The 122,600-nt window shown below is 46.2% G+C and overlaps 4 protein-coding genes across 20 annotated transcripts; 3 read left to right on the top strand and 1 right to left on the bottom strand.

Annotated features, from left to right (window-relative positions):
- The first annotated feature begins 964 nt into the window (after positions 1 to 964).
- On the top strand, positions 965 to 79,688 carry PPFIBP1 (PPFIA binding protein 1). 17 transcript variants are annotated; one of them, XM_072145023.1, is made up of 31 exons: positions 1,012 to 1,105; positions 8,634 to 8,684; positions 16,855 to 16,938; positions 19,008 to 19,216; positions 45,644 to 45,730; positions 45,836 to 45,949; positions 47,245 to 47,376; positions 47,528 to 47,629; positions 48,059 to 48,151; positions 48,754 to 48,846; positions 51,266 to 51,380; positions 57,418 to 57,450; positions 57,637 to 57,698; positions 58,096 to 58,180; positions 60,347 to 60,495; positions 60,616 to 60,746; positions 60,993 to 61,046; positions 66,173 to 66,227; positions 66,554 to 66,731; positions 67,054 to 67,086; positions 69,245 to 69,383; positions 69,465 to 69,596; positions 70,395 to 70,545; positions 70,626 to 70,737; positions 71,175 to 71,263; positions 71,488 to 71,610; positions 71,698 to 71,823; positions 72,004 to 72,192; positions 72,270 to 72,449; positions 78,082 to 78,147; positions 78,323 to 79,688. In XM_072145023.1, the coding sequence occupies exons 3-31, from the start codon at positions 16,875 to 16,877 to the stop codon at positions 78,407 to 78,409; spliced, it is 3,183 nt and encodes a 1,060-aa protein (XP_072001124.1). In that variant the 5' UTR covers positions 1,012 to 1,105; positions 8,634 to 8,684; positions 16,855 to 16,874; the 3' UTR covers positions 78,410 to 79,688. The 17 variants fall into 17 exon arrangements, with proteins under 17 accessions (XP_072001123.1, XP_072001124.1, XP_072001122.1 ...); XM_072145022.1 differs by lacking the exon at positions 8,634 to 8,684 and having other exon boundaries at positions 965 to 1,105; XM_072145021.1 differs by lacking the exons at positions 1,012 to 1,105; positions 8,634 to 8,684 and adding an exon at positions 4,960 to 5,119.
- Positions 79,689 to 85,968: 6,280 nt separating this feature from the next.
- REP15 (RAB15 effector protein) lies at positions 85,969 to 89,577 on the top strand. Its single transcript, XM_072145017.1, has one exon. It carries the CDS (start codon positions 86,084 to 86,086, stop codon positions 86,807 to 86,809), a length of 726 nt encoding a protein of 241 aa, XP_072001118.1. The 5' UTR covers positions 85,969 to 86,083; the 3' UTR covers positions 86,810 to 89,577.
- LOC140125989 (NADH-cytochrome b5 reductase 3-like) lies at positions 89,090 to 95,777 on the bottom strand. The gene is made up of 9 exons (XM_072145015.1): positions 95,619 to 95,777; positions 92,494 to 92,625; positions 92,295 to 92,367; positions 92,109 to 92,215; positions 91,904 to 92,033; positions 91,733 to 91,816; positions 91,452 to 91,537; positions 91,170 to 91,269; positions 89,090 to 89,738 (listed from the first exon to the last, which is right to left on the bottom strand). The coding sequence occupies exons 1-9, from the start codon at positions 95,637 to 95,639 to the stop codon at positions 89,566 to 89,568; spliced, it is 906 nt and encodes a 301-aa protein (XP_072001116.1). The 5' UTR covers positions 95,640 to 95,777; the 3' UTR covers positions 89,090 to 89,565.
- On the top strand, positions 95,715 to 107,827 carry LOC140125990 (poly(U)-specific endoribonuclease-A-like). Its single transcript, XM_072145016.1, has 7 exons — positions 95,715 to 95,994; positions 103,952 to 104,051; positions 105,569 to 105,680; positions 106,004 to 106,125; positions 106,246 to 106,358; positions 106,534 to 106,687; positions 106,871 to 107,827. The coding sequence occupies exons 1-7, from the start codon at positions 95,978 to 95,980 to the stop codon at positions 107,132 to 107,134; spliced, it is 882 nt and encodes a 293-aa protein (XP_072001117.1). The 5' UTR covers positions 95,715 to 95,977; the 3' UTR covers positions 107,135 to 107,827.
- Positions 107,828 to 122,600: the final 14,773 nt, after the last annotated feature.

The raw sequence follows: 122,600 nt of genomic DNA, 5'->3' as shown, positions 1-122,600 counted from the left end.
CCTGTCCCCCCTCCCTCTATATCCCGGGATCCTGTCCCCCCTCCCTCTATATCCCGGGATCCTGTCCCCCCTCCCTCTATATCCCGGGATCCTGTCCCCCCTCCCTCTATATCCCGGGATCCTGTCCCCCCTCCCTCTATATCCCGGGATCCTGTCCCCCCTCCCTCTATATCCCGGGATCCTGTCCCCCCTCCCTCTATATCCCCGGATCCTGTCCCCCCTCCCTCTATATCCCGGGATCCAGTCCCCCCTCCCTCTATATCCCTGGATCCAGTCCCCCCTCCCTCTATATCCCTGGATCCTGTCCCCCCTCCCTCTATATCCCTGGATCCAGTCCCCCCTCCCTCTATATCCCCGGATCCTGTCCCCCCTCCCTCTATATCCCGGGATCCAGTCCCCCCTCCCTCTATATCCCTGGATCCAGTCCCCCCTCCCTCTATATCCCTGGATCCTGTCCCCCCTCCCTCTATATCCCGGATCCTGTCCCCCCTCCCTCTATATCCCTGGATCCTGTCCCCCCTCCCTCTATATCCCGGGATCCAGTCCCCCCTCCGTCTATATCCCCGGATCCAGTCCCCCCTCCCTCTATCTCCCTTTTCCCCTCTCCAGCCTCCTCTCCCCTCAGGCCACGTTCACACACGTGTTGTAGCGTTTCCTCAGTGTTTGGTCAGTGACTTTTCTGTCACTTTGTTCTGTGAGCTGCCGTTGTTAATCAGGTTTTGGAGCCACTGAAAAACGCACTGTCCTCGCCCGTACATCGGGGCGCGTGCGGTTCTGACTGGGAATTGACCCATTGAACATAACACGTCCTGTACACGGGGCCTCCTGCGTCTCCTGTGTCTTTCCCGGATCCCGCTCCTCTTCCTGTTTCCCGGCTCATCCTGTCCTAGAAATTTTGGAATGTTCACTCCGTGTGAGTGACAGGTCTGTCAGCCAATCCCCGCTCCTGCGGTGTGCAGCCCCGCCCCCTCTCCCGTGCTGGGCGGTGAGCGGGCCGGAGGGGCGTGTCCTGGTGACGTCACGGGGAGTCCGGGCTGAGGGGAGACACGGAGGGAGCGGCGGAGACACCGGGAGGAGGAGGAGGAGGGAGCGGCCCGGGAGGAAGGTGAGCGCCGCCATGTGCACGGGACACCGGGGGGAACGGCCTCGCTGAGGTGTCGCTACTTTGTATCACTTTTTCCAGATCTTGTGCAACTTCTGCGTCTCCCAACTCCCGGGGCATGCTGGGACGTGTAGTGTGCAGCTCCAGGGACTGCCCACTGCTGAGGTGCCGGAACAATCGCCTCCTTGTCTGCAGCCAAGTCATGGAAACTCTTCTGCTGCAGGATACAGGGGACAAGTCTGTAGTATATGGGGGTCCTGCCCGGGACAGGGGACAAGTCTGTAGTATATGGAGGTCCTGCCCGGGACAGGGGACAAGTCTGTAGTATATGGGGGTCCTGCCCGGGACAGGGGACAAGTCTGTAGTATATGGGGGTCCTGCCCGGGACAGGGGGCAAGTCTGTAGTATATGGCGGTCCTGCCCGGGACAGGGGACAAGTCTGTAGTATATGGAGGTCCTGCCCGGGACAGGGGACAAGTCTGTAGTATATGGGGGTCCTGCCCGGGACAGGGGGCAAGTCTGTAGTATATGGGGGTCCTGCCCGGGACAGGGGACAAGTCTGTAGTATATGGGGGTCCTGCCCGGGACAGGGGGCAAGTCTGTAGTATACGGTGGTCCTGCCCGGGACAGGGGCAAGTCTGTAGTATATGGGGGGTCCTGCCCGGGACAGGGGACAAGTCTGTAGTATATGGGGGGTCCTGCCCGGGACAGGGGACAAGTCTGTAGTATATGGGGGTCCTGCCCGGGACAGGGGGCAAGTCTGTAGTATATGGAGGTCCTGCCCGGGACAGGGGACAAGTCTGTAGTATATGGGGGTCCTGCCCGGGACAGGGGACAAGTCTGTAGTATATGGGGGTCCTGCCTGGGACAGGGGACAAGTCTCTAGTATATGGAGGTCCTGCCCGGGACAGGGGACAAGTCTGTAGTATATGGGGGTCCTGCCCGGGACAGGGGACAAGTCTGTAGTATATGGGGGTCCTGCCTGGGACAGGGGACAAGTCTCTAGTATATGGGGGTCCTGCCCGGGACAGGGGACAAGTCTCTAGTATATGGGGGTCCCTGTCCTTCTCCCTCCCTGTCAGGTTGATAGTTGGGGTGCCGACTACTTCCTAGCAGATTCCTGTGCCCCTTCCCCTCATGATGTCAGGTTTCGGTCGGTGTTTGTGTTGGAGGAGGGGGACAAGTCGTATTTCGGATGTTTGGTGTGATTTGTGTCATTGTCCCTGGAGCTGGGGGTGACATCTGGTTGTCGCTGGCACTTTGCTGCTGTGGTAGAGGGAGAGAGCGCTGCCTCTTCCAGTGTCTGGACACAGAACAGCACTAGTACATATGAGTGGTGGTCCTGCTTTGAGTTGTAGTCCTGCATAGGATTGTGCTGTAAATTACAGGATGGTCCCTTTAAGGGGACAATGTTGTAGTCTGTTGCGTTACAGTGTATCAGTGGGAATTGCAGGAGGCGGCTTCCCATCCCCTTTTATTGCGGCACTCTCTTTACAATGTTGGGGGTTTTATTGGGGGGCTCATGTCTCGTCTCCTCTCGTCTTGCAGCTGCTCGGATGCGTCTCTGAAGGGTCTTCCTGAAAAACATTCCGACTTCTAAAATTAACGTGAATTCCATGTGTGAAAATACATTTATATGAATGGAAAGTCTTGTCCGGGGGGGATGACTCCTCCGACTCTTAAAGGGCCGGGACGCCTGTTTGAAAAACATGACTTCTTTTTTCCAGCTGACCCCGTGACAATTAATTTCTTTACAGCTGAGTTGCAATACCGCTTCTAACCACAGTCAAGTGTGGCGCTGTTTGAGGAAGAAAGCGGCCATGTTACAATCCCTTTAAGGTGCTATTATTATACAAATGAATGTCTTATTTGTAGACTTTATGATCTGCGGGAGATTGAGCTGCAGTTCCTGGCACGACCTGTGAACAGGTGGGGCGCTGTTTCTTAAAGGAATCTTCCATGTCGACCTCCCCGATTCAACACTGTTAACTTAAATAGCCAATGACAATGTCTCCTTTAACAATTCATGATCTAAGTGCCCAAATTATTAAATTATTATTTTAAAATGATTTTTTCAGGCATAAAAAAAACTAAAGTATTTAACCATAAAAGTCTAAATTGGAGAAAATTTAATTTCTTAAAAAAAAATGTTAAGTCTGCTTTTTATATATACCTTATATACTCGAGTATAAGCCTAGTTTTTCAGCACAAAAAAATGTGCTGAAAACCCAAACTCGGCTTATACTCGAGTAAAAAAAATATAGGTTTTTACCAGGTTTATACTTGGGTCGGCTTATACTCGAGTATATACGGTATATTTTTTTAGTTTTTCTCTCCTCTTCTTTTTCATTCGCCTGTCAGATTAAAATCTTCGCACACGTAGCGCCTCGTCTTCGCGGCTCTGGTTACCGCGGTGTTAATTTGACGTTAAGTCGTTAAATCAATGGGGGGGGGGGATTGTCTGACGATTTTTTTTTCGTTAAACAGTTAACTGCGCTCTCCGCATTCCTGAAAAATACTCGTCATTCCTGCAGAAGTCTCATTAACCCGGGCAGGAGGGGGATAAAAATCAGGAATTCGGTGGAGGGTTTTTTTTTTTTTGGCTGAGGGCACAGATTATTTTCTTAAAGGGGCGCCCGACCCGCATTGCTGGTGGATCTGTTTTCCTCTTATCAGCCTTTTTCAAGGGATTGGACTCTTCATCGATGGGATTAGTGACAGAAAACCTAGTTTTGGGCCAACATCGGGAGCTTTTTTGGCTAGAGTTCCCCTTTAACGCCCCTTCCTGTGTAGTGTTGTGTTTCTCCGCAGCGCCGTGTATGATGTGTGATGACAGGATATTATGAGTCGCCTCTTTATAATGGACATTTTCGCTTCCGGCTATAAACATTTGCGCCAAACACGCGCTATTGTCTGATGAGATAATGGAGGGACCACGTGCCTTTAAGAGATGTAAATTAAAGGGATGTTTACTGCCATAAAACATCTTGTAGAGTCGAACCTGTCCCCTGAAACCCGTCTTCCCTCAGAAACCACTTGTCGCATAAACGTGGTGGATTAATAATGAGGTTTTTGGCCAAAATATGATAAAATGTGAATTTTAACTAATATTTATATGTTATACAATTCTCAGCTGAGGGTTTGTTGCAGTTGCTGCTGTGTTTATCTCTCTGAGGATTGTGTCTCACTATAACAAACTCTCATCTGTGATAAGTGTTAGGCTGTCCGTAAAATAATTCACTGACAGCAAGCGGAGATCTTAGAAAGTAAAATCGGACGTGTTGCCCACAGCAGCCAATCGGAGCCCAGCTCATATTTCCTAAACTGCTGTGGTAAAATGTAAGCTGAGCTCTGATTGGTTGCTCTTGGGGGATAAGTTGTCTAAAAACATATGAATATAACCTAATCCGTATCGCAGCTGAGGGTTTGTTGCAGTAGAAAGGTTAACCCAGCAGCAAACATAACAAACCATCAGCTGTGACAAGTATCAGGCCTGTACAATTGAGGTATACCAAAAACAGAACCAATCAGGTCTCAGCTTTCATTTTAGCACAGCACTGTAAGAAATTAGAGCTGTTCTTTCATTGGTTGCTAAAGCTCTGTGGTAAAATGAAAGCTGATTGGTTGCTAAAGCTCTGTGGTCAAAGCTGATCTCTGATTGGATACTAAAGTGTGGGAAAATGAAAGCTGATCTCTGATAGGTCAATGAAGCTCTGTGGTAAAATAAAGCAGCACTGTGATTGGTTGCACAGCTAGGGCTCTGTGCTGCGCCATAGGGTTCTTCCTGGTACCAGACAGTGACAACCCCAGACTAGACGCCTCTATAAATACATAATAACCTGACTATTCACAGACAGCGAGTCACACGTGTATTTATACCATGTCTGCGGATATTTCTAGAACATTCTCCAATATGGCTTGATATATCCGCGCCTGGGAAAGCTGGGTGCTACCATTACAATATGTCATGGCCTTTCAGGAATGTGGGAAAGTAGTGTGCCTGCCCTGTAATGAGAGGTGGGGACGAGGCTGGCGCCCGCTACTAATCTTCAAAGTCTTATTAATCCGCTTTTTGAGTCTTTCTAGAAAAATGTTCTGCTTTCTTTGAAATCTCATCCCAGGTGTATAAATAGAGCCGTGGTGTGGAGCAGAGGAGGAGCGCCGGCCCTGTAAATGTTAAGGAGTTATAAATATAGGGTGGGAAAGTTGGGTTGGGTGTATCATCCAGCTTTCCCTTACTGGTGCCCTGCTCGGTAATGAAGCAGCCTGTTAAAGCAGAACGTTCCTTTACAGACGATACCATTACTTGGTGTATAGTGTACTCTGGTTGCGGCGCAAGCTGCGCGGAGCCCGCTCTGGTTGCGGCGCAAGCTGCGCGGAGCCCGCTCTGGTTGCGGCGCAAGCTGCGCGGAGCCCGCTCTGGTTGCGGCGCAAGCTGCGCGGAGCCCGCTCTGGTTGCGGCGCAAGCTGCGCGGAGCCCGCTCTGGTTGCGGCGCAAGCTGCGCGGAGGCCGCTCTGGTTGCGGCGCAAGCTTTATTATGAAGTAAAAAGAAATGTGTGATAGTGGAGAGGCTGATACCAGCGGGCAGTAGCTGACGTGACCCCTCGCAGGAGACGGTCTTGTTATGGGGGGGGGGGGGTGACGTGTAGCGGCAGCGAGGATCCTGACAGCTATATGGGGGCTGTACACACAAGGGCACCCGGGAAGGGGGGTGATCCCAGGGCTTGTAAGGACCTGCCTAACCCTCCGCACACGTGGCGCTTACACCCCTAGGGGGCACTTTAAGAATTAGATTCACCCTTCTGTCCCCAGCGACATTCCTCCTGTGTTACTACTGTGTGCACTGTAATTCTGCTATTCTATTCATACACCCGGGACTGCAACAGCTGGAATCTGTGTGACCTGTAATCAGCTGCATCCTGTGTCCTGCACCACTGACTGTGTGACCGACATATCACATGATCAGCAGCGACCGCAGGACACAGGATGAGAGAAGAAAGGAAGGATTGTACCGAGACACTGAGGAGGGGGGGGGGATAAACACAGGGGCAGTATTATAGTAGTTATATTCTTGTACATAGGGGGCAGTATTATAGTAGTTATATTCTTGTACATAGGGAGCAGTATTATAGTAGTTATATTCTTGTACATAGGGGGCAGTATTATAGTAGTTATATTCTTGTACATAGGGGGCAGTATTATAGTAGATATATTCCTGTACATAGGGGGCAGTATTATAGTAGTTATATTCCTGTACATAGGGGGCAGTATTATAGTAGATATATTCCTGTACATAGGGGGCAGTATTATAGTAGTTATATTCTTGTACATAGGGGGCAGTATTATAGTAGATATATTCCTGTACATAGGGGGCAGTATTATAGTAGTTATATTCTTGTACATAGGGGGCAGTATTATAGTAGTTATATCCCTGTACTTAGGGGGCAGTATTAGAGTAGTTATATTCTTGTACTTAGGGGGCAGTATTAGAGTAGTTATATTCTTGTACATAGGGGCAGTATTATAGTAGTTATATTCCTGTACATAGGGGGCAGTATTATAGTAGTTATATTCCTGTACATAGGGGGCAGTATTATAGTAGTTATATTCCTGTACATAGGGGGCAGTATTATAGTAGTTATATTATTGTACATAGGGGGCAGTATTATAGTAGTTATATTCCTGTACATAGGGGGCAGTATTATAGTAGTTATATTCTTGTACATAGGGGGCAGTATTATAGTAGTTATATTCTTGTACATAGGGGGCAGTATTATAGTAGTTATATTCCTGTACATAGGGGGCAGTATTATAGTAGTTATATTCTTGTACATAGGGGGCGGTATTATAGTAGTTATATTCCTGTACATAGGGGGCGGTATTATAGTAGTTATATTCCTGTACATAGGAGGCAGTATTATAGTAGTTATATTCTTGTACATAGGGGGCAGTATTATAGTAGTTATATTCTTGTACATAGGGGGCAGTATTATAGTAGTTATATTCTTGTACATAGGGGGCAGTATTATAGTAGTTATATTCCTGTACATAGGGGGCAGTATTATAGTAGTTATATTCCTGTACATAGGGAGCAGTATTATAGTAGTTATATTCCTGTACATAGGGGGCAGTATTATAGTAGTTATATTCCTGTACATAGGGGGCAGTATTATAGTAGTTATATTCTTGTACATAGGGGGCAGTATTATAGTAGTTATATTCTTGTACATAGGGGGCAGTATTATAGTAGTTATATTCTTGTACATAGGGGCAGTATTATAGTAGTTATATTCCTGTACATAGGGGGCAATATTATAGTAGTTATAGTCCTGTACATAGGGGGCAGTATTATAGTAGTTATATTCCTGTACATAGGGGGCAGTATTATAGTAGTTATATTCCTGTACATAGGGGGCAGTATTATAGTAGTTATATTCTTGTACATAGGGGGCAGTATTATAGTAGTTATATTCTTGTACATAGGGGGCAGTATTATAGTAGTTATATTCTTGTACATAGGGGCAGTATTATAGTAGTTATATTCCTGTACATAGGGGGCAATATTATAGTAGTTATATTCTTGTACATAGGGGACAGTATTATAGTAGTTATAGTCCTGTACATAGGGGGCAGTATTATAGTAGTTATATTCCTGTACATAGGGGGCAGTATTATAGTAGTTATATTCCTGTACATAGGGGGCAGTATTATAGTAGTTATATTCTTGTACATAGGGGGCAGTATTATAGTAGTTATATTCTTGTACATAGGGGGCAGTATTATAGTAGTTATATTCTTGTACATAGGGGCAGTATTATAGTAGTTATATTCCTGTACATAGGGGGCAATATTATAGTAGTTATATTCTTGTACATAGGGGGCAGTATTATAGTAGTTATATTCCTGTACATAGGGGGCAGTATTATAGTAGTTATATTCTTGTACATAGGGGGTAGTATTATAGTAGTTATATTCTTGTACATAGGGGGCAGTATTATAGTAGTTATATTCTTGTACATAGGGGCAGTATTATAGTAGTTATATTCTTGTACATAGGGGGCAGTATTATAGTAGTTATATTCTTGTACATAGGGGCAGTATTATAGTAGTTATATTCTTGTACCTATTCCATGGTATGTGATTGGTTGGTAGGTGATGCGGGGATTATCATTGCGGTGTCCCCCTGTATCACATGCCTGTGTTTGGGATGAGTGAGGTATCTGCGCTCCGGAGGGATGAGGCCACTTGTACAGTTATAGTGATGGATTTGTCTCTTGTCTATGTGTAATGTCAGTAAATCCTCCTCCTCTCTCTCTGTGACTATTACTCATCCCCTGCTGATAGATGGGAGTCTTGGTGCAGCTTTGGTAGTGATGCAGGAGCTCGGGGATGGACTGATGTATTTCCAGGGTATTGGATGAATCGGCAGGTTCTCTCTGATCTTCTCCAGTCACTTCCAGAGCTGCTCTTATACATTGTGTCTGGTTGTTATAATCTGAGTAAATGTTGCGCCTCCTCCTTATATTGCAGGCTGCAAGGAGACGGTCGGCTTTGGATGTGACTAGAGTCGGATATAACAAGGTACCTTGTCGTGGGGCAGTAACCTCATTGTAATGTTCTGTAATATTTACCCCCCCCCCCCCCCTTGGTTATATACACATAGCGCAGTTTGGATGGGGTCCTGGTTGCCATCGCTCGCGGGGTTTGGCTTTTCCTGACCTCTGTGACCACCATCCGCAGCCACTTCCCAGTTATTTTACTTCTCCCAAGGAAACGCCTTCTCCTGTTTTCTTTGCTTTTTAAAAATTTTTTGCAGCTACTTTTTTTTACTTTTTGATGTCTCGTCCCATAGAAGAAACTTTTCTCTCAAGGGAGGAGGAGGTAGTTCTGTTGGACCCCGAAATGGCTCTGGGTCCCCGGGCCGGACCCCCTGAAAGGGGCTCTGGGTCCCCCCGGGCCGGACCCCCTGAAAGGGGCTCTGGGTCCCCCCGGGCCGGACCCCCTGAAAGGGGCTCTGGGTCCCCGGGCCGGACCCCCTGAAAGGGGCTCTGGGTCCCCGGGCCGGACCCCCTGAAAGGGGCTCTGGATCCCCCCGGGCAGGACGCCTCAGACCCCAGCTCACATTCTTGCACATGTACAATACCAGTCACCACCTGTAGAGGAGAGGGGGCGCTGTTGCTCGTCACATGTAATTCTGCTCTGTCCCTTTAAGAACAGCCTGTGATTGTCTGGCGCCTTATCATTGTAAGATAAATAGAGGCTCAGTGCAGATATATCCTGTGCTTCCTCTGCGCTGCTCTGAGCCCCGCTGTATAATCGCTGCCTTGTATAGCGGGGGCTTTGTTTTCAGGACCCTCGTTTCTGTGCATAGTCACATCAGTATTCAGAGGAGTATGAAGAGACCCTAATGCTCCGAGCCCCCCCACATACACTCCGGCAAATTCACCACCGCGACTACAGAGGGGCACGACACGGGTAAGTGATACTTATACTCTATATCGTGCACAGGGAAAGCTGGGTGACTACCGATAGAGCATAAGGTTTATTATTCCTTAGTGGCCGCCTCTCCAGAGACTCCTATCCTACAGCCGTGACATGATGTTACCCAGAGACGTGTTTACTCAGGAATCCGCTAAACAAGCAGCGCAACCGTATCATCTGTAATTGTATGTTCAGCTGCGGGCGGCTTCTCATGTACCCACACAGATTCATCCTGCCCCTCTGGCATCAACAGATTACTGCCATATGGTGCACAGAGTGGCACTATGTATACCGCAGTATAATGTATAGATATGGCTGCATAGTGTCATGTATCTACCGTACTATAATACTGCCCCCTATGTACAAGTATATAACTACTATAATACTGCCCCCTATGTACAAGAATATAACTACTATAATACTGCCCCCTATGTACAAGAATATAACTACTATAATACTGCCCCCTATGTACAGGAATATAACTACTATAATACTGCCCCCTGTGTACAAGAATATAACTACTATAATACTGCCCCCTATGTACAAGAATATAACTACTATAATACTGCCCCCTATGTACAAGAATATAACTACTATAATACTGCCCCCTATGTACAAGAATATAACTACTATAATACTGCCCCCTATGTACAGGAATATAACTACTATAATACTGCCCCCTATGTACAGGAATATAACTACTATAATACTGCCCCCTATGTACAAGTATATAACTACTATAATACTGCCCCCTATGTACAAGAATATAACTACTATAATACTGCCCCCTATGTACAAGAATATAACTACTATAATACTGCCCCCTATGTACAGGAATATAACTACTATAATACTGCCCCCTATGTACAGGAATATAACTACTATAATACTGCCCCCTATGTACAGGAATATAACTACTATAATACTGCCCCCTATGTACAGGAATATAACTACTATAATACTGCCCCCTATGTACAGGAATATAACTACTATAATACTGCCTCCTATGTACAAGAATATAACTACTATAATACTGCCCCCTATGTACAGGAATATAACTACTATAATACTGCCCCTATGTACAAGAATATAACTACTATAATACTGCCCCCTATGTACAGGAATATAACTACTATAATACTGCCCCCTATGTACAAGAATATAACTACTATAATACTGCCCCCTATGTACAGGATATAACTACTATAATACTGCCCCCTATGTACAAGAATATAACTACTATAATACTGCCCCCTATGTACAAGAATATAACTACTATAATACTGCCCCCTATGTACAGGAATATAACTACTATAATACTGCCCCCTATGTACAGGAATATAACTACTATAATACTGCCCCCTATGTACAGGAATATAACTACTATAATACTGCCCCCTATGTACAGGAATATAACTACTATAATACTGCCCCCTATGTACAAGAATATAACTACTATAATACTGCCCCCTATGTACAGGAATATAACTACTATAATACTGCCCCCTATGTACAGGAATATAACTACTATAATACTGCCCCCTATGTACAGGAATATAACTACTATAATACTGCCCCCTATGTACAGGAATATAACTACTATAATACTGCCCCCTATGTACAGGAATATAACTACTATAATACTGCCCCCTATGTACAAGAATATAACTACTATAATACTGCCCCCTATGTACAAGAATATAACTACTATAATACTGCCCCCTATGTACAGGAATATAACTACTATAATACTGCCCCCTATGTACAGGAATATAACTACTATAATACTGCCCCCTATGTACAAGAATATAACTACTATAATACTGCCCCCTATGTACAAGAATATAACTACTATAATACTGCCCCCTATGTACAAGAATATAACTACTATAATACTGCCCCCTATGTACAAGAATATAACTACTATAATACTGCCCCCTATGTACAAGAATATAACTACTATAATACTGCCCCCTATGTACAGGAATATAACTACTATAATTCTGTGTATTTGGGTTTGGTCCAGTTGTGGTTCCTGTAGAATTCCCCAGTTTTCCTCTTGTTGTGGGTGAGATGAGATTTCCAGTGATTTCTGGGTAGTTTTGTGCTCTGTATTTTGGTCTCGCCTTCTGCTCCTTGTGTTCTCGTTACCGTTATGTCTGGGCGTGTCTGATCGCTTGGGCGGGATTTATTTACATCATGTGACATGTAATGATTGATCTCAGCTGACGATGGTTACCGGGTTTCTGGGGCTTATTATATGATTTCCGTCCTAATAACCCGTGGAGGACACTTTCATAGGAAAACATGGGGACAGCGTCGCTAAAAAGGACCCCCTATTGTGGTCCATTGACTGGCTGTCACAGCTCCGCCTCTTTTTGGATCGCCAGTATACACCTCCCCTTTTATTACACCCTCATTGTAGGTTGGGGGCTGTGATGTGGGAAGGTTTCTCATAATTGTAATAGTTGAAGGGGTTAATTAGTCATCTTTAAAGGGATGGTTCACCACTGGTTACATAACCTCCCGATCCCTGCTACACTTTGACACCCTCGTTGTCACCCGACTCCCAGAAACTTGAGGGGAGGCGTCGGCCAATCCCTGGAAGAGGTGGGTCACCTGTCTAACCAGAGAGAGAACGGTCAGCCAATCACAGGCAGAGGGGAGTCATGACCACAACCAGGGATCGGTCAGCCAATCACAGGCAGAGGGGAGTCATGATCACAACCAGGGAACGGTCAGCCAATCACAGGCAGAGGGGAGTCATGATCACAACCAGGGAACGGTCAGCCAATCACAGGCAGAGGGGAGTCATGACCACAACCAGGGAACGGTCAGCCAATCACAGGTAGAGGGGAGTCATGCCCACAACCAGGGAACGGTCAGCCAATCACAGGCAGAGGGGAGTCATGCCCACAACCAGGGAACGGTCAGCCAATCACAGGCACAGGGGAGTCATGACTACAACCAGGGAACGGTCAGCCAATCACAGGCAGAGGGGAGTCATGACCACAACCAGGTAACGGTCAGCCAATCACCGGGAGAGGGGAGTCATGATCACAACCAGGGAACGGTCAGCCAATCACAGGCAGAGGGGAGTCATGACCACAACCAGGGAACGGTCAGCCAATCACAGGCAGAGGGGAGTCATGATCACAACCAGGGAACGGTCAGCCAATCACAGGCAGAGGGGAGTCATGACCACAACCAGGGAACGGTCAGCCAATCACAGGCAGAGGGGAGTCATGACCACAACCAGGTAACGGTCAGCCAATCACAGGCAGAGGGGAGTCATGACCACAACCAGGTAACGGTCAGCCAATCACCGGGAGAGGGGAGTCATGATCACAACCAGGGAACGGTCAGCCAATCACAGGCAGAGGGGAGTCATGACCACAACCAGGGAACGGTCAGCCAATCACCGGGAGAGGTGGGAAAGAAAGGACAGCCAATCACAGGCTGAGGTGGATTACGACGGCAACCAGGGGTCAAAGGGTCAGCCAATGACAGGCAGGGGTGAGTTAAAATTACGTAGAGGGAGAGAACGGTCAGCCAATCAGGTCTAAGGTGGGTCAATACACGAATGAAGCATAGCCCAATCGGCCAATCACAGGCTCGCTCTGAGGTCACAACCCCCTCCAGTCAGTGGGGAGCACCTCAAGCAGCCACCAAAATATCGGCTCATTTTAAGCCTCATTAAATTCTACTTAAAGGGGCGGTGTTGTGTCCCCACCGGGTTTCTTTAACCCTTTAGGTGACAGTGAGTGCACTTCACTCCCCTGCCTCTACCCCGCAGTCCTGTAATCGCTCCGCTCCGCTCATGTGACCTATGACCTTTTATTGATGTAAAGTTGATTGGGCGGCGTATGGCGGTAATATAATAACCAGCAGGCGGGTGATTACTGTGTGACCGAGGGCGGTTCATGAACGCTCGACTATAGATGTGGCGAATAAAAGGATTCATTGTGTTTTTCCAGTTCTTAAAGGAAAAGTCCTCCAAAAAACAGATTGGAGGGAGGAGGGGGGGTTACTCTAACGACCAATCACAGCACAGTATGGACAGATTTTGATCAGCCATTGCTCCCTCTGGACCCTTTATATCCCTCTTAATATACCGCCCCCGCAGGACTATATTCAAGTGACCGAGTGGTTACCGCCCCTTTAAGCTTCTTAACCCTTTACAGTACAGCCATCGAAACGCTCGCTCTCTTTGATGCTGAAAAGACAAATATTTTTGCCTCCTCCCTGCCGCTTTCATGCTGGGTCTGGGTCACACCCAATAATAATCCCTCTGGGCGCGGCGTCCATGCAGTATGGCACGTGCCGGCATTTAAAGGGGCGGTGACGTCATTTATACCGCAACCGTCACCCGGCAGAGCTTCTCGGGCCGCGTTACGTGAGGCCTCCGCCAGCTCTGGCGCATCTTTCATTAAGAAGTTATCAGGTGATGAACGTGAGCGGCTGCTGGAGAGGATCTCTATCATCCTGCAGGACAATGGCTGGTAATTACTTACTGCCACCGGTGGCCAAAAGTGGAACTGCAACTAATGAATTGTTTTATGCTTATTCTACTGTTATACATAGGAGTAATCAATGTGTTACTAGAACTACAGAACTAGGAGTGGAAAACACCTGGACATATTAGATTTACTGATATTATCACCAAAACACCTCCCAACACTTTCATCATCTCTGTCTGATGGAATTCATCACAAACCGTTATGACTGAACACGGAGAATCAGGCGACCGTTATCCTGCCAGATGTGATTAGCACATCGGGTATCTGGAGAGTGAACGCTGGACCCAATAGTGAGCGCAGCTCTGGAGTATAATACAGGATGTAACTCAGGATCAGTACAGGATAAGTAATGTCATGTATGTACACAGTGACTGCACCAGCAGCAGAATAGTGAGTGCAGCTCTGGAGTATAATACAGGATGTAACTCAGGATCAGTACAGGATAAGTAATGTCATGTATGTACACAGTGACTGCACCAGCAGCAGAATGGTGAGTGCAGCTCTGGGGTATAATACAGGATGTAACTCAGGATCAGTACAGGATAAGTAATGTCATGTATGTACACAGTGACTGCACCAGCAGCAGAATAGTGAGTGCAGCTCTGGAGTATAATACAGGATGTAACTCAGGATCAGTACAGGATAAGTAATGTCATGTATGTACACAGTGACTGCACCAGCAGCAGAATAGTGAGTGCAGCTCTGGAGTATAATACAGGATGTAACTCAGGATCAGTACAGGATAAGTAATGTCATGTATGTACACAGTGACTGCACCAGCAGCAGAATAGTGAGTGCAGCTCTGGGGTATAATACAGGATGTAACTCAGGATCAGTACAGGATAAGTAATGTCATGTATGTACACAGTGACTGCACCAGCAGCAGAATAGTGAGTGCAGCTCTGGGGTATAATACAGGATGTAACTCAGGATCAGTACAGGATAAGTAATGTCATGTATGTACACAGTGACTGCACCAGCAGCAGAATAGTGAGTGCAGCTCTGGGGTATAATACAGGATGTAACTCAGGATCAGTACAGGATAAGTAATGTCATGTATGTACACAGTGACTGCACCAGCAGCAGAATAGTGAGTGCAGCTCTGGAGTATAATACAGGATGTAACTCAGGATCAGTACAGGATAAGTAATGTCATGTATGTACACAGTGACTGCACCAGCAGCAGAATAGTGAGTGCAGCTCTGGGGTATAATACAGGATGTAACTCAGGATCAGTACAGGATAAGTAATGTCATGTATGTACACAGTGACTGCACCAGCAGCAGAATAGTGAGTGCAGCTCTGGAGTATAATACAGGATGTAACTCAGGATCAGTACAGGATAAGTAATGTCATGTATGTACACAGTGACTGCACCAGTAGCAGAATAGTGAGTGCAGCTCTAGGGTATAATACAGGATGTAACTCAGGATCAGTACAGGATAAGTAATGTCATGTATGTACACAGTGACTGCACCAGCAGCAGAATAGTGAGTGCAGCTCTGGAGTATAATACAGGATGTAACTCAGGATCAGTACAGGATAAGTAATGACATGTATGTACACAGTGACTGCACCACCAGTAGAATAGTGAGTGCAGCTCTGGAGTATAATACAGGATGTAACTCAGGATCAGTACAGGATAAGTAATGTCATGTATGTACACAGTGACTGCACCAGCAGCAGAATAGTGAGTGCAGCTCTGGAGTATAATACAGGATGTAACTCAGGATCAGTACAGGATAAGTAATGTCATGTATGTACACAGTGACTGCACCAGCAGCAGAATAGTGAGTGCAGCTCTGGGGTATAATACAGGATGTAACTCAGGATCAGTACAGGATAAGTAACGTCATGTATGTACACAGTGACTGCACCAGCAGCAGAATAGTGAGTGCAGCTCTGGTGTATAATACAGGATGTAACTCAGGATCAGTACAGGATAAGTAATGTCATGTATATACACAGTGACTGCACCAGCAGCAGAATAGTGAGTACAGCTCTGGGGTATAATACAGGATGTAACTCAGGATCAGTACAGGATAAGTAATGTCATGTATGTACACAGTGACTGCACCACCAGTAGAATAGTGAGTGCAGCTCTGGGGTATAATACAGGATGTAACTCAGGATCAGTACAGGATAAGTAATGTCATGTATGTACACAGTGACTGCACCAGCAGCAGAATAGTGAGTGCAGCTCTGGGGTATAATACAGGATGTAACTCAGGATCAGTACAGGATAAGTAATGTCATGTATGTACACAGTGACTGCACCAGCAGCAGAATAGTGAGTGCAGCTCTGGGGTGTAATACAGGATATACATCTTCATACATGGACATACCCTTTAAGTATAGCTGTTATCAGTGTAGTTACCCCAGTCGCTGCAGTAGGTGTGTGTAACCCTTTCCTTGCTGTGCTGGTTTCCCTCCTCAGTGTCCTCTCTGCGTCTCGCTCCTTACAAGGTTGTATTTGGGTTTCGGCGCAATCTTAATCCAAACACAGTGTTCTGGGCCCCGGAGACGCTCGGCCGCTGCGCCTCTTATCTCCGGACGGATCACAGGCCGCTCCGTAGTTTACATGATGTAGAAGATCCGATCACAACTGAGGGAATTTGTGTGATGAATGAATGGAATGAGCTGCACATAAGAGGGGGATCCGGGGTAATAGCTTACTTTGTATACTCAGGTGTGAATGCCGCTCAGGGTCTCTGGAAAGCTTTATCTCATGTCTGATCCCTGTTTTTCAGGACTGAACGTCGGCAGCAAAATGATGACAGACGCAAGTGAAATGTTAGCCGCGGCCTTGGAGCAGATGGACGGCATCATTGCGGGTGAGCACACAAGTCCTTATCTGATACCTGGGAAAGCTGGGTGACTGCAATGATATCTGACAGCAAAGCTTTCGCATATAGCTATAAGGTGGTAACCAAATCATTCAGTTACTGGGAAAGCTGGGTGAGATGTTCATTTTTACGTCTTTTATGGGAGCCCACACCCAGCTTTCCCAGATAACACATCTCTATAGAAGGAAAAGACAGATAAGCCTTTCAGTTACTTGGAAAGCTGGGTAATATGTTAATTTTTACATCTTTGATGAGAGTAGTCACCCAGCTTTCCCAGATATTACATCCCTGTTGAAGGAAAGGACATAAATCATACTAGCTAGTTAAGATCATCCTCACCCAGCTTTCCCAGATATCAAATCTCTACAGGAGGAATAGACACAAACATCATACATGCAGATCCTCACTTTAGTGTGTATCTATGTGGTGAAGGTGTCTGGGAAAGCTGGGTGACAATATGTTTATTGTGTTTTTTTTAAGGGAGTCCTCACCCAACTTTCTCACCCTATCTGTGATAGGTGATGTGAGGAATTGCATAGCTAGTTACGTTAGTGTCTGGGAAAGCTGGATGGCAATAGGTTAACTTTTATATGTTTATTGGGAGTCCTCACCCAGCTTTCCTCGATATCACATCTGTGTGACACACAGGTTCAGGTGTCTAAGCAACTTTGAGGTGTCTCGGAAAGCTGGGTGAAATTATACACAAGAGTTAGCCCACTCTGTCTTGGGACAGAATTTGTAATTTAAGGAAAGCTGGGTGAATAACATAATGGCTCTTCTCTATAATTAGGCAGTCATGTGGCAATTAGGTTGTTTCCCTGATTAATATGTAACCATTCAGCTACTGGCAAAGCTGGGTGATAATCTGCATGTTCACTTTAATGTATTTTGAGCATGTTTTCACTCAGCTTTTCCAGATATTGCATCTTTTTGAAGAATAGCTTAGCTAGTTACACAGGTGTCTGGGAAAGCTGGGTGACGATACATTCACTTTTATGGGATTTCTCATCCAGCTTTCCTAGATATTACATCTTCTAGAAGGAAAGGACACACAAACCATTCTGGTATCTGAGAAGATCCTCACCCAGCTTTTCTTGGTATCACTTCTGTGTAACAGACAGCAATCATGACTACCAGGTGTTTGGGAAAGCTGAGTGTGTGTTCATTGTTCTGTTATTGTTAGAGGAGTCCTTTCCTTCTTTAGTCATGTGATATCTGGAAAAGCTGGGTGAGGACTCCCGTGAAACTAAACAAAGATAACCTATTTGTCACCCAGCTTTCCCAGACACCCGTGTCACTACCCATAACAGAGATGCAATATCTAGGAAAGCTGGGTGAGGACACATTCTGGCATCTGGGTAAATTGACATGTTCATTTTGATGTCTTTTGAGTGAGTCCACACCCAGCTTTCCTAGATATTGCGTCTCTGCGATAAGTTGTTATACAGGTGTCTGGGAAAACTGGGTGACAATAGGCTCAGTATGGCATGTTTTATGGGGGACCTCACCCAGCTTTCCTATGTATAAACAGGTATGACCTTTCAGGTGTCTAGGAAAGTTGTGTGACAGGTTCATATTTATGTCTTTAAGGGAGTATTCCCAGAGCTTTGCTAGATACCACATCTCTGTGGAAGGAAGGGTATGATTGAGGAGCTAGATACACTAACCATTCAGTTACTGGGAAAGCTGAGTGAGAGGATCCTCACCCAGCTTTTTCCTGGTATAATGTGTGGAAAACAGGAATTAGAGTATAACCTTTCAGGCGTCTTGGAAAGCTGGGTGACACAGCAATGACTGAATAGGATTTATTAGAAGGGGTTGTATAGAGATCATTCAACCTGTTGAGTGTCAGCTCCTGGGCCCAGAGGAGTGGGGGAGGGGGTGTAACATGGACCGGGAGGAATGACAGCTGCTCCGGATATTTCCGTCACTTTAAAAATACCGCGATCCCGCCCGGAGCTAATTCTGCTCTTCACTAGGAGCCGGGCAGAATACAGGAGCGCTGCTCCGGGGGCGCACTACAACTCCCAGCACTAACCCTTTCCTCTCCCCTGCAGGCTCCAAGGCGCTGGAGTACTCCAATGGCCTGTTTGACTGTCAGTCGCCCACATCGCCCTTCATGGGCGGCATCCGGGTGCTGCACCTGATCGAGGACCTGCGGGGGATGCTGGAGATGATGGACACCGACGAGAGGGACGGCCTGAGGTGCCAAGTGCCCGACTCCACCGCAGAGGCCCTGGCAGAGTGGCTGCACAGTCAGATGGTGGTAAGTGACCCATGTTACCCTGTCCTGTCTGATCCTGGGAAAGCTGGGTGACCAGCCGTCTGCCCGCCATCTGTCTCGCCACTACATAGTGCTTTCCACAGCAGCACAGAGTATTTCAGGAGCCGGGTTATACTGATGTAATGGGGGGCAGTGACCTGTCCTCTCATGATGTGACTAGTACAGCAGCACAGAGTATTTCAGGAGCCGGGTTATACTGATGTAATGGGGGGCAGTGGTCTGTCCTCTCATGATGTGACTAGTACAGCAGCACAGAGTATTTCAGGAGCCGGGTTATACTGATGTAATGGGGGGCAGTGGTCTCTCCTCTCATGATGTGACTAGTACAGCAGCACAGAGTATTTCAGGAGCCGGGTTATACTGATGTAATGGGGGCAGTGACCTGTCCTCTCATGATGTGACTAGTACAGCAGCACAGAGTATTTCAGGAGCCGGGTTATACTGATGTAATGGGGGGCAGTGGTCTGTCCTCTCATGATGTGACTAGTACAGCAGCACAGAGTATTTCAGGAGCCGGGTTATACTGATGTAATGGGGGGCAGTGACCTGTCCTCTCATGATGTGACTAGTACAGCAGCACAGAGTATTTCAGGAGCCGGGTTATACTGATGTAATGGGGGCAGTGGTCTGTCCTCTCATGATGTGACTAGTACAGCAGCACAGAGTATTTCAGGAGCCGGGTTATACTGATGTAATGGGGGGCAGTGGTCTGTCCTCTCATGGTGTGACTAGTACAGCAGCACAGAGTATTTCAGGAGCCGGGTTATACTGATGTAATGGGGGGCAGTGGTCTGTCCTCTCATGATGTGACTAGTACAGCAGCACAGAGTATTTCAGGAGCCGGGTTATACTGATGTAATGGGGGGCAGTGGTCTGTCCTCTCATGGTGTGACTAGTACAGCAGCACAGAGTATTTCAGGAGCCGGGTTATACTGATGTAATGGGGGGCAGTGACCTGTCCTTTCATGATGTGACTAGTACAGCAGCACAGAGTATTTCAGGAGCCGGGTTATACTGATGTAATGGGGGGCAGTGGTCTGTCCTCTCATGGTGTGACTAGTACAGCAGCACAGAGTATTTCAGGAGCCGGGTTATACTGATGTAATGGGGGGCAGTGGTCTGTCCTCTCATGATGTGACTAGTACAGCAGCACAGAGTATTTCAGGAGCCGGGTTATACTGATGTAATGGGGGCAGTGGTCTGTCCTCTCATGATGTGACTAGTACAGCAGCACAGAGTATTTCAGGAGCCGGGTTATACTGATGTAATGGGGGGCAGTGACCTGTCCTCTCATGATGTGACTAGTACAGCAGCACAGAGTATTTCAGGAGCCGGGTTATACTGATGTAATGGGGAGCAGTGACCTGTCCTCTCATGATGTGACTAGTACAGCAGCACAGAGTATTTCAGGAGCCGGGTTATACTGATGTAATGGGGGGCAGTGGCCTGTCCTCTCATGATGTGACTAGTACAGCAGCACAGAGTATTTCAGGAGCCGGGTTATACTGATGTAATGGGGGGCAGTGGTCTGTCCTCTCATGATGTGACTAGTACAGCAGCACAGAGTATTTCAGGAGCCGGGTTATACTGATGTAATGGGGGGCAGTGGTCTGTCCTCTCATGATGTGACTAGTACAGCAGCACAGAGTATTTCAGGAGCCGGGTTATGCTGATGTAATGGGGGGCAGTGACCTGTCCTCTCATGATGTGACTAGTACAGCAGCACAGAGTATTTCAGGAGCCGGGTTATACTGATGTAATGGGGGGCAGTGGTCTGTCCTCTCATGATGTGACTAGTACAGCAGCACAGAGTATTTCAGGAGCCGGGTTATACTGATGTAATGGGGGGCAGTGGTCTGTCCTCTCATGATGTGACTAGTACAGCAGCACAGAGTATTTCAGGAGCCGGGTTATACTGATGTAATGGGGGGCAGTGACCTGTCCTCTCATGGTGTGACTAGTACAGCAGCACAGAGTATTTCAGGAGCCGGGTTATACTGATGTAATGCGGGCAGTGACCTGTCCTCTCATGATGTGACTAGTACAGCAGCACAGAGTATTTCAGGAGCCGGGTTATACTGATGTAATGGGGGGCAGTGACCTGTCCTCTCATGATGTGACTAGTACAGCAGCACAGAGTATTTCAGGAGCCGGGTTATACTGATGTAATGGGGGGCAGTGGTCTGTCCTCTCATGATGTGACTAGTACAGCAGCACAGAGTATTTCAGGAGCCGGGTTATACTGATGTAATGGGGGGCAGTGACCTGTCCTCTCATGATGTGACTAGTACAGCAGCACAGAGTATTTCAGGAGCCGGGTTATACTGATGTAATGGGGGGCAGTGACCTGTCCTCTCATGATGTGACTAGTACAGCAGCACAGAGTATTTCAGGAGCCGGGTTATACTGATGTAATGGGGGGCAGTGGTCTGTCCTCTCATGATGTGACTAGTACAGCAGCACAGAGTATTTCAGGAGCCGGGTTATACTGATGTAATGGGGGGCAGTGACCTGTCCTCTCATGATGTGACTAGTACAGCAGCACAGAGTATTTCAGGAGCCGGGTTATACTGATGTAATGGGGGGCAGTGACCTGTCCTCTCATGGTGTGACTAGTACAGCAGCACAGAGTATTTCAGGAGCCGGGTTATACTGATGTAATGGGGGGCAGTGACCTGTCCTCTCATGATGTGACTAGTACAGCAGCACAGAGTATTTCAGGAGCCGGGTTATACTGATGTAATGGGGGGCAGTGACCTGTCCTCTCATGATGTGACTAGTACAGCAGCACAGAGTATTTCAGGAGCCGGGTTATACTGATGTAATGGGGGGCAGTGGTCTGTCCTCTCATGATGTGACTAGTACAGCAGCACAGAGTATTTCAGGAGCCGGGTTATACTGATGTAATGGGGGGCAGTGGTCTGTCCTCTCATGATGTGACTAGTACAGCAGCACAGAGTATTTCAGGAGCCGGGTTATACTGATGTAATGGGGGGCAGTGACCTGTCCTCTCATGGTGTGACTAGTACAGCAGCACAGAGTATTTCAGGAGCCGGGTTATACTGATGTAATGGGGGGCAGTGCCTGTCCTCTCATGATGTGACTAGTACAGCAGCACAGAGTATTTCAGGAGCCGGGTTATACTGATGTAATGGGGGGCAGTGACCTGTCCTCTCATGATGTGACTAGTACAGCAGCACAGAGTATTTCAGGAGCCGGGTTATACTGATGTAATGGGGGGCAGTGGTCTGTCCTCTCATGATGTGACTAGTACAGCAGCACAGAGTATTTCAGGAGCCGGGTTATACTGATGTAATGGGGGGCAGTGGTCTGTCCTCTCATGATGTGACTAGTACAGCAGCACAGAGTATTTCAGGAGCCGGGTTATACTGATGTAATGGGGGGCAGTGGTCTCTCCTCTCATGATGTGACTAGTACAGCAGCACAGAGTATTTCAGGAGCCGGGTTATACTGATGTAATGGGGGGCAGTGGTCTGTCCTCTCATGGTGTGACTAGTACAGCAGCACAGAGTATTTCAGGAGCCGGGTTATACTGATGTAATGGGGGGCAGTGACCTGTCCTCTCATGATGTGACTAGTACAGCAGCACAGAGTATTTCAGGAGCCGGGTTATACTGATGTAATGGGGGGCAGTGGTCTGTCCTCTCATGATGTGACTAGTACAGCAGCACAGAGTATTTCAGGAGCCGGGTTATACTGATGTAATGGGGGGCAGTGGTCTGTCCTCTCATGGTGTGACTAGTACAGCAGCACAGAGTATTTCAGGAGCCGGGTTATACTGATGTAATGGGGGGCAGTGGTCTGTCCTCTCATGATGTGACTAGTACAGCAGCACAGAGTATTTCAGGAGCCGGGTTATACTGATGTAATGGGGGCAGTGACCTGTCCTCTCATGATGTGACTAGTACAGCAGCACAGAGTATTTCAGGAGCCGGGTTATACTGATGTAATGGGGGGCAGTGGTCTGTCCTCTCATGATGTGACTAGTACAGCAGCACAGAGTATTTCAGGAGCCGGGTTATACTGATGTAATGGGGGGCAGTGACCTGTCCTCTCATGATGTGACTAGTACAGCAGCACAGAGTATTTCAGGAGCCGGGTTATACTGATGTAATGGGGGGCAGTGGTCTGTCCTCTCATGATGTGACTAGTACAGCAGCACAGAGTATTTCAGGAGCCGGGTTATACTGATGTAATGGGGGGCAGTGGTCTGTCCTCTCATGGTGTGACTAGTACAGCAGCACAGAGTATTTCAGGAGCCGGGTTATACTGATGTAATGGGGGGCAGTGACCTGTCCTCTCATGATGTGACTAGTACAGCAGCACAGAGTATTTCAGGAGCCGGGTTATACTGATGTAATGGGGGGCAGTGACCTGTCCTCTCATGATGTGACTAGTACAGCAGCACAGAGTATTTCAGGAGCCGGGTTATACTGATGTAATGGGGGGCAGTGGTCTGTCCTCTCATGATGTGACTAGTACAGCAGCACAGAGTATTTCAGGAGCCGGGTTATACTGATGTAATGGGGGGCAGTGGTCTTCCTCTCATGATGTGACTAGTACAGCAGCACAGAGTATTTCAGGAGCCGGGTTATACTGATGTAATGGGGGGCAGTGGTCTCTCCTCTCATGATGTGACTAGTACAGCAGCACAGAGTATTTCAGGAGCCGGGTTATACTGATGTAATGGGGGGCAGTGGTCTGTCCTCTCATGATGTGACTAGTACAGCAGCACAGAGTATTTCAGGAGCCGGGTTATACTGATGTAATGGGGGGCAGTGGTCTGTCCTCTCATGATGTGACTAGTACAGCAGCACAGAGTATTTCAGGAGCCGGGTTATACTGATGTAATGGGGGGCAGTGACCTGTCCTCTCATGATGTGACTAGTACAGCAGCACAGAGTATTTCAGGAGCCGGGTTATACTGATGTAATGGGGGGCAGTGGTCTGTCCTCTCATGATGTGACTAGTACAGCAGCACAGAGTATTTCAGGAGCCGGGTTATACTGATGTAATGGGGGGCAGTGGTCTGTCCTCTCATGATGTGACTAGTACAGCAGCACAGAGTATTTCAGGAGCCGGGTTATACTGATGTAATGGGGGCAGTGACCTGTCCTCCATGATGTGACTAGTACAGCAGCACAGAGTATTTCAGGAGCCGGGTTATACTGATGTAATGGGGGGCAGTGACCTGTCCTCTCATGATGTGACTAGTACAGCAGCACAGAGTATTTCAGGAGCCGGGTTATACTGATGTAATGGGGGGCAGTGGTCTGTCCTCTCATGATGTGACTAGTACAGCAGCACAGAGTATTTCAGGAGCCGGGTTATACTGATGTAATGGGGGGCAGTGGTCTGTCCTCTCATGATGTGACTAGTACAGCAGCACAGAGTATTTCAGGAGCCGGGTTATACTGATGTAATGGGGGGCAGTGGTCTCTCCTCTCATGGTGTGACTAGTACAGCAGCACAGAGTATTTCAGGAGCCGGGTTATACTGATGTAATGGGGGGCAGTGGTCTGTCCTCTCATGGTGTGACTAGTACAGCAGCACAGAGTATTTCAGGAGCCGGGTTATACTGATGTAATGGGGGGCAGTGGTCTGTCCTCTCATGGTGTGACTAGTACAGCAGCACAGAGTATTTCAGGAGCCGGGTTATACTGATGTAATGGGGGCAGTGACCTGTCCTCTCATGATGTGACTAGTACAGCAGCACAGAGTATTTCAGGAGCCGGGTTATACTGATGTAATGGGGGGGCAGTGACCTGTCCTCTCATGATGTGACTAGTACAGCAGCACAGAGTATTTCAGGAGCCGGGTTATACTGATGTAATGGGGGGCAGTGGTCTGTCCTCTCATGATGTGACTAGTACAGCAGCACAGAGTATTTCAGGAGCCGGGTTATACTGATGTAATGGGGGGCAGTGACCTGTCCTCTCATGATGTGACTAGTACAGCAGCACAGAGTATTTCAGGAGCCGGGTTATACTGATGTAATGGGGGGCAGTGACCTGTCCTCTCATGATGTGACTAGTACAGCAGCACAGAGTATTTCAGGAGCCGGGTTATACTGATGTAATGGGGGGCAGTGGTCTGTCCTCTCATGATGTGACTAGTACAGCAGCACAGAGTATTTCAGGAGCCGGGTTATACTGATGTAATGGGGGGCAGTGGTCTGTCCTCTCATGATGTGACTAGTACAGCAGCACAGAGTATTTCAGGAGCCGGGTTATACTGATGTAATGGGGGGCAGTGGTCTGTCCTCTCATGATGTGACTAGTACAGCAGCACAGAGTATTTCAGGAGCCGGGTTATACTGATGTAATGGGGGGCAGTGGTCTGTCCTCTCATGGTGTGACTAGTACAGCAGCACAGAGTATTTCAGGAGCCGGGTTATACTGATGTAATGGGGGGCAGTGGTCTGTCCTCTCATGATGTGACTAGTACAGCAGCACAGAGTATTTCAGGAGCCGGGTTATACTGATGTAATGGGGGGAGCAGTGACCTGTCCTCTCATGATGTGACTAGTACAGCAGCACAGAGTATTTCAGGAGCCGGGTTATACTGATGTAATGGGGGGCAGTGGTCTGTCCTCTCATGATGTGACTAGTACAGCAGCACAGAGTATTTCAGGAGCCGGGTTATACTGATGTAATGGGGGGCAGTGGTCTGTCCTCTCATGATGTGACTAGTACAGCAGCACAGAGTATTTCAGGAGCCGGGTTATACTGATGTAATGGGGGGCAGTGACCTGTCCTCTCATGATGTGACTAGTACAGCAGCACAGAGTATTTCAGGAGCCGGGTTATACTGATGAATGGGGGGCAGTGACCTGTCCTCTCATGATGTGACTAGTACAGCAGCACAGAGTATTTCAGGAGCCGGGTTATACTGATGTAATGGGGGGCAGTGGTCTGTCCTCTCATGATGTGACTAGTACAGCAGCACAGAGTATTTCAGGAGCCGGGTTATACTGATGTAATGGGGAGCAGTGACCTGTCCTCTCATGATGTGACTAGTACAGCAGCACAGAGTATTTCAGGAGCCGGGTTATACTGATGTAATGGGGGGCAGTGACCTGTCCTCTCATGATGTGACTAGTACAGCAGCACAGAGTATTTCAGGAGCCGGGTTATACTGATGTAATGGGGGGCAGTGGTCTGTCCTCTCATGATGTGACTAGTACAGCAGCACAGAGTATTTCAGGAGCCGGGTTATACTGATGTAATGGGAGGCAGTGACCTGTCCTCTCATGATGTGACTAGTACAGCAGCACAGAGTATTTCAGGAGCCGGGTTATACTGATGTAATGGGGGGCAGTGACCTGTCCTCTCATGATGTGACTAGTACAGCAGCACAGAGTATTTCAGGAGCCGGGTTATACTGATGTAATGGGGGGCAGTGACCTGTCCTCTCATGATGTGACTAGTACAGCAGCACAGAGTATTTCAGGAGCCGGGTTATACTGATGTAATGGGGGGCAGTGGTCTCTCCTCTCATGATGTGACTAGTACAGCAGCACAGAGTATTTCAGGAGCCGGGTTATACTGATGTAATGGGGGGCAGTGACCTGTCCTCTCATGATGTGACTAGTACAGCAGCACAGAGTATTTCAGGAGCCGGGTTATACTGATGTAATGGGGGGCAGTGGTCTGTCCTCTCATGATGTGACTAGTACAGCAGCACAGAGTATTTCAGGAGCCGGGTTATACTGATGTAATGGGGGGCAGTGACCTGTCCTCTCATGATGTGACTAGTACAGCAGCACAGAGTATTTCAGGAGCCGGGTTATACTGATGTAATGGGGGGCAGTGGTCTGTCCTCTCATGATGTGACTAGTACAGCAGCACAGAGTATTTCAGGAGCCGGGTTATACTGATGTAATGGGGGGCAGTGGTCTGTCCTCTCATGATGTGACTAGTACAGCAGCACAGAGTATTTCAGGAGCCGGGTTATACTGATGTAATGGGGGGCAGTGGTCTGTCCTCTCATGATGTGACTAGTACAGCAGCACAGAGTATTTCAGGAGCCGGGTTATACTGATGTAATGGGGGGCAGTGACCTGTCCTCTCATGATGTGACTAGTACAGCAGCACAGAGTATTTCAGGAGCCGGGTTATACTGATGTAATGGGGGGCAGTGGCCTGTCCTCTCATGATGTGACTAGTACAGCAGCACAGAGTATTTCAGGAGCCGGGTTATACTGATGTAATGGGGGGCAGTGGTCTGTCCTCTCATGATGTGACTAGTACAGCAGCACAGAGTATTTCAGGAGCCGGGTTATACTGATGTAATGGGGGGCAGTGGTCTCTCCTCTCATGATGTGACTAGTACAGCAGCACAGAGTATTTCAGGAGCCGGGTTATACTGATGTAATGGGGGGCAGTGGTCTCTCCTCTCATGATGTGACTAGTACAGCAGCACAGAGTATTTCAGGAGCCGGGTTATACTGATGTAATGGGGGGCAGTGACCTGTCCTCTCATGATGTGACTAGTACAGCAGCACAGAGTATTTCAGGAGCCGGGTTATACTGATGTAATGGGGGGCAGTGGTCTGTCCTCTCATGATGTGACTAGTACAGCAGCACAGAGTATTTCAGGAGCCGGGTTATACTGATGTAATGGGGGGCAGTGGTCTGTCCTCTCATGATGTGACTAGTACAGCAGCACAGAGTATTTCAGGAGCCGGGTTATACTGATGTAATGGGGGGCAGTGACCTGTCCTCTCATGATGTGACTAGTACAGCAGCACAGAGTATTTCAGGAGCCGGGTTATACTGATGTAATGGGGGGCAGTGGTCTGTCCTCTCATGATGTGACTAGTACAGCAGCACAGAGTATTTCAGGAGCCGGGTTATACTGATGTAATGGGGGGCAGTGACCTGTCCTCTCATGATGTGACTAGTACAGCAGCACAGAGTATTTCAGGAGCCGGGTTATACTGATGTAATGGGGGGCAGTGGTCTGTCCTCTCATGATGTGACTAGTACAGCAGCACAGAGTATTTCAGGAGCCGGGTTATACTGATGTAATGGGGGGCAGTGACCTGTCCTCTCATGATGTGACTAGTACAGCAGCACAGAGTATTTCAGGAGCCGGGTTATACTGATGTAATGGGGGGCAGTGGTCTCTCCTCTCATGATGTGACTAGTACAGCAGCACAGAGTATTTCAGGAGCCGGGTTATACTGATGTAATGGGGGGCAGTGACCTGTCCTCTCATGATGTGACTAGTACAGCAGCACAGAGTATTTCAGGAGCCGGGTTATACTGATGTAATGGGGGGCAGTGGTCTGTCCTCTCATGATGTGACTAGTACAGCAGCACAGAGTATTTCAGGAGCCGGGTTATACTGATGTAATGGGGGGCAGTGGTCTGTCCTCTCATGATGTGACTAGTACAGCAGCACAGAGTATTTCAGGAGCCGGGTTATACTGATGTAATGGGGGGCAGTGGTCTGTCCTCTCATGATGTGACTAGTACAGCAGCACAGAGTATTTCAGGAGCCGGGTTATACTGATGTAATGGGGGGCAGTGGCCTGTCCTCTCATGATGTGACTAGTACAGCAGCACAGAGTATTTCAGGAGCCGGGTTATACTGATGTAATGGGGGGCAGTGACCTGTCCTCTCATGATGTGACTAGTACAGCAGCACAGAGTATTTCAGGAGCCGGGTTATACTGATGTAATGGGGGGCAGTGACCTGTCCTCTCATGATGTGACTAGTACAGCAGCACAGAGTATTTCAGGAGCCGGGTTATACTGATGTAATGGGGGGCAGTGGTCTGTCCTCTCATGATGTGACTAGTACAGCAGCACAGAGTATTTCAGGAGCCGGGTTATACTGATGTAATGGGGGGCAGTGACCTGTCCTCTCATGATGTGACTAGTACAGCAGCACAGAGTATTTCAGGAGCCGGGTTATACTGATGTAATGGGGGGCAGTGGTCTGTCCTCTCATGATGTGACTAGTACAGCAGCACAGAGTATTTCAGGAGCCGGGTTATACTGATGTAATGGGGGGCAGTGACCTGTCCTCTCATGATGTGACTAGTACAGCAGCACAGAGTATTTCAGGAGCCGGGTTATACTGATGTAATGGGGGGCAGTGGTCTGTCCTCTCATGATGTGACTAGTACAGCAGCACAGAGTATTTCAGGAGCCGGGTTATACTGATGTAATGGGGGGCAGTGACCTGTCCTCTCATGATGTGACTAGTACAGCAGCACAGAGTATTTCAGGAGCCGGGTTATACTGATGTAATGGGGGGCAGTGGTCTGTCCTCTCATGATGTGACTAGTACAGCAGCACAGAGTATTTCAGGAGCCGGGTTATACTGATGTAATGGGGGGCAGTGACCTGTCCTCTCATGATGTGACTAGTACAGCAGCACAGAGTATTTCAGGAGCCGGGTTATACTGATGTAATGGGGGGCAGTGGTCTGTCCTCTCATGATGTGACTAGTACAGCAGCACAGAGTATTTCAGGAGCCGGGTTATACTGATGTAATGGGGGGCAGTGACCTGTCCTCTCATGATGTGACTAGTACAGCAGCACAGAGTATTTCAGGAGCCGGGTTATACTGATGTAATGGGGGGCAGTGGTCTGTCCTCTCATGATGTGACTAGTACAGCAGCACAGAGTATTTCAGGAGCCGGGTTATACTGATGTAATGGGGGGCAGTGACCTGTCCTCTCATGATGTGACTAGTACAGCAGCACAGAGTATTTCAGGAGCCGGGTTATACTGATGTAATGGGGGGCAGTGGTCTGTCCTCTCATGATGTGACTAGTACAGCAGCACAGAGTATTTCAGGAGCCGGGTTATACTGATGTAATGGGGGGCAGTGGTCCTGTCCTCTCATGATGTGACTAGTACAGCAGCACAGAGTATTTCAGGAGCCGGGTTATACTGATGTAATGGGGGGCAGTGGTCTGTCCTCTCATGATGTGACTAGTACAGCAGCACAGAGTATTTCAGGAGCCGGGTTATACTGATGTAATGGGGGGCAGTGACCTGTCCTCTCATGATGTGACTAGTACAGCAGCACAGAGTATTTCAGGAGCCGGGTTATACTGATGTAATGGGGGGCAGTGGTCTGTCCTCTCATGATGTGACTAGTACAGCAGCACAGAGTATTTCAGGAGCCGGGTTATACTGATGTAATGGGGGGCAGTGACCTGTCCTCTCATGATGTGACTAGTACAGCAGCACAGAGTATTTCAGGAGCCGGGTTATACACTGATGTAATGGGGGGCAGTGGTCTGTCCTCTCATGATGTGACTAGTACAGCAGCACAGAGTATTTCAGGAGCCGGGTTATACTGATGTAATGGGGGGCAGTGACCTGTCCTCTCATGATGTGACTAGTACAGCAGCACAGAGTATTTCAGGAGCCGGGTTATACTGATGTAATGGGGGGCAGTGGTCTGTCCTCTCATGATGTGACTAGTACAGCAGCACAGAGTATTTCAGGAGCCGGGTTATACTGATGTAATGGGGGCAGTGACTGTCCTCTCATGATGTGACTAGTACAGCAGCACAGAGTATTTCAGGAGCCGGGTTATACTGATGTAATGGGGGGCAGTGGTCTGTCCTCTCATGATGTGACTAGTACAGCAGCACAGAGTATTTCAGGAGCCGGGTTATACTGATGTAATGGGGGGCAGTGGTCTGTCCTCTCATGATGTGACTAGTACAGCAGCACAGAGTATTTCAGGAGCCGGGTTATACTGATGTAATGGGGGGCAGTGGTCTGTCCTCTCATGATGTGACTAGTACAGCAGCACAGAGTATTTCAGGAGCCGGGTTATACTGATGTAATGGGGGGCAGTGGTCTGTCCTCTCATGATGTGACTAGTACAGCAGCACAGAGTATTTCAGGAGCCGGGTTATACTGATGTAATGGGGGGCAGTGGTCTGTCCTCTCATGATGTGACTAGTACAGCAGCACAGAGTATTTCAGGAGCCGGGTTATACTGATGTAATGGGGGGCAGTGACCTGTCCTCTCATGATGTGACTAGTACAGCAGCACAGAGTATTTCAGGAGCCGGGTTATACTGATGTAATGGGGGGCAGTGGTCTGTCCTCTCATGATGTGACTAGTACAGCAGCACAGAGTATTTCAGGAGCCGGGTTATACTGATGTAATGGGGGGCAGTGGTCTGTCCTCTCATGATGTGACTAGTACAGCAGCACAGAGTATTTCAGGAGCCGGGTTATACTGATGTAATGGGGGGCAGTGGTCTGTCCTCTCATGATGTGACTAGTACAGCAGCACAGAGTATTTCAGGAGCCGGGTTATACTGATGTAATGGGGGGCAGTGGTCTGTCCTCTCATGATGTGACTAGTACAGCAGCACAGAGTATTTCAGGAGCCGGGTTATACTGATGTAATGGGGGGCAGTGGTCTGTCCTCTCATGGATGTGACTAGTACAGCAGCACAGAGTATTTCAGGAGCCGGGTTATACTGATGTAATGGGGGGCAGTGGTCTGTCCTCTCATGATGTGACTAGTACAGCAGCACAGAGTATTTCAGGAGCCGGGTTATACTGATGTAATGGGGGGCAGTGACCTGTCCTCTCATGATGTGACTAGTACAGCAGCACAGAGTATTTCAGGAGCCGGGTTATACTGATGTAATGGGGGGCAGTGGTCTGTCCTCTCATGATGTGACTAGTACAGCAGCACAGAGTATTTCAGGAGCCGGGTTATACTGATGTAATGGGGGGCAGTGACCTGTCCTCTCATGATGTGACTAGTACAGCAGCACAGAGTATTTCAGGAGCCGGGTTATACTGATGTAATGGGGGGCAGTGGTCTCTCCTCTCATGATGTGACTAGTACAGCAGCACAGAGTATTTCAGGAGCCGGGTTATACTGATGTACTGGGGGGCAGTGGTCTGTCCTCTCATGATGTGACTAGTACAGCAGCACAGAGTATTTCAGGAGCCGGGTTATACTGATGTAATGGGGGCAGTGACCTGTCCTCTCATGATGTGACTAGTACAGCAGCACAGAGTATTTCAGGAGCCGGGTTATACTGATGTAATGGGGGGCAGTGGCCTGTCCTCTCATTATGTGACTAGTACAGCAGCACAGAGTATTTCAGGAGCCGGGTTATACTGATGTAATGGGGGGGGCAGTGGGTTCTGTCCCTCTCATGATGTGACTAGTACAGCAGCACAGAGTTATTTCAGAGCCGGTATACTGATGTAATGGGGGCAGTGTCTGTCCTCTCATGATGTGACTAGTACAGCAGCACAGAGTATTTCAGGAGCCGGGTTATACTGATGTAATGGGGGGCAGTGACCTGTCCTCTCATGATGTGACTAGTACAGCAGCACAGAGTATTTCAGGAGCCCGGGTTATACTGATGTAATGGGGGGCAGTGACCTGTCCTCTCATGATGTGACTAGTACAGCAGCACAGAGTATTTCAGGAGCCGGGTTATACTGATGTAATGGGGGGCAGTGGTCTCTCCTCTCATGATGTGACTAGTACAGCAGCACAGAGTATTTCAGGAGCCGGGTTATACTGATGTAATGGGGGGCAGTGGTCTGTCCTCTCATGATGTGACTAGTACAGCAGCACAGAGTATTTCAGGAGCCGGGTTATACTGATGTAATGGGGGGCAGTGGTCTCTCCTCTCATGGTGTGACTAGTACAGCAGCACAGAGTATTTCAGGAGCCGGGTTATACTGATGTAATGGGGGGCAGTGGTCTGTCCTCTCATGATGTGACTAGTACAGCAGCACAGAGTATTTCAGGAGCCGGGTTATACTGATGTAATGGGGGGCAGTGACTGTCCTCTCATTATGTGACTAGTACAGCAGCACAGAGTATTTCAGGAGCCGGGTTATACTGATGTAATGGGGGGCAGTGACCTGTCCTCTCATTATGTGACTAGTACAGCAGCACAGAGTATTTCAGGAGCCGGGTTATACTGATGTAATGGGGGGCAGTGGTCTGTCCTCTCATGATGTGACTAGTACAGCAGCACAGAGTATTTCAGGAGCCGGGTTATACTGATGTAATGGGGGGCAGTGACCTGTCCTCTCATGATGTGACTAGTACAGCAGCACAGAGTATTTCAGGAGCCGGGTTATACTGATGTAATGGGGGGCAGTGTCTGTCCTCTCATGATGTGACTAGTACAGCAGCACAGAGTATTTCAGGAGCCGGGTTATACTGATGTAATGGGGGGCAGTGGTCTGTCCTCTCATGATGTGACTAGTACAGCAGCACAGAGTATTTCAGGAGCCGGGTTATACTGATGTAATGGGGGGCAGTGGTCTGTCCTCTCATGATGTGACTAGTACAGCAGCACAGAGTATTTCAGGAGCCGGGTTATACTGATGTAATGGGGGGCAGTGGTCTCTCCTCTCATGATGTGACTAGTACAGCAGCACAGAGTATTTCAGGAGCCGGGTTATACTGATGTAATGGGGGGCAGTGGTCTCTCCTCTCATGATGTGACTAGTACAGCAGCACAGAGTATTTCAGGAGCCGGGTTATACTGATGTAATGGGGGGCAGTGGTCTCTCCTCTCATGGTGTGACTAGTACAGCAGCACAGAGTATTTCAGGAGCCGGGTTATACTGATGTAATGGGGGGCAGTGGTCTGTCCTCTCATGATGTGACTAGTACAGCAGCACAGAGTATTTCAGGAGCCGGGTTATACTGATGTAATGGGGGGCAGTGGTCTGTCCTCTCATGATGTGACTAGTACAGCAGCACAGAGTATTTCAGGAGCCGGGTTATACTGATGTAATGGGGGGCAGTGACCTGTCCTCTCATGATGTGACTAGTACAGCAGCACAGAGTATTTCAGGAGCCGGGTTATACTGATGTAATGGGGGGCAGTGGTCTGTCCTCTCATGATGTGACTAGTACAGCAGCACAGAGTATTTCAGGAGCCGGGTTATACTGATGTAATGGGGGGCAGTGGTCTCTCCTCTCATGATGTGACTAGTACAGCAGCACAGAGTATTTCAGGAGCCGGGTTATACTGATGTAATGGGGGGCAGTGGTCTGTCCTCTCATGATGTGACTAGTACAGCAGCACAGAGTATTTCAGGAGCCGGGTTATACTGATGTAATGGGGGCAGTGACCTGTCCTCTCATGATGTGACTAGTACAGCAGCACAGAGTATTTCAGGAGCCGGGTTATACTGATGTAATGGGGGGAGTGGTCTGTCCTCTCATGATGTGACTAGTACAGCAGCACAGAGTATTTCAGGAGCCGGGTTATACTGATGTAATGGGGGGCAGTGACCTGTCCTCTCATGATGTGACTAGTACAGCAGCGCAGAGTATTTCAGGAGCCGGGTTATACTGATGTAATGGGGGGCAGTGACCTGTCCTCTCATGATGTGACTAGTACAGCAGCACAGAGTATTTCAGGAGCCGGGTTATACTGATGTAATGGGGGGCAGTGGTCTGTCCTCTCATGATGTGACTAGTACAGCAGCACAGAGTATTTCAGGAGCCGGGTTATACTGATGTAATGGGGGGCAGTGGTCTGTCCTCTCATGATGTGACTAGTACAGCAGCACAGAGTATTTCAGGAGCCGGGTTATACTGATGTAATGGGGGGCAGTGACCTGTCCTCTCATGATGTGACTAGTACAGCAGCACAGAGTATTTCAGGAGCCGGGTTATACTGATGTAATGGGGGGCAGTGGTCTGTCCTCTCATGATGTGACTAGTACAGCAGCACAGAGTATTTCAGGAGCCGGGTTATACTGATGTAATGGGGGGGCAGTGGTCTGTCCTCTCATGATGTGACTAGTACAGCAGCACAGAGTATTTCAGGAGCCGGGTTATACTGATGTAATGGGGGGCAGTGGTCTGTCCTCTCATGATGTGACTAGTACAGCAGCACAGAGTATTTCAGGAGCCGGGTTATACTGATGTAATGGGGGGCAGTGACCTGTCCTCTCATGATGTGACTAGTACAGCAGCACAGAGTATTTCAGGAGCCGGGTTACACTGATGTAATGGGGGGCAGTGGTCTCTCCTCTCATGATGTGACTAGTACAGCAGCACAGAGTATTTCAGGAGCCGGGTTATACTGATGTAATGGGGGGCAGTGGTCTGTCCTCTCATGATGTGACTAGTACAGCAGCACAGAGTATTTCAGGAGCCGGGTTATACTGATGTAATGGGGGGCAGTGGTCTGTCCTCTCATGATGTGACTAGTACAGCAGCACAGAGTATTTCAGGAGCCGGGTTATACTGATGTAATGGGGGGCAGTGGTCTGTCCTCTCATGATGTGACTAGTACAGCAGCACAGAGTATTTCAGGAGCCGGGTTATACTGATGTAATGGGGGGCAGTGGTCTGTCCTCTCATGATGTGACTAGTACAGCAGCACAGAGTATTTCAGGAGCCGGGTTATACTGATGTAATGGGGGGCAGTGGCCTGTCCTCTCATGATGTGACTAGTACAGCGGCACAGAGTATTTCAGGAGCCGGGTTATACTGATGTAATGGGGGGCAGTGGTCTCTCCTCTCATGGTGTGACTAGTACAGCGGCACAGAGTATTTCAGGAGCCGGGTTATACTGATGTAATGGGGAGCAGTGACCTGTCCTCTCATGATGTGACTAGTACAGCAGCACAGAGTATTTCAGGAGCCGGGTTATACTGATGTAATGGGGGGCAGTGACCTGTCCTCTCATGATGTGACTAGTACAGCAGCACAGAGTATTTCAGGAGCCGGGTTATACTGATGTAATGGGGGGCAGTGACCTGTCCTCTCATGATGTGACTAGTACAGCAGCACAGAGTATTTCAGGAGCCGGGTTATACTGATGTAATGGGGGGCAGTGGTCTGTCCTCTCATGATGTGACTAGTACAGCAGCACAGAGTATTTCAGGAGCCGGGTTATACTGATGTAATGGGGGGCAGTGGTCTGTCCTCTCATGATGTGACTAGTACAGCAGCACAGAGTATTTCAGGAGCCGGGTTATACTGATGTAATGGGGGGCAGTGACCTGTCCTCTCATGATGTGACTAGTACAGCAGCACAGAGTATTTCAGGAGCCGGGTTATACTGATGTAATGGGGGGCAGTGGCCTGTCCTCTCATGATGTGACTAGTACAGCAGCACAGAGTATTTCAGGAGCCGGGTTATACTGATGTAATGGGGGGCAGTGGTCTGTCCTCTCATGATGTGACTAGTACAGCAGCACAGAGTATTTCAGGAGCCGGGTTATACTGATGTAATGGGGGGCAGTGACCTGTCCTCTCATGATGTGACTAGTACAGCAGCACAGAGTATTTCAGGAGCCGGGTTATACTGATGTAATGGGGAGCAGTGACCTGTCCTCTCATGATGTGACTAGTACAGCAGCACAGAGTATTTCAGGAGCCGGGTTATACTGATGTAATGGAGGGCAGTGACCTGTCCTCTCATGATGTGACTAGTACAGCAGCACAGAGTATTTCAGGAGCCGGGTTATACTGATGTAATGGGGGGCAGTGGTCTCTCCTCTCATGATGTGACTAGTACAGCAGCACAGAGTATTTCAGGAGCCGGGTTATACTGATGTAATGGGGGGCGGTGGTCTGTCCTCTCATGATGTGACTAGTACAGCAGCACAGAGTATTTCAGGAGCCGGGTTATACTGATGTAATGGGGGGCAGTGGTCTGTCCTCTCATGATGTGACTAGTACAGCAGCACAGAGTATTTCAGGAGCCGGGTTATACTGATGTAATGGGGGGCAGTGACCTGTCCTCTCATGATGTGACTAGTACAGCAGCACAGAGTATTTCAGGAGCCGGGTTATACTGATGTAATGGGGGGCAGTGGTCTGTCCTCTCATGATGTGACTAGTACAGCAGCACAGAGTATTTCAGGAGCCGGGTTATACTGATGTAATGGGGGGCAGTGGTCTGTCCTCTCATGATGTGACTAGTACAGCAGCACAGAGTATTTCAGGAGCCGGGTTATACTGATGTAATGGGGGGCAGTGGTCTGTCCTCTCATGATGTGACTAGTACAGCAGCACAGAGTATTTCAGGAGCCGGGTTATACTGATGTAATGGGGGGCAGTGGTCTGTCCTCTCATGGTGTGACTAGTACAGCAGCACAGAGTATTTCAGGAGCCGGGTTATACTGATGTAATGGGGGGCAGTGGTCTGTCCTCTCATGATGTGACTAGTACAGCAGCACAGAGTATTTCAGGAGCCGGGTTATACTGATGTAATGGGGGGCAGTGACCTGTCCTCTCATGATGTGACTAGTACAGCAGCACAGAGTATTTCAGGAGCCGGGTTATACTGATGTAATGGGGGGCAGTGACCTGTCCTCTCATGATGTGACTAGTACAGCAGCACAGAGTATTTCAGGAGCCGGGTTATACTGATGTAATGGGGGGCAGTGGTCTGTCCTCTCATGATGTGACTAGTACAGCAGCACAGAGTATTTCAGGAGCCGGGTTATACTGATGTAATGGGGGGCAGTGGTCTGTCCTCTCATGATGTGACTAGTACAGCAGCACAGAGTATTTCAGGAGCCGGGTTATACTGATGTAATGGGGGGCAGTGACCTGTCCTCTCATGATGTGACTAGTACAGCAGCACAGAGTATTTCAGGAGCCGGGTTATACTGATGTAATGGGGGGCAGTGGTCTGTCCTCTCATGATGTGACTAGTACAGCAGCACAGAGTATTTCAGGAGCCGGGTTATACTGATGTAATGGGGGGCAGTGGTCTGTCCTCTCATGATGTGACTAGTACAGCAGCACAGAGTATTTCAGGAGCCGGGTTATACTGATGTAATGGGGGGCAGTGACCTGTCCTCTCATGATGTGACTAGTACAGCAGCACAGAGTATTTCAGGAGCCGGGTTATACTGATGTAATGGGGGGCAGTGACCTGTCCTCTCATGATGTGACTAGTACAGCAGCACAGAGTATTTCAGGAGCCGGGTTATACTGATGTAATGGGGGGCAGTGGTCTCTCCTCTCATGATGTGACTAGTACAGCAGCACAGAGTATTTCAGGTCCTCGCTGTGCAGACAAGCGGCGGCAGGTCCTTCCTCCCCTTGTGTGGTGTGAATTATTCTCTGATGAATATTCATGATGCCGCCGCGCTCTCGTTTGTCTTCACTTCTTGCCAGTTCTGGGTCGGATGAGCGAGTCCTAATTATCACGTACAGGGGGGGGGGAGGAGGGAGCTGCACTCTCTTCCTGCTGGGAATGAGAACTTGCGCTTTTTAGGGGAAAAAAACCCACTGAAGCTTAACCTCTGACCCCTGCAGATCGTCGCACTCTATAAATAACGAACAAAGATACTTTATTGTTTCCTGTTTATTTACAAACTATCCACAGAGCACTGACAATCCTGGAATATAAATCCACAGTCCTGCTGCTACTAACCACACACACACAAAGGTCTGATGACACATCTCTCCAGGGACAATAACACATCTCCAGCGCTCCGGGTGCACTGTGTAGCTTGGGTGCAGCACATCTCATGTTAAAGGGGCCGTCACCTGTAAAGCCCCATCCCCACAATAGACGCTGCAGCCTCTTCAGAAGTTTAGGTGTCGGGTGTTTTATGATCTCCCGGCTTTGTGTTTGATGGAGATGAGTCACAAAGGCTGCGACTAATAGGTAGGGACTGTGGAGGGACTCGCTCATCTTACACCTGGAGCGTCTCCCGAGGACACCAGAGCAGAACCTCCCGGATCCAGGAGCTGACATCTTACCTGGAACCCCATATCCTTAGGATGTAATATTTGGTGACTGGTCTGCGCCCCTTTAAGGGTTCCTTTAACATTGGCCTTGGTTGGACCCCAGTTTATTACATCATTTGTGGCTGGAAGACTCCTGGATACAGAGACAACATTGTATCATCTCCACTGGATTCTTTCTTGTGTTGGGATCCGTAAGATTGTAAGGATTGTTTTTCCTTTATTATTCCAGGTTGGTATCAGATTGGAGGGCGACCCACGCCAGGGGTCTATAACAGGATGGATGTAGCAGCAGAAGACCCCTGTAGTGCAGCTCTGCTCCTATCCCCCTACAGGGGTCTCTGCTACCATCAGGCCTGAGGACCCCTTAAACATCTGCCTGTGCAGGGTCCTGGTGTCAGGTCCAAAACAAATCACTGAGCTGTCAAATTTACAAAAGACCTGGGTACTAGACTAAGTATTATTAGTAGTCTGCTCTGAGGTCTCCAGTATTATTAGTAGTCTGCTCTGGGGGCTCCAGTATTATTATTATCTGCTCTGGGGTCTCCAGTATTATTATTATTAGTAGTCTGCTCTGGGGGCTCCAGTATTATTAGTAGTCTGCTCTGAGGTCTCCAGTATTATTAGTAGTCTGCTCTGAGGTCTCCAGTATTATTAGTAGTCTGCTCTGGGGGCTCCAGTATTATTATTATCTGCTCTGGGGTCTCCAGTATTATTATTATTAGTAGTCTGCTCTGGGGGCTCCAGTATTATTAGTAGTCTGCTCTGGGGGCTCCAGTATTATTATTATCTGCTCTGGGGGTCTCCAGTATTATTAGTAGTCTGCTCTGGGGTCTCCTGTATTATTATTATCTGCTCTGGAGGCTCCTGTATTATTATTAGTCTGCTCTGGGGTCTCCAGTATTATTATTAGTCTGCTCTGGGGTCTCCAGTATTATTATTAGTGTGCTCTGGGGTCTCCAGTATTATTATTATCTGCTCTGGGGTCTCTAGTATTATTATTAGTCTGCTCTGGGGTCTCCAGTATTATTAGTAGTCTGCCTCGGGTCTCCAGTATTATTAGTAGTCTGCTCTGTGGTCTCCAGTATTATTAGTAGTCTGCCCTGTGGTCTCCAGTATTATTAGTAGTCTGCTCTGGGGTCTCCTGTATTATTATTAGTCTGCTCTGGGGGTCTCCAGTATTATTATTAGTCTGCTCTGGGGTCTCTAGTATTATTATTAGTGTGCTCTGGGGTCTCTAGTATTATTATTAGTCTGCTCTGGGGTCTCTAGTATTATTATTATCTGCTCTGGGGTCTCCAGCACTATTATTATTATCTGCTCTGGGGTCTCCAGCACTATTATTATTATCTGCTCTGGGGTCTCCAGCACTATTATTATTATCTGCTCTGGGGGGTCTCCAGCACTATTATTATTATTATCTGCTCTGGGGGGTCTCCAGCACTATTATTATTATTATCTGCTCTGGGGGGTCTCCAGCACTATTATTATTATTATCTGCTCTGGGGTCTCCAGCACTATTATTATTATCTGCTCTGGGGGGGGTCTCCAGCACTATTATTATTATCTGCTCTGGGGGGTCTCCAACACTATTATTATTATCTGCTCTGGGGGGTCTCCAGCACTATTATTATTATCTGCTCTGGGGGGTCTCCAGCACTATTATTATTATCTGCTCTGGGGGTCTCCAGCACTATTCTTATCTACTCTGGGGGTCTCCAGCACTATTATTATTATCTGCTCTAGGGGGTCTCCAGCACTATTATTATTATTATCTGCTCTGGGGGGTCTCCAGCACTATTATTATTATTATCTGCTCTGGGGGGTCTCCAGCACTATTATTATTATTATCTGCTCTGGGGGGGTCTCCAGCACTATTATTATTATCTGCTCTGGGGGGGGTCTCCAGCACTATTATTATTATCTGCTCTGGGGGGTCTCCAGCACTATTATTATTATCCGCTCTGGGGGTCTCCAGCACTATTATTATTATTATCTGCTCTGGGGGGTCTCCAGTATTATTATTATTATTATCTGCTCTGGGGGTCTCCAGCACTATTATTATTATTATCTGCTCTGGGGGGTCTCCAGCACTATTATTATTATCTGCTCTGGGGGGTCTCCAGCACTATTATTATTATTATCTGCTCTGGGGGGTCTCCAGCACTATTATTATTATTATCTGCTCTGGGGGGTCTCCAGCACTATTATTATTATTATCTGCTCTGGGGGGTCTCCAGTATTATTATTATCTACTCTGGGGGTCTCCAGTACTATTATTATTATCTGCTCTGGGGGGTCTCCAGTATTATTATTATCTGCTCTGGGGGGTCTCCAGTATTATTATTATCTGCTCTGGGGGGTCTCCAGCACTATTATTGTCGGCTGTGAATGCAGTATTTTGTTGCTGGGGTGGTAGTTATTGCTGTACTGTGGTATTTATGATTTTTGGGGTGACATTTTGTGCTGTGTCACAGTTGTCGGTGCATCTAGGGTGCTGGTTACGGATGTGGCCCCTTACAGTGCAGTAGTCTGACAATGTGGCCCTTGGATCAATAAGAAAATTGTAAAATTTTTCTACCTTTTCTAAATCTGAAAAAATATTTGTCTCGTTTACTACTAGTCACTTATCTATAGATTTGGTTATTAGTCAGTGGAGGCCGGGCCCAGGACCCGCTGAGTGTGTTGGTAGCACCACAAGTGCGCGGCAGGGATGGAACATCCCTTTAAGTAAGGGAAGCTAACAGGTTATGTAGGACCCCTTTGCCTTTAATGGGTTATGCTGATGATTTGTTGATCCTCTCAGTAGATTGGGCACATTTCACGCCCCTTTAAGGCGGCTGCCCCCTGTGATAACATCTGTACAGTCTCCAGAGCTGAGGCTTGTGCTGAGCTCAGCACATCTGTAATGGAGTCCAGAGCCGCCGCCTCGGCTTCTGTTCACACTCCTGACACACAATGGAAATGTTTAGCTCACGTTCCGGTGGGTTTTTTTTAACGTTGCAGCCAAATCAATCTCCCAGTTAATTAGGATTTATGAGAAACATCTTGTTGTAATACACGGCTGCTGACACTCGTCACCCCACTTTCCCCAGGCTCCTGAAAGGCAGATGTGCCCTTTTTTACACGTTAACGAAACCCCAGCTGTGTTGTCAATGGTTAACCAGTCAAAGTCACGTTCAGTCCTGTCAGAAAGCTGAGTTACGCCACATTATCGCCGCAAAATTTTGCCTTTTTGAGGTGTTTTTTTACACAGAACTTCAAAATGGTAGATCTTTACTAGTTTCTGAGGTGATTTTTTTACACAATACTCCTAAATTGTAGATTTTTAGCGTTTTTGTGAGGGATTTTACACAGTACTTCAAAATGGGTAGATTTTACTAGTTTCTGAGGTGATTTTTTTACACAATACTCCTAAATTGTAGATTTTAAGCGTTTTTGTGAAGGGTTTTACACAGTACTTCAAAATGGGTAGATTTTACTAGTTTCTGAGGTGTTTTTATACAGTACTCCTAAGGCTGCGGTCACACGTGGCGTTTTGAACACGTTTTTGGCCCGTTTTTAAGCGGTCTGTCAAAAAATGTTTGCATTTTTATGAAAACCCATCCGTTTTTGCCAGATTTTACCAATTAGCTTAATCAAAACTGGTGTGACCAAAGCCTAAGGGTGAAGACACACATGGCGTTTTTGGGCCGTTTTTACGAAGTGCGTTTTCACATTGTTAAAAACGCATGCGTTAAAAAACGCATCCGTTTTTAAAAACGCATGCGGTTTTTGAAAACGCATGTGTTTTTGTCCGGTTTTTCGAATTTGCGCAGTTAAAAACGGTCAAAAACGGATGTGTTTTCAAAAAACGCATGCGTTTTTAAAAAACGGATACGTTTTTTAACGATCTGAAAACGCACTAACTAAAAACGGCCTAAAAACGCCATGTGTGCCTTCACCCTAAGGCCGGTGCCACACACACCGCTTTGTCTGCGTTTGAAAACGCAAACGCAGACAAAGCCACGCCTACCGGGGCGGGCCGCGACCCGATCGCATCGGCGTTTCTATGGAACAAGCCGCGGGTGTTTTGCGTTAATTTTATGCAAAACACCGATGGCTCGTTCCCGATCGCAGGCGTTTCCATAGAAACACTGATGCGATCGGGCCGTGGCCCGCCCCGGTGGGCGCGGCTGAGGCTGGTGCCACACGTGGTTAAACTAACGCAAAACACTGGCGGCTTGTTCCCGATCGCAGGCGTTTCCATAGAAACGCTGATCCGATCGCGGCCCGCCCCGGTGGGCGCGGCTTTGTTTGCGTTTGCAAGCGCCACGTCTGACATCACCCTAAGTGGTAGATTTTATTAATTTTTTATGTGTTTTTTTTTTACACAGTACTCCTAAATTGTAGATTTTTATCGTTTTGGTTAGGGGGCTCCACACACTTCTCCTAGATTGTAGCTTTTTACTACTTTATGAGGTGTTTTTTTTAGGTAGTACTTGTAAATTGTAGCTTTTTACTAGTTTCTGAGGTGTTTTTTTTTTTTCACAATACTCCTAAATGGTAGATTTTAAATTTTTTTTTTTTACACTGTACACCTAAATTATAGATTTTTACCAGTTTTTATGAGTTTTTTTTACAAATAGATTTTACTAGTTTGTGCAGTGTTTTATATAAAATACTTCTAATATGGCAGATTTTTCTAGTTCTGGAATAGTTGACCATAGCAACCAATTGCGCTTGAGTTCAACTTTTTGAAATTTAGCTTAATTAAAACCAGTGCTAAAGGACATTGGAGAAGATCCTCGTATCAACCAATCAGATCTCTGCTCTCGTTTCTCAAAGGCTCACTGTGAAGTGAAAGCAGTGACCTGATTGGATGCTGTGAGCAACCATTTTTACTTGTTGTTTACATCAACCAATCAGATCTGATTTCTTATATCACAAAGTAACTCTGTGAAATGAGAGCAGCTGAAGGATTGGATGAGCTTGAGTTTAAGGGGGGGAAACGGAGCCACCAATCATATCTCAGCACTTTTCTTTCAGCGGCACTCTGGAAAATGAAAGCTACAACCTGATTGGCTACTGGTGGCTTACACCACTTTTTGAATCTTCTACCTCAAATCTGCATTGTTCCGCCCCCTTAAAGGAGCCTATGTTTATGTTATTTTAGAGAATTTTATAGACGAGTGACAAGCAGGAGATGAGAAGCGGCGGGGGCTGTGCCGTCACTTTCATCTTCCTCCCATAAAGGCGACCGCTTTATGTGACGGTCACACCCGCGGGATTACAGGCTTCACCGGGCGTTATATACTGTCAGCTACGATATGATAACTATGGGACGATAGATTGTTTAATAATAGTGTACTGCCCCTTTAAGTCCACCCTGTACCTGAGTATATATCACAGGTGACCCTTTTTTGGGTTAATCAATATACCGTCGGGCGGGGGGGACTCACAAATGGGCCCCCAATAACACAACTATATGTTATTATGTAACATTGAGCCCATCTTAAAGGGATCCTGTCACCAGATTTTACCCCATTTAACTACTAATCACCCTCAGTCAGGTATGAAACGTCACCTGGAAAAGTCATAAGCAAATGAGCGGAGAAGAGTCACTTTTTACCCAAGATGAGTCCATTTTAGAGTCTTTTATAGTGACACTAGAAATACCCATTTCCTGTTCCGTGGCACCTAGAAACATGCTACTGGTGTCATATTAAAGATAACAATCTCATCTTTCAAGTCGCAACAGTCTTGTGGTTCTGGAATCTACAGAACCAGAGATACTGGCCCCATTTCTTGTGTTCCGTGGCACCTAGAAACATGCTACTGGTGTCATATTAAAGATAACAATCTCCTCTTTCAAGTCGCAACAGTCTTGTGGTTCTGGGATCTACAGAACCAGAGATACTGGCCCCATTTCTTGTTCCGTGGCACCTAGAAACATGCTACTGGTGTCATATTAAAGATAACAATCTCATCTTTCAAGTCGCAACAGTCTTGTGGTTCTGGAATCTACAGAACCAGAGATACTGGCCCCATTTCCTGTTCCGTGGCACCTAGAAACATGCTACTGGTGTCATATTAAAGATAACAATCTCATCTTTCAAGTCGCAACAGTCTTGTGGTTCTGGGATCTACAGAACCGGAGATACTGGCCCCATTTCCTGTTCCGTGGCACCTAGAAACATGCTACTGGTGTCATATTAAAGATAACAATCTCATCTTTCAAGTCGCAACAGTCTTGTGGTTCTGGGATCTACAGAACCGGAGATACTGGCAGCTCAAAGACTGTTGGAAATGTGACCTGCAGATAAAGATGCAATTTTTTTTTTTAATTTTTTCTTGCCTGCCTATAATCTCTGGCTCTTTAAATCACAAGCCTGAATTCTTATCTTTAATATGGCACCAGCAACATGTTTCTAGGTGCTATGAAACAGAAGTTTGGAGGCAACCACCAAAAATCTGACTCTTTTCTGTTCTTTGTCACATGACTTCGGAGGAGATTTTATTCTAGGTTAATGGGTGCGATGTCACATAAAGGAGGGAATTCTGGAAAGGACATTTCATACCCGACCTGAGGGAACTTGGAATTCAATGGGGTATAATCTGGTGACAGGTTCCCTTAAAGGGGCGGCCTTACTATCCGGTTTACACCACACTGTGTATAACTCATTATATACTATGTTACAGGTGAATGGGCACATCACCGGCACGGGAGACATCTACCAGGAGCGGCTGTCCCGTCTGGAGAATGACAAGGAGTCTCTAGTGCTGCAGGTGCGGATCAGTGTGCAAGGAAGCTCTTAAAGGGCTGAGACAGAAGTGATTGTAATGGGTGGGAATATTTGGGACTTTTAAGTGATTTTTCTAAAACAATTTTAGGTGAGTGTCCTGACCGACCAGGTGGAGGCGCAAGGGGAGAAAATCCGGGACCTCGAATTCTGCCTGGAAGAGCACAGAGAAAAGCTGAATGCTACCGAGGAGATGTTACAGCAGGTGAGAGGGCGCCCCCCGATGGTTGTGTAGTTATCACTGTACTGGCTGTATTTGTGTCTATAGTTACATTACATACAAACGTATATATGTTCCCTGCCTGGATCTAAGAGGCCGCTGCTAAGAGCCACACAGCGACCTAGAAAACTTCTACTGAACTATTAGTATTGGCTCCAGATCTATTCACACAACAACGATGAGAGAAAGAGGAGGCCACTGCACACATACATGACATGTTACATCCTGTATTATACCCCAGAGCTGCACTCACTATTCTGCTGCTGGTGCAGTCACTGTGTCCATACATGACATTACTTATCCTGTACTGATCCTGAGTTACATCCTGTATTATACTCCAGAGCTGCACTCACTATTCTGCTACTGGTGCAGTCACTGTGTACATACATGACATTACTTATCCTGTACTGATCCTGAGTTACATCCTGTATTATACCCCAGAGCTGCACTCACTATTCTGCTGCTGGTGCAGTCACTGTGTACATACATGACATTACTTATCCTGTACTGATGCTGAGTTACATCCAGTATTATACCCCAGAGCTGCACTCACTATTCTGCTGTGTACATACATGACATTACTTATCCTGTACTGATCCTGAGTTACATCCTGCATTATACCCCAGAGCTGCACTCACTATTCTGCTGCTGGTGCAGTCACTGTGTACATACATGACATTACTTATCCTGTACTGATCCTGAGTTACATCCTGTATTATACCCCAGAGCTGCACTCACTATTCTGCCGCTGGTGCAGTCACTGTGTACATACATGACATTACTTATCCTGTACTGATCCTGAGTTACATCCTGTATTATACTCCAGAGCTGCACTCACTATTCTGCTGCTGGTGCAGTCACTGTGTACATACATGACATTACTTATCCTGTACTGATGCTGAGTTACATCCAGTATTATACCCCAGAGCTGCACTCACTATTCTGCTGCTGGAGCAGTCACTGTGTACATACATGACATTACTTATCCTGTACTGATCCTGAGTTACATCCTGTATTATACTCCAGAGCTGCACTCACTATTCTGCTGCTGGTGCAGTCACTGTGTACATACAATACATTACTTATCCTGTACTGATCCTGAGTTACATCCTGTATTATACCCCAGAGCTGCACTCACTATTCTGCTGCTGGTGCAGTCACTGTGTACATACATGACATTACTTATCCTGTACTGATCCTGAGTTACATCCTGTATTATACTCCAGAGCTGCACTCACTATTCTGCTGGTGGAGTCAATTTTTTTTCCTCTCTCTTTCAGGAACTATTAAGCAGGACGACATTGGAGACACAGAAGTTGGATTTGATGGCGGAGATCTCCACTCTGAAGTTGAAGCTGACGGCGGTGGAGAAAGACCGGGGTGACTTTGAGGAGAGATACAAGGACACGGAGGTGAGGGCGGCCATACTTGTCACCCAGCTTTCCCAGTACCAGCCTTGTACTTTAGGACATTGTGTTCTCTCTGTGTCTTCTCTGTTCTTCTCTTCCTCCGTCCTGTCCTGACTCTTCCCGTCTTCTCCTCTCCTTCTCTCCCGTCGTCCAGTCTCTCCATAAGATTATAGTGGAGTTGAGGCAGCAGATGGAGAAGCTGGAGGTGGAGTTGGCGTTATTTCAGGAAAAGAGGTTACAATATGGCGACCAGGAGGTGACTGCGCCGGGGTGTGGAGAGAGGGCACTCACAGCATGGCGGGATCTTTAGTTTGCTGCTGGTGTGTGGAAAGCATTGTAACAAACCCTCAGCTGTGACAAGTCCAGATGTTCCCATAAATCGAGTGCATTAATGATGTCCCATTAACTCTTCACGTCCGCCCCTCTGGGCTCCAAATAACACGATATAAATAGCATGAGTGAGAGAGAGGGGGCGCCGACACACTGCAACGGAATCTCTACAGTTCCTGTTTTATACCAATATGTAATCTGCCTATCAATAGGTATAGTCACCCAGCTTTCCCAGAATCTGGCAAAGCTGGGTGAGGAATACAATGGAGGCTGTGCATGATGTGATGGTGATGAGTGTGCTGACCCCGCGTGAGGGACAGGACTGACCTGGAGACTTCTACCTCTCTCTCTGCAGGGTCTGGTGCAGGAGATGAACGAACTGCGACTGCGGGTGGTGGAGATGGAGAACGAGCGAACACAGTACGAGAAGAAGCTGAAGTCAACCAAGGTAAGAATACAGCCTATCCCTCACTAGAGAGCAGCGGTGTCATCACTGAGAATACAGCCTATCCATCACTAGAGAGCAGCGGTGCCATCACTGAGAATACAGCCTATCCATCACTAGAGAGCAGCTATCACTGAGAATACAGCCTATCCCTCACTAGAGAGCAGCGGTGCTATCACTGAGAATACAGCCTATCCATCACTAGAGAGCAGCTATCACTGAGAATACAGCCTATCCCTCACTAGAGAGCAGCGGCGCCAGCACTGATAATACAGCCTATCCATCACTAGAGAGCAGCGGTGTCATCACTGAGAATACAGCCTATCCATCACTAGAGAGCAGTGGTGCCAGCACTGATAATACAGCCTATCCCTCACTAGAGAGCAGCGGTGCCATCACTGAGAATACAGCCTATCCCTCACTAGAGAGCAGCGGTGCCATCACTGAGAATACAGCCTATCCATCACTAGAGAGCAGCGGTGACATCACTGAGAATACAGCCTATCCATCACTAGAGAGCAGCGGTGCCATCACTGAGAATACAGCCTATCCCTCACTAGAGAGCAGCGGTGCCATCACTCCTCTCTCCTCTCTCTCTCTGTCAGTCTCTTATGGCTAAGCTCTCTAGTATGAAAATCCGGGTGGGGCAGCTGCAGTATGAGAAGCAGCGGGTGGAGCACAAGCTGCAGACGTTACAGGTGCCGCTCTCCCCGTCCTGCGCTGTTGTGGTCCTGCCGTGTTCTCCCCTCTGGCATGTTTGCTTGTTGTGAACCCTGACCTCCACCGGATGGCGCCCTAGCGCTCTGTACAGGCCGCAGTAGTGTGGAGTGTGCCATACTTTACCCTTGTGATTGCTGTGACCCCCTTGTACGTGGCATGCTGGTGTGACGCCTCATCATGACATCATCAGAGAAGCTCCTAGACCTGTGATGTCATGGAAATTATGTATATATCACCATCATATTCCATAGCGTTGTACATATCATAGGGGACAGATACAAATATAATAATTCATTACACAGTACAAACAGTCGTAGGAGGGAGGGCCCTGACCACAAGAGCTTACAGTCTATGAGGATGAGGGGGTGACACAAGAGCTTACAGTCTATGAGGATGAGGGGGTGACACAAGAGCTTACAGTCTATGAGGATGAGGGGGTGACACAAGAGCTTACAGTCTATGAGGATGAGGGGGTGACACAAGAGCTTACAGTCTATGAGGATGAGGGGGTGACACAAGAGCTTACAGTCTATGAGGATGCGGGGGGACACAAGAGCTTACAGTCTATGAGGATGAGGGGGTGACACAAGAGCTTACAGTCTATGAGGATGAGGGGGTGACACAAGAGCTTACCGTCTATGAGGATGAGGGGGTGACACAAGAGCTTACAGTCTATGAGGATGAGGGGGGGGGACACAAGAGCTTACAGTCTATGAGGATGAGGGGGTGACACAAGAGCTTACAGTCTATGAGGATGAGGGGGTGACACAAGAGCTTACAGTCTATGAGGATGAGGGGGTGACACAAGAGCTTACAGTCTATGAGGATGAGGGGGGGGGACACAAGAGCTTACAGTCTATGAGGATGAGGGGGGGGGACACAAGAGCTTACAGTCTATGAGGATGAGGGAGTGACACAAGAGCTTACAGTCTATGAGGATGAGGGAGTGACACAAGAGCTTACAGTCTATGAGGACTAGGGGGTGACACAAGAGCTTACAGTCTATGAGAATGAGGGGGGACACAAGAGCTTACACTCTATGAGGATGAGGGGGTGACACAAGATCTTACAGTCTATGAGGATGAGGGGGTGACACAAGAGCTTACAGTCTATGAGGATGAGGGGGTGACACAAGAGCTTACAGTCTATGAGGACTAGGGGGTGACACAAGAGCTTACAGTCTATGAGGGGGTGACACAAGAGCTTACACTCTATGAGGATGAGGGGGGTGACACAAGAGCTTACAGTCTATGAGGATGAGGGGGTGACACAAGAGCTTACAGTCTATGAGGATGAGGGGGTGACACAAGAGCTTACAGTCTATGAGGACTAGGGGGTGACACAAGAGCTTACAGTCTATGAGGGGGTGACACAAGAGCTTACAGTCTATGAGGGGGTGACACAAGAGCTTACAGTCTATGAGGATGAGGGGGTGACACAAGAGCTTACAGTCTATGAGGACTAGGGGGTGACACAAGAGCTTACAGTCTATGAGGATGAGGGGGTGACACAAGAGCTTACAGTCTATGAGGATGAGGGGTGACACAAGAGCTTACAGTCTATGAGGATGAGGGGATGACACAAGAGCTTACACTCTATGAGGATGAGGGGTGACACAAGAGCTTACAGTCTATGAGGATGAGGGGGTGACACAAGAGCTTACAGTCTATGAGGATGAGGGGGGGACACAAGAGCTTACACTCTATGAGGATGAGGGGTGACACAAGAGCTTACAGTCTATGAGGATGAGGGGGGACACAAGAGCTTACAGTCTATGAGGATGAGGGGTGACACAAGAGCTTACAGTCTATGAGGATGAGGGGGTGACACAAGAGCTTACAGTCTATGAGGATGAGGGGGTGACACAAGAGGTATAAGAGCTTGTAGAATGGTCCAGCCATTCTTTATTAGGGAACAGTATAAAGTAATTTAATAAAAATGCTGCAGCTTGGACCAGTCATCAGCCGCATCTTGTATACAACACCAACAATGTAAGTGACTGCAGAGAAGCCTGGAGAGCACGGGTTGGGTGCAGTGCACAAGCTGGATGCATCCCATGTAGCTTTTATTTGTATTTTTTAAGTTTTCAAGTCCAGATGTCACTTCCTGTCAGACAGGAAGTCAAGTTTTATGAAATGACAAATCAGTGTTATCTCTGCATCCAATCCATCTGTTAGCTCCACCCCCGAGGAGCAGAGGGTTTCTTTGTAGCTCCTGTGCAGTGATGCATGTGGCATGTTGTGCTAAAAGGAACCTGTTTTCCCCAACAGGGGGCGATACAGTCATGGAATTTACTTCTGTGCTCCTGCAGTAGACTATGCACATCCTCAGCCCTGTGGGATGCTGGGGATTGTTGTACATTTGAGAATTGTCCACTAATTGACTCTCCATTTCTAGGATGAACTCGCAATGTTGAAGGAAGAGTTGGAGCAGAAAGAAGTGGATATTAAGAAACTGCAAGAGAATGTGGACGGCCCCCTAGTGGTGGAGAGTAAAGGGGCAACAGACAGGGGTAAGAGGCATCAATGGCGAGACACATGGGTTACATGATAAAATGGTGACTGGGGAGTAGTTATATTCCTGTACACAGGGGGCAGTATTATAGTAGTTATATTCTTGTACCTAGGGGGCAGTATTATAGTAGTTATATTCCTGTACATAGGGGGCAGTATTATAGTAGTTATATTCCTGCACATAGGGGGCAGTATTATAGTAGTTATATTCTTGTACATAGGGGGCAGTATTATAGTAGTTATATTCTTGTACATAGGGGGCAGTATTATAGTAGTTATATTCTTGTACCTAGGGGGCAGTATTATAGTAGTTATATTCCTGTACATAGGGGGCAGTATTATAGTAGTTATATTCCTGCACATAGGGGGCAGTATTATAGTAGTTATATTCTTGTACATAGGGGGCAGTATTATAGTAGTTATATTCTTGTACATAGGGGGCAGTATTATAGTAGTTATATTCTTGTACCTAGGGGGCAGTATTATAGTAGTTATATTCCTGTACATAGGGGGCAGTATTATAGTAGTTATATTCCTGCACATAGGGGGCAGTATTATAGTAGTTATATTCCTGTACATAGGGGGCAGTATTATAGTAGTTATATTCCTGTACACAGGGGGCAGTATTATAGTAGTTATATTCTTGTACATAGGGGGCAGTATTATAGTAGTTATATTCTTGTACATAGGGGGCAGTATTATAGTAGTTATATTCTTGTACATAGGGGGCAGTATTATAGTAGTTATATTCTTGTACATAGGGGGCAGTATTATAGTAGTTATATTCTTGTACATAGGGGGCAGTATTATAGTAGTTATATTCTTGTACATAGGGGGCAGTATTATAGTAGTTATATTCCTGTACATAGGGGGCAGTATTATAGTAGTTATATTCCTGTACATAGGGGGCAGTATTATAGTAGTTATATTCCTGTACACAGGGGGCAGTATTATAGTAGTTATATTCCTGTACATAGGGGGGCAGTATTATAGTAGTTATATTCCTGTACATAGGGGGCAGTATTATAGTAGTTATATTCCTGTACATAGGGGGCAGTATTATAGTAGTTATATTCTTGTACATAGGGGGCAGTATTATAGTAGTTATATTCCTGTACACAGGGGGCAGTATTATAGTAGTTATATTCTTGTACATAGGGGGCAGTATTATAGTAGTTATATTCTTGTACATAGGGGGCAGTATTATAGTAGTTATATTCCTGTACATAGGGGGCAGTATTATAGTAGTTATATTCCTGTACACAGGGGGCAGTATTATTGTAGTTATAGTCCTGTACATAGGGGGCAGTAATTTTGTAGTTATATTCCTGTACATAGGGGGCAGTATTATAGTAGTTATATTCCTGTACATAGGGGGCAGTATTATAGTAGTTATATTCCTGTACATAGGGGGCAGTATTATAGTAGTTATATTCCTGTACATAGGGGGCAGTATTATAGTAGTTATATTCCTGTACACAGGGGGCAGTATTATAGTAGTTATATTCCTGTACATAGGGGGCAGTATTATAGTAGTTATATTCCTGTACATAGGGGGCAGTATTATAGTAGTTATATTCCTGTACATAGGGGGCAGTATTATAGTAGTTATAGTCTTGTACATAGGGGGCAGTATTATAGTAGTTATATTCCTGTACATAGGGGGCAGTATTATAGTAGTTATAGTCTTGTACATAGGGGGCAGTATTATAGTAGTTATAGTCTTGTACATAGGGGGCAGTATTATAGTAGTTATATTCCTGTACATAGGGGGCAGTATTATAGTAGTTATAGTCTTGTACATAGGAGGCAGTATTATAGTAGTTATATTCCTGTACATAGGAGGCAGTATTATAGTAGTTATATTCCTGTACATAGGAGGCAGTATTATAGTAGTTATATTCTTGTACCTAGGGGGCAGTATTATAGTAGTTATATTCCTGTACATAGGAGGCAGTATTATAGTAGTTATATTCCTGTACATAGGGGGCAGTATTATAGTAGTTATATTCCTGTACATAGGAGGCAGTATTATAGTAGTTATATTCCTGTACATAGGAGGCAGTATTATAGTAGTTATATTCCTGTACATAGGGGGCAGTATTATAGTAGTTATATTCCTGTACATAGGAGGCAGTATTATAGTAGTTATATTCTTGTACATAGGGGGCAGTATTATAGTAGTTATATTCTAGTACATAGGAGGCAGTATTATAGTAGTTATATTCCTGTACATAGGGGGCAGTATTATAGTAGTTATATTCTAGTACATAGGGGGCAGTATTATAGTAGTTATATTCTTGTACCTAGGGGGCAGTATTATAGTAGTTATATTCCTGTACATAGGGGGCAGTATTATAGTAGTTATATTCCTGTACATAGGGGCAGTTTTATAGTAGTTATATTCCTGTACACAGGGGGCAGTATTATAGTAGTTATATTCTTGTACCTAGGGGGCAGTATTATAGTAGTTATATTCCTGTACATAGGGGGCAGTTTTATAGTAGTTATATTCCTGTACATAGGGGGCAGTATTATAGTAGTTATATTCCTGTACATAGGGGGCAGTATTATAGTAGTTATAGTCTTGTACATAGGGGGCAGTATTATAGTAGTTATATTCCTGTACATAGGGGGCAGTATTATAGTAGTTATAGTCTTGTACATAGGGGGCAGTATTATAGTAGTTATATTCCTGTACATAGGAGGCAGTATTATAGTAGTTATATTCCTGTACATAGGAGGCAGTATTATAGTAGTTATATTCTTGTACCTAGGGGGCAGTATTATAGTAGTTATATTCTTGTACCTAGGGGGCAGTATTATAGTAGTTATATTCTTGTACCTAGGGGGCAGTATTATAGTAGTTATATTCTTGTACCTAGGGGGCAGTATTATAGTAGTTATATTCCTGTACATAGGAGGCAGTATTATAGTAGTTATATTCCTGTACATAGGGGGCAGTATTATAGTAGTTATATTCCTGTACATAGGAGGCAGTATTATAGTAGTTATATTCCTGTACATAGGAGGCAGTATTATAGTAGTTATATTCCTGTACATAGGGGGCAGTATTATAGTAGTTATATTCCTGTACATAGGGACAGTATTATAGTAGTTATATTCTAGTACATAGGGGGCAGTATTATAGTAGTTATATTCTTGTACATAGGGGCAGTATTATAGTAGTTATATTCTTGTACCTAGGGGGCAGTATTATAGTAGTTATATTCCTGTACATAGGGGGCAGTATTATAGTAGTTATATTCCTGTACATAGGAGGCAGTATTATAGTAGTTATATTCTTGTACATAGGGGGCAGTATTATAGTAGTTATATTCCTGTACATAGGGGCAGTATTATAGTAGTTATATTCCTGTACATAGGAGGCAGTATTATAGTAGTTATATTCTTGTACATAGGGGGCAGTATTATAGTAGTTATATCCCTGTACATAGGAGGCAGTATTATAGTAGTTATATTCTTGTACATAGGGGGCAGTATTATAGTAGTTATATCCCTGTACATAGGAGGCAGTATTATAGTAGTTATATTCCTGTACATAGGGGGCAGTATTATAGTAGTTATATTCCTGTACATAGGGAGCAGTATTATAGTAGTTATATTCTTGTACATAGGGGGCAGTATTATAGTAGTTATATTCTTGTACATAGGGGGCAGTATTATAGTAGTTATATTCCTGTACATAGGGGGCAGTATTATAGTAGTTATATTCCTGTACATAGGGGGCAGTATTATAGTAGTTATATTCTTGTACATAGGGGGCAGTATTATAGTAGTTATATTCTTGTACATAGGGGCAGTATTATAGTAGTTATATTCCTGTACATAGGGGGCAGTATTATAGTAGTTATATTCTTGTACATAGGGGGCAGTATTATAGTAGTTATATTCTTGTACATAGGGGGCAGTATTATAGTAGTTATATTCCTGTACAAAGGGGGCAGTATTATAGTAGTTATATTCCTGTACACAGGGGGCAGTATTATAGTAGTTATATTCCTGTACACAGGGGGCAGTATTATAGTAGTTATATTCTTGTACATAGGGGGCAGTATTATAGTAGTTATATTCCTGTACATAGGGGGCAGTATTATAGTAGTTATATTCCTGTACATAGGGGGCAGTATTATAGTAGTTATATTCCTGTACATAGGGGGCAGTATTATAGTAGTTATATTCTTGTACATAGGGGGCAGTATTATAGTAGTTATATTCCTGTACATAGGGGGCAGTATTATAGTAGTTATATTCCTGTACAAAGGGGGCAGTATTATAGTAGTTATATTCCTGTACATAGGAGGCAGTATTATAGTAGTTATATTCCTGTACATAGGGGGCAGTATTATAGTAGTTATATTCCTGTACAAAGGGGGCAGTATTATAGTAGTTATATTCCTGTACAAAGGGGGCAGTATTATAGTAGTTATATTCCTGTACACAGGGGGCAGTATTATAGTAGTTATATTCCTGTACATAGGGGGCAGTATTATAGTAGTTATATTCCTGTACATAGGGGGCAGTATTATAGTAGTTATATTCCTGTACATAGGGGGCAGTATTATAGTAGTTATATTCCTGTACATAGGAGGCAGTATTATAGTAGTTATATTCCTGTACAAAGGGGGCAGTATTATAGTAGTTATATTCCTGTACACAGGGGGCAGTATTATAGTAGTTATATTCCTGTACATAGGGGGCAGTATTATAGTAGTTATATTCCTGTACATAGGGGGCAGTATTATAGTAGTTATATTCTTGTACATAGGGGGCAGTATTATAGTAGTTATATTCTTGTACATAGGGGGCAGTATTATAGTAGTTATATCCCTGTACATAGGGGGCAGTATTATAGTAGTTATATTCTTGTACATAGGGGGCAGTATTATAGTAGTTATATTCTTGTACATAGGGGGCAGTATTATAGTAGTTATATTCTTGTACATAGGGGGCAGTATTATAGTAGTTATATTCCTGTACATAGGGGGCAGTATTATAGTAGTTATATTTCTGTACATAGGGGGCAGTATTATAGTAGTTATATTCTTGTACACAGGGGGCAGTATTATAGTAGTTATATTCCTGTACATAGGGGGCAGTATTATAGTAGTTATATTCCTGTACATAGGGGCAGTATTATAGTAGTTATATTCCTGTACATAGGGGCAGTATTATAGTAGTTATATTCCTGTACATAGGGGGCAGTATTATAGTAGTTATATTCCTGTACATAGGGGGCAGTATTATAGTAGTTATATTCTTGTACATAGGGGCAGTATTATAGTAGTTATATTCTTGTACATAGGGGGCAGTATTATAGTAGTTATATTCCTGTACATAGGGGCAGTATTATAGTAGTTATATTCCTGTACATAGGGGGCAGTATTATAGTAGTTATATTCCTGTACATAGGGGGCAGTATTATAGTAGTTATATTCTTGTACATAGGGGCAGTATTATAGTAGTTATATTCTTGTACATAGGGGGCAGTATTATAGTAGTTATATTCCTGTACATAGGGGCAGTATTATAGTAGTTATATTCTTGTACATAGGGGGCAGTATTATAGTAGTTATATTCCTGTACATAGGAGCAGTATTATAGTAGTTATATTCCTGTACATAGGGGCAGTATTATAGTAGTTATATTCCTGTACATAGGGGGCAGTATTATAGTAGTTATATTCCTGTACATAGGGGGCAGTATTATAGTAGTTATATTCCTGTACATAGGGAGCAGTATTATAGTAGTTATATCCCTGTACATAGGGGGCAGTATTATAGTAGTTATACATGGTTACTGTGACCGGTGAGTACAGAGCGCTTTGTTATTTCTGGATTGGTTCCTGTATTTCGGGGTCAGACATGTGGGTGCAGTCAGCAGGTCTGTGTTAGGACAATGCTCTATTTGATGTGTGTCTTATGGTGGAGTCTTTCTGTCTTCTCTGTTTTCCCTGTGTTTGAGATTTTTGAGAATTTATTTTTGTGTCAAAAATGATAATTTCTTTCTGCGCAGACGAAATTCTCAAAAAGACAATGAAGGAGAAAAGTAAGATCTCTGGTCACCGTGTGATGATGTTTTGCATGTGTCCATCCTCGCCTTTGTCACGTTCGCTTTGCGCAACTTAATTGTGCATCACAGAAATGGCTACAACCAGCGCTCCCATTGCTCACAGCTGAGGGTTTGTCATGGCGTATCAGTCTGAGCGGTTATGTGTCGTATGTTTCATTTTAGATACGGAAGTGCAGAAGATGAAGAAGGCAGTGGAATCGCTGATGGCCGCCAATGAGGAGAAGGTAAGACCTGCCGCATGAAGTTTTGCCGCAGCTTTGGCTGTGTTTGGAGAATAGATCCTAATGTACACCCTTGCGCAGTAGATGTGTACAGTCAGTTGCTCCCTGTTATTAGGGTCATACTTAGGCTTAGGATCCGTGTTACTTTAAGGCCGGACCCGGAGACGCAGGACGAGGATGAAATCACGTCTACGCCAAGGATTTAATAAGACGTCTGCGATCCGGCCAAACCACAGTCTGATAAGCCGCGAAAGTGGAGACTGATACAGAGTGATCCTGCAGAACTGGCCACTCCTAAAGGCACAGACATCCCATGCTTAAATTTAAATGGGACCCTTTAAGGCGTCTAAGCACCTATGGGTGCCGTCATGGGTATTGACCCCCTTTCTGTATCCTACAGGACAGGAAGATCGAGGAGCTGAGGCAGTCGCTGAACAGGTACAAGAAGGTGCAGGATATGGTGGTTATGGCGCACGGTAAGAAAGGTGCGGATTTGTTTTCTTTTTTGTATTTTCCTTATATTTTGGTGCGGTGACGAGAGGTGAAGGTGATGGGGCTCCGTGGGTTCTCATAGACGCTGTGCAGACACATACATGTAGGAAAGGTCTCCGGCAGGTATACAGTGGTGTGTGTCACCCACTGACACCCACTCGTCACCACTGAATAAGTCAAGTGAATGCAGGCTTATAGATGATGTGTAGCACTAACATAGGGGTCAAACACAGTCTGCACAGAGCCTGAAGGGTATTACAGTACATATAACATAACACTGTTTTGCTCATAAATATTACATTATATGTGTGTTTAGGGAAGGGCAGGGGCGAGAGGGAGGGAGGGAAGGGCAGGGGCGAGAGGGAGGGAGGGAAGGGCAGGGGCGAGAGGGAGGGAGGGAAGGGCAGGGGCGAGAGGGAGGGAGGGAAGGGCAGGGGCGAGAGGGAGGGAGGGAAGGGCAGGGGCGAGAGGGAGGGAGGGAAGAGCAGGGGCGAGAGGGAGGGAGGGAAGGGCAGGGGCGAGAGGGAGGGAGGGAAGGGCAGGGGCGAGAGGGAGGGAGGTAAGGGCAGGGGCGAGAGGGAGGGAGGGAAGGGCAGGGGCGAGGCGGGGGGAGGGAAGGGCAGGGGCGAGAGGGAGGGGGGAGGGAAGGGCAGGGGCGAGAGGGAGGGGGGAGGGAAGGGCAGGGGCGAGAGGGAGGGGGGAGGGAAGGGCAGGGGCGAGAGGGAGGGGGGAGGGAAGGGCAGGGGCGAGAGGGAGGGGGGAGGGAAGGGCAGGGGCGAGAGGGAGGGGGGAGGGAAGGGCAGGGGCGAGAGGGAGGGGGGAGGGAAGGGCAGGGGCGAGAGGGAGGGGGGAGGGAAGGGCAGGGGCGAGAGGGAGGGGGGAGGGAAGGGCAGGGGCGAGAGGGAGGGGGGAGGGAAGGGCAGGGGCGAGAGGGAGGGGGGAGGGAAGGGCAGGGGCGAGAGGGAGGGGGAGGGAAGGGCAGGGGCGAGAGGGAGGGAAGGAGGGAAGGGCAGGGGCGAGAGGGAGGGGGGAGGGAAGGGCAGGGGCGAGAGGGAGGGAAGGGCAGGGGCGAGAGGGAGGGAAGGGCAGGGGCGAGAGGGAGGGAAGGAGGGAAGGGCAGGGGCGAGAGGGAGGGGGGAGGGAAGGGCAGGGGCGAGAGGGAGGGAAGGGCAGGGGCGAGAGGGAGGGAAGGGCAGGGGCGAGAGGGAGGGGGGAGGGAAGGGCAGGGGCGAGAGGGAGGGGGGAGGGAAGGGCAGGGGCGAGAGGGAGGGGGGAGGGAAGGGCAGGGGCGAGAGGGAGGGGGGAGGGAAGGGCAGGGGCGAGAGGGAGGGGGGAGGGAAGGGCAGGGGCGAGAGGGAGGGGGGAGGGAAGGGCAGGGGCGAGAGGGAGGGGGGAGGGAAGGGCAGGGGCGAGAGGGAGGGGCGAGGGAAGGGCAGGGGCGAGAGGGAGGGGCGAGGGAAGGGCAGGGGCGAGAGGGAGGGGCGAGGGAAGGGCAGGGGCGAGAGGGAGGGGCGAGGGAAGGGCAGGGGCGAGAGGGAGGGGCGAGGGAAGGGCAGGGGCGAGAGGGAGGGGCGAGGGAAGGGCAGGGGCGAGAGGGAGGGGCGAGTGAGGGCAGGGGCGAGAGGGAGGGGCGAGTGAGGGCAGGGGCGAGAGGGAGGGGCGAGTGAGGGCAGGGGCGAGAGGGAGGGGCGAGTGAGGGCAGGGGCGAGAGGGAGGGGCGAGTGAGGGCAGGGGTGGGATGGACTGGGACGGAAGAGTAGGGATGGAAAAGTAGAGTGGGGGTAGGACATAAAGGGAAGGGTGGGAGGTACAGAAAGGAAGGAGTGGGTTAAAATGATGAGACTGGTGAAAGCAGAGGACTTAGAGGGGTGGGCAGGAGTGTGATGGGCAAATGGGTGGGGCCAAGAGGAGAGCAATGGGAGGAGCCAATGAAATGGCATTACATGGACCAAGGGCAGGGTAGAGCATGACTGGTACCAGAGGGAAAGAGAGGACGGGCCAAGGAGTGAGGGGGGGCCCCTGTTGTTAGGTTTTCCGTATGGAAACTTCCGGGGTAATGGGAGACTCCCTGGAAAAGTGATATTTTTCCAATGACTGAATCATCAATGTGTCTTCTGCGTATAACCATCAGATTCACTCATCCGTCTCCTCGTCCTCAGGTAAAGACGTAGAAAGTGACGACTCTGTGATATCGGGGTCCAATTCCCTAGTATTCGACTCCAACGTGTTAAGTGATGCCGAAAAATCTCCCTCCCCTCTGCCCTTATCACTGACCCCCAGCCCGGAGGAGGTCACCGCGACCACAAAGGTAATGAGAGTCTGACAAAGTGTCAGTGGATGAAGCACGGTCACCCAGCAGCACAGAGGATTTAAGACCATTAGTATTTATCTGCCGCATGAAACGTTCATATATTTTTTATATTCTCAGCCCACGGTGGAAGTGCACACCAGTATTCTGCAGGTCACCATCCCCTCCTTCTCATCAGCCGCCGGGACCCCCAAACAGACCGAAGTGTCCAAAATATCTGCAAAACAAGGACCTCCCTCACCGAGCCTGAGGTAAGTCTAAGAGTGCGCTGGGGGCCCCTATTCCCAGAATCTCTAGGGAAACATTGACTGCAGGAAATGATGGGAGCTGTAGTCCGGCAGAGAACCACAGAGTACACCTTACTGTATATATATATATTATACTATACATACATATGTGTTCATTTTGCCAATGTCTAATGGAAGCTATCATTTCAAATTTAATTGATGGAATTAATCTAAAAAAATCACATTCATTAAAATGATCTTGTTTTGCAGTGAAGAAAAAATGAGCAGCTTTTCCACAGAGGCCAAACCTGAGGACACAGCATTGTAAGTGGAATAAACCAGAATATAACTACTATAATACTGCCCCCCCTATGTACTAGAATATAACTACTATAATACTGCCCCCTATGTACAAGAATATAACTACTATAATACTGTCCCCTATGTACAGGAATATAACTACTATAATACTGCCCGCTATGTACAAGAATATAACTACTATAATACTGCCCCCTATGTACAAGAATATAACTACTATAATACTGCCCCCTATGTACAGGAATATAACTACTATAATACTGCCCCCTATGTACAGGAATATAACTACTATAATACTGCCCGCTATGTACAAGAATATAACTACTATAATACTGCCCCCTATGTACAAGAATATAACTACTATAATACTGCCCCCTATGTACAGGAATATAACTACTATAATACTGCCCCCTATGTACAGGAATATAACTACTATAATACTGCCCCTATGTACAGGAATATAACTACTATAATACTGCCCCCTATGTACAGGAATATAACTACTATAATACTGCCCCCTATGTACAAGAATATAACTACTATAATACTGCCCCCTATGTACAAGAATATAACTACTATAATACTGCCCCCTATGTACAGGAATATAACTACTATAATACTGCCCCCTATGTACAGGAATATAACTACTATAATACTGCCCCTATGTACAGGAATATAACTACTATAATACTGCCCCCTATGTACAGGAATATAACTACTATAATACTGCCCGCTATGTACAAGAATATAACTACTATAATACTGCCCCCTATGTACAAGAATATAACTACTATAATACTGCCCCCTATGTACAGGAATATAACTACTATAATACTGCCCCCTATGTACAGGAATATAACTACTATAATACTGCCCCTATGTACAGGAATATAACTACTATAATACTGCCCCCTATGTACAGGAATATAACTACTATAATACTGCCCCCTATGTACAAGAATATAACTACTATAATACTGCCCCCTATGTACAAGAATATAACTACTATAATACTGCCCCCTATGTACAAGAATATAACTACTATAATACTGCCCCCTATGTACAAGAATATAACTACTATAATACTGCCCCATATGTACAGGAATATAACTACTATAATACTGCCCCATATGTACAAGAATATAACTACTATAATACTGCATCCTATGTACAAGAATATAACTACTATAATACTGCCCCTATGTACAGGAATATAACTACTATAATACTGCCCTCTATGTACAGGAATATAACTACTATAATACTGCCCCCTATGTACAAGAATATAACTACTATAATACTGCCCCCTATGTACAAGAATATAACTACTATAATACTGCCCCCTATGTACAGGAATATAACTACTATAATACTGCCCCCTATGTACAAGAATATAACTACTATAATACTGCCCTCTATGTACAGGAATATAACTACTATAATACTGCCCCCTATGTACAAGAATATAACTACTATAATACTGCCCCTATGTACAGGAATATAACTACTATAATACTGCCCCCTATGTACAGGAATATAACTACTATAATACTGCCCCCTATGTACAAGAATATAACTACTATAATACTGCCCCCTATGTACAAGAATATAACTACTATAATACTGCCCCCTATGTACAAGAATATAACTACTATAATACTGCCCCCTATGTACAAGAATATAACTACTATAATACTGCCCCATATGTACAGGAATATAACTACTATAATACTGCCCCATATGTACAAGAATATAACTACTATAATACTGCATCCTATGTACAAGAATATAACTACTATAATACTGCCCCTATGTACAGGAATATAACTACTATAATACTGCCCTCTATGTACAGGAATATAACTACTATAATACTGCCCCTATGTACAAGAATATAACTACTATAATACTGCCCCCTATGTACAAGAATATAACTACTATAATACTGCCCCCTATGTACAGGAATATAACTACTATAATACTGCCCCTATGTACAGGAATATAACTACTATAATACTGCCCCCTATGTACAAGAATATAACTACTATAATACTGCCCCCTATGTACAGGAATATAACTACTATAATACTGCCCCCTATGTACAGGAATATAACTACTATAATACTGCCCCCTATGTACAGGAATATAACTACTATAATACTGCCCCCTATGTACAAGAATATAACTACTATAATACTGCCCCCTATGTACAGGAATATAACTACTATAATACTGCCCCCTATGTACAAGAATATAACTACTATTATACTGCCCCCTATGTACAAGAATATAACTACTATAATACTGCCCCCTATGTACAAGAATATAACTACTATAATACTGCCCCCTATGTACAAGAATATAACTACTATAATACTGCCCCCTATGTACAAGAATATAACTACTATAATACTGCCCCCTATGTACAGGAATATAACTACTATAATACTGCCCCCTATGTACAGGAATATAACTACTATAATACTGCCCCTATGTACAAGAATATAACTACTATAATACTGCCCCCTATGTACAGGAATATAACTACTATAATACTGCCCCCTATGTACAGGAATATAACTACTATAATACTGCCCCCTATGTACAAGAATATAACTACTATAAGACTGCCCCTATGTACAAGAATATAACTACTATAATACTGCCCCCTATGTACAGGAATATAACTACTATAATACTGCCCCCTATGTACAAGAATATAACTACTATAATACTGCCCCCTATGTACAGGAATATAACTACTATAATACTGCCCCCTATGTACAGGGATATAACTACTATAATACTGCCCCCTATGTACAGGAATATAACTACTATAATACTGCCCCCTATGTACAGGAATATAACTACTATAATACTGCCCCCTATGTACAGGAATATAACTACTATAATACTGCCCCCTATGTACAAGAATATAACTACTATAATACTGCCCCCTATGTACAGGAATATAACTACTATAATACTGCCCCCTATGTACAGGAATATAACTACTATAATACTGCCCCCTATGTACAGGAATATAACTACTATAATACTGCCCCCTATGTACAAGAATATAACTACTATTATACTGCCCCCTATGTACAAGAATATAACTACTATTATACTGCCCCCTATGTACAAGAATATAACTACTATAATACTGCCCCCTATGTACAAGAATATAACTACTATAATACTGCCCCCTATGTACAAGAATATAACTACTATAATACTGCCCCCTATGTACAAGAATATAACTACTATAATACTGCCCCCTATGTACAAGAATATAACTACTATAATACTGCCCCCTATGTACAAGAATATATCTACTATAATACTGCCCCCTATGTACAGGAATATAACTACTATAATACTGCCCCTATGTACAAGAATATAGCTACTATAATACTGCCCCCTATGTACAGGAATATAACTACTATAATACTGCCCCTATGTACAAGAATATAACTACTATAATACTGCCCCCTATGTACAAGAATATAACTACTATAATACTGCCCCCTATGTACAGGAATATAACTACTATAATACTGCCCCCTATGTACTAGAATATAACTACTATAATACTGCCCCCTATGTACAAGAATATAACTACTATAATACTGCCCCCTATGTACAAGAATATAACTACTATAATACTGCCCTCTATGTACAGGATATAACTACTATAATACTGCCCTCTATGTACAAGAATATAACTACTATAATACTGCCCCCTATGTACAGGAATATAACTACTATAATACTGCCCCCTATGTACAAGAATACAACTACTATAATACTGCCCCCTATGTACAAGAATACAACTACTATAATACTACCCCCTATGTACAAGAATATAACTACTAAAATACTGCCCCCTATGTACAAGAATATAACTACTATAATACTGCCCCCTATGTACAAGAATACAACTACTATAATACTACCCCCTATGTACAAGAATATAACTACTAAAATACTGCCCCCTATGTACAAGAATATAACTACTATAATACTGCCCCCTATGTACAGGAATATAACTACTATAATACTGCCCCCTATGTACAAGAATATAACTACTATAATACTGCCCCCTATGTACAGGAATATAACTACTATAATACTGCCCCCTATGTACAAGAATATAACTACTATAATACTGCCCCCTATGTACAAGAATATAACTACTATAATACTGCCCCCTATGTACAGGAATATAACTACTATAATACTGCCCCCTATGTACAGGAATATAACTACTATAATACTGCCCCCTATGTACAAGAATATAACTACTATAATACTGCCCCCTATGTACAGGAATATAACTACTATAATACTGCCCCCTATGTACAGGAATATAACTACTATAATACTGCCCCCTATGTACAGGAATATAACTACTATAATACTGCCCCCTATGTACAAGAATATAACTACTATAATACTCCCCCCTATGTACAGGAATATAACTACTATAATACTGCCCCCTATGTACAGGAATATAACTACTATAATACTGCCCCCCTATGTACAGGAATATAACTACTATAATACTGCCCCCTATGTACAGGAATATAACTACTATAATACTGCCCCCTATGTACAAGAATATAACTACTATAATACTGCCCCCCTATGTACAGGAATATAACTACTATAATACTGCCCCCTATGTACAGGAATATAACTACTATAATACTGCCCCCTATGTACAGGAATATAACTACTATAATACTGCCCCCTATGTACAAGAATATAACTACTATAATACTGCCCCCTATGTACAGGAATATAACTACTATAATACTGCCCCCTATGTACAGGAATATAACTACTATAAGTATATCTGCCCCTCCTGTGTATATTTGGGGTCTTTGCTCTTGTTGGGTGATGTCGGATGTCCCAGATGTTGCAGTCTCAGAATCCTCAGCTCCCTGTGGGATAGATCCGGATGTGGGGGTGGAGAAGCTTCTAGTAAGATAATGGCGCTGTATATGATACACTATGTAATTAACCCCTTCGTAGCCTGGTGACTCATAGGTGCTATGGGGGGCAGGTTCTCTCCGGGGGCAGTAGTGTCACGTACACATTGTAACGCTGCGCTCTCTCTGGTTCAGGTCTCCGGTGAAGAAGTCCAGCAGTTTGGATAACTTGAAGAAGTCTCCAGAGAGGGTGAGTGTCTCTTCTGTGCTGCAGGGGGGGGTAATGATGTGTTTCCCAGAATAATTACAGCTTCCCAGGGATCCTGGAGATATAAATACCCGGCAGCGCTCTCTCATTATACCCCCGCTGACTGATCATGTGGTCTCACTCTTTCCCAATCTCAATCCAAATATCAGTTTAGAACAAATCTCTGAACATTGTAATTTTCATCTTGGCCTCTAGATGTCAGCAGCACGCTCCTGCATCTCACTTTGAGGCATGCTGCAAATACATCCTGGAGCCTAGACACTGCAGAATGCGCATCGTTTATATAGACTCTGCTTATTCCAATGTAGAAACCTGCGTCCCCGGACTCTGGAAAGTTTGAGACCCTCCCACCCAGACCCCCCGCACACAGCGCAAGCGGTGAAGAAGAAGCGGCTTTCGGAACCCGTAAAGGCAGATCATCGTTCGGCCGAGGGTTCTTCAAGTTAAAGAATCCCAATAAGAAGACTGCCAGCACCCCGAATTTAGGTAGGGAGACCCCAGGGGTCCGCCAGAGTTGATGTTTACCCTGGTATGGGGCGGAGGTCGCTGCCTCCTTTAGCCTTGTCTGTGTACTGCGCCTTTAAGAGTTTAACCCCTGATGCACATGTGCACATGTTGTAAGTATTTGTATCTCCTGATGAGATTGCAGCGCCCCCTACTGTTTATTTCATGTCTTGTCTCCCCCCTTCCTCTTCATTTCTGTGTCTCTTGCTCCCCCTGCTGTTCTCTTCCAGTATATCTAACGTCTCTCTGCACCTTCTTCTCTATTCCTGGGATACGTTTGCAAAAATTTTTTGGGATCCTGAAGATCGCAGTCGAAGTGCGAGCGCCCCCACATTAGGTATAGTAAAACTGCATGTCCGAAACAAACCCCCTCTACCTACCCCTCGGCACTAGCGTGCTGTGCTCCCATCATCCGCTAACCATCACCCCCTGCCGCCTCGCTAAACAATATAGGACAAACCCATACACTGCACCCTGGTGCCCCCTATTCAAATCCCCACCCCCCCATCTACTAATGTGTGACCTGTAGCCTCCACTAATATAGAGAACCCCTAATCCTATAGCTGCTCCGCTAATCTAGCGCCACCTTGTGTACAATTTGGGGGGGAAACACATTTTAAAAATCACCTATTTTATTAGCTCTTTTGCTTTCTGTTATCAGCCATTTCAGGAATGACTGGCATAGCTGATAGCTTTCAGCTTCATAGGACCATATTTCTAGTTTCTTAACTTGTATTTCACTCTTCTTGTCTTAAAATCCTGCTGTTCTACTCCAATCACATCCAAAGCTGCACTCGCCATCCTGACAAAACCAGCCGCTAACAGCTTTAGCTAAGATATAACGCGCTACGTCCTGCCGAACTTGTGGGAGATTTGGTAGTGTTGTGGTTTCGGGGTCTTTTTACTCCCTACGCTCCTTCTCCCACAATGCAGTGCAGCAGAGCATGCTTCGGCCTGATACTGCAGCAGCAAGCCTACTGTGACATAGATAAGGATAAGAAAGGAAAATATTTGTTAAAGTTGTCAGAGGACGCACTGTGAGTATTGAATTTAGGCCCCAGCCCCCGATTAGCACATTGGCGGGATAATATTAAGGCTATATCCGGTGGGTTCAGAAACCGTAAGGTGTAAAGTTACACTGTATCAAGTTCCAGATGTTAAAGTTGCCAGAGGATGCACTGTGGCTATTTAATTCAGATTACACAGTCGCTGACTGCCCTTTTTGGAAGGATAATATGCAGATTATCTAGTTTAGTGTCCGTAAATTGCTACAAAGTCACAGTATATCAAATTCTAGGTGTTAAAGTCGCCAGAAGACGCACTGTGAGTATGTAATTTAAGCCCTAGCTTCTACTTGGCACATTCGAAGATTAATAATCAGGTTATCTGGGGTGTTTAGAGTCTTTTAAATTGCTTTTAGGGTACAGTGTTTCCAAAGCCAGATGTTAAAGTTGCCAGAAGACGCACTGCAACTGTTCAATTCAGATCCCCTATTCCCTGCTTTTTTGGAAGGATAATATTCAGGTTATATCTGAGGAGTTGACTAATCAGTAGAGTTGCAATGTACCAATTGCCCATATGTTAAAGTTGCAAGAAGACGCACTGCAAGTATTCAATTTATACCACCTCCTCTGGCACGTTTTATATAGGTAAACTGCTGCGCAATTATAATGTATCCATTGCCAGGTATTAAAGTCGCCAGAGGACGCACTGTGAGTATTCAGTTTAGATCCCAGCCTCAGACTGTCCTTTTAGGAGGATAATATTCAGCATATATCTAGATAGATTACTAGTAAGGTGCTTCAAAGTTAAAATGTTTCACATTTTGGATGTTAAAGTCGCCAGAGGGCGCACCATGAGTATTCAATTCACACCCCACCCCCTGAGTGACACTTTTGGAGGATAATATTCATGTTATCTGGGTGGGTTTGGTGTCATTAAGCTGCTGCAAAATTACATTGATTTGAATGCTGGATGTTAAAGTTGTCAGTGGGCGCATTGTCTATATTAAACTTAGAAGAAACATTCAAGCCCTGGATGATAAAGTTGTCAGAGGTCACAGCTCATACCTCGTTTTTCGGTAAGGCTGAGCAATGATATTTTCAAATGGAGAATGATAAAGTTGTTGGAAGGTGCAATGTGATTATTCAGTTCAGTCTACAATCCCTGAAGGGTAATATTCGGGTCATGTTTGGAGCCTAGTGTCAGTACAGTGTTGCAGTGTTACAATTTCTTAACATGTAGGATAAGTTAAAGTTGTCAGACGGTTCAATGTGAATATTAATATTCAGACCCCAGCCCCTGACTGGCACATTGCGAAGGTAATATTCAGGTCATCTTGGGAGTTTAGTATCCGTAGGGTGATCCAGATGATTACAATCATTCAGGTACAGGATGTTAAAGTTGTCAGAGGCCGCACCATGATTCCCATTGGTCAGACCCCGGATTCCTGCAGCATTGTATGTATGTGACTAACGCACAGTAATGTATTACAGCTGAGACAGAAAAGGGCTCCGCCGACCACCTGGACCTGGCGGTCTCGCCCCGATCACCCGGTTCTGGAAGCGTTCACAGCTCGCCCTCTTCTCCCGACTCCAAGAAGAAGCCGCGTGGGATCAAGAAATTATTTGGGAGGTGAGATATGTTCAGGCCCCATCGGGGCCCCCCTGTTCTAGTAATATGGGGTCAGCGTGTGACTTCCTCTGCTTCTTCCAGACTGAAGAGGAGCCAGTCCACCACCCTGAACCAAGAGGACGACCTCCCCGAAGAAGAGTTCAAGAGGGGCGGAACCAGATCCACCGCCGGGCCCAGGCTGGGCTGGTCTAGGGATTTGGGTCAGGCTCACGGGTGCGTATCGCTGCTCCCATTCCTGGGAATGACCGCATCCTCAAAGAGGGTTGAGACATGGGGTTCAGTCATGGACGACCCCTTTAAGCCCCATTATTTTTGGCTACATTTAAGGTTCAAAAACTGTAAGCCCCGCCCCTTATGATTACTTAAAGGGTTAAAACATGCAAGAGCCAACATAAGTGACTTCTTATTGGAAAAAAAATGGCAACCGCTGCCTTTCCAAATTCTTATACGACTGGAAAACTCCTCCCCTTTTTAAAGTGACATTATGTGAGCTCCACCCATTCATTATCACTTCTTATAGGGCCAGAATGCAAACTCCGCCCCTTGTGCTTTCTTATAGGGCGATGGTATAGGTTGTTCTCCTCTTATGCCTTCTGATAGGTCAAAAACAAAAGCTCCACCCCATAAGGCCCTAAACTCCTAATGTCGTATCTGTGACTTCCTATAGGGCGCAAAGACTGTAAGCCCCGCCCCTTATAACTTTTCATAGGGCGTAAACTAAAGCTCCACCCCATAAGGCCCTAAATATATATATATGCCACTTCCTATGCGGCCAAAAACTGTAGGCTCCACCGCTTGTGACTTCTTATAGGGTCAAATTCAAGCTCCGCCTCACGACAATTTGTATGGGGTCTTTATGTATTCTTATTGGATTTTGAGGCAAACTCCGCCCCCTAATGACTTGTTATAAGACCAACCCCGCCCCTTCCTGTCTGAGTGAGCCAAGAAGTAGCCAATAGGAAGCAGCTGCTGTGTATAATGTTGGGTGTGTGTCCGTGTTCTTCCTGGCAGTGACCTGGACACGCCATTCGCCAAGTGGACGAAGGAGCAGGTGTGCGGGTGGCTGCGGGAGCAGGGGCTGGGCAGCTACGTCAACGGGTGCAAGCAATGGATCGTGTCCGGGCAGACGTTACTCCACGCCTCGCAGCAGGACCTGGAGAAGGTGAGCGGCGCCATTTATAATACCGCCACATGGTGTCTCGGGGTCCGCAGGAGCCTAAACATCACCTCCCCCCTATACAGGAGCTGGGCATCAAGCACCCGCTGCACCGCAAGAAGCTCCAGCTGGCGCTACAGTCACTGGGGTCCGAGGACGACAGCAACTACGGGAAGCTGGACTACAAGTGGGTGACAAGTAAGTGGTCTGCAGGCGTCACAGCAGCACAGAGCATGTCAGGGGAGGGGTCAGGGGTCACTGATGTAGCATTGTAAGACACACGCTCTGGCCACAGCAGCACAGAGGATTTCAGGGGAGGGGTCAGGTGTCACAGATGTAACGTCATTAGAGATGGAGCTGTACCCACAGCAGCACAGAGCATGTCAGGGGAGGGGTCAGGGGTCACCGACATAATGGCATTAGAGATGGAGCTGTGCCCACAGCAGCACAGAGCATGTCAGGGGAGGGGTCAGGGGTCACCGACGTAATTTTTATTAGAGATGGAGCTGTGCCCACAGCAGCACAGAGCATGTCAGGGGAGGGGTCAGGGGTCACCGACGTAATGTCATTAGAGATGGAGCTACGCCCACAGCAGCACAGAGGATTTCAGCAGGGGTCTCTTCCCTCTTGTGCAGGATGGTTGGACGACATCGGTCTCCCCCAGTACAAGACGCAGTTTGACGAAGCGAAGCTGGACGGCCGGATGCTGCATTATATGACGGTGGTAAGTCATGTGACCGCGCCGTAATACGACCCTCATCGTTCCGCACCTGCTGAGTGTGATAGTCACAATTACAGCGACCTCTGTTCTCTCTTTGACCTGGAATGTACCACATTCTCTGTCGGGGGCGGGGGTGGTCACCAGATAAATCATGTGACTTTCCGATTTCCGTTTTCAGTTATAATGTCCCCGCCCCTTATTCCCAGAATTCTGTGTTTCCTCCCCAGGACGACCTGCTCTCCCTGAAGGTGGTCAGCGTCCTGCACCATCTCAGCATCAAACGCGCCATCCAGGTCCTGAGGATCAACAGCTTCGAGCCCAATTGTCTGCGCCGGAGACCCTCCGAGGAGGTAACGCGGCCACCGACTCCGCCCCCCACACAAATGTATCCAGGATGTTGCTACATTGTATCAATAAGTATATACCTCTCTCTCTAGAGTAACGTCACCCCCTCGGAGGTGGCGCAGTGGACCAATCACCGGGTGATGGAGTGGCTGCGATCCGTGGACTTGGCAGAATACGCCCCGAACCTGAGGGGCAGCGGCGTCCACGGGGGACTGATGGTGAGACAATGATTCTGGAGTAATGATACTCCAGTCACATCCAAAGCTGCAGCCACATTTCTGCATCTTTCCCATTGCAGGGACTTCCGTCTCATCGCTGCCCCCTGCTGGCAGGTAGCAGAACGCATCATATTGCAAAAAAATGAAAAGATTTTAAAATGTTTTTTTTTTCTCTCTCAGGTCCTGGAGCCCCGATTTAACGTGGAGACGATGGCTCAGCTCCTGAACATCCCACCTAACAAGACCCTGCTGCGCCGCCACCTGGCCACTCACTTCAACCTGCTGGTGGGGCCGCAGGCGCAGCAACAGAAGCAGGAGGCGCTGTCCTCACCCGAATACATCCTGCTGACCGCTACCGCCAAGGTCAAGGTGAGGGGCGGCAATCACTGTAATGTACAGAACCCTATGGGACAGACATGGTAACATGTTCACCTTTATCTCCAAAGCCAAGAAAATTACCATTCACCAACTTCGGAACTTTACGTAAGAAGAAGCAAGAAGAGAGCGAAGAATATATCTGCCCCATGGAGCTCGGCCAATCATCTGCCAACAGCATCATCAAACCCTTCCGAGCCGGCCTGGACCTCAGGATGTTAGATGATGAGGATCTAGACAGACTAGAACAGGTACATATACTGCCCCCTATGTACAGGGATATAACTACTATAATACTGCCCCCTATGTACAAGAATATAACTACTATAATACTGCCCCCTATGTACAGGAATATAACTACTATAATACTGCCCCCTATGTACAAGAATATAACTACTATAATACTGCCCCCTATGTACAGGAATATAACTACTATAATACTGCCCCCTATGTACAAGAATATAACTACTATAATACTGCCCCCTATGTACAGGAATATAACTACTATAATACTGCCCCCTATGTACAGGAATATAACTACTATAATACTGCCCCCTATGTACAAGAATATAACTACTATAATACTGCCCCCTATGTACAAGAATATAACTACTATAATACTGCCCCCTATGTACAGGAATATAACTACTATAATACTGCTCCCTATGTACAGGAATATAACTACTATAATACTGCCCCCTATATACAAGAATATAACTACTATAATACTGCCCCCTATGTACAGGAATATAACTGCTATAATACTGCCCCCTATGTACAGGAATATAACTACTATAATACTGCCCCCTATGTACAGGGATATAACTACTATAATACTGCCCCCTATGTACAGGAATATAACTACTATAATACTGCCCCCCTATGTACAGGAATATAACTACTATAATACTGCCCCCTATGTACAGGAATATAACTACTATAATACTGCCCCCTATGTACAGGGATATAACTACTATAATACTGCCCCCTATGTACAGGAATATAACTACTATAATACTGCCCCCTATGTACAAGAATATAACTACTATAATACTGCCCCCTATGTACAGGAATATAACTACTATAATACTGCCCCCTATGTACAGGAATACAACTACTATAATACTGCCCCCTATGTACAGGAATATAACTACTATAATACTGCCCCCTATGTACAGGAATATAACTACTATAATACTGCCCCCTATGTACAAGAATATAACTACTATAATACTGCCCCCTATGTACAAGAATATAACTACTATAATACTGCCCCCCTATGAACAAGAATATAACTACTATAATACTGCTCCCTATGTACAAGAATATAACTACTATAATACTGCCCCCTATGTACAAGAATATAACTACTATAATACTGCCCCCTATGTACAAGAATATAACTACTATAATACTGCCCCCTATGTACAAGAATATAACTACTATAATACTGCCCCCTATGTACAAGAATATAACTACTATAATACTACCCCCTATGTACAAGAATATAACTACTATAATACTGCCCCCTATGTACAGGAATATAACTACTATAATACTGCCCCTATGTACAAGAATATAACTACTATAATACTGCCCCCCATGTACAGGAATATAACTACTATAATACTGCCCCCTATGTACAGGAATATAACTACTATAATACTGCCCCCTATGTACAAGAATATAAACTACTATAATACTGCCCCCTATGTACAAGAATATAACTACTATAATACTGCCCCCTATGTACAGGAATATAACTACTATAATACTGCCCCCTATGTACAGGAATATATTTACTATAATACTGCCCTCTATGTACAGGAATATAACTACTATAATACTGCCCCCTATGTACAAGAATATAACTACTATAATACTGCCCCCTATGTACAGGAATATAACTACTATAATACTGCCCCCTATGTACAGGAATATAACTACTATAATACTGCCCCCTATGTACAGGAATATAACTACTATAATACTGCCCCCTATGTACAGGAATATAACTACTATAATACTGCCCCCTATGTACAGGAATATAACTACTATAATACTGCCCCCTATGTACAAGAATATAACTACTATAATACTGCCCCCTATGTACAAGAATATAACTACTATAATACTGCCCCCTATGTACAGGAATATAACTACTATAATACTACCCCCTATGTACAGGAATATAACTACTATAATACTGCTCCCTATGTACAGGAATATAACTACTATAATACTGCCCCCTATGTACAGGAATATAACTACTATAATACCGCCCCCTATGTACAAGAATATAACTACTATAATACTGCCCCCTATGTACAAGAATATAACTACTATAATACTGCCCCCTATGTACAGGAATATAACTACTATAATACTGCCCCCTATGTACAGGAATATAACTACTATAATACTGCCCCCTATGTACAGGAATACAACTACTATAATACTGCCCCCTATGTACAGGAATATAACTACTATAATACTGCCCCTATGTACAAGAATATAACTACTATAATACTGCCCCCTATGTACAAGAATATAACTACTATAATACTGCCCCCCTATGAACAAGAATATAACTACTATAATACTGCTCCCTATGTACAAGAATATAACTACTATAATACTGCCCCCTATGTACAAGAATATAACTACTATAATACTGCCCCCTATGTACAAGAATATAACTACTATAATACTGCCCCCTATGTACAAGAATATAACTACTATAATACTGCCCCCTATGTACAAGAATATAACTACTATAATACTACCCCCTATGTACAAGAATATAACTACTATAATACTGCCCCCTATGTACAGGAATATAACTACTATAATACTGCCCCTATGTACAAGAATATAACTACTATAATACTGCCCCCCATGTACAGGAATATAACTACTATAATACTGCCCCCTATGTACAGGAATATAACTACTATAATACTGCCCCCTATGTACAAGAATATAAACTACTATAATACTGCCCCCTATGTACAAGAATATAACTACTATAATACTGCCCCCTATGTACAGGAATATAACTACTATAATACTGCCCCCTATGTACAGGAATATATTTACTATAATACTGCCCTCTATGTACAGGAATATAACTACTATAATACTGCCCCCTATGTACAAGAATATAACTACTATAATACTGCCCCCTATGTACAGGAATATAACTACTATAATACTGCCCCCTATGTACAGGAATATAACTACTATAATACTGCCCCCTATGTACAGGAATATAACTACTATAATACTGCCCCCTATGTACAGGAATATAACTACTATAATACTGCCCCCTATGTACAGGAATATAACTACTATAATACTGCCCCCTATGTACAAGAATATAACTACTATAATACTGCCCCCTATGTACAAGAATATAACTACTATAATACTGCCCCCTATGTACAGGAATATAACTACTATAATACTACCCCCTATGTACAGGAATATAACTACTATAATACTGCTCCCTATGTACAGGAATATAACTACTATAATACTGCCCCTATGTACAGGAATATAACTACTATAATACTGCCCCCTATGTACAGGAATATAACTACTATAATACTGCCCCCTATGTACAGGAATATAACTACTATAATACTGCCCCTATGTACAAGAATATAACTACTATAATACTGCCCCCTATGTACAGGAATATAACTACTATAATACTGCCTCCTATGTACAAGAATATAACTACTATAATACTGCCCCCTATGTACAGGAATATAACTACTATAATACTGCCCCCTATGTACAAGAATATAACTACTATAATACTGCCCCCTATGTACAGGAATATAACTACTATAATACTGCCCCCTATGTACAGGAATATAACTACTATAATACTGCCCCCTATGTACAAGAATATAACTACTATAATACTGCCCCCCTATGTACAGGAATATAACTACTATAATACTGCCCCCTATGTACAGGAATATAACTACTATAATACTGCCCCCTATGTACAAGAATATAACTACTATAATACTGCCCCCTATGTACAGGAATATAACTACTATAATACTGCCCCTATGTACAGGAATATAACTACTATAATACTGCCCCCTATGTACAGGAATATAACTACTATAATACTGCCTCCTATGTACAAGAATATAACTACTATAATACTGCCCCCTATGTACAGGAATATAACTACTATAATACTGCCCCCTATGTACAGGAATATAACTACTATAATACTGCCCCCTATGTACAAGAATATAACTACTATAATACTGCCCCCTATGTACAGGAATATAACTACTATAACACTGCCCCCTATGTACAGGAATATAACTACTATAATACTGCCCCCTATGTACCGGAATATAACTACTATAATACTGCCCCCTATGTACAAGAATATAACTACTATAATACTGCCCCCTATGTACAGGAATATAACTACTATAATACTGCCCCCTATGTACAGGAATATAACTACTATAATACTGCCCCCTATGTACCGGAATATAACTACTATAATACTGCCCCCTATGTACAAGAATATAACTACTATAATACTGCCCCCTATGTACAGGAATATAACTACTATAATACTGCCCCCTATGTACAGGAATATAACTACTATAATACTGCCCCCTATGTACAGGAATATAACTACTATAATACTGCCCCCTATGTACAGGGATATAACTACTATAATACTGCCCCCTATGTACAGGAATATAACTACTATAATACTGCCCCCTATGTACAGGAATATAACTACTATAATACTGTCCCCTATATACAGGAATATAACTACTATAATACTGCCCCCTATGTACAAGAATATAACTACTATAATACTGCCCCCTATGTACAGGAATATAACTACTATAATACTGCTCCCTATGTACAAGAATATAACTACTATAATACTGCCCCCTATGTACAGGAATATAACTACTATAATACTGCCCCCTATGTACAGGAATATAACTACTATAATACTGCCCCTATGTACAGGAATATAACTACTATAATACTGCCCCCTATGTACAGGAATATAACTACTATAATACTGCCCCCTATGTACAGGAATATAACTACTATAATACTGCCCCCTATGTACAGGAATATAACTACTATAATACTGCCCCCTATGTACTAGAATATAACTACTATAATACTGCCCCCTATGTACAAGAATATAACTACTATAATACTGCCCCCTATGTACAGGAATATAACTACTATAATACTGCCCCCTATGTACTAGAATATAACTACTATAATACTGCCCCCTATGTACAAGAATATAACTACTATAATACTGCCCCCTATGTACAAGAATATAACTACTATAATACTGCCCCCTATGTACAGGAATATAACTACTATAATACTGCCCCTATGTACAGGAATATAACTACTATAATACTGCCCCCTATGTACAGGAATATAACTACTATAATACTGCCCCCTATGTACAGGAATATAACTACTATAATACTGCCCCCTATGTACAGGAATATAACTACTATAATACTGCCCCCTATGTACTAGAATATAACTACTATAATACTGCCCCCTATGTACAAGAATATAACTACTATAATACTGCCCCCTATGTACAGGAATATAACTACTATAATACTGCCCCCTATGTACTAGAATATAACTACTATAATACTGCCCCCTATGTACAAGAATATAACTACTATAATACTGCCCCCTATGTACAAGAATATAACTACTATAATACTGCCCCCTATGTACAGGAATATAACTACTATAATACTGCCCCCTATGTACAGGAATATAACTACTATAATACTGCCCCCTGTGTACATGGATGTAACTCTTTCTACCCCCCATTAGATGGAGGACTCTGAGGGGACGGTGCGGCAGATTGGGGCATTTTCTGAAGGCATCAACAACCTTACAGTAAGTGAATGTAATATGATGAGCAGCAGCGCCTCCCCTCTGTGCAGGGTGTATCTGGTATTGCAGGCTGTTTGCAGTGACTGGATCTGTGCTGTAGTACCAGTGTCATCCTGTGGATCCGTGTGGCGCTGTTCTTCCTCCCTCCTCACGCTCTTCCCTCTCCCCCCTCCCGCAGCACATGCTGAAAGAAGACGACATGTTCAAGGACTACACGGCCCGATCCCCGAGCGCCAGCATCACAGACGACGACTCCAACGTGTGACGCTCCGGACGTCCTTCGTATTTTATTGTGTTTTAAAGGAAAAGTTTATTCTATAAATTTAAACAAAATTTTTTTTGTTTTTTTTTTATTTTTTTTGTTTTTTTTTGGCATCACTGTTTTTACGCTCAGTGTTTGGGGGGGGGGGGGGTGTATTTCAAGTGTCAATGAACACGACCCTCAGTGTTTTTACAGCTGAAGTTTCGGAACAGTGTATCCGACTCCTCCCACTTAGGAGGTCCGATATGGCCGTCGCAGATCCTCAAGACGGAGCGTTCGTATTTTTAAGCGAAAAATGTTCAGTATTTTTGTTTTTATAACTTTTTGCAAAAATTTCGCCAAATTTTTTCGAAGTTATGTGTATTGGGGCTCCGCCTTCTTCCTCCTTGACCAATCAGCTGCATTTCCTTTATTCAGATCACGGCTGTTGGGTTGTCCAATGGCGACACCTACTGGTGGTTCAGATTATTTGGGACGTTCCTACAGCCATAATTAAAGGGAATAGTGCAAAAAATTTTTAGTTGCATTAGTTGCAGTACCAGACTTGGCCACTTGGAGGACCATAGAGTTATCTCTTCTCCTCTCTCCTCTTTACTTGCTTCCTTTGCCATCAAGTGGCCGTGTCCGGTACTGCAGCTACTTCCCATCATAAATACTGCAATATAATACCGCTCGCAGCCACGTGACTAAAGGTGGCGCCATTTTCTTCACTAATATTTTGGGTTTGTTTTCTTCTACCCCTCACAGTTTAGAACTTGTTTTTGATATTCATAATATCACGCTGTTACTTTTTATACTGAGTTTTCTATTTAAAAAAAACACTGAAAAAGAAAAAAATTTTTATAGCTCTAGTTTTCTACGCAGATAGTTCTGGGTCAGGTACCAGCTGGGTTCTGGAGAGGGGGGCGAGACATATCCGTATCTGGGAAAGCTGGGTGTATCCAATATGGGCCCGAGAGTAATTTTTTTTTTATTTGCCAGCAGGGGGCGACTTGGTTACAGAAGAGGTTTCTTTATTTAAAGGGGAAGTGCTCCTATATTTGGGGGGAAGGGGGGGTTGTATTGTCTGCTGATATTTATGCTCCTCGTTTGTATGTTATTTATGAGATGTGATGCAGATGTTTGGGGGGGGGAGGGGTTAGGTGCAGCGGGGGTGTGGCCCTGACTTGTGGAGGCGGAGCTTCCCCTAGCGGTTGGTATAACACTATATATATAGTGACTGTCTATACACCGTGTGTCCGTCTATAAATGTCTTCTAATAAAGCTTATTGTTTAACTAGAAGGCGTCTCTGCTGCGTTACTGTGTGTCGGTGCAGGATACTCATTACTAGATACATCTCTTAAAGGGGCGGCACACTTTTTTTTTTTTTTGTTCGTATATTTTGTGATAGGGCGACTCTGAATGTCTCCAGCTTCCTGAAATACTCTGTGCTGCTGGAGACCTGGCTTCCACTCATACAAAAAACATTTGTCTCCTGAAATACTCTGTGCTGCTGGAGACCTGGCTTCCACTCATACAAAAAACATTTGTCTCCTGAAATACTCTGTGCTGCTCATTCAACTCCATTTAGCCTTTGACCTCCCGCATGATAAGCGCTGTCCTGCTGAAATACTCTGTGCTGCTATTACCACTATGTGACATTCAGCAGCACAGCTCTGCTGAAATACTCTGTGCTGCTATTACCACTATGTGACATTCAGCAGCACAGCTCTGCTGAAATACTCTGTGCTGCTATTTCCACTATGTGACATTCAGCAGCACAGCTCTGCTGAAATACTCTGTGCTGCTATTACCACTATGTGACATTCAGCAGCACAGCTCTGCTGAAATACTCTGTGCTGCTATTACCACTATGTGACATTCAGCAGCACAGCTCTGCTGAAATACTCTGTGCTGCTATTACCACTATGTGACATTCAGCAGCACAGCTCTGCTGAAATACTCTGTGCTGCTATTACCACTATGTGACATTCAGCAGCACAGCTCTGCTGAAATACTCTGTGCTGCTATTTCCACTATGTGACATTCAGCAGCACAGCTCTGCTGAAATACTCTGTGCTGCTATTTCCACTATGTGACATTCAGCAGCACAGCTCTGCTGAAATACTCTGTGCTGCTATTACCACTATGTGACATTCAGCAGCACAGCTCTGCTGAAATACTCTGTGCTGCTATTACCACTATGTGACATTCAGCAGCACAGCTCTGCTGAAATACTCTGTGCTGCTATTTCCACTATGTGACATTCAGCAGCACAGCTCTGCTGAAATACTCTGTGCTGCTATTTCCACTATGTGACATTCAGCAGCACAGCTCTGCTGAAATACTCTGTGCTGCTATTTCCACTATGTGACATTCAGCAGCACAGCTCTGCTGAAATACTCTGTGCTGCTATTACCACTATGTGACATTCAGCAGCACAGCTCTGCTGAAATACTCTGTGCTGCTATTTCCACTATGTGACATTCAGCAGCACAGCTCTGCTGAAATACTCTGTGCTGCTATTTCCACTATGTGACATTCAGCAGCACAGCTCTGCTGAAATACTCTGTGCTGCTATTTCCACTATGTGACATTCAGCAGCACAGCTCTGCTGAAATACTCTGTGCTGCTATTTCCACTATGTGACATTCAGCAGCACAGCTCTGCTGAAATACTCTGTGCTGCTATTTCCACTATGTGACATTCAGCAGCACAGCTCTGCTGAAATACTCTGTGCTGCTATTTCCACTATGTGACATTCAGCAGCACAGCTCTGCTGAAATACTCTGTGCTGCTATTACCACTATGTGACATTCAGCAGCACAGCTCTGCTGAAATACTCTGTGCTGCTATTTCCACTATGTGACATTCAGCAGCACAGCTCTGCTGAAATACTCTGTGCTGCTATTTCCACTATGTGACATTCAGCAGCACAGCTCTGCTGAAATACTCTGTGCTGCTATTACCACTATGTGACATTCAGCAGCACAGCTCTGCTGAAATACTCTGTGCTGCTATTACCACTATGTGACATTCAGCAGCACAGCTCTGCTGAAATACTCTGTGCTGCTATTTCCACTATGTGACATTCAGCAGCACAGCTCTGCTGAAATACTCTGTGCTGCTATTTCCACTATGTGACATTCAGCAGCACAGCTCTGCTGAAATACTCTGTGCTGCTATTTCCACTATGTGACATTCAGCAGCACAGCTCTGCTGAAATACTCTGTGCTGCTATTACCACTATGTGACATTCAGCAGCACAGCTCTGCTGAAATACTCTGTGCTGCTATTACCACTATGTGACATTCAGCAGCACAGCTCTGCTGAAATACTCTGTGCTGCTATTTCCACTATGTGACATTCAGCAGCACAGCTCTGCTGAAATACTCTGTGCTGCTATTACCACTATGTGACATTCAGCAGCACAGCTCTGCTGAAATACTCTGTGCTGCTATTTCCACTATGTGACATTCAGCAGCACAGCTCTGCTGAAATACTCTGTGCTGCTATTTCCACTATGTGACATTCAGCAGCACAACTCTGCTGAAATACTCTGTGCTGCTATTTCCACTATGTGACATTCAGCAGCACAGCTCTGCTGAAATACTCTGTGCTGCTATTACCACTATGTGACATTCAGCAGCACAGCTCTGCTGAAATACTCTGTGCTGCTATTACCACTATATGACGTTCAGCAGCACAGCTCTGCTGAAATACTCTGTGCTGCTATTTCCACTATGTGACGTTCAGCAGCACAGCTCTGCTGAAATACTCTGTGCTGCTATTTCCACTATGTGACATTCAGCAGCACAACTCTGCTGAAATACTCTGTGCTGCTATTACCACTATGTGACATTCAGCAGCACAGCTCTGCTGAAATACTCTGTGCTGCTATTTCCACTATGTGACATTCAGCAGCACAGCTCTGCTGAAATACTCTGTGCTGCTATTACCACTATGTGACATTCAGCAGCACAGCTCTGCTGAAATACTCTGTGCTGCTATTTCCACTATGTGACATTCAGCAGCACAGCTCTGCTGAAATACTCTGTGCTGCTATTTCCACTATGTGACATTCAGCAGCACAGCTCTGCTGAAATACTCTGTGCTGCTATTACCACTATGTGACATTCAGCAGCACAGCTCTGCTGAAATACTCTGTGCTGCTATTTCCACTATGTGACATTCAGCAGCACAGCTCTGCTGAAATACTCTGTGCTGCTATTTCCACTATGTGACATTCAGCAGCACAGCTCTGCTGAAATACTCTGTGCTGCTATTTCCACTATGTGACATTCAGCAGCACAGCTCTGCTGAAATACTCTGTGCTGCTATTTCCACTATGTGACATTCAGCAGCACAGCTCTGCTGAAATACTCTGTGCTGCTATTACCACTATGTGACATTCAGCAGCACAGCTCTGCTGAAATACTCTGTGCTGCTATTTCCACTATGTGACATTCAGCAGCACAGCTCTGCTGAAATACTCTGTGCTGCTATTTCCACTATGTGACATTCAGCAGCACAGCTCTGCTGAAATACTCTGTGCTGCTATTACCACTATGTGACATTCAGCAGCACAGCTCTGCTGAAATACTCTGTGCTGCTATTTCCACTATGTGACATTCAGCAGCACAGCTCTGCTGAAATACTCTGTGCTGCTATTACCACTATGTGACATTCAGCAGCACAGCTCTGCTGAAATACTCTGTGCTGCTATTTCCACTATGTGACATTCAGCAGCACAGCTCTGCTGAAATACTCTGTGCTGCTATTACCACTATGTGACATTCAGCAGCACAGCTCTGCTGAAATACTCTGTGCTGCTATTTCCACTATGTGACATTCAGCAGCACAGCTCTGCTGAAATACTCTGTGCTGCTATTACCACTATGTGACATTCAGCAGCACAGCTCTGCTGAAATACTCTGTGCTGCTATTTCCACTATGTGACATTCAGCAGCACAGCTCTGCTGAAATACTCTGTGCTGCTATTTCCACTATGTGACATTCAGCAGCACAGCTCTGCTGAAATACTCTGTGCTGCTATTTCCACTATGTGACATTCAGCAGCACAGCTCTGCTGAAATACTCTGTGCTGCTATTTCCACTATGTGACATTCAGCAGCACAGCTCTGCTGAAATACTCTGTGCTGCTATTTCCACTATGTGACATTCAGCAGCACAGCTCTGCTGAAATACTCTGTGCTGCTATTACCACTATGTGACATTCAGCAGCACAGCTCTGCTGAAATACTCTGTGCTGCTATTACCACTATGTGACATTCAGCAGCACAGCTCTGCTGAAATACTCTGTGCTGCTATTACCACTATGTGACATTCAGCAGCACAGCTCTGCTGAAATACTCTGTGCTGCTATTTCCACTATGTGACATTCAGCAGCACAGCTCTGCTGAAATACTCTGTGCTGCTATTACCACTATGTGACATTCAGCAGCACAGCTCTGCTGAAATACTCTGTGCTGCTATTACCACTATGTGACATTCAGCAGCACAGCTCTGCTGAAATACTCTGTGCTGCTATTACCACTATGTGACATTCAGCAGCACAGCTCTGCTGAAATACTCTGTGCTGCTATTCCCACTATGTGACGTTCAGCAGCACAGCTCTGCTGAAATACTCTGTGCTGCTATTACCACTATGTGACATTCAGCTGCACAGCTCTGCTGAAATACTCTGTGCTGCTGGAGACCTGGCTCTTACTCATACAAATAAGAGAGCAACACATTTGTCTCCTGAAATACTCTGCGCTGCTCATTCAACTCCGTAACATTCAGCCTTTGACCTCCTGCATGATGAGAACTGTCCTGCTGAAATACTCTGTCCTGCTGAAAGCCTGGCTCTTACTCATTTGCATGCAAGGGCAATTCCTAAAACACTCTGCGCTGCTGTGGTTCCACTGCTCCTATGTGGATAGACACACACTCCTCTCCTTAAACACTCTGCGCTGCTGTGGTTCCACTGCTCTCGCTCTACGGTCTTTCTCCTATGTGGATAGACACACACACACTCCTCTCCTTAAACACTCTGCGCTGCTGTTGGACCGCATTGCAGGAAGATGAGCTCGCTGATCTCTGTGCTGCTGAGTGAAATCATTGTTAAGGTCCTTAAATATTTGCATGCTCTGCTGAAATACTCTGTGCTGCTGCGGACCCTGAACCTTTACACACATGTAATGTAGTATAGACCTCACACAAAATCCACACACCCCTCTCCTTAAATACTCTGTGCTGCTGGGGAATCCTTTCACTATAAAGTTAGCACATTGCTCTCCTGAAACACTCTGTGCTGCTGGTTGACTTGTCCGCTATGATCCTGGGCTGGAGCTGCCGCGTCTCCTCGGCCTCCGCTTCATTTTAAGATTTTGTGACTATTAAAGGGATCAGTCTGTGATCATTGGACAGAAATTCGGACTCTTTATCTCCCCTAACGTTGCACAAAGTGACGTCACCTCAGCTGTGTGTGCACCTCGTAAAGGGCAGGTGAGGCTGTGGTGTCTTAAAGGGGATGTGAAGACTTTTGCAACCGATTGCTTCAGTTCACGGGGAATGAAAAATAAAGCAACTTTGTAATTGGGCTTCGTTAAAAATTCTTCACCGTTTGTCGTTACCAGCAACTTTACCGACTGTGTATCTCCACGGTGACAGACTACAAACAAACCCGTGTAGTCTGACCCCAAGATCGAGTGATTCACTTTGTCCTGTTCAGTGTTATATAGACAGTAGAAGAGTGTGGACTATGTCTGCAAGGTTTGTCTTTGGTCCTGATTAAATACTATTTACCGTTTCTTGTACACAGCTCCCATGTGTCTCCATGGTAACAGACTACTGGCAAATCCTATGCAGTCTTATCCTGCAGACCTGTGGCGATCGATAGAAATAGCCAAGTGGAGGAAGGAGCAGGGGGCATGGATCAATACATGATTGCAGGATCAGACTACACAGGGGCTTAGTTTGTAGTCTGGAACCATGGCGACCCATTGATCTGTATAGGAGCTGCATACACAAGACAGGAGGAGGTTTTTTACAATGTACAATGCAGGATCAGACTACGCAGGGCTTAGTTTGTAGTCTGGAACCGTGGCGACCCATTGATCTGCATAGTAGCTGCAAACACAAAACGGGAGGAGTTTTTTTTTTTTACAATGTATTGATAGATACTGATACATGATTGCAGGATCAGACTACACAGGGGTTAGTTTGTAGTCTGTAACCGTGGTGACCCATTGATCTGCATAGGAGCTGCAAACATAAAACTTTAGGTGGCTAACTAATCACATGCCCTCCAAGGGCTCTGATTTAGGGGGGGTTCGATTAGGGTTTACATCTCCACAGTGATCCCATTGTGTGCGGCTACTACTCCGGGTCAGACACCGCGCCACCCCTGTCCATGTGTGGTACTGCAGCCCAGCCCTTTACACATCAATGGAGCTGAGCTGCAGTACCAGTAGCAACCCACAGGCAGGAGTGGCGCTGTTACAGGATAGGACTTACTTTTAATCTCTGCTCCGTTAGACAGCCGCCCCTTTAAGTAAAAGTTGTCGGTCTAGTTCCAGCAGGTGCTGGGCTAGGATTACAGGCCCCTCCCTCCCCCATTATATCCCTGGACGCCTCCCGTTGGCAGTACACAGCTCCGTGCCGGATCACAGCTGCTGCCGGCTCCCTCAGCGATGGGGCAGACGCCCTCGGGTCCGGTGATCATCACCCAGACGGAGAAGGCGGACATTGTGTGTGAGATCTTCAGCCAGGGGGTGGTCCACGCCTCGCAGCGCCTCCGCGACTACCTGGGCTTCGAGGACCCGTTCGGTAACCTCCGCCCCTGCACCGACACCCTGACTGACATCTTCCTGGTGAACTTCATCACCTTCTGCGTGGAGAAGGGGGTGTCCGAGCGCATCGCCACCAGTAAGATGACCAAGCAGCAGGCCGTGCTCTTCGGGGTGGACTGGATCTGGACTCTGATGGGTCCCGATAAATCGGTGCGACTCCAGATCGCCGTCCAGGCCTTACAGATGGGCGACTTCGAGGGGGGCGGCCGAGGTGACCCCGAGGCCTTCTACCACCGAGCCTTCAAGGAAGTCCAACTCACCGACACCTGCCGCAAGAGCCGCAGCCTCTACGAGAAGCTGGAGGAGTTCTGCCGCCTAGTGGGACCTGATTGCCTCGGACTCTTCATGGTTTTCGGATTGCCGGGAAAACCCAAGGATATCCGAGGAATCTTATTGGACAGCGTCAACAAGGAGAACAAGAAGAATGGCCAAGAGGGGGAGCGGGCCCTTCAGCAGTTCATCCTGGACACGGACAACTTCCTGCCCACCAGGGACCTGCTGGAGACCTGCATGTCCAAGAGGAACGGGCTGCGCAGCATCGGCAAGGTCTACATCAACTTCTTATAGAAGGGGGCGGAGCTTCAACCAATATGGCCGCCCCCGCCGTGGAGCGCTCACTCAGCTTTTCTTCAGCACTGAACGGCAATTGTAAAATATGCACAGGGGATCTTGCAAAGCTGGGTGAGGACCTGTAACGATGGACATATTGAACCCTAACCCAGCTTTCCCTGGGACTCTCCCCTTCTTGGTAACTATATGATATTGTAAAAGCTTCACCTTTAAGATCCCTGTTTGCTGCCAATGAATGAGGATATTATCTGAGACTTCTCACAGCTGAGGATTTGTTACGGTTGAACGCATTCCAAACAACATTCCGAGCTAAGACACTTGAACTGATACATTGTAACAAACGATAACGCTTGGTCCTGCTTGTCTGGATCAGACTGCAAGACACTGTAGCAGAACCTCAGCTGTGAGATGGAACTCCTGCACCGTCCCCACCCGGATGCTGTTATAATGGTGCTGATAAAGCTGCAGATTACAGCCCCGACACCCTTTCATTGCTGGATGCAGTAGGAGGTACTAGAATCCTGCCTCATAGCTCCGAAGCTGCCAAGAAGTGTTATCATAGGGACGGAGAAAACATCCGCAACTAGTAACGTGTGGATCCAGTTCTTTATCGGTGTCATGGCTCTATTTAACGGATACAAAGCTCCAAACCCTCTGCATTGACGTAAAATTCTTTCTTCTTGCGGCCACCACTAGGGGGAGCTCTCTGTACACTAGTCATAGATTCAGCAGATTATACAGTGAGCTCCCACTACTGGTGAAGAGGAGTTAAAAGTACCTCACTGCAGCAGGTTTGGAGCTTTGTATCAGTGCAGGACATGTTTTAGTGCGCCCACCCCCCTTTAAATTATACCTCAATTGTTTTTCAAGGAAGTGTGACTTTCCCTGAGCCGCAGCCTCGGGCTGTACATGGGGCGGTGTCACGTCACCCTATTGTCCTAATGGGTGTATAACTGTACGCCGTCCAACTACATGAAGTAATCATTGTGCCCGCAGTGGATTTGTTACATTGTCTCAGAGCACAAATCAAATGTTTATTCTTGGATTTACCAGATTAAACTCCCAACCCCCCCCCCCCCCTTAGGTCAGGTATAAAATGTCCTTTCTAGAATTCCCTATTTTTTTTATGGGAAATCTCACCCCTTTACCTACAAAATATCTCCTCCAAAGTCAGGCAAATATGACTCTTCTCACCACATTTTCACACGAGATGAGTCAAGTTTAGAAGTTTGCAGGGGCAGTGTCAATTCAGAAACGCATATCTTCTGTTCTATAGCACCCAGAAAGATGCTACTGGTCTCGTATTAAAGATAAGACTCTCATCCTTCAGATAACATCCGGCTTATGGTTCTGTGGGCTACAGAACTGGACATACAGGCAGTTAAAAAATAAGCAAACAGGAACTTGCTCTGCAGTTTTCATCTCCAACTATGTCTTCGGCCGTCTGTATCTCTGACTCTGTAAATCGCAGAGCCATAAAGCTGATCTCACCTGAAAGACGAGATCCTGATCTTTAATATGACACCAGCATCATGTGTGCAGGTGCAACAGAATCAAAGATAAGAGGCTTCTGAAGTGTCACTCCCCCTGCTGTCATTAAAACTTGACTCATCTCATGTGAAAATGAGGCAAGAAGAGTCATATTTGCCTGACTTTGGAGAAGATTTTTTTTCTTATGTAAAGGAAATGTGTCAGATTTCACAGAAAAGAGGGAATTATAGAAAGGACATTTCAATCCCTACCTTTAAAGGGATCACATCTGCATTTGTGGGTTGGACCCTTTCCCTCTGGAGAACCCATCCTAGCCATGAATTACACAAACAGCTTGTAGGTAATAATGTAAGAGGTGTAGTACTCCGATTCACCTGCGGGGGAGCTGCAGGGAGGTTGATCACTTGCTCTTTGGTTCTACTATAGATTAAAGCTGATCACTAGGGCAAGATAAAGGGGATTGTACATATCAGAGCCCCCCCCCCCCAGACGTCCATTTATGTTACTAAAATTCTTCTTAAAGGGGTTGTCTAGCCTTAGAAACACAATTTGCTTCTATAAACAGCACCACAACTGTACGCAGGTTGTGTCTGGTACTGCAAAGAAAATGAATCAAAGCTGCAATACCAGATACAACCTGCGGGCAGAGGTGGCGCTGGAGTTCCTGGATAACAAATGTAACGTTAGTGTCCTCTTGTGGCAGAATCGTGGTACTGCACTCCGTCCATCCCTTGAAATACATCCAATCACAGGAAAGAGTAGAAAAAAAAAGACAAGGGGGCGGAGTTTAAAGTCCCAAAGTTGCTGTATTTATGATGAATGAATAAAAAAACACATTGTACAGACGGTAGAAGGCGAGAGACGTCCGTCCGCAGGGGGGGCGGGGGGGTTAGTGCAATTAGAAGAGGGGGGTGGGGGCTGATGCATTGTGGGTATAAAGCGCATAGAGGCACGTTGTGACGGGCGCGGGGGAGACAAGGTAGTGTGACCTAGTGTTATGGGACTACAACTCCCAGCAGGACATCCTGGGACTAATCACTTACTTTGGTTCGAGACCAGGTTCTGGCAGAACTTTATAACATCCCCTCCCCCATTCTATGAAGTGCATTATAAACACCTGCCCCTTTAAGGACCCCCCACCCCGCTGATACATTGTATCTCTGCCTGTATCCACTGCACAAGTCCTCACACCCGTCACAATGCAGGGGGCGTATACATTCTCTCTCCGCCTCTCTCCGAAGCTCCGCCCTAAAGCTTGGCGTCTAGTAGGCGAACCTCCGGTCCTGGGGGTAGCCCAGCTTGTCCAGGCTCGGGTTGATGGCGTACTGGATCATGGGGGGAGGTCCGCACATCAGCATCAGGACGTCGTCCCCGGGGGGAGGCATGAAGGACCTGATCATATCCTCATTCACAAAGCCCTGGCTGTAATCCCAACCTGCAGAGAGAAGAAGAAGAGGCTGTACTCACACTGCTGTGCTCTGTGCCATCTCCAGACTGTACTCACACTGCTGTGCTCTGTGCCATCTCCAGACTGTACTCACACTGCTGTGCTCTGTGCCATCTCCAGACTGTACTCACACTGCTGTGTTCCCTCCAGACACTGCTCGGTATTGTCCCTGGAGAGAGGAGTAATACCACCTTTCTGTATACTGTAAGTAGCAGCAGGACTGTGGGATATAGATCTATACTTCAGGAGTGTGTCCTCACACTGCTGTGCTCTGTGCAATCAATTTTATGTGTAGTCCAAAGTGCAATGTAGAATTAGAACTTTGTTTACATTAATAGTAGCAGCGCGACTGTTCTATATGAATTGCATCGGGGGCGTGTCCTCACACTGCTGTGCTCTGTGCTCACTGCAGCCAGTGTCAGCTATTGTCTCAGGAAAGATCAGACCTCTACGTATGTTGTTAGTAGCAGAAGGACTTTGATATTTGGCTATATTCCAGGATTACCCCATGGACGTATCCTCACACTGCTGTGTTCGGGGCTCTCTGCAATGACCTGAGTAATAGATCCTGAATACTATAACATACAGCAGAGAGGCTGTCGACTACTACAATGCTGTGAGCAGAGCACAGCAGTGTGAGGTCTGATAACACATCTCTCCAGGGACAATACATAACACTGGCTGCAGAGAGCACAGAGCACAGCAGTGTGAGGTCTGATTACACATCTCTCCAGGGACAGTACATAACACTGGCTGCAGAGAGCACAGAGCACAGCAGTGTGAGGTCTGATTACACATCTCTCCAGGGACAGTACATAACACTGGCTGCAGAGAGCACAGAGCACAGCAGTGTGAGGTGTGATTACACATCTCTCCAGGGACAATACTTTACACTGGCTGCAGAGAGCACAGAGCACAGCAGTGTGAGGTCTGATAACACATCTCTCCAGGGACAATACATAACACTGGCTGCAGAGAGCACAGAGCACAGCAGTGTGAGGTCTGATTACACATCTCTCCAGGGACAGTACATAACACTGGCTGCAGAGAGCACAGAGCACAGCAGTGTGAGGTCTGTGTAGTGCTTGACACTGGCTGCGGTCTCCTGGTCACGCCTGCTCATGACTGCTGTCACAATCACTTCTTGCTGTCACCAAATGAGAACCTCTAACCCCAACCTGACCCAACGCTTGCACCGCTGAGGCTTTGTTACAATGTGTCCAGTCAGACAAATCCACTGTGCGCTAAACAGATCAGCAGCGCGGATTGTTTTTGTTGCAATTGTTTTGTCATTCAGGACAATGCTGATACAATGTAACAAAAACCTCAGCTGTGAGAAGAACTCTGGCATATAGATTAGAGCGTTCAGGTTCAGTGACAGCAAGCAGAGAAATCTAGAGAACGAGGGAGTTGTCTTACTGTCGGGGGCCCGGTCCAGGGTGTACCACAGCTTGAACCTGCCGGGGTGGATGGTGCGGATCTCCTCCAGCTCGTCCCGTAACAGAATGTCCTTCTCCGTCTGAAAGAAGCAGGAAAGTAAGTCTCCAGTCACAACCGGAGCTGCAGTCACAATTCTGACTGCAGCTTTGGAAGTAACTAGAGCATAGGACACGAATGAGTAAAGCATTCAGGCAGATACCCCTCCCTCCTCCATAGGAGTCTATACATCCACAGTCATGGCCGCCGTCCCCGGGCTTGTACCTGGTTAGCAAAGAGCAGATAACAGACGGTGCGGTCGTCCTTGTCCTTCATGACGGCGCGGATGAGCTGCAGCATCGGGGTGATCCCTACGGAGGAGAAAATCACCATCAGACATTGTGGCTGCTCCGCGGGGGAGGAGCTAAGAAGATCTGCCAAAGCGAGGGCGGAGCTAGGGAGATCTGCTAAAGCAGGGGCGGAGCTTCAGACTCTAACCGTCCTCTGCAGAATAAGCTGAGCCAATAATCCTGGTTATTATAATGCGCTTATTAACCCCGTCCTACCCGTGCCGCCGGCGATCATGCCCAGCTGCTTCACACTTTTGCTCGCGGGGGCAGATTTCTTGTCTGGACGGATCTGGAAAGTTCCTGAGAAAGGTAAAAATGGTAACAGTCACATCCCGTGTCACCCCCACCCGATCCCCCCATAGGTCACCCTGTTATACATGGCCTCACCCTTCCCGCTGTAGGTCAGGAGCCCGCTGGGGCCCCTGAAGTCGATGGTCTCCCCGACCCTCAGCGCATCCAAATACTGAGACATTTTGCCGCCGTCTGGGAATTTAGGGTGGACGCCCCGAAAGTAAACCTGGAAATAAAGCAACGGGTGACGTCATCGCCCGGCAGGAGGCGGAGCCATCCCTCCGGAGGACCGCCCACGTACCTTGACCACCAGGTCCACGAATCCCTTGTCGTCGTCGCTGGACACCGGGGTGTATGGACGCACCACCAGATTCCCGTCTATCCGGGCCGACAGGTAGATGTGCTGCCCTGAGGAGGAAGACTGCGTCACACAGAGTCCAGGGGGCGGGGCTTCAAGGGGAACCCCATGATTGGGCCTTATTCTTACCGATGGGGAGACCCAGGATGTGCTCGGGCGAGGGCAGCGCAAAGCGGAAGCGGCGAGTGTCATGGCTGATGTCCTAAGAGAAGAAGAAAACACTCAGTTTCTCCATCGGTAGTGTTCAGCCTGATCCTCCTGGTTCATGGACAGAATGACAGACACCAGTAGTTTCCCCATCTAGGTTGCCAAACCGGCAGCTACTTACCTCTCTGTCAACGAGTCTCAGGGGGTATTTCACATCCGCGCTCTCCAAGGTGATGGCCGGAGCCGACTTCCCGAAAATCCTCCGGAATATGGAGTAGACGATGTAGAAGGGGTATCCAGCGATACTCACCAACTGCAAGAGAGACACAATATTAACCCTACGGCTGCTGAGACCCCCCATCAACACTATCAGAAACCTAATGTAACCCGGAGATCAGACACACGAGACGCTACTGTGTGCAGGAAAGTAACTGCTAAGTACAGCGCGACTACTGACCGCATCACCCTACAGCAAACTACTGAGCGGCCCCTATATACACAGCAATGTACAGTATCTACTACCTCCTGTACTATACTCCAGAGCTGCACTCACTATTCTGCTGTGTACATACATGACATTACTTATCCTGTCCTGATCCTGAGTTACATCCTGTATTATACCCCAGAGCTGCACTCACTATTCTGCTGCTGGTGCAGTCACTGTGTACATACATGACATTATTTATCCTGTACTGATCCTGAGTTACATCCTGTATTATACCCCAGAGCTGCACTCACTATTCTGCTGCTGGTGCAGTCACTGTGTACATACATGACATTACTTATCCTGTACTGATCCTGAGTTACATCCTGTATTATACCCCAGAGCTGCACTCACTATTCTGCTGCTGGAGCAGTCACTGTGTACATACATGACATTACTTATCCTGTACTGATCCTGAGTTACATCCTGTATTATACCCCAGAGCTGCACTCACTATTCTGCTGCTGGTGCAGTCACTGTGTACATACATGACATTACTTATCCTGTACTGATCCTGAGTTACATCCTGTATTATACTCCAGAGCTGCACTCACTATTCTGCTGCTGGTGCAGTCACTGTGTACATACATGACATTACTTATCCTGTACTGATCCTGAGTTACATCCTGTATTATACTCCAGAGCTGCACTCACTATTCTGCTGCTGGTGCAGTCACTGGGTACATACATGACATTACTTATCCTGTACTGATCCTGAGTTACATCCTGTATTATACCCCAGAGCTGCACTCACTATTCTGCTGCTGGTGCAGTCACTGTGTACATACATGACATTACTTATCCTGTACTGATCCTGAGTTACATCCTGTATTATACTCCAGAGCTGCACTCACTATTTTGCTGCTGGTGCAGTCACTGTGTACATACATGACATTACTTATCCTGTACTGATCCTGAGTTACATCCTGTATTATACTCCAGAGCTGCACTCACTATTCTGCTGCTGGTGCAGTCACTGTGTACATACATGACATTACTTATCCTGTACTGATCCTGAGTTACATCCTGTATTATACCCCAGAGCTGCACTCACTATTCTGCTGCTGGTGCAGTCACTGTGTACATACATGACATTACTTATCCTGTACTGATCCTGAGTTACATCCTGTATTATACTCCAGAGCTGCACTCACTATTCTGCTGCTGGTGCAGTCACTGTGTACATACATGACATTACTTATCCTGTACTGATCCTGAGTTACATCCTGTATTATACCCCAGAGCTGCACTCACTATTCTGCTGCTGGTGCAGTCACTGTGTACATACATGACATTACTTATCCTGTACTGATCCTGAGTTACATCCTGTATTATACCCCAGAGCTGCACTCACTATTCTGCTGCTGGTGCAGTCACTGTGTACATACATGACATTACTTATCCTGTACTGATCCTGAGTTACATCCTGTATTATACCCCAGAGCTGCACTCACTATTCTGCTGCTGGTGCAGTCACTGTGTACATACATGACATTACTTATACTGTACTGATCCTGAGTTACATCCTGTATTATACCCCAGAGCTGCACTCACTATTCTGCTGCTGCTGGTGCAGTCACTGTGTACATACATGACATTACTTATCCTGTACTGATCCTGAGTTACATCCTGTATTATACTCCAGAGCTGCACTCACTATTCTGCTGCTGGTGCAGTCACTGTGTACATACATGTCATTACTTATCCTGTACTGATCCTGAGTTACATCCTGTATTATACCCCAGAGCTGCACTCACTATTCTGCTGCTGGTATGACTCAGCTCTCCGGTCCTGTGGGTCACATTCCTTGTGGTGTGGAAATATTTGGTTGTCCTGTGCCCCTTCCTCCCCCTGGCAGTGTGGATGGTATTATTCCCCTCTAGTAGTCTCCCGCTATACTCCTGTGTATGTTTCCTCGCAGTTATCAGCAGGTGTCGGTGTCAGCAGAATTAACGAGTAAAGGTCAGTAATTAGCAGGGTGACATTCCCAGGACTCTGGGGCGGCTTTATAGGATCCCTGCTCGTCCTAGAGGTGGGACCCTTATCCATTAGGGTATATGGGGGTCCTGGAGAGCGCACATGTAGCCACCATACTATGACCAGATAATAGTAACCGTCATAGAAACACTATGGCGGTGACAGCTCGGCACCGTATGGCGGTATTATTCAGTATGAACCACCCCCACCGCATTCCTACAGCCACGTCCTGACCACAGGGAGGGGGCCACCGGAAAATACTGGAAACTGAGCCAAAATATTATCACTACCAACGTCCAGGAATGTGATGTCATCAGCTGAAGACACGCCCCCAAGTCATATGACATCACCCAGAGTCTACAGAGACCTAATACTATCATGTGATGTCATCAGCTGAAGACATGCCCCCAGGTCATATGACATCACCCAGTGTCTACAGAGACCTAATACTATCATATGATGTCATTAGCTGGAGACACGCCCCCAGGTCATATGACATCACCCAGTGTATACCTTAATATTATGTGATGTCATAAGCTAGAGGCACGCCCCCAGATGTGACGTCACTTAGTGTATGTCATAGGGCATGTGATGTTATCGGCAGAAGACACGCCCCTGACCATGTGACATCAGCCAGAGCTACGCCACAGCAGCACAGAGGAATGAGCAGCACGAAGGACACGCACATATACACACAGACACACTCCTGGAGGCGGCTGCTGCAGAACCTCTTGCGTGCTGTTCCTCTCCTCAGGCTGGGCGGGGTGGGGGTCACACCCATCCAGGCCCGGGGAATGTGCGGCCTCATGCAGCGCCCCTGCCCCCGGCTCCAGCCCCCCACTTACCGTGCTGAGGTGCGCCCCCATGTGGACGGTGTAGAGTCGCCGATCAGTAACGAAACAAACTGACAACTAACCGCAGCAGAGAGAACGCGGTGTCACCCAGACCACGCCCCCGGGAACTGATACGCCCTGCGCGCTGTCAGTCAGACCAGACCCCGCCCTCGATATTAATGGAGCTCTTTCTCTAAAGTCCGTGCGGGGATTGGCTGCACCAGTTGTCAGTCATTACCACACCCTGTATCCTCAATCACTGGGCGGGTCCAGGATGTGCGCTCTGATTGGCTTACCCGGCCGCCTTCATCTAGCGGCTCGTAACTTGTGGCAGAAGTCGCCGAGAGAAGCGGAGGGACCGGGGGATCGTCATGGCCATGGCCGGCAGGTGAGAGGCGTCCTGTGCCCGGGGGTGTACTACCACATCGCCCGCCCTGCAAGGCATCCTGGGAGATGTAGTTCTCCCTGACAAGTTATAGAACTATCCAGCTGCTGCGGAAACTACAAGTCCCAGCATGCTCTGCGGGCAGGACGAGTTATCTATGTGCATGAGTGGTCACAGAGTGCAGGGAAGGGTAAAATCTATGTGGCCCCATCTCTAGGAGCCCCCTGGTCACTAGATGGGGGTCTGACAGATATTTACCCATCCGGGGGTTGTGCTCATAGCATCACATTCCCTTTAAATATATATCACTAAAATGCCCCTTTAAGTAGCAGGTAACTGGTGTCTGATGGGAAAGTGACGACCGATCCTGTAGGATTATGCCGCTCCCTGCCCCCAGGCAGAGCGAGGGCTTAAAGGGGTGGTCGGGCCGGTCTGTACACATCATTACAAGGGGTCAGAGGGCGTCTCCAGTCACCTCTGGTTTATGGCCCTAATGCTATAGGAGACCCTCCGAAATAACATGGCGAAAAAAATCCAGCCCTCAGATTCCCCTAAAACCCGTTATTTCAACCCGAATATCACTCCCATCATGCATCAGGGTGCAGCACAGAATTATCCCCCCTGTGAAATGGGTGGAGCTGCATCTTCCTCATTGCTCATTGTCGCCACCTGCCTGTTACCTCACACGTTACAGCCGGGAAAACCTCAACGTGATTGGTGGTTACAAATTTCCCACTTTTAAAATTTTGATTAAATTTCCTTTTAATATGATCACAGCGATTGTCACACGGATAGGAGAGGAGACAGGGGGCGGGGACAGTGTGGTGGCTGCTGGCCAAGGGGTTAATCTGCGGGTGACTGAGAAGATGGCGACTAAATAAACGTCTCCTCTGGATCCGCTCCAAAACCAACAGCGAACAGCAACAAAGTGTGTGACAGATTATACACCACCACTAGGGGGAGATCACTACATACACATTATACACCACCACTAGGGGGAGATCACTACATACAGATTATACACCACCACTAGGAGGAGATCACTACATACAGATTATACACCACCACTAGGGGGAGATCACTACATACAGATTATACACCACCACTAGGGGGAGATCACTACATACAGATTATACACCACCACTAGGGGGAGATCACTACATACACATTATACACCACCACTAGGAGGAGATCACTACATACACATTATACACCACCACTAGGGGGAGATCACTACATACACATTATACACCACCACTAGGGGGAGATCACTACATACACATTATACACCACCACTAGGGGGAGATCACTACATACACATTATACACCACCACTAGGAGGAGATCACTACATACACATTATACACCACCACTAGGAGGAGATCACTACATACACATTATACACCACCACTAGGGGGAGATCACTACATACAGATTATACACCACCACTAGGAGGAGATCACTACATACAGATTATACACCACCACTAGGGGGAGATCACTACATACACATTATACACCACCACTAGGGGGAGATCACTACATACACATTATACACCACCACTAGGGGGAGATCACTACATACACATTATACACCACCACTAGGAGGAGATCACTACATACAGATTATACATCACCACTAGGGGGGGATCACTACATACACATTATACACCACCACTAGGGGGAGATCACTACATACACATTATACACCACCACTAGGGGGAGATCACTACATACAGATTATACACCACCACTAGGGGGGATCACTACATACACATTATACACCACCACTAGGAGGAGATCACTACATACACATTATACACCACCACTAGGGGGAGATCACTACATACACATTATACACCACCACTAGGGGGAGATCACTACATACAGATTATACACCACCACTAGGAGGAGATCACTACATACAGATTATACACCACCACTAGGGGGAGCTCACTACATACAGATTATACACCACCACTAGGGGGAGCTCACTACATACAGATTATACACCACCACTAGGAGGAGATCACTACATACAGATTATACACCACCACTAGGAGGAGATCACTACATACAGATTATACACCACCACTAGGGGGAGATCACTACATACACATTATACACCACCACTAGGAGGAGCTCACTACATACACATTATACACCACCACTAGGAGGAGCTCACTACATACACATTATACACCACCACTAGGAGGAGATCACTACATACACATTATACATCACCACTAGGGGGAGATCACTACATACACATTATACACCACCACTAGGAGGAGATCACTACATACACATTATACACCACCACTAGGGGAAGATCACTACATACAGATTATACACCACCACTAGGGGGAGATCACTACATACACATTATACACCACCACTAGGGGGAGATCACTACATACAGATTATACACCACCACTAGGGGGAGATCACTACATACACATTATACACCACCACTAGGGGGAGCTCACTACATACACATTATACACCACCACTAGGGGGAGCTCACTACATACAGATTATACACCACCACTAGGGGGAGATCACTACATACACATTATACACCACCACTAGGAGGAGATCACTACATACACATTATACACCACCACTAGGGGGAGATCACTACATACACATTATACACCACCACTAGGAGGAGATCACTACATACACATTATACACCACCACTAGGGGGAGCTCACTACATACACATTATACACCACCACTAGGGGGAGATCACTACATACACATTATACACCACCACTAGGGGGAGATCACTACATACACATTATACACCACCACTAGGAGGAGATCACTACATACAGATTATACACCACCACTAGGGGGAGATCACTACATACACATTATACACCACCACTAGGGGGAGATCACTACATACACATTATACACCACCACTAGGGGGAGATCACTACATACACATTATACACCACCACTAGGGGGAGATCACTACATACAGATTATACACCACCACTAGGGGGAGATCACTACATACACACTATACACCACCACTAGGGGGAGATCACTACATACACATTATACACCACCACTAGGGGGAGATCACTACATACACATTATACACCACCACTAGGGGGAGATCACTACATACACATTATACACCACCACTAGGGGGAGATCACTACATACACATTATACACCACCACTAGGGGGAGCTCACTACATACAGATTATACACCACCACTAGGAGGAGATCACTACATACACATTATACATCACCACTAGGAGGAGATCACTACATACAGATTATACACCACCACTAGGAGGAGATCACTACATACAGATTATACACCACCACTAGGGGGAGATCACTACATACAGATTATACACCACCACTAGGAGAAGATCACTACATACAGACTATACACCACCACTAGGGGGAGATCACTACATACAGATTATACACCACCACTAGGGGGAGATCACTACATACACATTATACACCACCACTAGGAGGAGATCACTACATACACATTATACACCACCACTAGGGGGAGATCACTACATACAGATTATACACCACCACTAGGAGGAGATCACTACATACACATTATACACCACCACTAGGGGGAGATCACTACATACACATTATACACCACCACTAGGAGGAGATCACTACATACACATTATACACCACCACTAGGGGGAGATCACTACATACACATTATACACCACCACTAGGAGGAGATCACTACATACACATTATACACCACCACTAGGGGGAGATCACTACATACACATTATACACCACCACTAGGGGGAGATCACTACATACAGATTATACACCACCACTAGGAGGAGATCACTACATGCAGATTATACACCACCACTAGGAGGAAATCACTACATACACATTATACACCACCACTAGGAGGAGATCACTACATACAGATTATACACCACCACTAGGGGGAGATCACTACATACACATTATACACCACCACTAGGAGGAGATCACTACATACACATTATACATCACCACTAGGGGGAGATCACTACATACACATTATACACCACCACTAGGAGGAGATCACTACATACACATTATACACCACCACTAGGGGGAGCTCACTACATAAACATTATACACCACCACTAGGAGGAGATCACTACATACACATTATACACCACCACTAGGAGGAGATCACTACATACACATTATACACCACCACTAGGGGGAGATCACTACATACACATTATACACCACCACTAGGGGGAGCTCACTACATACACATTATACACCACCACTAGGAGGAGATCACTACATACACATTATACACCACCACTAGGGGGAGATCACTACATACACATTATACACCACCACTAGGGGGAGATCACTACATACACATTATACACCACCACTAGGGGGAGATCACTACATACACATTATACACCACCACTAGGGGGAGATCACTACATACACATTATACACCACCACTAGGGGGAGATCACTACATACACATTATACACCACCACTAGGAGGAGATCACTACATACACATTATACACCACCACTAGGAGGAGATCACTACATACACATTATACACCACCACTAGGGGGAGATCACTACATACACATTATACACCACCACTAGGGGGAGATCACTACATACACATTATACACCACCACTAGGAGGAGATCACTACATACACATTATACACCACCACTAGGAGGAGATCACTACATACACATTATACACCACCACTAGGGGGAGATCACTACATACACATTATACACCACCACTAGGATGAGATCACTACATACACACTATACACCACCACTAGGGGGAGCTCACTACATACACATTATACACCACCACTAGGGGGAGATCACTACATACACATTATACACCACCACTAGGGGGAGATCACTACATACACATTATACACCACCACTAGGATGAGATCACTACATACACACTATACACCACCACTAGGGGGAGATCACTACATACACATTATACACCACCACTAGGGGGAGATCACTACATACAGATTATACACCACCACTAGGAGGAGATCACTACATACACACTATACACCACCACTAGGGGGAGCTCACTACATACAGATTATACACTGGAGAGATGTTCCCACTTAGTATTAGCTGCTGTGAGATGCGTCCTGTACATATTGTTAAGGAGGTCGCACTGGTTTCGGACGCCATCTTGACTACTGTCCGCCATCTTAGATACAGCGGCCATGTTCCCTGACCATTGTCCTGACCATGAGCCCTCTTGACCTTTGTAAGGTGAGTCCTAATTAACCCTTTCATGATTGAACATAAAGACCAAGACATACGCGTCAATCTCTTAGTCAAGATCTTCTACCGTTTAATAATGAAAATGCATAATATATAACAGACAGAAAAGTCATCAAAGGGGTGTGAATAGTATACTGCAAAGCTATTGGACATCAGCACATTCTGGGAAAAAAGTGAATTAATTGTGCTCAGTTCTCAGAGACCTTGTACACAGATATTGTTTATACTAATGCTGAGAAGGAGATGATAAGTGGCTCCAGAATCCTAGTATCATGCAGCATCGAGGACAGACTGGCTTCTCATTACATGTCACAGGGTATTAGCTGACAGGCCAGTAAACAGGTTACATAAAATGAAGTTTGAATCATGACATTAACTTGACAATGGTCAGGGAACATGGCCGCTGTATCTAAGATGGCGGACAGTAGTCAAGATGGCGTCCGAAACAAGTGCGACCTCCTTAACAAGAGCGGGGCAGACATGTAGGTGGCAGGTTCCTCCTCTGTTATGTGGGTTTCTGTCACGCTCATGTTATCACCAATAACATCTCCCCCCTCCTTCATCCTGTCACCCGCTCAGTGACTAAAATCCATCTTTCTGGTAGTTTCGGGTTTGTTTGGTGTTGTTTTTTTTGTTGTTTTCTGGTTGTTACTGGTCTCCTATGACAACACTTCTTGTCTCTGTGCTCCATCAGTGCTATCATAGGGAACACTGGTCACATTTTCCATGGTGTGTATGATGTCCAGTGTCCTTATGGTATCACTTAGCTGATGGGGGTCACATTTGTCGCCCTGACACAATTTTTTTGTAAGTTAAGCGTCTTTCCCCATTCGGACGCGTCAGACGAGGCCGGGAACTTTGAACAAAGGCCTGACCCCGGGGGTCACTACAGGAGGGTCAGCAGTTTAGTGTCCGTGTCTTCTGTGTCACTTCACTCCATCACCTCAGGATTACCCCATAGCTTCACCACAGTCCTCCATATCTCCATCACCTCAGGATTACCCCACAGCTTCACCACAGTCCTCCATATCTCCATCACCTCAGGATTACCCCATAGCTTCACCACAGTCCTCCATATCTCCATCACCTCAGGATTACCCCACAGCTTCACCACAGTCCTCCATATCTCCATCACCTCAGGATTACCCCATAGCTTCACCACAGTCCTCCATATCTCCATCACCTCAGGATTACCCCACAGCTTCACCACAGTCCTCCATATCTCCATCACCTCAGGATTACCCCACAGCTTTACCACAGTCCTCCATATCTCCATCACCTCAGGATTACCCCATAGCTTCACCACAGTCCTCCATATCTCCATCACCTCAGGATTACCCCACAGCTTCACCACAGTCCTCCATATCTCCATCACCTCAGGATTACCCCACAGCTTCACCACAGTCCTCCATATCTCCATCACCTCAGGATTACCCCACAGCTTCACCACAGTCCTCCATATCTCCATCACCTCAGGATTACCTCATAGCTTCACCACAGTCCTCCATATCTCCATCACCTCAGGATTACCCCACAGCTTCACCACAGTCCTCCATATCTCCATCACCTCAGGATTACCCCACAGCTTCACCACAGTCCTCCATATCTCCATCACCTCAGGATTACCTCATAGCTTCACCACAGTCCTCCATATCTCCATCACCTCAGGATTACCTCATAGCTTCACCACAGTCCTCCATATCTCCATCACCTCAGGATTACCCCACAGCTTCACCACAGTCCTCCATATCTCCATCACCTCAGGATTACCCCACAGCTTCACCACAGTCCTCTATATCTCCATCACCTCAGGATTACCCCACAGCTTCACCACAGTCCTCCATATCTCCATCACCTCAGGATTACCCCATAGCTTCACCACAGTCTTCCATATCTCCATCACCTCAGGATTACCCCACAGCTTCACCACAGTCCTCCATATCTCCATTACCTCAGGATTACCCCACAGCTTCACCACAGTCCTCCATATCTCCATCACCTCAGGATTACCCCACAGCTTCACCACAGTCCTCCATATCTCCATCACCTCAGGATTACCCCACAGCTTTACCACAGTCCTCCATATCTCCATCACCTCAGGATTACCCCACAGCTTCACCACAGTCCTCCATATCTCCATCACCTCAGGATTACCCCATAGCTTCACCCCTTGCCCCAGGCGTTGTCCACTTTGACTGTTGATGGGGGGCCCCTGGGTCCGACAATGAATCCTTAATATGGTGACATAAACGTGGGAAATGTAGGGGACATTTATGTCCTAGTGACAGACACATTGTCACCGGGGAAGGAGAGGATTGTACATTACTGTATATACAATGGAGGGTTACACAATGGGAACCGTTACTGTAATTCCCCCAAATCCCGCTTATCCTCACTGTACACTCCCTGCTGTGTCAGCACATTGTCCCCTGTGATATACAGGTCACACAGAGGCCCCGAAATATGCTATATATCACCAATGTGACCCCCCCCACCCCCCCACCATAGGGATCCTCCACTGCCCCTATGTGTCACATCCCTAACCTACATGAGCACCGAGCGCATCATCATCAGTTATATACCCCAAAAGAAAAGATTGTGACATGTGACTGTGACCCCCAAATGTCACAACTTATCTTCTACTTTATAGAGGAAACATCAATCATGAGCTCTCCAAGCTGTTCAACCAGCTCTGGGACGCCGACACCAACCGCATGTCACCGGGGAAGGACTACCGCATCTCCCTGCAGGTAAGTGTACAAGTATAATACTGCCCCCTATGTACAGGAATATAACTACTATAATACTGCCCCCTATGTACAAGAATATAACTACTATAATACTGCCGCCTATGTACAAGAATATAACTACTATAATACTGCCCCTATGTACAAGAATATAACTACTATAATACTGCCCCCTATGTACAAGAATATAACTACTATAATACTGCCCCCTATGTACAAGAATATAACTACTATAATACTGCCCCCTATGTACAAGAATATAACTACTATAATACTGCCCCCTGTGTACAAGAATATAACTACTATAATACTGCCCCCTATGTACAAGAATATAACTACTATAATACTGCCCCCTATGTACAAGAATATAACTACTATAATACTGCCCCCTATGTACAAGAATATAACTACTATAATACTGCCCCCTATGTACAAGAATATAACTACTATAATACTGCCCCCTATGTACAAGAATATAACTACTATAATACTGCCCCCTATGTACAAGAATATAACTACTATAATACTGCCCCCTATGTACAAGAATATAACTACTATAATACTGCCTCCTATGTACAAGAATATAACTACTATAATACTGCCCCCTATGTACAAGAATATAACTACTATAATACCGCCCCCTATGTACAGGAATATAACTACTATAATACCGCCCCCTATGTACAGGAATATAACTACTATAATACCGCCCCCTATGTACAGGAATATAACTACTATAATACCGCCCCCTATGTACAGGAATATAACTACTATAATACTGCCCCCTATGTACAGGAATATAACTACTATAATACTGCCCCCTATGTACAGGAATATAACTACTATAATACTGCCCCCTATGTACAGGAATATAACTACTATAATACTGCCCCCTATGTACAGGAATATAACTACTATAATACTGCCCCCTATGTACAGGAATATAACTACTATAATACTGCCCCCTATGTACAGGAATATAACTACTATAATACTGCCCCCTATGTACAGGAATATAACTACTATAATACTGCCCCCTATGTACAGGAATATAACTACTATAATACTGCCCCCTATGTACAGGAATATAACTACTATAATACTGCCCCCTATGTACAGGAATATAACTACTATAATACTGCCCCCTATGTACAGGAATATAACTACTATAATACTGCCCCCTGTGTACAGGAATATAACTACTATAATACTGCCCCCTGTGTACAGGAATATAACTACTATAATACTGCCCCCTGTGTACAAGAATATAACTACTATAATACTGCCCCCTATGTACAAGAATATAACTACTATAATACTGCCCCCTATGTACAAGAATATAACTACTATAATACTGCCCCCTATGTACAAGAATATAACTACTATAATACTGCCCCCTATGTACAGGAATATAACTACTATAATACTGCCCCCTATGTACAGGAATATAACTGCTATAATACTGCCCCCTATGTACAAGAATATAACTACTATAATACTGCCCCCTATGTTGTGTGCAGGGCAGGGCGGGGTATGTACCCGCTGGCAGTAACCAGGCTCGGGATAGTGCTCGGTGTCCGCTCTTCCAGTTTGTTGATGAGGAGAAGCTGAAGAGTATCCAGACATTTGCCAGTAAGTGACTGTGATCCTCCATGTTGGAGTCGGTGTCTTCTCGTCTCTCAGGTCGGGGGAGACTTGTACACACATGTCGGTTCCTTCTCTGGAGGGAGCAGTCTGCAGTGTGAGGTCTGATTACACATCTCTCCAGGGACAATACATAACACTGGCTGCAGAGAGCACAGAGCACAGCAGTGTGAGGTCTGATTACACATCTCTCCAGGGACCATACATAAAACCGGGCACAGAGCACAGCAGTGTGAGGACATGAAGCTCCGCCTCCTACCTGCTATAGTCACGCCCCCAACTACATAACTCCCCTTCCCTTCCCCTTGTAGCCTTCATTTCCCTCCTTGACAACTATGAGATGTCCACGGGTGTGGCCGAGGTGGTGACCGCCGAAGAAATCGCCGAAATGAACCGCTTCCTGGACGCCATCCTGGAGACCAAAGTGATGAAGGTGAAGTCCGATGTGCCCTTCACCGTTTTGTTTTCCAGTCCTCCGCTTGCTGTTGGTGAATGACTAGCGTCCTCCTTGCTTAAAGGGGAGGTGGAGTTAACCCTTTGTGTTGCGTTGCAGATCGCTCACGAGTATCTGGTCGGGAAAAAGTGGTCGAAACCCGGAGTGAAAGACTTCAAGTCACAGCTGTACAACATCTGGTTCCAGCTGTACAGCCGCCAGCCGGGGCAGGGGTGAGAGGGGGGGCCGGGGGCAGGGGTGAGGAGGGCCGGGGTCTGGCAGGGGTTGAGGGGGGCCGGGGTCTGGCAGGGGTTGAGGGGGGCCGGGGTCTGGCAGGGGGTGAGGGGGTCCGTGGGCGGCAGGATACATTACAGGGGCGTGTACATTTTTTCAATGTTCTCTCTCCAGCCCGGATTCCTGCGGGTTTGAGCACGTGTTTGTCGGGGAGTCGAAACGCGGACAGGAGATCATGGGGCTCCACAACTGGGTCCAGTTCTATCTCCAGGAGAAGAGGAACAACATCGACTACAAGGGGTTTGTGGCCCGTCAGTACAAGAGCCGGGTAAGGGACCTGTTCACATATGGTGGGCACCTCCTGTGCTGAGGCATCATGGGAATGACACCACTGCCCCAAAGTATACATATACTAAGTGCATTGTTGTGAGTGGAGTCACCCTTTAAGTGAAGGGGCGGGGCTTGACCAGTTGGTGGTCTTCCATGTTGTGACGCTGCCCTCTCCCCGCAGCCGGATGAAGACGACCAAGTGTTGAACCTGCAGTTCAGCTGGAAGGACATGGTGAAGCCGGTGGGCAGCAGCTTCATCGGGGTCAGCCCGGAGTTTGAGGTCGCCGTCTACACCGTGGTCTTCCTCACGTCGCAGGAGAAGACCACCAAGGAGCTGGTGCGGCTGGAGGAGTATGAGCTGCAGCTGGTGGTCAACCGGCACGGGCGCTACATCGGCACGGCCTACCCCGTCCTGCTGAGCAGCAACAACCCAGACTTGTACTGAGCCCCTGCAGCGCCCCCTAGTGGCTTCATATATAGCAACTCCTCCCACATTTCAAGATGTCTGCTTGCTGTCAGGTCACTGTTGTATCCTATATGGACACAGCTGCTCTGAAGATTAATACATTGTAACAAACTCTCAGCTGTGATGGGGGTTAGCTTTCAGCGTTCACTGACAGCAAGCAGAGACATTGAGGTCTATTGTATATAACAAGATGTGAATTTTATCTCCGCGCCTCGGTCCATATGACAAACCTTCCTGTCAGATGAGTGTTGACTAGGGGAAACCAAGAGCGGCTCATTGGTCCAATCAGAATCCAGGGACAGGAGGAGTTGTCATGTGGACCACCAGAACCTTGTGCCTTAGATGGAAGTGGATTGTCCCTATGTGATCCTTACATCGGACTGACAGGAGGTGGAGCAGCGGGGTCAGAGGTCACTGCAGGCAGGCAGAGTCCTGCTCACATCAGTGTGTGGTGAAGTGCAGAGCATTGTGGGTAACAGCCAGGGCTCCGGGATGGGCTCCGCTGTGCCTATACAAGTTATTAGCTTTTTATTGTGATGCGATTTTTATGTTTGTATAAAAAAAAAAAAATCAGTATATGGAAATAAAAATTATGTGGTGATAACAAAGGACGAAGCAGGGAGAACGTATACAAATACTGGGGACGCTATGGTCTCCTTATATCATCTCATGAATTGTCACACTAGTGCTGGCCACTAGAGGGCACTATAGGCTGTAAATACAAGGTGTCACACTAGTACTGGCCACTAGAGGGCGCTATAGGCAGTAGATACAAGGTGTCACACTAGTACTGGCCACTAGAGGGCACTATAGGCTGTAGATACGAGGTGTCACACTAGTACTGGCCACTAGAGGGCACTATAGGCTGTAGATACAAGGTGTCACACTAGTACTGGCCACTAGAGGGCGCTATAGGCAGTAGATACAAGGTGTCACACTAGTACTGGCCACTAGAGGGCGCTATAGGCAGTAGATACAAGGTGTCACACTAGTACTGGCCACTAGAGGGCACTATAGGCAGTAGATACAAGGTGTCACACTAGTACTGGCCACTAGAGGGCACTATAGGCTGTAGATACGAGGTGTCACACTAGTACTGGCCACTAGAGGGCACTATAGGCTGTAGATACAAGGTGTCACACTAGTACTGGCCACTAGAGGGCACTATAGGCTGTAAATACAAGGTGTCACACTAGTACTGGCCACTAGAGGGCGCTATAGGCAGTAGATACAAGGTGTCACACTAGTACTGGCCACTAGAGGGCACTATAGGCAGTAGATACAAGGTGTCACACTAGTACTGGCCACTAGAGGGCACTATAGGCTGTAGATACGAGGTGTCACACTAGTACTGGCCACTAGAGGGCACTATAGGCTGTAGATACAAGGTGTCACACTAGTACTGGCCACTAGAGGGCACTATAGGCTGTAAATACAAGGTGTCACACTAGTACTGGCCACTAGAGGGCACTATAGGCTGTAGATACAAGGTGTCACACTAGTACTGGCCACTAGAGGGCACTATAGGCTGTAAATACAAGGTGTCACACTAGTACTGGCCACTAGAGGGCACTATAGGCTGTAGAAATGTGGGTGTCACAATTGTACTGGCCACTAGAGGGCGCTATAGGCTGTAGATATGTGGGTGTCACACTAGTACTGGCCACTAGAGGGCGCTATAGGCAGTAGATACAAGGTGTCACACTAGTACTGGCCACTAGAGGGCACTATAGGCTGTAGATACAAGGTGTCACACTAGTACTGGCCACTAGAGGGCACTATAGGCTGTAGATACAAGGTGTCACACTAGTACTGGCCACTAGAGGGCACTATAGGCTGTAAATACAAGGTGTCACACTAGTACTGGCCACTAGAGGGCGCTATAGGCTGTAAATACAAGGTGTCACACTAGTACTGGCCACTAGAGGGCACTATAGGCAGTAGATATGTGGGTGTCACACTTGTACTGGCCACTAGAGGGCGCTATAGGCTGTAGATATGTGGGAGTCACACTAGTACTGGCCACTAGAGGGCGCTATAGGCTGTAGATACAAGGTGTCACACTAGTACTGGCCACTAGAGGGCACAATAGGCAGTAGAAATGTGGGTGTCACGCTTGTACTGGCCACTAGAGGGCGCTATAGGCTGTAGATATGTGGGTGTCACACTAGTACTGGCCACTAGAGGGCGCTATAGGCTGTAGATATGTGGGAGTCACACTAGTACTGGCCACTAGAGGGCACTATAGGCAGTAGATATGTGGGTGTCACACTAGTACTGGCCACTAGAGGGCACAATAGGCAGTAGAAATGTGGGTGTCACACTTGTACTGGCCACTAGAGGGCGCTATAGGCTGTAGATATGTGGGTGTCACACTAGTACTGGCCACTAGAAGGCGCTATAGGCAGTAGATACAAGGTGTCACACTAGTACTGGCCACTAGAGGGCGCAATAGGCTGTAGATACAAGGTGTCACACTAGTACTGGCCACTAGAGGGCGCTATAGGCTGTAGATATGTGGGAGTCACACTAGTACTGGCCACTAGAGGGCGCTATAGGCAGCAGATACAAGGTGTCACACTAGTACTGGCCACTAGAGGGCGCTATAGGCTGTAGATATGTGGGAGTCACACTTGTACTGGCCACTAGAGGGCACAATAGGCTGTAGAGATGTGGGTGTCACACTTGTACTGGCCACTAGAGGGCGCTATAGGCTGTAGATATGTGGGTGTCACACTTGTACTGGCCACTAGAGGGCACAATAGGCTGTAGAGATGTGGGTGTCACACTAGTACTGGCCACTAGAGGGCGCTATAGGCAGCAGATACAAGGTGTCACACTAGTACTGGCCACTAGAGGGCGCTATAGGCTGTAGATACAAGGTGTCACACTAGTACTGGCCACAAGAGGGCGCTATAGGCTGTAGATACAAGGTGTCACACTAGTACTGGCCACTAGAGGGCGCTATAGGCTGTAGATACAAGGTGTCACACTAGTACTGGCCACTAGAGGGCGCTATAGGCTGTAGATACAAGGTGTCACACTAGTACTGGCCACTAGAGGGCGCTATAGGCTGTAGATACAAGGTGTCACACTAGTACTGGCCACTAGAGGGCGCTATAGGCTGTAGATACAAGGTGTCACACTAGTACTGGCCACTAGAGGGCGCAATAGGCTGTAGATACGAGGTGTCACACTAGTACTGGCCACTAGAGGGCGCTATAGGCTGTAGATACGAGGTGTCACACTAGTACTGGCCACTAGAGGGCGCTATAGGCAGCAGATACGAGGTGTCACACTAGTACTGGCCACTAGAGGGCGCTATAGGCTATAGATATGTGGGTGTCACACTAGTACTGGCCACTAGAGGGCGCTATAGGCTGTAGATACGAGGTGTCACACTAGTACTGGCCACTAGAGGGCGCTATAGGCTGTAGATACGAGGTGTCACACTAGTACTGGCCACTAGAGGGCGCAATAGGCTGTAGATACGAGGTGTCACACTAGTACTGGCCACTAGAGGGCGCTATAGGCTGTAGATACGAGGTGTCACACTAGTACTGGCCACTAGAGGGCGCTATAGGCTGTAGATACAAGGTGTCACACTAGTACTTGCCACTAGAGGGCGCTATAGGCTGTAGATATGTGGGTGTCACACTAGTACTGGCCACTAGAGGGCGCTATAGGCTGTAGATACAAGGTGTCACATTAGTACTGGCCACTAGAGGGCGCTATAGGCTGTAGATACAAGGTGTCACATTAGTACTGGCCACTAGAGGGCGCTATAGGCTGTAGATACAAGGTGTCACACTAGTACTGGCCACTAGAGGGCGCTATAGGCTGTAGATACAAGGTGTCACACTAGTACTGGCCACTAGAGGGCGCTATAGGCTGTAGATACAAGGTGTCACACTAGTACTTGCCACTAGAGGGCGCTATAGGCTGTAGATACGAGGTGTCACACTAGTACTGGCCACTAGAGGGCGCTATAGGCAGTAGATACAAGGTGTCACACTAGTACTGGCCACTAGAGGGCGCTATAGGCTGTAGATACAAGGTGTCACATTAGTACTGGCCACTAGAGGGCGCTATAGGCTGTAGATACAAGGTGTCACACTAGTACTTACCAAAGTATCAGCGTAAACCCTTTATTATACAGAACATGTGATGATGATAATTAGAGGACAGCAATGAGTGGAGAAAGATGACTTTTCCTGCAGGTCCCAGCAGTCAGTAGGGAGCGCACAGGACCTCAGCCCCGGCCACAGGACCTCAGCAGTGATCTCTCACACAGCTCTGGGTTCTGCTCCGCTCTTGCACAGTCTATTGGATTACACCCGGATTCTGGGCTGTGGCCATTTCTTTATTTCAATGTTCCCCCCCTGTGTGCCGGGGGCAATGTCCTGCGTGATTGAAATTTGCTGCTGATTGAGTGATGAACACAAGGAAGGACCCACCCGGTGCTGCAGAAGGTTCTGATACTTGTAGTCCCTCTGCCATGTCGCTGTATGAGACGTTGGACAACTCCTGCTGCAGGAAACATTCCCCAAACCCTGACACTTCCTCCACCTCCTGTCACTGACTGCCTTACACACTTTGGGTTCAGTCTTTCCCCAGTTGAAGAACACATTGGGGCAGATTTACTTACCCGGTCCGTTCGCGATCCAGAGGCGCGTTCTCTGCGGTGGATTCGGGTCCGTCCGGGATTAATTAAGGTAGTTCCTCCGCCGTCCACCAGGTGGCGCTGCTGCGCTGAAGATCATCGGAACGCACTGGATTACACCGGCCTATCCTGGTGAAGGTAAGTGCAAGCTCTGCGACACTTTCGGTTTTTTAAATGCGGCGGTTTTTCCGAATCCGTCGGGTTTTCGGTCGGCCACGCCCCCCGATTTCCGTCACGTGCATGCCTGCACCGATGCGCCAAAATCCGATCGCGTGTGCCAAAATCCAGGGGCAATACAAGGAAAAATCGGAAATATTTGGGTAACACGTCGGGAAAACGCGAATCGGGCCCTTAGTAAATGACCCCCAATGTTTCCCATTAGATCCAAATGATTTAAACTTGTTTCATGACTACATTGAGCTGCGGCGACTTCTCCTCTGTCCACACAACCGGCTCCGCAGTAGAGGTAAGTCTCCCCTTGTCAATCCTTATGGTAATGAGGGGGTTGGTAGTTAGAGGGGTTAGAGGGCAGTGCAGGCAGTACATGTATATATACTACACTATACCTGACCACTAGAGGGCAGTGCAGGCAGTACATGTATATATACTACACTATACCTGACCACTAGAGGGCAGTGCAGGCAGTACATGTATATATACTACACTATACCTGACCACTAGAGGGCAGTGCAGGCAGTACATGTATATATACTACACTATACCTGACCACTAGAGGGCAGTGCAGGCAGTACATGTATATATATACTACACTATACCTGACCACTAGAGGGCAGTGCAGGCAGTACATGTATATATACTACACTATACCTGACCACTAGAGGGCAGTGCAGGCAGTACATGTATATACTACACTATACCTGACCACTAGAGGGCAGTGCAGGCAGTACATGTATATACCACACTATACCTGACCACTAGAGGGCAGTGCAGGCAGTACATGTATATACTACACTATACCTGACCACTAGAGGGCAGTGCAGGCAGTACATGTATATACTTCACTATACCTGACCACTAGAGGGCAGTGCAGGCAGTACATGTATATACTACACTATACCTGACCACTAGAGGGCAGTGCAGGCAGTACATGTATATACTACACTATACCTGACCACTAGAGGGCAGTGCAGGCAGTACATGTATATATACTACACTATACCTGACCACTAGAGGGCAGTGCAGGCAGTACATGTATACACTACACTATACCTGACCACTAGAGGGCAGTGCAGGCAGTACATGTATATATATACTACACTATACCTGACCACTAGAGGGCTGTGCAGGCAGTACATGTATATACTACACTATACCTGACCACTAGAGGGCAGTGCAGGCAGTACATGTATATACTACACTATACCTGACCACTAGAGGGCAGTGCAGGCAGTACATGTATATACTACACTATACCTGACCACTAGAGGGCAGTGCAGGCAGTACATGTATATATACTACACTATACCTGACCACTAGAGGGCAGTGCAGGCAGTACATGTATATATATACTACACTATACCTGACCACTAGAGGGCAGTGCAGGCAGTACATGTATATACTACACTATACCTGACCACTAGAGGGCAGTGCAGGCAGTACATGTATATACTACACTATACCTGACCACTAGAGGGCAGTGCAGGCAGTACATGTATATATATACTACACTATACCTGACCACTAGAGGGCAGTGCAGGCAGTACATGTATATACTACACTATACCTGACCACTAGAGGGCAGTGCAGGCAGTACATGTATATATATACTACACTATACCTGACCACTAGAGGGCAGTGCAGGCAGTACATGTATATACTACACTATACCTGACCACTAGAGGGCAGTGCAGGCAGTACATGTATATATACTACACTATACCTGACCACTAGAGGGCAGTGCAGGCAGCACATGTATATATACTACACTATACCTGACCACTAGAGGGCAGTGCAGGCAGTACATGTATATATACTACACTATACCTGACCACTAGAGGGCAGTGCAGGCAGTACATGTATATATACTACACTATACCTGACCACTGGAGGGCAGTGCAGGCAGTACATGTATATACTACACTATACCTGACCACTAGAGGGCAGTGCAGGCAGTACATGAATATATATACTACACTATACCTGACCACTAGAGGGCAGTGCAGGCAGTACATGTATATATATACTACACTATACCTGACCACTAGAGGGCAGTGCAGGCAGTACATGTATATACTACACTATACCTGACCACTAGAGGGCAGTGCAGGCAGTACATGTATATATACTACACTATACCTGACCACTAGAGGGCAGTGCAGGCAGTACATGTATATACTACACTATACCTGACCACTAGAGGGCAGTGCAGGCAGTACATGTATATATACTACACTATACCTGACCACTAGAGGGCAGTGCAGGCAGTACATGTATATACTACACTATACCTGACCACTAGAGGGCAGTGCAGGCAGTACATGTATATACTACACTATACCTGACCACTAGAGGGCAGTGCAGGCAGTACATGTATATACTACACTATACCTGACCACTACAGGGTAGTGCAGGCAGTACATGTATATATACTACACTATACCTGACCACTAGAGGGCAGTGCAGGCAGTACATGTATATACTTCACTATACCTGACCACTAGAGGGCAGTGCAGGCAGTACATGTATATACTACACTATACCTGACCACTAGAGGGCAGTGCAGGCAGTACATGTATATACTACACTATACCTGACCACTAGAGGGCAGTGCAGGCAGTACATGTATATACTACACTATACCTGACCACTAGAGGGCAGTACAGGCAGTACATGTATATACTACACTATACCTGACCACTAGAGGGCAGTGCAGGCAGCACATGTATATACTACACTATACCTGACCACTAGAGGGCAGTGCAGGCAGTACATGTATATATACTACACTATACCTGACCACTAGAGGGCAGTGCAGGCAGTACATGTATATACTACACTATACCTGACCACTAGAGGGCAGTGCAGGCAGTACATGTATATACTTCACTATACCTGACCACTAGAGGGCAGTGCAGGCAGTACATGTATATACTACACTATACCTGACCACTAGAGGGCAGTGCAGGCAGTACATGTATATACTACACTATACCTGACCACTAGAGGGCAGTGCAGGCAGTACATGTATATACTACACTATACCTGACCACTAGAGGGCAGTGCAGGCAGTACATGTATATATATACTACACTATACCTGACCACTAGAGGGCTGTGCAGGCAGTACATGTATATACTACACTATACCTGACCACTAGAGGGCAGTGCAGGCAGTACATGTATATATATACTACACTATACCTGACCACTAGAGGGCAGTGCAGGCAGTACATGTATATACTACACTATACCTGACCACTAGAGGGCAGTGCAGGCAGTACATGTATATACTACACTATACCTGACCACTAGAGGGCAGTGCAGGCAGTACATGTATATATATACTACACTATACCTGACCACTAGAGGGCAGTGCAGGCAGTACATGTATATATACTACACTATACCTGACCACTAGAGGGCAGTGCAGGCAGCACATGTATATATACTACACTATACCTGACCACTAGAGGGCAGTGCAGGCAGCACATGTATATATACTACACTATACCTGACCACTAGAGGGCAGTGCAGGCAGTACATGTATATATACTACACTATACCTGACCACTAGAGGGCAGTGCAGGCAGCACATGTATATATACTACACTATACCTGACCACTAGAGGGCAGTGCAGGCAGCACATGTATATATACTACACTATACCTGACCACTAGAGGGCAGTGCAGGCAGTACATGTATATATACTACACTATACCTGACCACTAGAGGGCAGTGCAGGCAGTACATGTATATATACTACACTATACCTGACCACTGGAGGGCAGTGCAGGCAGTACATGTATATACTACACTATACCTGACCACTAGAGGGCAGTGCAGGCAGTACATGTATATACTACACTATACCTGACCACTACAGGGTAGTGCAGGCAGTACATGTATATATACTACACTATACCTGACCACTAGAGGGCAGTGCAGGCAGTACATGTATATACTTCACTATACCTGACCACTAGAGGGCAGTGCAGGCAGTACATGTATATACTACACTATACCTGACCACTAGAGGGCAGTGCAGGCAGTACATGTATATACTACACTATACCTGACCACTAGAGGGCAGTGCAGGCAGTACATGTATATACTACACTATACCTGACCACTAGAGGGCAGTGCAGGCAGTACATGTATATACTACACTATACCTGACCACTAGAGGGCAGTGCAGGCAGTACATGTATATATATACTACACTATACCTGACCACTAGAGGGCTGTGCAGGCAGTACATGTATATACTACACTATACCTGACCACTAGAGGGCAGTGCAGGCAGTACATGTATATATATACTACACTATACCTGACCACTAGAGGGCAGTGCAGGCAGTACATGTATATACTACACTATACCTGACCACTAGAGGGCAGTGCAGGCAGTACATGTATATACTACACTATACCTGACCACTAGAGGGCAGTGCAGGCAGTACATGTATATATATACTACACTATACCTGACCACTAGAGGGCAGTGCAGGCAGTACATGTATATACTACACTATACCTGACCACTAGAGGGCAGTGCAGGCAGTACATGTATATATACTACACTATACCTGACCACTAGAGGGCTGTGCAGGCAGTACATGTATATACTACACTATACCTGACCACTAGAGGGCAGTGCAGGCAGTACATGTATATATATACTACACTATACCTGACCACTAGAGGGCAGTGCAGGCAGTACATGTATATATACTACACTATACCTGACCACTAGAGGGCAGTGCAGGCAGCACATGTATATATACTACACTATACCTGACCACTAGAGGGCAGTGCAGGCAGTACATGTATATATACTACACTATACCTGACCACTAGAGGGCAGTGCAGGCAGTACATGTATATATACTACACTATACCTGACCACTGGAGGGCAGTGCAGGCAATACATGTATATACTACACTATACCTGACCACTAGAGGGCAGTGCAGGCAGTACATGTATATACTACACTATACCTGACCACTAGAGGGCAGTGCAGGCAGTACATGTATATATACTACACTATACCTGACCACTAGAGGGCAGTGCAGGCAGTACATGTATATACTACACTATACCTGACCACTAGAGGGCAGTGCAGGCAGTACATGTATATATACTACACTATACCTGACCACTAGAGGGCAGTGCAGGCAGTACATGTATATACTACACTATACCTGACCACTAGAGGGCAGTGCAGGCAGTACATGTATATACTACACTATACCTGACCACTACAGGGTAGTGCAGGCAGTACATGTATATATACTACACTATACCTGACCACTAGAGGGCAGTGCAGGCAGTACATGTATATACTTCACTATACCTGACCACTAGAGGGCAGTGCAGGCAGTACATGTATATACTACACTATACCTGACCACTAGAGGGCAGTGCAGGCAGTACATGTATATACTACACTATACCTGACCACTAGAGGGCAGTGCAGGCAGTACATGTATATACTACACTATACCTGACCACTAGAGGGCAGTGCAGGCAGTACATGTATATATATACTACACTATACCTGACCACTAGAGGGCAGTGCAGGCAGTACATGTATATATACTACACTATACCTGACCACTAGAGGGCAGTGCAGGCAGTACATGTATATACTACACTATACCTGACCACTAGAGGGCAGTGCAGGCAGCACATGTATATACTACACTATACCTGACCACTAGAGGGCAGTGCAGGCAGTACATGTATATATATACTACACTATACCTGACCACTAGAGGGCAGTGCAGGCAGTACATGTATATATACTACACTATACCTGACCACTAGGGGGCAGTGCAGGCAGTACATGTATATACTACACTATACCTGACCACTAGAGGGCAGTGCAGGCAGTACATGTATATATACTACACTATACCTGACCACTAGAGGGCAGTGCAGGCAGTACATGTATTTACTACACTATACCTGACCACTAGAGGGTAGTGCAGGCAGTACATGTATATACTACACTATACCTGACCACTAGGGGGCAGTGCAGGCAGTACATGTATATACTACACTATACCTGACCACTAGAGGGCAGTGCAGGCAGTACATGTATATACTACACTATACCTGACCACTAGAGGGCAGTGCAGGCAGTACATGTATATACTACACTATACCTGACCACTAGAGGGCAGTGCAGGCAGTACATGTATATACTACACTATACCTGACCACTAGAGGGCAGTGCAGGCAATACATGTATATACTACACTATACCTGACCACTAGAGGGCAGTGCAGGCAGCACATGTATATACTACACTATACCTGACCACTAGAGGGCAGTGCAGGCAGTACATGTATATACTTCACTATACCTGACCACTAGAGGGCAGTGCAGGCAGTACATGTATATATATACTACACTATACCTGACCACTAGAGGGCAGTGCAGGCAGTACATGTATATATATACTACACTATACCTGACCACTAGAGGGCAGTGCAGGCAGTACATGTATATATATACTACACTATACCTGACCACTAGAGGGCAGTGCAGGCAGTACAAGTATATATATACTACACTATACCTGACCACTAGAGGGCAGTGCAGGCAGTACATGTATATACTACACTATACCTGACCACTAGAGGGCAGTGCAGGCAGTACATGTATATACTACACTATACCTGACCACTAGAGGGCAGTGCAGGCAGTACATGTATATACTACACTATACCTGACCACTAGAGGGCAGTGCAGGCAGTACATGTATATATACTACACTATACCTGACCACTAGAGGGCAGTGCAGGCAGTACATGTATATATACTACACTATACCTGACCACTAGAGGGCAGTGCAGGCAGTACATGTATATACTACACTATACCTGACCACTAGAGGGCAGTGCAGGCAGTACATGTATATACTACACTATACCTGACCACTAGAGGGCAGTGCAGGCAGTACATGTATATATACTACACTATACCTGACCACTAGAGGGCAGTGCAGGCAGCACATGTATATACTACACTATACCTGACCACTAGAGGGCAGTACATGTATATATATACTACACTATACCTGACCACTAGAGGGCAGTGCAGGCAGTACATGTATATATACTACACTATACCTGACCACTAGAGGGCAGTGCAGGCAGTACATGTATATATACTACACTATACCTGACCACTAGAGGGCAGTGCAGGCAGTACATGTATATATACTACACTATACCTGACCACTAGAGGGCTGTGCAGGCAGTACATGTATATATACTACACTATACCTGACCACTAGAGGGCAGTGCAGGCAGTACATGTATATACTACACTATACCTGACCACTAGAGGGCAGTGCAGGCAGTACATATATATACTACACTATACCTGACCACTAGAGGGCAGTGCAGGCAGTACATGTATATACTACACTATACCTGACCACTAGAGGGCAGTACAGGCAGTACATGTATATACTACACTATACCTGACCACTAGAGGGCAGTGCAGGCAGTACATGTATATACTACACTATACCTGACCACTAGAGGGCAGTGCAGGCAGTACATGTATATACTTCACTATACCTGACCACTAGAGGGCAGTGCATGCAGTACATGTATATACTTCACTATACCTGACCACTAGAGGGCAGTGCAGGCAGTACATGTATAAACTACACTATACCTGACCACTAGAGGGCAGTGCAGGCAGCACATGTATATACTACACTATACCTGACCACTAGAGGGCAGTGCAGGCAGTACATGTATATATACTACACTATACCTGACCACTAGAGGGCAGTGCAGGCAGTACATGTATATATACTACACTATACCTGACCACTAGAGGGCAGTGCAGGCAGTACATGTATATATACTACACTATACCTGACCACTAGAGGGCAGTGCAGGCAGTACATGTATATATACTACACTATACCTGACCACTAGAGGGCAGTGCAGGCAGTACATGTATATATACTACACTATACCTGACCACTAGAGGGCAGTGCAGGCAGTACATGTATATACTTCACTATACCTGACCACTAGAGGGCAGTGCAGGCAATACATGTATATACTTCACTATACCTGACCACTAGAGGGCAGTGCAGGCAGTACATGTATATAATTCACTATACCTGACCACTAGAGGGCAGTGCAGGCAGTACATGTATATACTACACTATACCTGACCACTAGAGGGCAGTGCAGGCAGCACATGTATATACTACACTATACCTGACCACTAGAGGGCAGTGCAGGCAGTACATGTATATATATTACACTATACCTGACCACTAGAGGGCAGTGCAGGCAGCACATGTATATACTACACTATACCTGACCACTAGAGGGCAGTGCAGGCAGTACATGTATATATACTACACTATACCGGACCACTAGAGGGCAGTGCAGGCAGTACATGTATATATACTACACTATACCTGACCACTAGAGGGCAGTGCATGCAGTACATGTATATATACTACACTATACCTGACCACTAGAGGGCAGTGCAGGCAGTACATGTATATACTACACTATACCTGACCACTAGAGGGCAGTGCAGGCAGTACATGTATATACTTCACTATACCTTACCACTAGAGGGCAGTGCAGGCAGTACATGTATATACTTCACTATACCTGACCACTAGAGGGCAGTGCAGGCAGTACATGTATATACTTCACTATACCTGACCACTAGAGGGCAGTGCAGGCAGTACATGTATATACTTCACTATACCTTACCACTAGAGGGCAGTGCAGGCAGTACATGTATATACTTCACTATACCTTACCACTAGAGGGCAGTGCAGGCAGTACATGTATATACTTCACTATGCCTGACCACTAGAGGGCAGTGCAGGCAGTACATGTATATACTACACTATACCTGACCACTAGAGGGCAGTGCAGGCAGTACATGTATATATACTACACTATACCTGACCACTAGAGGGCAGTGCAGGCAGTACATGTATTTACTACACTATACCTGACCACTAGAGGGTAGTGCAGGCAGTACATGTATATACTACACTATACCTGACCACTAGGGGGCAGTGCAGGCAGTACATGTATATACTACACTATACCTGACCACTAGAGGGCAGTGCAGGCAGTACATGTATATACTACACTATACCTGACCACTAGAGGGCAGTGCAGGCAGTACATGTATATACTACACTATACCTGACCACTAGAGGGCAGTGCAGGCAGTACATGTATATACTACACTATACCTGACCACTAGAGGGCAGTGCAGGCAATACATGTATATACTACACTATACCTGACCACTAGAGGGCAGTGCAGGCAGCACATGTATATACTACACTATACCTGACCACTAGAGGGCAGTGCAGGCAGTACATGTATATACTTCACTATACCTGACCACTAGAGGGCAGTGCAGGCAGTACATGTATATATATACTACACTATACCTGACCACTAGAGGGCAGTGCAGGCAGTACATGTATATATATACTACACTATACCTGACCACTAGAGGGCAGTGCAGGCAGTACATGTATATATATACTACACTATACCTGACCACTAGAGGGCAGTGCAGGCAGTACAAGTATATATATACTACACTATACCTGACCACTAGAGGGCAGTGCAGGCAGTACATGTATATACTACACTATACCTGACCACTAGAGGGCAGTGCAGGCAGTACATGTATATACTACACTATACCTGACCACTAGAGGGCAGTGCAGGCAGTACATGTATATACTACACTATACCTGACCACTAGAGGGCAGTGCAGGCAGTACATGTATATATACTACACTATACCTGACCACTAGAGGGCAGTGCAGGCAGTACATGTATATATACTACACTATACCTGACCACTAGAGGGCAGTGCAGGCAGTACATGTATATACTACACTATACCTGACCACTAGAGGGCAGTGCAGGCAGTACATGTATATACTACACTATACCTGACCACTAGAGGGCAGTGCAGGCAGTACATGTATATATACTACACTATACCTGACCACTAGAGGGCAGTGCAGGCAGCACATGTATATACTACACTATACCTGACCACTAGAGGGCAGTACATGTATATATATACTACACTATACCTGACCACTAGAGGGCAGTGCAGGCAGTACATGTATATATACTACACTATACCTGACCACTAGAGGGCAGTGCAGGCAGTACATGTATATATACTACACTATACCTGACCACTAGAGGGCAGTGCAGGCAGTACATGTATATATACTACACTATACCTGACCACTAGAGGGCTGTGCAGGCAGTACATGTATATATACTACACTATACCTGACCACTAGAGGGCAGTGCAGGCAGTACATGTATATACTACACTATACCTGACCACTAGAGGGCAGTGCAGGCAGTACATATATATACTACACTATACCTGACCACTAGAGGGCAGTGCAGGCAGTACATGTATATACTACACTATACCTGACCACTAGAGGGCAGTACAGGCAGTACATGTATATACTACACTATACCTGACCACTAGAGGGCAGTGCAGGCAGTACATGTATATACTACACTATACCTGACCACTAGAGG

The sequence above is a fragment of the Engystomops pustulosus genome, chromosome 4 (genome assembly GCF_040894005.1).
Source record: "Engystomops pustulosus chromosome 4, aEngPut4.maternal, whole genome shotgun sequence".
In the NCBI taxonomy this organism is placed as follows: domain Eukaryota; kingdom Metazoa; phylum Chordata; class Amphibia; order Anura; family Leptodactylidae; genus Engystomops; species Engystomops pustulosus.
Note: the sequence above shows the minus strand (reverse complement) of the source record. Positions and strands in the feature narration are given on the sequence as shown.

Bases quoted from the DNA above. Each gene is read 5' to 3' on its own strand.
- PPFIBP1 (XM_072145021.1), top strand. The intron at 60,747-60,992 runs GTAAGTCTAAGA...CTTGTTTTGCAG, and splicing joins CCTCCCTCACCGAGCCTGAG to TGAAGAAAAAATGAGCAGCT. The intron at 66,732-67,053 runs GTAGGGAGACCC...GGGATCCTGAAG, and splicing joins TGCCAGCACCCCGAATTTAG to ATCGCAGTCGAAGTGCGAGC.
- REP15 (XM_072145017.1), top strand. From the start codon at position 86,084: ATGGGGCAGACGCCCTCGGGTCCGGTGATCATCACCCAGACGGAGAAG.
- LOC140125989 (XM_072145015.1), bottom strand. From the start codon at position 95,639: ATGGGGGCGCACCTCAGCACG. The intron at 92,034-92,108 runs GTACGTGGGCGG...CTTTATTTCCAG, and splicing joins TCGTGGACCTGGTGGTCAAG to GTTTACTTTCGGGGCGTCCA. The intron at 91,817-91,903 runs GTGAGGCCATGT...TACCTTTCTCAG, and splicing joins CCTGACCTACAGCGGGAAGG to GAACTTTCCAGATCCGTCCA.
- LOC140125990 (XM_072145016.1), top strand. The intron at 104,052-105,568 runs GTAAGTGTACAA...TGTTGTGTGCAG, and splicing joins ACTACCGCATCTCCCTGCAG to GGCAGGGCGGGGTATGTACC. The intron at 105,681-106,003 runs GTAAGTGACTGT...TTCCCCTTGTAG, and splicing joins GAGTATCCAGACATTTGCCA to CCTTCATTTCCCTCCTTGAC.